General features: G+C 41.2%; 2 protein-coding genes across 3 annotated transcripts in view; both read left to right on the top strand.

The window, feature by feature from the left end:
- Nucleotides 1-14,236: 14,236 nt before the first annotated feature.
- UHRF1BP1L (UHRF1 binding protein 1 like) lies at nt 14,237-93,336 on the top strand. 2 transcript variants are annotated; one of them, XM_043966485.1, is made up of 22 exons: nt 14,237-14,545; nt 31,860-32,000; nt 44,510-44,672; nt 46,219-46,257; nt 51,575-51,666; nt 53,939-54,128; nt 54,996-55,136; nt 57,232-57,402; nt 58,607-58,787; nt 61,176-61,259; nt 63,557-63,739; nt 64,814-64,932; nt 67,082-67,223; nt 73,154-73,347; nt 75,837-77,326; nt 77,995-78,161; nt 80,240-80,382; nt 81,378-81,528; nt 85,057-85,313; nt 85,807-85,915; nt 91,554-91,705; nt 92,089-93,336. In XM_043966485.1, the coding sequence occupies exons 3-22, from the start codon at nt 44,610-44,612 to the stop codon at nt 92,215-92,217; spliced, it is 4,197 nt and encodes a 1,398-aa protein (XP_043822420.1). In that variant the 5' UTR covers nt 14,237-14,545; nt 31,860-32,000; nt 44,510-44,609; the 3' UTR covers nt 92,218-93,336. The 2 variants fall into 2 exon arrangements, with proteins under 2 accessions (XP_043822420.1, XP_043822419.1); XM_043966484.1 differs by lacking the exon at nt 31,860-32,000.
- A 27,526-nt stretch (nt 93,337-120,862) lies between these two features.
- The window catches only part of ANKS1B (ankyrin repeat and sterile alpha motif domain containing 1B), a 1,325,415-nt gene continuing 1,324,381 nt past the window's right edge, over nt 120,863-121,896 (top strand). Inside the window, 1 exon segment of the mRNA XM_043965259.1 lies at nt 120,863-121,052. Within this exon segment, the coding sequence (XP_043821194.1) occupies nt 120,919-121,052 (134 nt within the window). The 5' untranslated portion in view covers nt 120,863-120,918.

The raw sequence follows: 121,896 nt of genomic DNA, 5'->3' as shown, positions 1-121,896 counted from the left end.
AACTGATAAAACATTGCTCTTGTATTCAACCACTAGAGGGCACTGTTGAACAGTTGCCTGATCCTGTTTAGTGATAAGCACCAAGTACTATCGATCCCCAGCCATTGGGGTTTCCCCAATATCAGAGCACATTGTGGTGACTCCAAGCTTTCTCTGGGGAAAAAAAAATACATTAAAGTACTTAATGTGGTCTGAGCATCTGTGGCCACACCCCAGACTTAGCCACCTAAACAAACTAGTTATCTACAAGCCCAAACCCAGAACTCAGTCTCTTCCACTGATGTTCCATTCATAGTCAAATCTCCCCAGAACATCAGTGTCCAGTCAGTTGGGGTGACTCTGAAATTCTAGATATCCTGACTGGTCTCTGTTTCCTCCTCACAAGCATCTCAAGCCCTCTACTCTACTGACAATTGAATTCAATGCCATTTCCTCCTCCAGGAAACCTGTCTTTGCCAGATGACAGCAGCTGATTGGTTCACTCTGGCCATGCCTCCTGTTTTTTGTGGCTGCATATTTTCTCCCCTGCTTGTCCCTGTAGCTGATCGTGTCCTTGATATTAAAGTTTTATTACAGGAAGCTGATTTAGGGGTACTAGACAGGGAAGGTAAAAGTAGGCTGCAAACATGTCAGTGCCCATTTGGTGTCCTTTTGGTTTCAAAAATTCCACCCTGATCTGTACTTCCACTTCTCACCTCTCTTTGGTCTTCATTCTTTGTTGTATCATCCCTTGACTTGACCTATGTGAACATCCTGAAGACTCCCTCCCTCCTACTCCCTGCCTCTCCTCCTTCATAGGGATGCAGGGAGGAAGTGTAGGCAATTCCGTAGGAGGGTTATATATAGATTGGAAAGAAGCAGCTTCAGTGGACTAGCAGCAGTGAAAGTGATATGGAAAGGGGTTGGAGAATGACTAAGTGACTAGATGATGAAATGGGGCCATAGGCTGTAGACCAGAGGTATCAAACTCTCATCCTGGTTGGTAACATTGCTGACTGCTGCCCTAACCACAGGAAAATATCTAACAAAATAAATAAAAATGCAGTAAGACACGGATGATGTTAATGTATGGTTTTCTGAATCAATTTGCAGCCACAGGGATCCTTAGTTATGGCTTAGTGGCCCCCTTTCCTACTTGAGTTGGACACCCCTGATGTAGACCATTCTTTCATACTTAGCGCTCTCCTGTATGTGTTGTTTCTCCTAATTAGAATGTGAGGTCTTGAGATTGACTTGCTTTTCTATGAGTTGTTCCCAGCACTTAGCACAGCGCTTGACACAAAATGAGCTCTTAATAAGTGTTTTTCCATTCTAAGAAATCATCAATGAAGTCAAAGAGAAGACAATCTGGTTCAAGGGAACAACTTTTACTTAATTTTTAGGAGGAGGAGACCTGGCCATGTTTGTAGCCACTGGGGTAGTGGAGATTGAATTCAGTCTCACAGGCAGCTGAAGAGGGGAGGGGGGAGGCAAAATAGGGGACAGAGTGCTGGACCTGGAGTCAGGAAGACCTGAGTTCAAATTTAGCCTGACTAGCTGTGTGACCATGGCTATGTCCTTTAATCTCTGCCTCAGTTTCCTCATCTGTGAAATAGGGATAATAATAGCACCTATCTTCCACAGTTGTTTTGAGGATCAAATGAGATAATATTTGTATTTCCCCCTGGGCATGGATGCAGGCAGCCAATTAAAGGAAACTACCCCCACCCACATAGTTGAAAACAGAGCTAGAGCTGTGTTAAAAGTGGTTATGCTTAGAGAATCCCAGGATGCATTTGTAAAGTTCCATTTAAATGCTAGTTTGTTGTTGTTGTTGTTTTGTTTTGTTTTGTTTTGTTTTGTTTTGTTTTCGGGGCAATGAGGGTTAAGTGACTTGCCCAGGGTCACACAGCTAGGAAGTGTCATGTGTCTGAGGCCTGACCTGAACTCAGGTCCTCCTGAATCCAGGGCCCATGCTTTATCCACTGCTTCGCCTAGCTGCCCCCTGTTGTTGTTGTTGATTCAAATGAGAGAGGATAAGGAGGTGTCTTATCTTCTGAGAAAGATTGTTGGAAGGGCACTAACAGAGATTGTTCTAAATATGGTGTAGGAATTAGTAATCCTCAAGAAACAACAGGAGAAAAAAAAAAAAACGTGTCCAGGAGAAGTGCTTCTCTTACTTTTTGTGCCCCAGGATCCCTTTACCTTCTTAAAAATTATGGAGCACCCCACCCCCTCCAACCCCCCCAAGTGTTTTTATTTATATTTATATGGGTTGTGTCTATTAATATTAACCTTTGTAGACATTAAAATGTCTTGGTGTGATTATGAAAATCGCTTTACCTCATTCCTCCCTGCCCCCCTCCTCAGGGTCTCTGGGTCACCCTTTGAAAACTGCAGCTCTAGGGGAAAACGCCACAGATATTATCCTAGGACCTTGTCCCCTCTGTCCCCTAGGACCCTAACTGGGTCTTGATTCTAAAAAGGGAGAACTTGACCCTCTTGGGCAGCCAGTGAGCTGTAATGCTAAAAGCACGGACTTTAGAGATTAACAGAGACTTTAGAGATGGTTACATACTTGATTTGGGTTCAGGAAATGCCGAGGACAGAGAACGATCCTTGGAGCCAAGAAGACCCGGCACTGGTCCGTCCTCAACCAATGGCCCCCACTTTGTCTGTAGTCTGAGAAGCAGAAAGTCACCAAGAATGGAGAGCTGACCTCAAGGTCATAAAGACCTGGATTCAAGTGTCACCAGTAACACACGCTGGCTGTGTGGTGCTAGGGAAATAATTCAACCTACCAGCATTCCAGGTGCCTTTTTAAGATTCTAAGTCACAGAGAAGGAGGAAACCTGCATTGGTAGAGGGAGTTTTCTAACATGAGAGTTCCGTTGGCCAGTGAAATCACAGGCCCAGTGTCTATGCCTATCAAATGATAACTAGATCCTGGTAAGGCAACACATTCTTATTATGGTTTTTTTTTTTTTTTTTTTTGTGCATGGGGGAGCAATGGGGGGTTAAGTGACTTGCCCAGGGTCACACGGCTAGTAAGTGTCAAGTGTCTGAGGTCAGATTTGAACTGAGGTACTCCTGAATCCAGGGCCGGTGCTTTATCCACTGCACCACCTAGCTGCCCCTATTATATTTTATTTAACATTTGGGGAGAATCTTTTTTTAGGCTTAAATCATTCCATTTAGAACTTTGGGGCATTTTTTTCCCTTTTTTTCTACCAACTCCACCTTTATCATGAGTTAACTTTAGCCACATACCCTACCTTCAGCCCTCTCTTGAATACCTCTCAAACCTGTCCTCTCTTGCCTCCTAGGTCCTTGTTATTCATCATCGCTACCCTTAGCCACAACCCCTCCCTCTCCCCGCATCCTGCTGTCTCATCCTATAAACTAAACCCTCATCCTCCTCAGGTTCATCCAACTTCTGTTCAAGTTGTTACTTGACATGACTGTGCTCTTGGAAACCTCTGTTCCAAGGAGCCCCCAAGCAATCTTGTAGCCTCCAAATTGGATGAAAGCTGGCTTTCTCTAAGGACGCCACTTTCCTGGAAGGCTTTACAGTTGTTCCATTGCCTGCCAGGAGGCAGAGGGATTGGCATGCTCCTTGCTCCCTGTTGCTCTTTATAGTCTCATAGGATAACGTTGAGATTATTGTAGTCTGGAACCCCCCCAACCCCCCCCCCCCCAAACAAGAACCCTCCTTTTTTCTGGCCCAGTCTTTCTCTAGCCAACAAGCTGTCTATTTCCCTACCTATAACCCATCTCTTACTTAGAAGCCTTAACTTTTGATTTGCCCCCTATCCCTTTCCCAATATCCAGATTTATTTTGAGAAGTTTCCTAACTAATTGGTGTTTCCCTGCAGGTTATATCAGGAATTAGAAATGCACCAGGCCTAGAATGTATGAGCCTCGAGGGCAGGAAGTATCTGCACCTTTCTTTTTATCTCCAGTGTCTTTTTGGACCCAGTGCTTGTCATGAATAAGCACATAATAAATACTCATTGGCTGATTCACTGGGGCCCCTCTCTTCCCTAAAAAAATATCTGGGGCAGCATAAAGTGCATAAAGCACTGGCCCTGGATTCAGGAGGACCTGAGTTCAAATCTGGTGTCACACACTAGCTGTGTGACCCTGGGCAAGTCACTTAACCCTCACTGCCCTGAAAAAAAAATCTGAGGAGTTTGGTCCACGGGGAAGAGCATTATTTTGGTGTCCTGATCCTTGGGGTCAAGACTCTGTTCTGGCCTGGATGAGGTACATGGTCTTGGACAAGTCACTTAACCTTTATAGGTCCGGTTTCTTCATCTGTACAACTGAAAGGACTCCAAGCTCCCTTCGAATACACTGACTTCAGAGTTCCTTGTTCTCCACTCCTGCTTAGAAAAGCAGTGACAAGCACAGCCACACCCTGGACTTTCTCTCTGAGCAAAATAGTCCACCTTCGGGAGTGGCTAGGTGGCTGGCGCAGTGGATAAAGCACTGGCCTTGGATTCAGGAGTTCCTGAGTTCAAATCTGGTCTCAGACACTTGACACTTACTAACTGTGTGACCTTGGGCAAGTCACTTAACCCCCATTGCCCCACCAAACAAACAAACAAAAATAGTCCACCTTCAGAAACTCCAAATATAAAATTCTGCTTTCTGATCACAACCTCAATCAATGGATTGAGAGTCAAGGACTTGGCTTCAAATGCCACCTCTGTAACTTACTCCCTGTGGAAACTTGGGTAAGTGACAACCTCCGCAGCTAGTTTTCTCATCTGTAAAATGAGAGGGTCAGACAAGATGGCCTCTGGGGTCCCTTCCAGTTTTAAATATAGGAATCTCTCCTCCTCTCTCATCTCAAAGAGAAGGGGGAGAAGTGAATATGCATTTATGTATCAGGTACCCCGCTAAGCATTTCACAAATATCATCTCACTTGAACCTTACAACAACCCTGCTTGGGAGGTACCCGTTTTACAATGGAAAAAAAAAAAAAACTGAGGCAGAGGTTAAGTGTCTTGTCTAAGGTCGGATAACTAGTAAACATCTGAGGTCAAATTTGAATTTGGGTCTTCCTGACTTCAGGCCTAGCACTCAACCATTGGTCCACCTCGTTGCCCAACCCCATTTATCTAATCTCCATCATCTTTCTTTCTTTCTTTCTTTCTTTCTTTCTTTCTTTCTTTCTTTCTTTCTTTCTTTCTTTCTTTCTTTCTTTCTTTCTTCCTTTCTTTCTTTCTTTCTTTCTTTTTTCTGGTGGGCAATGAGGGTTAAGTGACTTGCTCAGGGTCACACAGCTAGTGTCAAGTGTCTGAGGCCAGATTTGAACTCAGGTCCTCCTGAATCCAGGGCTGGTGCTTTATCCACTGAGCCACCTAGCTGCCCCCTCATCTTTTTTTTCTGCCTTAATTTGTCTTCCTACTGAGCTTGGACACCCCTTCTCTTCCGTAACTTCCACCATAATACCTATTTCTCTGAGTGATCAGTGCCTTAGGTGACCCAATTGTATTTATACGGGCTCTATTCATGCTTTACTTCTGGATATTTCTTTCACCATCCTTCTCTTGGCTCAAATGTCTTCCACATATTGTTTTCCAGTCCTGGGACCATGATTCAATCAATACTGCCATTGCTTCTGGAAAGGGTGTGTCTGTCTAGTCCCCTCTGGCTCTACTCTCCATCACTGGAAGTTTCCAAAGCAAAATACTCTGCCCTGGACACCAACTCTCCATGTATTGTCTCTCCCAACTAGAACGTCAGCATCTGGAGAACCAGGAGTGTCATCACTTTTGTGTTTTATCCCCAGTGCTTAGTATAGTGCTTGGAATACAGTAAGAGTTTAATAAAGACATGTTCATTCATTCGTTCATTCATTCATTCATCCTCAATCATTTTTAAGACACCTTCTTTAACTCTCCAGATTTCTTTGCCCTTCAACAATGGCCTAACCCTGAAAAACCCCACTGTCTGCCCTCTAAGTGCTTCTCAGACAGCTGGAGAAAGTTGCTCAGTTAGTGTACAAGCATTTACTAAGTGCTTGTTGTATGCCAGGTACAATGCTAATCATTTGGAATAGAAAGAAAGGAAAAAAAAATAATTAAAAAAGATCTCTGCTCTCACCGAGCCCACATTGGAATGAGGGAGACAAATAAAAAATGATTACAAACAAACATGATATAGATGTGTCCATACACATACACGCTATAAATTACACAGATGTTCCTGATGTGCATGAGTGGTGGGAGTTTCCCCATATATATACACCCACATATGGATGTCAGTATACACATCTGCATAGAGATGATGATGGAAGCCATGGGAGCCAATGAGATCACCAAGTGAAACAGCACAAAGGGCCAGGACATAGCTGTAGGGGCCATGTGCACCTTTTACTACTGGAAAAGAATCACCCTCTCATCCTTGATACTCTCTTCTCTAGGTTATTGTGAACCTATATGGTGTTCTGGTTTTTTCACCTTTCTGAGCCACTCTCAGTGTCCTTTGCTGGATCTTCTCAGCCAATAAAATACAGAGAAGGTGCCAACATGCATTGACAGAAGGAGTTTCCTCCACCCAGAGTTCTGCATACTAGTGACATCACAGGTATAGTGGCTGTCCTTATCTTTTTTTCTACTATGAAAATGTGGCTATTAAGGTGTTGCTTTATATGGTTGTCTTTCTGTCACTGACCTCCTTGGAGCCTATATTCAGTAATGGGATCATTAGGTGAAAAGTTAGTAACTTTTCTTGCACACTCTCAGATTGTAACGATCAAGAATGATTGCACCCATTCACAGAGGATTTAAATTATAGAGGAATCTGTGTGTGGTCTTACCTGATGGGTCACTGTGATAATGTGGGAATATGGAAGGTTATTGAAATTGGTTAAATAAGACACTTTTTCAAAATCACAAGTGCCCTAAGGCCAGTCAGAGGATCCATCAGTGGGTCAGTATTCAGTCACTGTGAGTAATCAGCCAGGATCACTCATATAATAATAGCTAACACATGGTTCTGAGCTACCTACTGACAATAGCAGGTCATGAGGGTTGTCCTTGTGGGGCTTTTCTGAGACATGCCTTCAGCACTTAGAAGTGGCCATGGACCACCCCTGCTCCATCGGGAATTGACTGTCCCTTCCCTCCCCCCATAATTCAGAACCATTTGTATATTTATTTGTGAATACATATTCAGATGATGAAAATACGTATTTAATTTTGTTGCTATTGTTTAGATCTGTGATTTTATCAGTGTGGGGATAGTCTGGAAACTCCCACCATTGATGCACATCAGGAACATCTGTGTAATTTATAGCCTGAGGAGCTTGGTTTGCCTGTTTCTGTGTCATGGACCCCTCTAGCAGTCTGAAAATCCTTCTCAGAATAATTTTTCAAGATGCATAACATAAAGTATTGTAACAATTGGAATGACACCACCTGCTGGGGACTTACTGTAGAAAAGCTCCAACATGAGGAGAGGGACTCTGAGGGCAGGACCATGCGGCTTTCTTTGGTGTCAGGAAGTGACATTGGCTTGTGGGAGGAAGAAGGGGGAGGCTGGTGCTCTGACGCTCTCTTTCCTGAGGACTCTGGTGGAGAGGGGAGCTGGAAATGCACTCTCCCTTTAATAGATAGATGAATCTAGGCCTTTCTCTCTCTCTTTACCAAATTCTTATTCTCCTTAATAAATGCTTAAAAGTCTAACTCTTGCTAAAGCTCATAATTTATTGGCAACCACTCATTAGATAATTTAGACAGTATAGCTAGAATTTTAGCCCTATACAGTATATAGGATTATGAAGGAAATCAACTATCCTGAAGTTTTTTTTGTTTCTATAGCCTAGCTATATGCTATGTACACTGTAGTTGCTTAAGAAATATTTGATGAGTTAAGATGTTTATTGAATATATAACATCAACAACTACCAATTTATATGCTTATTCTTGCATCTATACAAAATCTTTATGAGAGCCATCCATATATGAATTGAGGGCATTCTCCAAGAAAGTATGAATAAGGAACAACTTGGCTTTTGCAAGTGATATTAGACAATGAAACACATCTTTACTATCTCACAATTAACTGAGAGATAGAGAGAACATAAGACTCCATTGTGGATGATTAGACTGATCTCTGGCATCGTCATAGATTTTCACTAATGAAGCACATTGTAAGTGTTCCCTGGGAATTTGACAATAATACAATGCCCTCTTTGAACAAGAGGACTTTTGCATTGATAGGGAATCCTAGATGCCCCGAGGACATTACTTTTATATATATATATATATATATATATATATATATATATATATTTTTTTTTTTTTTGGTGAGGCAATTGGGGTTAAGTGACTTGCCCAGGGTCACACAGCTAGTAAATGTCAAGGGTCTGAGGCTGGATTTGAACTCAGGTTCTCCTGAATCCAGGGCCGGTGGTCGAGGACATTACTTTTGAGGAACAACAGCACTTAAATAATCTCTGAAACAAATTCCCCTATTTTCAACTTAAATATTCTTCTGGTGATGGTGTTTCATTTCCAATTGCTACAGTCACCCAAAATTCAAAACTGCAAAGGCAACAGCATAGAAGAAAGACTACCAGCTTTGGAAATAGCGAAGCCGGGTTTCTATCCTGGCCCTGCTATTTCCTACCAATGTGACCCAGGAGATATCACTTTACATTATTCCTCTGATCCTCAGTTTCCTCATCCATAAAATGTGACCCCTGAGGTTACTGCTAGCTCTGACTCTGGGATCTATGATCTCAGGATGGTAGGCATAAGTAGTGTACGAACAGGGGTGACTTGAGTGAAGCCATTCGTTGGAGCCATCTCAGGTCTGCCCACAAGAGTTCATTGTTTTACTTTCAGTGTGATGATCATTTACACCCCAGAAATCTGGAATCTCTACAAATCGAAACTTCATTGTTTTATTGTCTGGATTCAAGAAAGTGATTAAACAGAAAAGATTAAACAGAAAAGTGCGTATGCAGCCATGTTGTTAAACATTCACCAGCACATCCCTTCTATTGCTCAGCAGGAGGGAAGAAGAAAGCTAAGGCAAGAGTGAGCACCAGACTGGAGGCCAGTGATGATAACAGTTACCATTGATATAGCACTAGAGGACTGGCAGAGTAACTTACATACAGCATTCCATATGAGTTTCAGCGTCCCACCGCTTACATTGAGAAGTTGTGCAAAAGAAATTGTCTAGGAAATGTCCGATGGGAAAAAAAGGTGGAGAGGTTCCATGGTTGGGCGAAAAGGGCTCTAAACTTGTAATCCCTGGGTCTCCTTGGGAATGCCACAAGGCAGATGACAACTTCTCCCGGCTTCAGTCGGCTTCGATGGAGAATGAGTGGCTTGGATTGGACCAGCTCCAAATCTGTGCTCCTGTGACCCTGGATGACCCCTGAGCTCCTTTCTTAAATCTGATGCTGGGACTCAAGGTGAGCTCTGTCTCTTCCAGCTCTAGCTGTTTGCTGCTGTTACCCTGGATGACCTCTGAGGTTCCTTCCAGCCCCAAATCTATCATGATGTGACCCTAGTTGATCTCTAAGTCTCTGTCAGCTCTCATTTGACCCTAGATGACTTCCAAGGTCTCTTTTAGCTCTTGATTTGTGATCACAGGATTCCGATAAAAAGGGAGGAGGTGATAACGTATGGAGAATAAGGGATAACAGATGAGGGGCCCAAATACTACATGGGTATCCACAGAGTGTATAATGACACCAATACAGTTTCTAGCTCCCTAGATACATCCACTGTGAAGGAGCTCTGGGAGGACATGGGCAATACTTGCACTGAATGAAAAGGCACAGATGGCTAGAGAGCTGCCTGGTTGAATGCCAATGAGGGAGAAGGGAACTGGGAAGGAAATTAACGTCTATTAAGCTCACACAATGTATCAGGCACTGTGCTAAGAGCTTTCAAATATTATCTCATTTGATCATCATGACAACCCTTGGTGGTGGTTGCTATTATCTGCATTATATAGATGAGGAAACTGAGGAAGACAGAGGTTAAGTGATTTGCTCAGGATCACACAGCTAGTAAGTGTTTGGGGCTAAATTTGACCTCAGGTCTTCGTGACTTCAGGCCCAGAGTTCTATCCACTGCTGCCTAAATGAGATTGTGGGTCTTTGGAAAGTATCAGTGGGTACCTGATAGCATTTCTTTGGGGGTTTCTTTTTGGTATAAATACAGTCCATGGTATTTTCCATTTTCTTTTTGAGACTGATTAAAAGTGGAACCCTCAGTGTTTTAATCGTGTCTCACTTAGATTTCTTTATGTATTTGTTCAGATCCAACTGTCTTTGCTGGTTTCGTCTCGAGACCATTTGTAACTTCCTCACACACAGACACATACACACCAGGCTTGTTTCACATCAAGTGTTTTCCTCCTTTAGGTTTCATCTATAAATGTCATACATATTCTTGGGAGAATCTGGCTTAGCTGAATCTCATGCCAAACTCTCTTCAGGTTTTTTTGCTCCTGATTTGCTTTTTCTGGTTTTGGGATGTGCTGCTGTTTGTGGTCCTCTATGAGGAGCCTTAGCAATGGGTCCCAAATGAACTTTTACTCAGAATCTGGTGTAGTTTTTGCCTGCCATCCTTCCTTGGTAAGGAAGTTAAATGTTTGTTGGCTAAGTAGATTTGAAGCGACAGTAGAGCCTTGTTATGGGAAACGTTTTGCATTGATTTCAACATTAAAAGATGGTGATGGGGGCAACTAGATGGTGCAGTGGCTAAAGCACCAGCCCTGGATTCAGGAGTACCTGACTTCAAATCTGGCCTCAGACACTTGACACTTACTAGCTGTGTGACCCTGGGCAAGTCACTTGACCCCCATTGCCTGCCCCCCCCCAAAAAAGATAGTGATAGTACAGTTTTGTTAGAGTTATCTCCATTTCAATTTCCCCCCAGAATCAAAAACTTTTTTTTTTTTAAACAAAAAGGGCTATAACTGCTGTAATTGCACTCAGAGGAAATTAACTTCCTCTATTCTTTCTGGTATAGTGGATAAGGGACTGGGACTTAGCAACAGGAGCATGTTAGTTTGTTTAAGTCCCACCTCAGGAATATGATGAGACCAACTCAATTTCTCTAACTGTATTTGCTTCTCCGAGGAGAACCTGCAAACCTTCAATTTATTTGCAAACTCTCTAAGTTTTCTAGTTCTCTTGACAGTGAGACTCTAAATATGGATGCGGTTAAATTCCCCCAGTAGGTTGGTGAAAAAAGAGTATAATTGACCTATTAGTAGTAAAAACAACCTTTGTCATTGTCTCAGTGGATAGAACACAGGACCTGAAGTAAGGAAGATAGGACTTTAAATCTTGTGTCACCTACTTAGTTGTGTGACCCTTGGCCAGTCACTTAACCTGGGTGTCTCAGTTTTCTAATTTGTAAAATGAGGATAATAAAATTTCACCCATCTACCATATAAAAGCACTTTGCAAATCTTAAAGTGCTATATAAATGTTAGATCTTCTATTATTAGAATAATGTGACTCTTAGTACCTTCTTTTACCTTTTCTGTTACTTAGCCAATCACATAAAGCTAAGGATTCTTCCTTCCTTCCTTTCCTGCCCCCACCCCCTTCCTATTGAAATACATCCATCAACTGGCTGGCCAATCTTTTGGTGATGTATACTTTAAACAGTTATAGAAGTGATCATTATCATCATTAATGATGATAATCCATTTAATCCATTACAGTACATAGAACTTATATAACTAAATAGTAATGTGCCCATCCAGATCACAGGCAAACTGGTGGTATTAATTGTATGCTTTCCACAAATAACTCTAAGTCTGTTACTCTTCAGTGACTTCTTTTCCTGTGATACCTATCACATTTGAGGCATTTACCCTGACTTCACCTGGATAAAAATGTTGATGAGAGAAGGGAAGTGAAATCTATTCAGTCTGATCTGCCCTGTTCTATACCTGCTCAGGCATAAACAAGGCTAGAACTCACTTCCCCATTTCACTTTTCCTGGCTGCCCGCAGACACACCCCACTCTTCTAAATCTGTCCTTTCTAGCTCTTCTACACCACTCTCCCTACCTTATTAGAACTGGAGTGTCCCCTCCTCCCCCAAACACACACACACACACACACACACACACACACACACGAGACAGGGAGTTTAGGAAAGCAGGATGCTTTCCTAGAATTGGGGTTCCCAATCTGGTGTATGCATACCCCCAACGGGATTCGTGAAAACTAATTTTTTTTTCTTATGTGTATATGCATAGTTGTTCACTTTGGATCCGGAGAAAAGTTCACCGGAAGCCAAGGGCTAGGGCCTCTGAAAAAAGTTATGAATCCATGATTGCAGAGGACAAATGATAAACTGTGCTATCTACCTCCTGACAGAGATGTGATGGACTCAGGATGTAGAGGAGGAGATACATCTTGGACACAGGTGATAACGGTAATTTGCCTTTGCCCAACTATGCGTTTTCGTTAAAGGGTTTTGTTTTTCTTATTTTAAATCGGGGAAAGGGTGAGAGGGAGAGAAATGCTTGTTAATCGAAAAAGAAAAAAGGATTTTTACTTTTGAAAAGGAAAATATTGGAACCCTTGCCCTAGAAGAAATAAAGGAAAAGCGAGGGGAAAAAAAAAGGACCGAGTAGAGGGGGAGACAAGACCCCTTTCAGGGGTAGGGTAAACATTTAGATTGAAGGAAAATAAATAAAATTCAAAGGAGGAGAATGGTGTGACTGAAGAAGAAAAAAAAAGATAACCGAATTTGAAGCCTGAAGACATAAAAGAAGTCAGTCATCGCAGCCTGAGTTAGTTTTGCTGTCTGTGAAATAGAAGGGAAAGTAATCAGGGCGGGTGACGTGTAACGTATATTCAGACTCCAGATCTGTTAGCGAGGCTGTCAGTGATTGAGGAGGCTTTGAGAAGGGGAAGTTGAGGTTGGTGGTGGGTTAGAGCAAAGCTTCTTAAACTGTGGGTCCGTGGCCCTGTGTGGGGTTGGGTAACTGAATCTGGGATGTCACCAAAATTGTGGCAACAGTAAAAGGTTGTGCATATCTATATATTCGGGGTCGCATAAAAACGTTTAAGAAGCCCTAGGTTAGAGGATACTCAAGTCCCAAGACTGGTTTCTTGGGGTAAAACTTGATTGTCTACACTTAAGAGAGCGATAGAGAAAATACTACTAATACAGACTAAACTAAGAGTCCTGCATACTTTTCTCTTCCAGAGGGTTGATTGTTAAACATTTACCAGCCAACTCCTGATCCCACCTCTAAAGATAAGATGTTCACAAGTCAGTGTGCAAATACTCAGTGTGCACAGTCCTCAAGGCGAAGTTTCCCTTTTTTTATTTTGCCCCTTCGCCTCACTTCCGAGCAGCCACAGGCTGCTCCCCACCCCCCCAACACACACACACACACACACACACACATACAAACCAGAGGTTTTTTTCCTTCTCCCCTCGCCTACATTCCGGAGTCCCTCCTGCTTTAAACTGCAGGCGCCCTCCCAAGCCCCGCCACTCCTCGCTCCTTTCCCCTAGCCCCGCCTTTTTGAAGCTCCTATGCTTTCGGCCCCGCCCCTTTCCCTTGCCTGGAGCCTCTGAGCCCCACCCCTCACCCGTAACCCCTCCCCTAAGTGGATACCTCCCTCTCCTGTGGGTGACTCAGAGGCCCACCCCTCTCTTCCAGAGTCCCGCCCCCCACTTCAGAGTCCCTCCCCTCATCGTCCTCTCCCTTCCCTGTGTCTCAGAGCCACGCCCTTCTTTCTTGTAGCCTTGCTTTTTCCTCTCCTAGCCCTTCTCTCCTTACCCTGCCCCCGGGGACCCCTTTTTGGGGTCCCTAATAATAGCCCAGATGAGCTCGTAGCTCCTCCTTCCCCTGCCTCCTGTAGCAAGGAGGAGCTGTCTCCTGTAGCCCCACCTTCCTCTCCCACAATCCCTCCCCTCCTCCCCGACTCTCTCCAAGGGTCTTTCTAGCCTGGTCCCTCTCTCAGTAGCCCTGCCTTTATATACAGTAATTCTATCCCTCTCTGTAGCCCTGCCCCTCTTCCCGTAATCGCCCGCCTCTCCCAAAGTCCCACCGTCCCCGTGAAACTGCCGGACCTTTCCCTCGGTCTCCCGCAGCCGCGCCCCTCTGTGTAGCCCCGCCCCTCCTCCCTTGGCCACACCCCTTTCCCTGGATCGGCCTATCCTTTCCCTTGTCTCCCGTATCCCCGCCCTTTCTCGAAGTCCCTCCTCCTAGAGGCCGCTCCTCCCCCAAGCGTCTCAGGTGATGGTGCAGTCAAGATGGCGCTGGCGGCGGCGGCGGCGGCGGTGGCCTGAACTGGGATGAGCCAGCCCGCTCCTTGGCTGCGGCGGTGGCAGCGACGGCAGCGGCCGCTGGAGCCGCTAGGGCTGGGGCCAGGGCCTTGGGGCTCGTCTTAGGCCCGTCGCTGCTCTCCGGCGGAAGGCGCTCGGGACGGCCGGAGGGAAGACGAAGGAGCGAGCGCGGGTGCGCGGAGAGCGGCGGCGGCGGCGGCGGCTCCCCCCCTCACCATGGCCGGGCTCATCAAGAAACAGATCCTCAAGCACCTCTCCAGGTCAGTGCGGGCCGAGGCTGGGAGGGGGTCGCGGGAGGCCAGGGGCGCGAAGCCCCTTCCTCACATCCCACTGCGGAGGGGGCAGCCCCGCAACGGCCCCCCAGTTAGTGACCGTGGCCTTGGAGTAAAGGGTCCCCCCAGCTGCGCGTGGTCTCCCCACCCCCACCCCGGGGCCAGCGACCGTAGCCTCCGAACGAGCACCCCTCCATCCTAACCACCCTCTCCCTCCCGGCGCTGATGTCAGACCGGGCTCACCGCCCCCTCCCCCCATCGCTGATGTCAGACCGCCCCCCCTCCTCCATTTGCTAATGCTGGGGCGTGGGGGGGGGCAGAAGATGACTCTGGGGGGATTTTGTCAAAGAGGAAGCTACCGCTTCGGGAACGTGGTTTTCGGTTCTGGGTGACACATTTTAGGGAAAACCGAGATGAACCCCGACGAAGGCGGGGATGAAGGACCTTGGGTTCGTTCATTCATTCATTCCAGTGCCAGGTACCTTCTAGGAGCTGGCCGGTCCCTGCGCCCGTGCTGGGGAGGCGGGCAAGAACGGGTTCCGAGCTTGTCTCTGGCATTTAGTACCTTATCAAATCACTTCATCTCTCTGGGGCTGAGCTTCTCTCTACCTCCTGAAAACGGAGGGGGCGGCTTAGATGATCCCCGAGGGCCCTTTCAACCCTTGCAGGCTGACTTCGGTCCTGTTCTGTGAGTAAGAAGCGTTTGCCCTTATTACCAAAGCTAACATCCTTCACCTGGGCTTTGGGGCTGATTCCTCCCCCACCTCTTCTGGCACCTTATTGGGCAGGACCCCCTGACTCCGAGTCAGAAATCAGTGAATCAGTCTGTTAATAATAGCACCTTCTTTGTGTCATACACTGAGTTTCATATCCTTCATTAGACGTTTGCTAGCTGTGTGACCTTCCAGAAGTCATTTAACCTCTCAGGGCCTCACAGTTTCCTCATCGGTAAAAGGAGGGGGCTGGACTAGGTGACTTCTGAGATCCTTGTCAACGCTAAATCTTATATAGTCTTTCATTTCAGTAAACAAGTCAGCAATCAATAAACATTTATTAATCACTTACTACATGCCAGCCACTTCCATTAAGGCAATCATTTTTTTTTTTTCTGGGAAGCAACATAGACGCATATAAATAAATTCTATAAGAACCGTATCCCCTAAGAACTCTTATCAGCAGGAATCTTAGAGGAGTCTAATTAGAGAGGCTGGGAGTGGTTCTGTTAGTTTTTATAAAGTCTTAAGAGAAGAATTGGCAGGGAAGGGAAGAAGAATACATACAGTGTGAGGAGAAGGGAGAGGAAGCATGGGGGACTTTATCTCACATAATTGGGGTCCACCACTAGAAGTTTATACAAACAAGGAGGAAAGGGCCTTGGATCGAGTTTGAAACTCAGAGATACATATGCTCAGTTGGGTGCAAAAATAGTTTTCACTGAAAAATAGTCAGTGCAGAGGGAATACGAAGCAATTGTGGGGCTGGGGGACATTAGCTACTGAGGGGACTGGGGTAGGCCTTGTATGGGAGTTGGCATTGGAGCTGAGCATTTAAGGAAAGTAGGGAATAGAGCCGATGTCCAGGTATGGGGGGCAGCTGTGCAGAGAGGGGAGATGAAGGATTTCCATGGGGGAACTGCAGCTTGGCCTGTTTAGCCATATCATTCCTCATGCAGGATATGATAACTAGCTTCAAGTTATTGAAGGGCTGCTCTGTGGAAGGATTAGACTTGTCCTGCCTGGTTTCCAAGGACAGAACTCAGAGCAGTGGTGGCAGCTGAAGAGAGACTGAGAGCCTTGGCTTCTTAAGGACAAAACAAAACAAAACAAAACAAAACAAAACAAAACACTGCCTGCCTGTTGTCACTGTCCAGAGGGGAGCTGGCCATTGCAGAGCCAAAGTGACTTTTCTTTCATCAGACATCTTCAAGTAACAGGCTCGATGATCACTTGTCTGGGATGGGGAACTTGGAAAGAGAATTGTGTTTTAGGAATTGTTTGTACGAACTGGACATTGCCATCCTTTTTTAACTTAGAAACTGTTTCTTTGCTTTAGAATTGGCACTTTGCTAGCAACTACCCATGTGCCCTTGGGTAAATCATTTTCCCTGCTTTAGGCCTCAGTTTCCTCTGTAAAGTGAAGAGGACGGCTGAACTAGGTGACTGGTTGACTTTTTTTTTTCCACTTCTGAATCCTGTGAGCAATGACCTTGTCCATTGACTTGATTTTCCATGTGACATGAGTTGCTTTGGTTTAGTTTTGGTTTTGTGGAGGCTCTTCCCTCTACCTGCCACTATGTGCCCTCCTCCCTCTTTTGAAAGGGTTCACTTCATTATAGTCTCTTGGAGATGAAGCAGCGATTTCCTGTATGCAATAGCTTGGAATGTTTTCTTGGTCAGATGTTATTGTTGCTGCTAACTAACCAAACTCCTCCTTAAGGTTCAGTTTTCCAGAGTATGCACTCATTAATGGGTGTGCTTATTTCCACAAGTCATTTTGTGTTAGGTTCATAACCAGAGGCACCAAGATGCCTCTGATTTTGGATTCATTCACATGTAAGGAAGTTTCTCAAAACCTGGGCCCTAAATTCTGGATATTGGCATCTATGGTGATAAACCTAAGAGTTGTCATTCTTTCCATTTCATAATGTGGTTTAGTCAAGAATGACTCAGGCAAACTGGCAATTTGTTTCTTGCTTAGCTTCTTCCCCATATTTGTCCCTTAAGTCAAAGGAGTGCTTAATAACCTTGTTCCAAGTAGTTACTCAGAAGCCACTCATTGAGTTTATTAGAGCAAGCCTCATGCTACTCTTTCCTTTTATCCCCTGACAAGCTAATCCTTCAAACTCAGATCTGTCAAACCTATCATTCAAATTAATCTTTCATAAAGACAAACACAATCACAAATACACATAAGAAAAGTTTTAGCTCTATTTCAGCTTGAGCGAGCTGCATTGCTTGTAGCTTTAAAAGAATTTTAAACTCCTAAGTCTGTAAAATGAGCACAGTTTTGAAGAGTTTAAAGGGACAGTGGGAACAAGCCTACACAGCAGAAAGATGTTATGGTCAAATGCAAAATCAAATAAGACAGTAAAGTATGGTACTTGTATCATGAATATGTGATGGCTGTGTATAGAATGAATTCTTCTTATGTGAGGTTTTAGAGTATCATGGGGGGGAGCGGGGCAATGAGGGTTAAGTGACTTGCCCAGGGTCACACAGTAAGTGTCAAGTGTCTGGGGACAGATTTGAACTCAGGTCCTCCTGAATCCAAGTCCAGTGCTTTATCCACTGTGCCACCTAGTTGCCCTATCATATATGTTTAAAAGGTGTAAGTCCAGAACACATTTCAGATACCCTTGTTGGAAAGAAGGTAACTATTAGTAAACTGAGGTTTTGTTTTTCTTTTGATTTGATGTTTAGTTAAGGTCTAATTTAAATCAACTGTTCCTGCCTTTCTGGGCCAAAGGTAGTGGTTGTTTTGGCAGACTAAGGCAACAGCCACGTGTTCAGGATTGAGCCCTGAGGTTACTTTTTAACCTGTGTGATCTCTAAGTGTCATGATTCATAATGAATTTCTGAAACCGAAAATTTTCAATCATTTAAGTTCTTGTACATGATTCATTGGCCCCATTGCCATTCCTACCAACTTCTGGCTACTTCCTGTTACCTGATGTCTATATGTACCTGGAGTGGGAGGAATTAGGCTGGTCTGGCTTGATAATAAAAATTGAAGTGGCATCTGAGTGGCCCAGTGTATTACAGTGCTGTACTAAAAGTTATTGAGTTGTTTCAGTTGTGTCCTACTCTTCCTGACCCCATTTGAGGTGTTCTTGGCAGAGATACTAGAAAGGTTTACCATTTTCTTCTCCAGCTCATTTTACAGATGAGGAAACTGAGGCAAGCAGTTAAGTAACTTATTCAGGGTCACTTAGCTAGTAAACATCTAAGGCTGTATTTGAATTTAGGTCCTCCTGACTCCCAGCCTAGTGCTCTATTCACTGCACTACCTAGCTGACCTTGACTGAAAGACCTGAGTTCAAATCCTGCTTTAGACACTTATTATATGATCCTAGGTAAATCACTTAACCTTCCTGTGCCTCATGTAAAATGGGATTAATAATTTCACCTACCTCCACAGGATCACTGAGGATAAACTTTTATATATTTATACACATACATGTGCACACACATGTATGTATATATATACATATGTATGTTTGTATGCATGTATATAAGTTGAGAGGTATAAAAGAAATGAGAGATAATCTAGATAACCTTTTTTTTGTTTTTGTTTTGTTATCATGGACCTCTTTGGAAGTCTAGTAAAGCCAACGGTCTCCTTCTTAAACTAATGCTATTAAATGCCAATGAAAAAATAAAGAGGACTTTGAGGAAAAGCAATTATATTGAAATAAAGGTGTAATTTTGTTCCCATCCAAGCTCACAGACCCCCTGAAATCTATTCACAGACACCAGGTTAGGAACCCTTGCTCTAGTTCAGCTCTCTCATTTAATGACTGACCTAATGAATTGATCATGATGTTAATCTAATGGTTCAGAATACAGTTTACCAGTAAAAGACTCATAAGATCTTCAAGAAATACAAATATCTTTACCATCTCTGTAGATCAGGGATTGACAGCCTGTAGCACACATACCAAAAGTGGAGGCCCATACACAGAGAGAGAGAGAGAGAGAGAGAGAGAGAGAGAGAGAGAGAGAGAGACAGAGACAGAGAGACAGAGAGAGAGAGAGAGACAGACAAACAGACAGACAGATGCTACTCTACAAGCCAAGGGAGCATAGAGAGAAAGACTGAGATCAGCCTGGGCTTCCTGTAGTAGTTGGGTGAACTGAAGGACAGTGACCATACTGTTTGGGGTTGGAGGAGGAGTTGTGTCACTTGGGAAAAGGCTGAAAGAGGCAGTAACTGATTAATATTTTAAATCTGTGCCAAGCTAATTAAGTAACATGAAACCATGGACTTCTAATTCACTTAAGCTACATATAATTTGTGCCCCAAGATTCCAAGTGAAAGTACTTGTTAGGATTTTAGATCTAGATCCGGAAGAGGCCTTGGAAATAATTTACTCCAGCCCCCCCCCCCCCTTTTTTTTTTCCAAATCAGGAAAACTGAAGCTGAGAGAGCATTCTTAACCTTACTTATCCTGGGTGACTGAGCCAGGATGTGAACACTGGCTCCAAACCTGTGTCCTTCCCACTGCAGCCTCCCCAAGCACCTTCGTGCTCTCTGTTGACCAAGGGAAGGTGATTGAAGACAGATGCACCCACTTCCCTTGGGCAATGACAGTAGAGTGTTGCCTAAGAAATGGGGATGGGAACTCAGGAAAGCCTGCTGTTTGGTAACTTCTCAGGGGCACTGCCTGTTTTGTCAGAACAGCATGAAGAGTACGAAGGGAAAAAATGTGCTTATTTCAAGTCCACTATAGTCCCTAGTGGTTCACTGCACCATCTGGCTTGCTCTCTTCTATCACTGATTCCCTGAATCTCTGCCCTGCTAGTCCCCAACTCAGAGTATTCCTCCATATCCTCTTTGTGCTGCAGATGCTTGTTGGAAGAAGTCACAACACTGTGCCCTTGTGGGTCCTCTGTTATTGTGGCCAACGAATTGTAGAGACAAGGAGGAGAGCCACATCATTCTCTTTGTCTTTGATTCCATCAGCATCATTCCACCGTACTCTTCCATCTCTTTATTGCTTCTTCCTCCGCTTATAAACATATTGGCTATTAGGTTGGGGTGACCTCATAGTTCTCGTGGTGGACATGGGGGAAAGGGGCCTGATATGGGCCCACTGGGAGTGAGCTCTCTCTGTGGGACAGAGAAGGGGGCAACCAGGTGGCACAGTAGATAAAGCACTAGCCCTGGATTCTAGGAGGACCTGAGTTCAAATCTGACCTCAGCTACTTGACACTAGCTGTGTGACCCTGGGCAAGTCACTTAACCCTCATTGCTCTGCCAAAAAAACCCAAAGGGTCTTAGAAAAGCTGGATTGCTGACATTAGGAAAATCTAACTCATACCATGCGTTCAGTAGCTCTCCATAGAGCACCTGGGTTTTAGGGACTGTTCCCTGAACACAAAGGGGCCCTTGGCAACTTAGTCACTGAACAAGTAAAATAAGCAGATAGTGCTATTGGGGGTAGGAAGTGAAAACCAGAGGTTTAGCAGGAAGATGAGTTGAAAAGAGTTTGGCAGTGGAAATGGGAGTGAGAATTAGGAACCGTGCAGTGCCTTTAGAAAGCTTCAGACTCCCCCTATTATACTATACCTTCCTCATCCCCCAGAGGGATTTCCTTCACTGAAGGCTTAAATCTTTCACCACCTAGGTATTGGAGAGGTTTTAGAAGAAGTGTAAACCAACAGGTCAAATAATTGGTTTTGAGGGTGTGGTCCAACGGAACCAATTTGGGGAGCTTTTCCAAGGACTTACTTTTTCAAAGCCCATGGCCAGGAAAAATCAATGGCTGGAGATGAGGATCGTCCATTGTGCCTTTTTAGGTAGTAGTTGAGGGGAATTATACATACAATACCCACAGCACCAGGTTCTGTGATGGTGTTCTGCAAGGAAGGGGGTAACTTTTTTTTTTTTTGCAGGGCAATGAGGGTTGAATGACTTGCCCAGGGTCACACAGCTAGTAAGTGTCAAGTGTCTGAGGTCAAATTTGAACTCAGGTCCTCCTGAATCCAGGACTGGTGCTTTATCCACTATGCCACCTAGCTGCCCGAGGGTGACATTTTTAACAAAATTCAGTTTGGCACCTGATGACTTGGCATGCCCTATAAGTAGTCTATTTTGGGTGGCAATTAGATCTTACCTTTTGGCTCCTGAAATGGCCTCAGGCGTTAGCCATAGGCTTCTTTGCCACAACACCATAAAACTGTAGGGCAGATCAACTGGTGAAATTTGAGAATGAGATCTGAACTATCTGGGCCCGTAGGGCTTTTGTTTCAAACAGGCCCTCTGGGGAGGGCCGAAGGGGGCTTGTTGTCTTAGGCTTGTGACAGCCTCACGAGCTGCTAGGGGGTGCTGTGTGGGACTGGGAGTGAAGAAAACCTGAGCTTAACACCTCGTCCCTCCCACCCCCCAATACTTGTTGTATGATCTTGATGAAGGCCCTTGACTTCTCTCAGCCTTAATTTTGGGGATGATAATAAGCCTCACCTCACAGGGTTGTTGTGAGGATCCGATGAGATCATGTAAGAAGTCTCTGTTCCTCCCCAGGCTGCACTCCTTACTCTAGTCTTTCTCTAGTGTCCCCACACAGCTACCCCTTTCCTCTCTTCCTGTGCCCCCACATCATTTCCTTTTCTCTGTCATCTTTCCCCCTTTGGAGTAGGAGCTCCTCAGAGGCAGCAGTGTTTTTGTTTCTTCTTGAACTTGTATCCCCAGTGGCCCACTGCCTGGGACATGGTGCTCAAGAAATGCTGCTTGATTTGCCTTGTTGACTTTGCCAGCCTCAAAGCAATATATGTGTATATCAGTGCTTTGTTATTGTTGCTCCCATTCGAATCCTGAAACATGGGGTTGCTGAGGACCCTATGAAGATGGTATTAACCCCTATATAGACTCCACACCCCAGATGACCGGGGCCCTTCCCCCCAACCCAAAAGGAAGGTATCTCCTGAAGCTCCTTCCTCATATGGATGGAAGCTCTTGATAAAAAGGAAAGGGGAAGGAAATAAGCATTTATATGGCACTTACTGTGTGCTGGGCACTGTGCTAAGCACTTGAGAAATACCCTTTCATTTGATCCACACAGCAACTCTGTCTCTCCATTTTACAGCTGAAAAAACAGACAGAGGTGAAGTGACTTGCCCCAGGCTCACACAGCTAATATAAAACCTGGAGCAAAAAAATAATTTAGCCTGATGAAAATAACTTTTTCATTCAAGTGCACACAAAAACCATTGTCAAAAGGAACTCCAGGCAATCCTGTAAGATCTGAGGATCTTCATCAGACTAAAAAAAAAGTCTATTTAATTAAGATTTTGAGGATGCTTTTCTTTCATGGGACCTGCAAGTGTTCTCTCCATTCAGGGCATCTGTAATCTCAAAAATCCCCAAATGGAGATAGAATACAGCAACCCCACCTTGGTGCCGTGCCACACATCAGCACAGGTTAAGAATTTTGTCAAAGAAATGGAGATAAACGTACCTTAGTGGTCTGGGAACTCAACTTATTTAAACCCCATTGAAAACCTATAGGCTGGGGGCAGCTAGGTGGCGCAGTGGATAAAGCACAAGCCCTGGATTCAGGAGGACCTGAGTTCAACTGTGACCTCAAACACTTGGCATTTACTAGCTGTGTGACCCTGGGCAAGTCACTTAACCCTCATTGCCCCTCAAAAAAACCCCCCAAAACCAAAAACCTATAGACTAGAGTTATGTTGGGACTTGGGAAAAAGGACTGGAAGTCAAAGGTATGCTTAATATCCAATGTGATCAAATGGCAATTTCATGATGGAGAATTAAAGGCTATGTGTCAAAGTTGGGTGAACTCAGGATTGAATCATATTTAAAGCAAGTTATTGCAGCAAAAGGATATTGCGTATTAAGGTGCTTTTTTTTAGTGTTAAGTTAAGAGATTTATCGCATAAGGCAATACATGTAATCATTTTATTTTGTTTAAATCAGTTTGAACGCCACTGTAAACATATTTTGAATCTGTTACTGTCTTTATGCTCCCGCTAACACTTTACTCATTCACAACCTTCTTAACATTTTTTACCACTTGTCTGGAATGTTGTAAGAGCTTCCTGTCTTAGTGTTTCTGGTTTCTGGGATTTCCAAACCATCCTTTGCAGTGTTGCCCATGTAATCTTTTTAACACACAAAGAGGGGAAGGGGTGGATGGAGGAGGAGAAGGAGGAGGAAGAACATGTTTGATTAAGCTGCTCTCCTTATGAACAAAAGTCCAGTGGCTCCCCATTGCTAAGCTCTTTATGGCCTTCAGCTTCCTCCACGGTCTGCTGCTAGTCTACCTTTTGAGGCTTACATCATGAGCTACCTTCCTTCACACAGTTTTAGCTAGCCTTCTCCTTAATTTCGTCCTGTGTTCTCTCTCCTCCCTGCATCTGCACAGTCCATCTCCAGGAAGGGAACTGGCTTCCTCTTAATCTCTTCTTGGGATCTCGAGGTCTCTTCAAGGCCCATCTCCATTATGACTTCTTCCTTGAGGCTTTCCCTTATCTGGTTTGCCCTGCCTCCAGTCAAGTGATTTCTCCCTCCAGAAATCTTTTATTTATTCTCTTCTATGTAGATCTCTCATTCTGAGTTTTTATTTTATTTTGGTACTGAACCTGTACATTCACAGGTGTAGGTGAGCCCTGGTGAGAAAATTCCCTCTCCCAATGTAGATTGGTTCCTGTTCTGTGGCTAGGGTCTTAGGGTATGCTAGGTGTTGAGAGCTTAAAGGACCTGTCTGGAGTCACCTGGCACACACAGAAGCAGAAATTCAATCCAGGTCTTCTTCATCCACATGCTTCATTGCCTCTGTCATTCTAACTCACCTTGTATTCAGATGATTTGTAGATCCATCTCATGCTCCTACTAGATTAGAAATCCTTGAGGACTGGCTTCTGTTGCTTTTCATTTTTTATCCCCAGTGTCGAGCACAGAGTAGGGAGCTGTTGCTGCCTAAGTAATCTTTGCTGCCCTTGCACATGGTAAGAACATGGTCATGTTTCTTAAGCTGAATCTTTCTCTCCTTTCTACTCATGTTTGAGCAATCAGTCCATGAGTATTTGTCAAGTGCAATGCGCCAAGCACCGTGCTAGGTTCTGGAGATATAAAAATAGGCCCTGCTCTTACAGAGAAACAATACCCAGAGAATCAAACTCAGCCTGGTGGCTCGATACGTGTGTGTTGCTTATCTTATAGTAAGGAGGCCAGATGATCGGCAGGCAAATAGGAGATGTAATATCCGTCAAGGTTAGTCCAGAGGACAGGACAGGGACCAGAGTATCTGGACTCAGCCCCAGAGGTTAGTGAGGAGCACTTTGGACTTTAGAGTCCTTTACCTCCTTCATGCCCAGGCCGAGTCAGCCAGGGCCCCGGCAGTCTTGGGAATGGTCGTCACTGTTGGACAGATATGTGCCCAGTTTGAGCACGGGTGTGTGCGTGTGCACACATGCATGCATGTGTGTGTGTATACACGTTCCAGATGATGGAAAACTGACATCATCATAAACTGGGATAAGCTACAGTATAATTTTTTTTTTTTGCTTTTTGTTTGTTTTATTTTTAATTTTAATTTTAATTTAATTTTTTTTTTGGTGGGGCAATGAGGGTTAAGTGACTTGCCCAAGGTCACACAGCTAGTAAATGTCAAGTGTCTGAGGCTGGATTTGAACTCAGCTCCTCCTGAATCCAAGGCCAGTGCTTTATCCACTGCTCCACCTAGCTGCCCTCAGCTACAGTATAATTTTAAATGAAACATTTTAAACAGTTACAATTGTATTTAGTTTGCATGGATAATAGTTTAGCCATATATTTGTATATGATGGCCCAAGGTATATTATATAACATGTAGCACTTTAAAGTTTGCAAAACACTTTCTCTTGCTCTCCCTTTCTTTCTCTCCCTTTCCTCTTACCTTTTTCTTTGTGCGTATGTATATAAATGTCTGTGTGTATATGTATATATGTATGTGTGTATACATTCATATATAGTACTGACAAAAGCTTTAATGCAAATAAATGAAGACTTGGCAGGGTACACACACCTTCTGAATTATTGCCAACTTCTGGGGTAAGGTATATATACTTGGTCACACATGGTCTTTCTTACCAAAAATAAATCTCTTAATGTCAGGAGCTGTGTTCTGTATATGATTTGTATAGAAATCATATTAAAAAACAGCCACGGGGGCAGCTAGATGGCGCAGTGGATAAAGCACCGGCCCTGGATTCAGGAGTACCTGAGTTCAAATCCGACCTCAGACATTTGACACTTACTAGCTGTGTGACCCTGGGCAAACCCCCATTGCCCCGCACCCCCCACCCCCCAAAAAGGCAGCCACATATATGGTTTGGGGGAAGGAACAGGTGTTTTTCAACAATATGTTACTTTGTTCTGCTTTATGTGGTAATTATTAATATATGAAATACTGAAATTTTTGTTCGTGAGCATTGTCTTCATGCTTCTGTATGCGCATTAGACTATATTAAAAGCAATTTTTATAATTATCTTAAAATCTTAAATGGCATAATGAGAAATTATAGTCATGGCAGTTTTGCTACAGATTTTGAGGACATTAAAAAATGGAACTGTGGCTTATTGAGAATATTTCTTTTTAATGAAAAGTTATTAATAGATACTAATTTCCTTTTTATAATGTCAGAGAATCACGGAAGAATTCATGACATTCTTTTGAAAATACCAAGTCCAGGTGTGACTCACTTAAGCCAGTAGATAGGTATCTAGTAAATGCTGTATCAGTCCAGTCATATTTTAAATATACTTTTTTTTTTCCTTTTTTTTTTTTTTTTTTTGGCAGGCAATGGGGGTTAAGTGACTTGCCCAGGGTCACACAGCTAGTAACTGTCAAGTGTCTGAGGCTGGATTTGAACTCAGGTACTCCTGAATCCAGGGCCGGTGCTTTATCCACTGTACCATCTAGCTGCCCCTTAAATATACTTTTATTTTTATTTTTATTTTTTTTTTAGTGAGGCAATTGGGGTTAAGTGACTTGCCCAGGGTCACACAGCTAGTAAGTGTTAAGTGTCTGAGGCCGGATTTGAACTCAGGTACTCCTGACTCCAGGGCCGGTGCTCTATCCACTGTGCCACCTAGCTGCCCCTTAAATATACTTTTAAAAAAATCGTATTTGTCTATATTTTTGATTCTAAATTCTTTCCCTCCCTCTTGATCCTCTCCTATTCATTGAGAAGTCAATAAATATAATACCTATTATACATATGGAGTCACACAAAACATATTTCCATGTTACCCACCTTGCCAAAACCAAACAAACAAATAAACAGATAAACAACAAATGGAAAAATAAATAAATAAAGCAAGGAAAATTAGGAAAGTGAAGAAAATAAGCTTCACTTTGCAATGAGAGCCCATCAGATTTCTATCTAGAATTGGACAGCATCTTTCATCAAGTTCTTCAAAATTGCCTTAGATCATTATATTGCTGAGAATAGCTGTCTTTCACAATTGATCATTGTACACTATTGCTGTTACTGTATACAGTGTTTTCATGGTTCTGCTCATTTCATTTTGCATCAATTCATGCAGGTCTTTCCAGGCTTTTCTGAAATCATTCTGCTTGTCATTTCTCGTGGCACAGTAGTATTCTATCACAATCAGATACCACAACTTGTTCAGCCATTCCCCAGTTGATGGGCATCCTCTCAATTTCCAGTTCTTTGCTCCTTTTCCCCTCTGTAACTGCTTGTCACAAATGCTGTTTCAGGAGGAGCCACAGCCATGCTTCTGCCTCTTCTCTCCCCAGCCCATGCTTCTCTTCACTCACTCCTTGACTTTTTGGATCTTTCCTCTTCCTCCTTGTCATCCATTTTCATAAGAGGAACCCACCCCCCTTATTTGGTCTCCAGCTCCTTTTTATATTGTCTTTTTCTGTTATGATGATAATTACAACTCGCATTTCTATAATTGCTCTAAGATTTGCAAAGCATTTTACAAATATTGCACGTCATTGTCAAAACAACCCTGAGAGGTGGGCACTGTTACTCATCCCCTCTTACAGATTAGGCCTCTGAGGTCAGAGCAGCTCATTGACTTGCTTAGGGTCACACACCCAGTGTTTGAGGTAGGATTTGAACTCACATCTTCCCAAATGCATGTCCAAAAGTCTAGCCATAGGGGCACCATCTACCTGCATATAAGCTCTTGAAAGATTGTAGGGACTGCCTCGTTTTGGTATTCTCCTGGGCCACAGTAAGCACTTAATAAATGCTTCATTTGTCTCTCTATGTGAATTAGCAAGCATGTAGATTACATCCAGACTTTATTATTTTTTTTTAGTAGGGACTCTTTAGCCCTAGGATTTCATTGGCATATGCATCTCCTGATGTGAACACTTCCATTGGTGCAGACAGGCATCTTCTCTGTATGGTCTAGCCCTGCCTATCTACCTGGGGCACTGAGGTCCTGTGATGTGCCCACAGGTACACAGCTAGTGTATATCAGAGTAGGACTTGAACTCAGGGCTTCCTCACTCCAAGGCTGCCTTTTGTTGACACCACACCGCCTCAAGATTGTCAAAAATTATATCTCAATCTTATTCCCTCATAAATTTTGATGGAATGATTCTTTGCAACTAACATTTTTTTTTTTAAAGCTAACAAAGCTTTTTGAAATCAGTATGGTACTGGAGTTTGAATTAGAGGATCTGAGTTCGAATCCTATGTACATGGCTTATCTTCTGTATGGCTCAGTTTCCTCATTTCTGAAATGATAAATTTGGATTAAATGATCTCTAAGACCTCTGGATATGTGGTCTTTTTCTCTGATTAAAAAACAAAACAAAACATTGCCTCTCACTAGTCAACTAATTCAGCTGTTTGGTGATAATTGGCAAAAAATCACATCTTGCCTGCCTTACCTTTCTGTTTATATATGTCTGGAATGGATTCCTCCTTGACTTACATTGGTCAAAATTCAGCCTTTTTTCCCCAAGGCTTAGCTCAGGTCACCTCCTTTGAGACCTTCTCTCCCTTCTCTCCCCCCTAGTCAGAAGTGATCTGCCTTCTCACCTTGATTTTCTGTTTTGGCCTTTCCTATGAATGTATCTCCTACATGCTGTCCCTCCTAGATTAAGGGCAAAGACTTTATCTTTTCCTCCTCATCCCCCACTCCCCACCCCAACCCCCCAGTTCCATCTTTTGTTATCTGCCTAAAAGTTTGTTGAATTTGTTAAATAGATGGTGCAGTAGGAGTATTGCTAGGCTTAGAGTCAGTTAGAGTCTCATTTCTGACACTCAGCTTTGTGACAATGGTCAAGGTACTTATCCTTATTTAGTCTTATCATTTTTAAAATGGGAATAATATAATAACAACATTACTAATACTACTTATCCCACAGGACTGTTGTGAGGAAAGAGTTTTGCAAACCTGAAAACAATTTGATTGTGCGTTGTTATTATCATCTTCAAGTGCTCTGTGTGTGTGTGTGTGTGTATGAATGAATGAATGAATGAATGAATGAGTGAGTGAGTGAACCTTTAATTAAGGTTAGACCAGGTGAAGAAAGGCAGCGAAGGTAACTTGCTCTACAGATTATAGTCATACTAAATTGGCTTCTATAATTTCATGCTTTTTATTTTTCAGGTTCATTTTGATAAAGTGACGGGTGATTTTTTTAAAAAGGTGGTTATAGAATTGTGTACTGAAGGTTTTCACACCAGTTATTTATATAGACTTGGGATTTATATGTACAACGGCCATTTTCAAATTATTTTTCTTTTGTAAAAATAGCTAACCTCCATTTAGTACTAACAATAAGAGTTTTCCTAATACTGACATCCTCTAATTATGGAATAGATCCCTTTCATCAAAGTGGGCAATGCATTTCTGTAAATGGAACCCTGCTTTTCTTTTGCTATATGAAATCACAGCTTATTTTTCCTTTTAAAGATTGGTCCTCCTTATCTCACCCAGGCTAGACATGCAGGGGCCACTCATAGTCCAATTCCTATTTGAATAGCATGAAAACTTTGATGTACTCTTTCCAACCCAGGCATGTTTGCTCCTCCTTAGGCAATGGGCTGTTGTCCCGCTGTTCCCAGGGGCTAATTCTATTAATTCCAAACTTTGTACAGATACTTGATCACTTTAGCCCACTGAAACTTAGAACTCCTGAGCTCAAGAGACCGACAGTAGTTTCTCTAGGGGGAAAAATTCCAATATGTTGATTTGATAATTTTTGATGAAGAAGGGTTAGAAATTCATGTCACTTAAACATTTATTAATTACCTCAGTCAGCAAATGTGTGTGTGTGTGTGTGTGTGTGTGTGTGTGTGTGTAAGCATCTACTACATGACAGGCACTGTTTTAAATTCTGGGGATACAAAGAAAGACAAAAGATAGTTCTTGATCTCAAGGAGCTCACTGTCTAATGGAGGAGACAATATACAACACAGAATGAAGCTTGTTATTTTTCACTTTGTTTTTTCTGTTATTCAAGATTTCTTGTACAAAGTGACTAATTATGTTTTACATAATTGTACATGTATAATCCATATCTGATTGCTTACTGCCTCAGGGAAGGGGGAGCAGAGGGAAGGAAGGAGGGATAAAATTCAGAACTCAAAAACTATTTTTAAAAGTGTTTATTTTTTTTAAAGAAAAAAAAAAGAATAACTCTTTGATGGCTGATTGGACAATGGACTAGAGTGGGCAGAGATTTGTGGCCGAGAGACCAACCAGCAGGCTATTGCAGTTGCCAAGGCATGAGGTGATGAGGGCCTACAAACAGGGTGTTATCATTGTCAGAGGAGAGAATAAGATACATGGGAGAGATTTAATGAAGGTAAAATCAACAGGCCTAGGTAACAGATGGACATGGGGGTGAGAGAATGAGAAGTAGAGATAACACTTAGGTTGTGAGCCTGGGAGACTGAAAGGATGGGGGTACCCTCAACAGTAGTTGAAGGTAGGAAGATGGCAGGGTTTTTTGGGAAAAGCTAATGAGATCTGTTTTGGACTTGTTGAGGTTCAGGTGTTTACTGGACATCTAATATGGGGAAGAGAGGAATAAGCATTATAATAGCCAGTACCTCTTATGTATTAGGTACTGTGCTTTGATATAGGCAAGTGGAGATGGGAGAGAGGAGGTTAGCAAAGAGGTTAGGACTGGATAAGTAGATCAGAGAATCATCTACACAGAGATGATAATCGAATTCATGGGAGCTTATGAGATCACCAAATGAAGTAATATAGAGGGAGAAGCAAAGCGGGCCTAGGACAGAACCCTGTGGGATGCCCATGGCTAGAGGGCATGACCTGGATCCAGGTCCAGCAAAGGAGACTGAGGTAGGAGAACCAGGAGAAAGCAGGGTCCCAAAAGCTTAGCGAGAAAAGAATATTAAGGAAGAGAGTGACTGACAATGTCAGATACAGAGAGAGATTAGGAAGAATGAGGATTGAGAAAAGGCTGTTGGATTTGGGAGTAAAGAGGTCTTTGGTGACTTGGGAGAGAGCTGTTTAAGTGGCATGATGAGGTAGAAAGCCAAATTGCAGGGAGTTAAGACGGTGAAAAGCAAGAAAATTGAGGCTCCACTTTTGTTCCTTTGTACAAGGGACTGTCATGGCTGCTAATGGAGCTACAGTAGTGAGCAGAATATATTTTGATTTTACTGAATTAGAAAAAATATAAATTTGCCTTAGTTGTTCAGATATTTAAGGTAAAGATGTGGTTTCAAAATGATTTGGAAGGGGCAGGGTGGCTTTGTGCTATAGGACTGGTCTCAGCCGAAAAGATTGGGTTTAAGCCCTGCTTCTGGCATATCCTGGCTGGGTTGTCTGTTGGCCTGTCTCTTAGCCTTGAGATGATCTAGGTAGCTCTGACTCAAAGTCAGAGCCCTGGTGTCCTGCTCTGGTGAGGGATAAGGGGTGGACTTTCTTCATCTGTGTGTTCTCCATATGATGAAATCACAGGTTGAGACCCAGTTTCTGACCCTGATAATTCTAATTCTCTTGGCTTACTTTCTTTGAGTAGAGTGACGTAGTCCAGTAGAGCATTGAATGGGTGAATCTGGCTGGGAGGCACACTGCTAAGGGTTAACCTCTCCAATAGGAGAATGGGCCTCCCTGGGAGAACTCCAGTCTCTGATGGTAGACTGTGAGAGGGAATCCAGTTCAGATGATGAGCTCCGGAAACAGCCCCCAAGGGAGCTCCTGCTCCTTCTGACATTGTTTCTGCAGCGGCTTCCTCATTGTTTTTTAAAACCACTTTCCCTTCCCAATGAAATAGGGCTCTTGGTGAATTATTGTTGGGATCGGCTCTAAGATTCACGTTTGGAAGATGCCCTACTGTAACATCACGTTCTCTACTTAGTCTGGATTTCGGCAATCGCATTGATGATCAGTCGAGGCTCATGCGTTGTTGGCGACTGCACCGACGTCAGCATAATATAATGCCTCTTAAATTTTCAGCAGATTTCTATTCTACTTAATAAAAATCAATGAATATGACTGTAATTTTTTTTTAGTACACACAGCTAAATTTTTTTCATCCTTGTATCATTCCTCTTCTCCCTTCCCTTTAAATTTGCTCCTTTGTGTGTCCCCCGTGTTCCGTTCCCTGCAGCGACCCCTGCTGGCTGTGGTGGAGATCTGTTTGCTGTGCATTTCCCACTCATGAGAACCAGAGGAATCTAAGAAACCCTGGCAACTGACCACTTGCTTTCATCAGGAATAGGGGCATTTTGTCTGAATTCCCTGCCCTCAGGTAATATTCCCCTTTCCAAACGGTCTTTTTAAAAATGTAAAGAAGAGAAAAGCTGATGATCATTATTCCCAACATAGACTCTTTTTAGGGGCGATATCTTTCTCTGAGATAGCGTTTGCCATGTAGCTTAGGGCTCCATTCATTTTCCTTAGTACCAGACTCAGGTCCTCTGTGTTCATGGTTAGAATGCCTATTTTGGAGGGTTTTCTTATCCATGGAAACCTTTTGCTGGCCTCTTAAAGGTTTTGACCAGCTCTTCTTGGCTTTGTAAATCACAGTGACACTCTGGCCAGCTGTTTGCTAGTAAGGGGGTTAGCATTACATCAAGGGAGCTTTCAAGTCTATGAAGGCTTCATCACCATGGGTTGCCAGAGTGGTTAAGTGAAGGCTTCCTAGTCTACCTTCATTTGTAAAGTGTAAAAGCTCCCTTGATATCTCAGGAACTTTGTTCTGTTCTTTCGTTCATCACCAGAGACTTAGGGCTTTACTACTCATGTTCAGGGCAAACCACAACTACGTGAAAGTGACTGAAAAGTCTTTCATGGAAAATAGTGAGCCTATACTATTCCAAGATGTATAGGAAGAAAATGGGACTGGTTGTTAAAGGAAAGCTGAAACTTAGGCCAGTCTCTTCAGAGGTGTGACAGTTAAAATCCTTACTGTAGACAGGTTTGGGGTAAGCTTATTATCAGTTTATCGATTTCTACCGGTAAGGGTCAATCCCCAGCATCTTCTTAGCTTCTCATAGTCCCAAGAGAGTACGTGGTTATCTGTCCAGGTTTTTCATCCCTTTTTGATAAGAGGCTGGTCATTATACATCCATCATATCTAATTGGTTCATATAACTCAATGTGGATTACATCAGGTGAGAGGGACTGAACATCCCCTTGATTAGGGACAATATCTCTCTATATGGTCATCAATCCAAAGAATTCAGACCCGACCCAGACCGTGCCAGGACTGGCTGCTATCTTGGGTGTGGTTCTCAGGGGTCAATGAGTCTAGCTGGCCCCATGTAACACAAAGGGGAATCTGAAATTCCCCATATACTACTTGTAATCAATAATTATTTTCTCACAGTGATGATGCTAACATGTTGTTCTCCCACATGATGCTAGTTCCATTAATGACTTCTCTCCCCACCCCACCCCCCACACCCACACACAAGGAAAAGCTGGCTAGGAGTAACCTGATGATTTGGGGCTCAGCCCGAAATGATCATCACTGAGCTGGGGGCGTGTTATATCACCTGGCTTGAATGCCTGAGGTGCACAGCCTGTTTTTCTGGACTGGAATATGTATTGATTTTCTAGTGGCCTTGGGGATGCAGGCTATGATGACCTAAGTGGCTCAGGAAGACTCTGACTCTAGCCTAGTGCTCTGTCCTTAGTAGATGCTTAGCAAAGGTTTATTGAATTAAACAGGTCAAGGCTCTAATTCACTGGGGCCACTCCACAACTCTTAGGGTGGGTGACCCAGAGGAGGACAGGTGCATTGTAGAATGGGAGTTTGGCTGCTCTGTTCTCAGGCACACAGCAAGCATTTATTTAGTGCCTGCTGTGTGCCAGGCACTGGGAATATGTATACAAAAGTAAGCTAGTCCTTGGCTTTCAGGAGCTTACGTTGACCTGGGTCTAAGCTCTAAGGATAGGCCACATGGTTTGACCTGGGACACCTTTTATATACATGGGATTGACTGTGGGCCTTCAGCTCTCAGAGATGTTGACTCTGACTGGTCATTACAAGGTAATTCTCCTTTAGCTTTTTTGCCATTATTGAATACAAGACATTAACTCTCTAGAGCCTGTCCCCTAATCATATATATAGGTGTCTCTTGCCCTTTACTCCTTCATGCTTGCCTTTGTGATTTTGTTATCTATGAAACAGAAACTTAGAACTAGAAAGGACAGACTTACTTTATAAATAAGGAGAATTAAGTCTGTGGAGGATTGGAGACTTCCCCAAGGTCATCCAGATAATTAGTATCAGAGCTGGGACTAGAGCTGAGGTCTCCTGACTCCCAGGCCAACTCCTTCTACTATAACACACACAGAAACCAAGCAACAGATTAGGGTTCACCTCATTGAGAGAGAGAGAGACAGAGACAGAGAGAGACAGAGAGACAGAGACAGAGACAGAAGGAGAGGCAGAGGGAGAGGGAGTGTGTTAGAGTTCTCATTGAGGACATAGGTGGTGGGGAAGGAGCCTTTGGAGTTAGGGGACCTGGGGTCACAGGATCACAGAGTCTTAGGGTTAGAAGGATCTCAGTAGCTACTGACTCTATCTGATGCCTGCAGAGAATCCCCAACTCTTTTTTTTTAATAAAGCATTTTATTTATTTTTTTTCCCGTTACATGCAAAGATAGTTTTCAACTTTTGATTATAAAAGCTTTCCAATTTCAGATTTTTCTCCCTCCCTCCCCTCCCCCCCTCCCCTAGACAGCAGGTAATCTGATATAAATTATATATATATATATAATAACATTAAACATATTTCTGCATTAGTCATGTTATAAGAGAAAAATCAGAGCAATGAGGAAAAACCTCAAAATAGAAAAACAACAGCACCAAAACCAAAAGAAATAGTATGGTTCATTCAGCATCTATACTCCACAGTTCTTTTTTTTTTCCCCCCTGGATTTGGAGATCCTCTTCTATCATGAGTTCCCTGGAACTCTTCTGTACCATTGCATTGGTGAGAAGAATATAGTCCATCACAGTAGATCAACACTCAATGTTGATGATGCTGTGTACAATGTTGTTCTGGTTCTGCTCATCTCACTCATCAGCCCATGCAAGACCCTCCAAGTTTCTCTGAACTCCTCCTGCTCATTGTTTCTTATAGCACAATAGAATTCCATTACATTCATATACCACAACTTGTCCAGCCATTCCCCAATTGATGGGCATCCCCTCAACTTCCAATTCCTTGCCACCACGTAAAGAGCAGCTGTAAATATTTTTGTACATGTGAGAATCCCCAGCTCTAACCCACATGATCAATAGTTCTGTTTGAAGACCTCTCAAGGAAGCCCATTCATTTTGGGACCAACCTGATTGTGAAGAAGTCTTTTCTGACATCAGGCCTCAGTTGTCTTCTTTGTACCTTTGCTTCTGGTGTTCCTGGTGCCCTCTGGGGATAAACAGAGCAAGTCTGATCCCTCCTCCATGTGACTGTTGTTCAGCTAGAAGAAGCTGTAGTGTGTCTCTGTATCTTCCCTTCATCATGTTCAACAAGCACCATTCTTTAACTGGTTTGAGTTTTGATTTCTCTTCATGCTTCCTCTGTGACTTTGTACAAGTCACCTCCCCTTTCTGTGTTTGTCTCCTCATTTCTAAAATGAGTAGCAGCTAGTGACTCAATGGATAGAGCCCTGGGCTATTGTATCAGGAAGATTTGAGTTCAAATCCAGCCTCAGACACCTACTAGCTGTGTGATCCTTCCCCAAAATGGACAAAATGGATCCACTGGAGAAGGAAATGGCAAACCACTCCAGCGTCTTTGCGAAGAAAACACCAAATGTGGTCACTAAGGGTCGGACATAACTGCAACAACAGAATGCCTCAAAATGAAGGGATTCTATGAAATGGTCAGCAAGGCCTCCTCCAGCTCTACGGCATAGACACTGATAAGAATGGTCAGTGATATTTACTAGTACTCACCCTAAAAGGGTAGGAACATCTCAGTATCTCTATTACCAAGAGATATAAACACATCTGATATTATTGCTAAACCACTGTCGGCCAGAACAGTATCATGTATACATTTTAAACAAACTTAACCCAACTCTAATGAGGAATTTCTTCTTATAAAGTGGTTCAGTCTGTTCTCTGAGGCCAGTGCATCCATTTTTCTCCATTGCTTAATGCCAGATGGGGCAGCTAGGTGGTATGGTGGCTAGAGCACCAGTCCTGGAGTCAGGAGGACTCCTATTCCTGAGTTCAAATCCAGCCTCAGACATTAGCTGTGTGACCCTGGGCAACTGTTTGCCTCAGTTTCCTCATACGTAAAGTGAGCTGGAGAAGGAAATGGAAAATCACTCCAGTATCTGTGCCAAGAAAGTTCTAAATGGAGTCACAAAGAGTTGGACACAACTGATAAATGCTTAACTACTACTACCAAGACACAATGCCAGTTGTGGTTCTTTGTTCATTCCTTCAGTTCAGATGAACTACTGTAAGTTCAAAGTTATTCTTCCAATCTTAAAAATGACGTGGGTGGTATTTTACTCCTGAGCCCTGGGGCTCCAGCTCTAAACAGTTAATGTCTTCGACTCCTGCACTTGGCTTCAGCCCTTCCCAGAAGTCACACAAGTGCTTGCTTTTGTAAATAGCAAATTTGGAATTTCACCCCATTTCCTCTGACTACAAATCTAGTGTTCTTTTTCCTACAGAATTCTCTTTCTGGGGCAGCTAGGTGGTGCAGTGAATAGAGCACAGGTCCTGGAGTCAGGAGGACCTGAGTTCAAATGTGACTTCAGACACTTATAGCTGTGTGACCCTGGGCAAGTCATTAACCCTGATTACTTCCAAAAAAATTCTCTAAGAACAATTTAAGGAATCTTTGAAGAAAGTTAGCTCTTTTTTCCCCCAGTTCTCTTCTACCCTCACCCTAATGGAATTCAAGGTGACAGTATTTTCCATGCACCTTGGTACTTGACTTTATGTTGCACCTCCTAACTATTTCACAAGTATACTCTTTAATTTCTTTGATACTTGGATGAGTCTGTGATCTCACTGATATGGGTCCTTGTTCCAAAACTACATATCTCTACCTATCCACAATTCTCCATCCTATGTGACTCTGACACCTGTCCACCATGGTGGGGAGAAGTCTCCTTCCTTAGTTGCTCTGGATCTTCTTATAGATGTATCAACATTGTGTAGACACCATGCTGGTTGTGGTTGTCCATCACTTATCCCTTGGTCCCAATCCAAGACTGACTCACCTATTTCATTCATGCATCCCTCTGGGGTCACACTTCTTTTCCTCTGTAGACATTGCAGTCATTTCATGCCTACTTTCTCCCTCTCTCGGATGACCTGTTCCTTCAGTGCTTTGGAAACTCTGGTGTTCCATGACATGTAGCCATCAAGTATCATTGGAAGAATAGTGATAGTCTGGCCTTTGTTTCTAGGAGAAGCTTGGGGGTCATTAAAAGTATTTTTCCCATTATCCTTAAAGCAATCTAGTTCACTCTTCTTCTTTTGATTCTGGGTCTTTTAAAAGTTTGTCAGCATTAATATTTGAAGTTATCTCTTGCATCTTTTAAGGAATCTTACAAAGGAAGATAGTGGAAGGTGGAAGGTTATCAACAGTATTACTTCCTTAAAACACTAAGAGGCAGTAGAGGGGAAAAACACATTTACAATTTTTTTTTTTTTTTGCAGGGCATTGAGGGTTAAGTGTCTTGCCCAGGGTCACACAGCTAGTAAGTGTCAAGTGTTTGAGGCCGGATTTGAACTCAGCTCCTTGAACTCAGGTCCTCCTGAATCCAGTGTCAGTGCTTTATCCACTGTGCCACCTAGCTGCCCCCCATGTTTACACAATTTAAAAAAAAAACACCATAGAGATAACTTCTTAGAAGAGGGCCTTTAGGGCAGTATTTTTTCCTACCAAATCAAATGATTTTTATAATATATTTTTTAAAATCAAGCACATGTATCATGCATTCTTTGCACTTTTTAGTGAATTGTGTGACTGTAAAGATGAGGTCCGCCATAGAGTATTATTTGCAAGTTGGCCTGTTATTCTTTCTTTCTTTCTTTCATTCTTTTTTTTTTGTGTGTGTGTGTGGCAATGGGGTTTAAGTGACTTGCCCAGGGTCACACAGCTAGTAAATGTCAAGTGTCTGAGGTCACATTTGAACTCAGGTCCTCCTGAATCCAAGGCTGGTGCTCTATTCACTGTGCCACCTAGCTGCCCAGTAAGCTTATTCTAATGAAGATTATGGATAGGAACCTTGGCAAATGGATCAAGTAGTTATTGATATTCTGATCAGTTTACAAGTTGCCTTTTTTTATAATAAAGAGATAAATGGTCATTTCCAAGTAGTTGGTATCCTTTTCTCTGTCTTGTATTTTGAGAATTGATTTTTTTTTTATCTTTCTTGAAATTGTGCCTACCCTGCATCCCGGTCCCCAGCATGGGTTTCCTCCCTCAGTGCTTGGTCTAGTCCAGCAGTTTTCCCATCTTTGTTTTCTTTAGTGCTTTTCCAACTTCCTCATGTAGCACACTGGGGACTCTGTTGTTCTCTGTGTGTTAGCTGCTGGCGAGAAAGAAAATCACTTGCTGTAAAAATCTTAACGGATTTTTCCTTTTTTTTTTTTCATTTGTTGTTTTTCCAGTTTCTGCCTTGAATGCTCTTGACATATTATGATTTAGTTGGGCTTCTCACTATGTATTTTACAAATCTTTTTTTCCCCTTCAGTATTTCTTATTGTTTTGTAGGGTGATAACTGCTCCTAATTTGCTACCCTTTTGATCTATAGGATTCTTCACATGAGCAAAATCTTGCTCTTCTCTATATTATATTTCACAAATGCTTTCCCTCCTCCTTCTTTGCTTCCTCTTGGAATCACTAGTGCCCTTGAAGGCCCTACCTTCTATAGGGGACCTTCTCCCATCCTTCCCCAACCTGATAGTGCTTCTTCCTCCCCTATTACTTTGTACTATTGTTGTATCTTTCTTCCTTTTTAATCCCCTGAGGAATGTAATCTCCTTGAGGGCAGGACTTTTTATTTTTATTTTTTTTTGTCTTGGCATCCTCTGCACCCGGTACAATGTTTAGAACATAGTAGGTGCTTGATAAATGCTTGTTGAATGCATAAATGATATTTTCAATCATTATTGTCCTTAACTGCACTATTTCTCTTTGGCTACATATTGTGGACTGCTGAATGAGGCAGTTTTTAGGCTTCTCTTTTGTTAGTAAAAACTCCTTAGAAAATTTAGAAATAATCTGTGTTGTTGATGTCTGTTCATCAGTTTCCCATTTTTTGGAGTCAGCAGCTAGTTTAATTAGGCCATAGATTTAAACGAGTTAACTCAGTGTCATTGTGGATCTTATTTTTAGTATTCTCATTTAGTATTAATTTTGCTCTCTTTTCCAAGAGTCTTGATAGACTGCATACAAAAACATCTGGTTAGCAAATGATTCTGTTCCTGTTGTTAGAACCATCTTTGTTTTTTTTGCAAGTTACTTGGTGTTTACCATGTTTAGTGCCTTCTTTGACTCTTCTTGAAGAAAGTGTTTCTGATGAATAGGCATGAGACTTCTGTATAATCTATGAGCATTTGCTCTCTCATCTTTGTATTCTGAAGCATGCTTTCTGAATTATTTTTGCAGTTTTCTCCTTTGTATTGAAGTCACTGAATATTAAAGGTTTTTTTTTCAAGTTAATAGATTTTTTCAACTCTTCCTCTGTTGTAATTATCTTTATGGTAGTCTTTTTATAGATGCTTGTCATGATTACTATCCTATGAGATGACCAGGTATCCATGAAGTAGTGTTTCTTGTTGCCTTTAAGTGCCTAATCAAGCCATCTCTACCATCTTTGCCTGTCTCCCCGCCCCCCCCCCCTTTTTTCACCTCTTCATGAGTCTGTCCAAAGGAGTAAGGGGAGATAAAATTCTATAGCAGGAAAGTCAAGTGTGGCTACTACCTGACTGGAACTAAGAGACAGTGATAACCCCAAAGGTCAGGACCATCATTTCAAAAAAATCCCCCTCAGCTCTCAGGAATATGATAAGCATTCGAGCTTTCCCCACCCTACCCCAAAAGGGAACTTTCCAGTTTTCAAGTGGACATGCCATCTATCCTGTATAAAAGCTTTTGCCTTCCTTCTGTTCTAGGAGGAAGAGAATGTTTCTAAGCCCTCCTCCCTGAGGGGTGAAGTCTTTGATATCTCACTGGGTCACTTTCCTAGAGCCAAATAAAAGACCACTTTAATTCTAATTGGACTGTGTGTGTGTGAGAGTGTAATTCTTTATTGAGGAATACCTAAGAACCATGAAAACTCCTCCATGATAGTACTATTTGTATCAATGGCTAATTAATTTTGTAAATACTTTTAAAGTTCCTTGAGCGTCAAATATTACCCTTTTGGTGTATTTCAAAGCCATGTTTCTGTTGTTTTGTTTTTTTGTAGGTTTGAAATCTACTCTTTGGTGTTATTCATGAATGTAATTAAATGCTGTAGCTTTACATTAACTTGCTTTCCCTTTTATCTTCATTTAGCTCTAATTTCCCCAGTATACCCCCATCTGCTTTTTATTACATAGACTTCATACTTTTTCCCCCTTCTGGCCTCTATATACTCTCTTCCCACTCATTTTTCAACCAGCTCCACTCTGTTTTCTGACTTCAGCCTTCAACTGAGTCTACTTAATCCAAGGTTATCAGTAGTCTTTGAATTACTTTTCTCAATCCTGACCCCTCTGTGGTATTTGACATTGTTGACTGTCTTCCTCTAGATTCCTTTTTCTCCCTAGCTCTTGACTCTGTTGAGTGTCTTCTTCCTGGTGACTCTCTCTACTCTCTTGGTTTCCGGGACATTGCTTTGTCCTTGTTCTTCCCTGATTTGTTTTCTCACTCCATAGTCACTTTTGTTTGATTTTCTTAATAACCAGACTTCTAACTATGGGTATCCACCTAAGCTTTGTCCTGGGCCCTTCCCCATTTTCTCTCTACAACTTCTTTTACTGATCTCATTAGTTCTTATTATTTCAGTTATTGTCTCTTCAGATAATTCCCAGATCTGTGTATTTCCCAATAATCTGTCTTCTCAGCATCTTGACCAGATGCCCCTAGGACATTTCAATTGGATGTCCCACAGGCAGTTCGAACTCAACATGTCCAAAATCTTAATTCTTAAATCCACCCCTCTGTTTTCCTGTTTCTCATAAGGGTCTCATCATCTTTTTTGATCCACAGTTTGAGAGTCATTCTTGACTCTTGCCTTTCCCCATCCACACATCAGATCTGTGGCCAAATCTTCAAAAGTCTACCTCCAAAATATCATTTGATTCTGTTTCATTCTTTCCGCTCACATGGCTAGATCAGACCCTGATTATCTCTTGTCTAGACTATTGCAGTAGTCTCCTAATTGGACTCCTGACTTTGTCTCACCATCTTCCATTTGACTGCCTGGCTGCCTGATTGTCCTAGAGCACAGTTCTGACCACATTATCCCCTTGTTTAAGAACTTCCGTGCCTTTATTTAACTTTATCATAAAACACCTTAGTGGGGATTTGACACTCTACAGGGTGGTTTCAGTCTTTGTTCTGAGGCTTATTTCACATTATCCCTCTTTGCGCAGTACATTTCAGCCAAATGGTCAGCTTGTTGTTCCCCCAAATTGAGATTCCACCCCCGGTCTCTGTGCTTTTATACAGGTGAATTGTGCCTCCTCCTCCCCACCCCCATTCATGGAATATACTCTCTGATCACCTCACCCTCTTTCAGTCTTTGGCTTCTTTCAAAGTTTAGCCCGTATGCCACCTACCAAAAGTCATTCCTGATTGCCCTTTATACTGGTTCTCTTCCGCCTTTAAAAAATTGTATACTAATACTTTTGTATTCACATTTTGGATCCTCCTAAGTGAATGTGAATTCCTTGAGGGCAAGGACAAATTTTCATTTTACCTTTTATTTCTAGCAGTACAGTGCTTTGTACATAGTAGACTCCTATGAATGCTTGTTGGGTTGGAATAGAGCATTGAAATGAAAATTACCCTGAAATGTCTGGGAAAAAAATGGGTTGGCATATTAACATTTGCCATTTTCCTCCCTAGACCTTATCTCTGCTAAAGAAGAAAAATAAATTTAAAATTATGTGCATTCCTGTTTCCATAGCAAAGATTAGTTCAGGCTAAATTTCATCAATGGACTCAAATCATTATATAGCAGTCATTTATTATTGTGTCCACAGAATCCAGAAACTTCCTGGCTGCTTGGGATTGGGGAAAGAGAGCTGAAAAACTATGCTTAGGCTTCATGGGGTTTACATTCTAATTTTCACAATATAGATTATTAATACAGAGTGTCCTGGAAGTCTTTATACGGTTTTAAGTTCCAGTAGCTTAAAAGTTTAATTTAAAAGTTTTAATAAGTAAAACTGAAGTAAGAGCTTTGGGGATACCTTATATATTATCTACAAAGTAATGCATTAATTTTCTGTTTATCTAGAAATTTCTCGACTTAAATTATGACCCTTTTCATATTCTGCTTTGTGTTTTTATGAGAAAGGGACAAAGGGTTTATTTTATTTTTAAAAGTAATTTCCTTAACCTAAAAATTACCAAAAAAATAAAGTAATTTCCAAAGTGTGGCACTGGTCTGTATAGATTCAGTTTTATCTTTTTCTATCTACACTATGGTAGCATTGCAATTCAGGTTTCTAATATAATTCTGAGGCACTCTGATTCTTCAAATAATCTCTAAACAGTCAAAGAAATACTGAATGCAATTTGGTTTTGTATTGGTGTTGAGTATATTCTCTTACATTATCATTCTTTGTAGCTCATAATCCATGCATTATATATAGAATAACTAAACTTTAAACATTTACACAATTAACAGAACTCTTCATTCCCAAACCATTCAAAGAATAGAAGCATGCTATTCTTCAATAAACAGTTGTGTACTTGATGTGGGCAAACATACATTGTCTCCTTTGTGAACTCAAGGATGAAATCTTCTGGAAAATGGACAGTCTAAACTGTGTCTAAATGGAAGAAGGGGATGTCTGATGTCTGATGTCTAATGAATGGGGGGTGGTAAAGATAAAGGTTGAAAATGGGGCAAAGAACATTCAGCCTTGGGAACACTCAGTGATTTAATTTGATTGGCAAAAAGGAAATGAGAATTCTAAATAGAGCAGAAAATGGCAGGAAAAGCCAGAAATTAATAATATAAAAAGAGATACATATATGTGTTATATATATATATATATATATATATATATATATATATATATATATATGGAGATAGAGAGAGAATGAGAATGTTGGATGAAGTGGGAAGTTTTTGAGATGTGAATGAGAAGTACTTTGAAAAAAAAGATAGAATACTACACATGTAAGATAGTGCTGAACTGAGAGATAGGGAGGGACTGGACCTGTGATTTTATTCTTCTAGGGAACTCTTGGATGAAAAAACTCTCCATCAGCTCACCTTCTCAGAGGCAGCTGGTGGCACAGTAGTTAGAACACTGGACCCCAGAGTCAAGAAGGTCTGAGTTCAGATGTGGTCTTTAGACACTTACTAGCTGTGTGACCCTGGGCACAGCTGAAAAATGATGGAATAATGGCACCTATTCTCCACAATTGTGAAGATTTTTATAAAATATTTGTAGAAGTGTTTGTAGCACAGTGGTCAGCACATAGGAAGTGCTTTATAAATGTTATTCCCTTCCTCTATCTATAAATAGCCCTCTTAGAGCAAGGGACTTCTTCTAAGTATCAGGTTTTAACTGCCTGAGATAAAGTGAGAGAGGAAACAACTTCTATTGAAGTACAGCTAGCATGATATTCAAGCCGGCCACCAAGGTCACAGAGCCTAGGCTAAGAACCCTTCTCTTAGACAGTTCCTTAGAGTACTGAGAAGTAGATTGACAATCAGAGTCACATAGGTGGTCAGGGTCAGAGGGAGGAATTAAACTCTGGCCTTGGCTTCAGGATACGGTATTGCCTCTCTTGGAGTATTGGATTACTTAAACTCAACGTATGCAGTGGAGGTCTCGTAGCCTCTCGCTCATTCAGTAGGTTATTCGTGCTTTGATTCTTTGGACTCCTATTGGAGGGATAAATACATGTGGACTATGAATCTGGGTTTATGTACCAAGTGGATGCTTGCAACATGTTTCTGCATCATTTTGGGAGGAGAGAGAGTGATGGTGATGGAGACAGAGAGAGAACTACTGTGTAAATAATGTTCTGTACATTTGCAATAATGACTTAGAGTAATTGCTTGATTTTTAATTTTTTTTTTCTGAGCATGTTAGTGATGCCTGTAATCCCAGATATCAATTTAATTAAGGCTGAATGCCTTATCATAATGACACATCCTAATGACGTATACTTGGAGTTCTGAGGTGTAGTAGCCCAAAGGCAATCAAAGGTCTGCACTCAGTCTGTCACCAGATTGGTTGAGGCTCTCTCTAAGCAGGGGGTACCTAGGCTGCCTGAGGAGGGGTCATAAACAAGCAGGTCAGAGTTCTCTTGCTGATCACTGGTGGAACAAGGCCTTTCAGCCTTGGAACAAGTGGCTTTCAGCCTGGGCAAGATGAGGAGACCCACCCTCAAAGAAAGAAGAAAAATATTTTTTTAGTTAACAACCTTAACAGTCGTTTATTTTCTCTCCTTTCAAACTCCCCCTGTCTACCTCCTCTGTTCCTGAGAAAAGAAAAAAAAGACAAACAATCCCTTTGTACCAGATAATGAAGCCAGTTTTGACGTGTAACTGCTTGATGTTGAACTAACTTATTGACGTCTATTCTTTTTCAGGTTTACAAAGAATTTGTCTCCTGATAAGATAAATCTCAGTACTTTAAAGGGAGAAGGTCAGCTGACAAATTTAGAATTGGATGAAGAAGTTCTCCAAAATATGTTGGATCTGCCAACCTGGCTTGCTATCAACAAAGTCTTTTGTAATCAAGCATCCATCAGGGTGAGCATTTTCTTGTCGTTGTTGTGGTTTTGTTTGTTTGTTTTTGCCTTTTATTTTTCCTGTCTTTTAAATAGACTTCTCATTCGGCTTTCTCATAAGAAAAAACTATTTTTCATATAGAAGGTAGTTGGAAAGCAATTATCCCCTGTATTGAATGACTATTTGAAAAATTGTGTGCCTCATCATTGTATTTGAAAGCTTATATTAAACTAAGTACTTGGGAAAAATGGATATTTCAGTTTGTCTTATGGGTAATACTGTTATAGTGTTTCATGTTAAAAGATGATGATTTTCAGTTTCTAATGAGAAGGGGTTTTACATACAAACTTATGTAGGAAGTGAAACTTCTTCAGTGCATAAAATGTCTGTGATGTTCTCCCTTTGGGCATGTACTCTTCCTAGTTCCACATCACAGCTTCTTCACACCTGGTGCCCATTGCTCTGACATGAACCTCTCTAGCTAACTTAGGCTGGACTTGGAACAACAGGTGTTCAACTTGTGGCCTGGCTGCCTGTTTTAAGCTGTTCTAGTCTAATCATGCTTACCAAAGCTCCAGTTTGCATAGCTCACTGTTGTCTCTGCTCCATTGAGACGTTGGAAGAGAGGCCTTTTGTGAATGAACTTAGATCACTTCCCTGACCTTCACTTTCCTTTCCATTAAAGTGAAGAGATGAAGCTGAAGGATCTCTCAAGATACCTTTCAGCTTTGTTCTGTGGGTCTATATAATTCTTACCAATGAGACCTGGTTATTTACATTTTAGAGATTTATCTCCCTCTAATACCATGAACTTATTGAATTTTTAAAGTAGTTTTTTCCTCTTTTTTTGATCATTTGTCATTTATCATCCCCTCTTTAGTTTATAGATCTCTCTTGCTTAGAAAACCATTGGTGACTATTTTGGGAATCTTCAGTTCTTGTTGAGATCAAGGGAGAAAGTAGATAAGTCAAGTGTGTTGCTTACTGCCATCTCTGCAACCTAAAGGAGAAATGTCTGCATTCCAGATGCCCAAGATGAAATTCTGGGCATTGAAGTAACAACTTTCAAAGAAGCCTTCTCTATTTTTATTGAACAATAAGTAGTTTTCTGTTGGAAGGTTTTTCCTCTTTTAGTAGAGAGTATCCTTGAGTTTTGCTTATATCCATGTCAATCCCTTTTTAAATATATAACCTAGAATCACGTGGTTTGGGTTTCATTTCCAAAGACTGAATTCAGAAATGAGGTCAGCCAAGTAAGTTGTGTGATCCTAATTCTGGCTTCACATCAGAGATGAGTTTTAGTGATGGAAGACCAAAAATGAGTGCTTATGATGATGCCCAGAAGAGGAGAGGGCAATATTATTTTCCCTACACAAATTTAAAATAGTATCTTTAATTTCAAAACATGAACTAATTCCTTAATTTTGTTATTTTAACATATAAAATTAAAAAAGAAACAATGTGGTGTAATTCATTTGTTTTTTTTTCCTGTAAGTATAAAAACACATTTACCTTAATGTGATATTCTTCTTAAAAGGAAGTGATACATACTTTTCCCTTTTTTCAGATTCCTTGGACAAAATTGAAAACACACCCAATATGCTTGGTAAGTAGGCATCTCAGAAATGAAAATTTATACAAATAAATTTAGGTAGTGTATTAAAATTAGGCTGCTATTTCAAATCAACAACAAACAGAACCTGTTTGCCCAGCTTGTCTAAGCCAGCTTTGTGACCATGGCTAAATCACTTAAGCACAAGACCTTTGTTTTATGATCTGTACTTTTACTTCCCTCACAGAAGATTGTCAAGGAGTTCATGAACTCTAAAGCACTATAGACATGTAAATTAAATAAGTAAAAAAAAAAAAAAGCCAACACGTTTTCCTGACTCTGCTGTAAACCAGCCATGGGTAAATATGGCAAAGTCCTTTAACCTCTCATGGGCTTAATGTTTTAATCTGTAAAATGAGAGGGTTGTACAAAACTCCTTCAGAAGTTCCTTTAACCTCTAGAATTCCAGGTTCTCATCTTTCCAAACATTATTTAAAGCTACAAAACCAAGGCTGCCAAAATTACAAGGAAAGCAGGAAATGGGGGGGGGGCAATTTTTTACAGTTAAGTTTCTGCAATATTGGCTTCATTTCAAATATATAGGGAACTGAGTATGAAAATAAGAACATCTGTCTAGTTGATGAATGGTCAAAGGGTCTGGGCAGGCAGTTTTTAGAAAAAGAAGCCAAAGCCATCTATAGTCTCATGAAAAAAAAAATGCTCTAAATCAATATGGATTAAAAAAATGAAAATTAAAACTACTCTGAGGTACCACCTCACACTTGTCAGATTGGCTAACATGACAGAAAAAGAAAATGACACATGCTGGAGGGGACGTGGGAAAATGGGCATACGAATGCACTGTTGGTTTAGATATGAACTAGTCCAACCATCCTGTAGAGCAGTTTGGAACTCTGCCCAAAGGGCTATAAAACTGTTCATACCCCTTGACCCAGCAGTGTCACTCACTACTAGGTCTGTATCCCAAAGAGATTAAAGAAAAAGGAAAAGGACCTATTTGTACAAAAATATTTATGGCAGCTCTTTTTATTGTGGTTTCAAAGAATTGGAAGTTGAAGGGATGCCCATAAAGTGGGGGATGGCTGAACAAGTTGTGGTATATGATTGTGATGGAGTACTATTGTGCTGTAGGAAATGATGAGGGGGATGGTTTCAGAAAAACCTGGGAAGAGTTACATGAACTGATGCAGTACAAAGTGAGCAGAACCAGGAGGTCATTGTACACAGTAACAGCAATATTGTATGATGATCACCTGTGAAATATTTTAGCTACTGTGATTGTAATGACAGTGATCCAAGACACTTTCTAAGGATGCATGATGAGAATTGTTATCCACTTCCAGATAGAGATTTGATTAACCCTGAGTGCAAATTGAAGTATATTTTTTCCACTTTCCTTATTTTTCTTGCTGTTTTTTTCAACATGGCTAATAAGAAAATATGTATTGCATGATTTCACATGTATAATTGATATCATATTGTCTACCTTCTCAATTAGTGGGGAGGGGTTTGGGGGAGGGAAAGAATTTGGAACTCAATTAAAATAAAAGAATGCTTAAAATAAATAATAAACAAATATAAATAAATAAATAATAAACTAAAAAAATTTTAAAATAACACCTGCTTTAGCTGCAACAACAAAATATTTAAATCTTCCCGTTTGATCCTGAGCTTCTTTCCTTCACCTACTCTTGACTGATACTTCTTTAGTTTTTAGTACTTTGTTCAAGGGTATATATAATGTTCACTCTGGCTACCCTAGTTAAAGCCTCGGACTATTCCAGTAACTTCCAAAGTGGTCTTCCTGCTTCTACTCTATCCCCTCTTTAATCCATTCTTCATATTGTTGCCCTAGTAACTCTCCTAATATACATATCTGACCGTGCCAGTTCTTTACTAAAAACCTTTGAAAAGTGACTTTTGTCTGCTAAATAAAACATAAAACTCCTAATCCTGACATTCAAGGCCTCCATAATATCAGTCCATACCACCTTTCTAGTCTTGTCTAGACTCCCTTTCATTTAAGCTGAAACATGAATTATTCTCCATCTCTGTGCTCTTCCTGCCCTTGTTAGTCTCCATGCCTTTGGTAATGGCATCTCTCATGCCTAGAATAAGCTAAATGTTCATTTCCACCTGAAGTCCTTTCCTACCTTCCAGGCCTAAGTCAGGTAGTGCCACTTACTCCTAGAAGCCTTTCCCAAGAGTGTTCTGTTCCCTCGCAGGTAAACCTGATTTCTTCCTCTTCTGACTTCTCATGTGTAGCACATTGCCTCGTCCACTCCTTTGCGCAGATTTCATTTTCTCTTCTATCTGTTTGTGTCTTTCACCCCTCTCCTTGGATGTTGGCTCACTGAGAGCAGAGACTTTGTTGAATCTATCTGTGTATCCTCAGGGTTTGCTACAGTGATTTTTTCAGAGGCTACTACATACTAGGTTAAACCTAATAATGAAATAAATGATGGAATCCCTAACATGTTTACTTCTTACTGTAGTGACATAAAGCTGAAGGACACATCCTCAGGATGGAGCCTTCCCCTGAAAGAAAGATTTTTGTTTGATATCTTAAAGGGGAAATGGGTGGCATAGTTTATTGATTTTAACATTGAGGTGTTATCTCTCAAGACTCATGTTTTCTTATTTCACATGTGCAGTCAGTTGTCAAGTCTTACCATTTCTACCTTCACAAAGTCTGTCACATCTGACCGTGCTCTCCACTCACTGTGCCACCCCCTTGGTTTAGACCCTCATCACCTCTCACCTAGATGATCCCAATAGTCTCCTGATCGTCCCCCTGCTCCTTGTCTCTTCCCACCCAGTTCATCCTTACCTACTGAGCCAAAGTCATTTTTCTTAAGCTCAGGTCTGATTATTTGAACTCCCCAACTCAGAGAACTCCAGTGGCTTCCTATTTCTCCTAGGATTTAGTGGCTTTTCTGTTTAGCTGTTACAACTCTGTACAAGTTGTTCTTATCCTGCCTTTCCAGCCTCGGGGGACATCATCACTTTCCCTCTCTTACTCTGGCTTTCTCTCAGTTCCTCATACATGATGCCTTACTTCCCTTTGCCATGCCTTTGCATTGGCCAGCCCTCAGGCCTGGAGTATTCCCTCTTTCTTCCTCCCTGCCTGGGCACTATCTTCTGCCTGAAGCCATCTTCTCCCTCTTCCTGTCCCCCGCCCCTCTCCCTAACTCACTTGTATTTAGCTACTTTGCATATCTTTGTGTTTATTCCCTTGTTATTTCTACTGTGCCTATTTTTCCTTAGCCTGTAAGTTCTAAGTAGGGATTGTTTCATTCCTTGTACTTGTATTGCCAGCAATGAACGCAGTGCCTGGCCCATAGTAGGCTCTAAATAAAAGTTGTTGATGAAGCTTTTTTCTAAGGGTGGGTCCTGTTTAGATATCAGCTTCGGGGGTTATCAGACCATGGAGTAAAAGGATTAGGGGACTGAAGAGCCTTGGCTAGATCTGACCCACTTTGTAGCCTGAAGTCCCAACACCATTTGCAATCCTTCTACGATCTGTCTCCCTCCACACTTCATAGCCATGTTTCTTGTTATTCCCTTTTATGGCCTCCCCAGTCAAGCCAAACTGGATTCCTTGTTTTTCCTAAGCTCAACATTCTGTCTTCAGGACATTGGCACAAACTCAGTCTCCTGTGCCCAGAATAGATTTCTTCTTTACTTCTGTCTCAGAGCCCTTAAGATGCCAAGACGCCCCCTCTGTGAAGCCATCCCTGATATTCCCAGTTAGTAATGTTCCCCATCCCCCACCCGAAATTATATGTTGTGTCCAGCTGGGTGGCACAGTAGCTAGAGGGCTGGACCCAGCTTTAGGCCGACTTGAGTTAAAATCCCATCTCAGACACTTATTATCTGTGTGATCTTGGGCAAGTCACTAAACTCCTTCTGCCTTGATTGACTCATCTGTAAATTGGGGATGATAAGAGCACTTTCAAATGAGATAATAATTGCAGATGACAGTTAGTAGGTGCCTCATAAACACTTCTTCCTTTCCCTACCCTTTCACCTAGTAGAATGTAAGCTGCTTGAGACCTGGGACCCCTGCCACTTTTCTTTACATCTCTGGCACTTAGCAAAATACCTTGCACATAGTAGATGTCTCATCGTTTGTGTGTGTGTGGGGGTGTTGGCGGGGCAGTGAGGGTTAAGTGACTTGCCCAGGGTCACACAGCTAGTGTCAAGTGTCTGAGGTCGCATTTGAACTCAGGTCCTCCTGAATCCAGGGCTGGTGCTTTATCCATTGTGCCACCTAGCTGTCCACCCTCATAAATGTTTATTAAGCTGAGTTGAAATCCTAGAATCCCAGACTTGGAAGGCGTCATAGGTTGTTGAGCTTTTTTGTGTCCTGGACGCCTTTGGCTGGTGTTGAATCCTCTGGATCCTTTCTCAAATTAGTATTTTGAATGCAGAAACTAAAATACGTAGAATTACAAGAGAAACCAGTTACGTCATGGCAATATAAATAGCAGAACACTTAAGAAATTAAAAACAAGTTCATGGAGCCCAGGATAAGAAGCCCTGATCCTGTCCATCCTGAAGAATTTCCCAGAAAGCATCTTTAAGGAGTGTTTAACCTTTCCTTGATGACTTTCCTCAAGTCAGGGAGAGCCCCCTAGTTCTGAGGCAGCCCCTGCTTCTTTTCCTAGCCTCTGATTGTGCGGAAGTCTTCCTTCTTTCTCCGTGAATTTGTCTCCTTGCAAATTCCATCCATTGTTCCTAGTTATACTCCCTGGGGCCCAGCCGAGAGTACATGACAGCCATTCATATTCTCAGAGACTGCAGTAATCTCTGTTTTCTCCTCCGCCCCTTTCCCCTCCCCCCATCCCAATCTTCTCTGCAGGTTCCTTTGTTTTTAAGTAGGAAATATTAGCCTTTTAAAACAGCTTTATAGCCTTTTGGCACAGGAGAAAGAAGTAACCTGAGTAGGATCTTTCTGAGGGGCCCCTTTCAGACTGTCTCCTCTCATTTAATCTTTACCTATCACCTGGGGCAACAAAAGAGTAAATATGCTTTAAAGATCTCCTGAATTTATTTCTAAACTTAGCCATGATCTTGCCTCTTGTCCTCATTTTGCATCTCCTAGACCCCTTTGTTTTAATATCTCCCGTGTACTTTCCCTGTAATATTTTATATTTACTGATGTGTGTTTGTGCTGAAGCCCCTTACTAGAGCATCCGGTAGGGATCAGCCCTTCTCTTGTCTAAACTGTGGTTCTCCCAGGAGTGGAGCCTGCAAAAAAGTAAAATCTTAATAATAATAAAAATAATGATATTCCAATAGGAGATGCATGTTGCCAATGTTGATATGTTTGGTGTATTTTCATTAGTCCCTGGATAAAGTAATAATGGAAATGAGCACATGTGAAGAACCCCGGCTCCCTAACGGCCCATCACCTATTGCAACTGCTTCAGGACAGAGGTCAGTTATTAGGTGAAACGATCCCATTTTCCATTATGTGCGTTGTTAGGTGTAGCCAACTCCTCATTATGTACAGCAGTAGAGCACATGCTGTTAACACATTGAAGCCCTGTCATCTCCAACCCTCGTATCAAGAGAAGATTTCTGCCAACTTTCCCTTTAAACATTTTCCTGTGTAATCACTGACCCCTAGAATCAGCTGAGGACTGGTAGCATTTAGTTGCCTTTCCATCTTCTGGCCCTGGTGGTAAGAATACGTGCCTAACAGAATAATAAAGTGGGTTATCACCTTGGGAATAACCAGGAGTTTACCTGACATAGCTTTATGATACATCCCATGAAAATGTTAAGTGGCTCTTGAGAGTAAAGCTGATAACTTACAAGTAGGTGATTGCCATGTGGCTTTTTTTTGTTGGTTTTTTGGTTTTTGTTTTTGTGGGGCAATGAGAGTTAAGTGACTTGCCCAGGGTCACACAGCTAGTTAAGTGTCAAGTGTCTGAGCCTGGATTTGAACTCAGGTACTCCTGAATCCAAGGCCGGTGCTTTATTCACTGTGCCACCTAGCTGCCCTGCCATGTGGCTTTTTAAATAAAAGATGGTCAGCTCTACGAATACTGCATTACTTTATTTTGTGCTACAACTCTTTGCAAATTGAACATTGGTAAAGAGAATCTACTGCTAAGTGTAATGTGGGATCAGCTATTTACAGGAAGCATGAATAATCTTTCTGAAAAGTGCCTAACTGTTCTTCATAGTCCTTTGGGGGTTTTATATCAGGGTTCTTTAAGGTGAAGTAAACCGGTATACAAATTCTTAATTTTTTTTACATTTCTGGATTGTTTTCTGTTTATCATTTGTGTCCATTCTCATTGTGTCCATAGTATACTAGACACTGTGTAGAACAATAAACAAAGATGGTCTTGTGGACAAATAGACTTATCTAATGGTTGAATCATGTTTGTATTACCAGGGAATGGAAGAGGTTCTTTGGATTTCCTTGGTCCTTCACAGGGCTTTCCACATTGGGACTTTGAGAATTTGGGATAGACTTCTTGTCTACCCTTAGAGGTCATTGACTACAAGCCAAATGTGGCATATCTCTAGCCTACCTACTGTGGGCTATTAGCTTAGTAACCCTGGTGCACAGAAAAATGAGGTAGCAGGCAGTTACAAATGTGACTCACTGCTTATTCATTGGGTCTATTAAGAGTTAAGTATTTATTTTTTTTAATCTTTTTTTTTTTTTTTGAGGGACAGTGAGGGGTTAAGTGATTTGCCCAGGATCACACAGCTAGTGTCAAGTGTCTGAGCTTGGATTTGAACTCAGGTCCTCCTGAATCCAGGACCAGGGCTTTATCCACCTAGCTGCCCCAGAGTTAAGTACTTTTTGAGTCACTAGCTGGCTAGTAGTGCTATTGCTTATCTGGATTGTGAATTGACTGTGGCTAATGTAGGAGAGAAAGTATGATCTTCCAATTAGACTAGAGTTAGAATTGAGGGAGAGAAAATGGAAACAGTGGATGAACTTTGTGCAACTTGAATTAGGAGGGGAGTAGTGAGAAAAGACTTATTGAGCTATTTCATCAGCCAGATGGGATAGTTAGAGTGGTTGATTTAGTGGCCTGATGGCCACTGAGTCATTTGTCTGCATTGCCACGTGCTTTTTATAATATCCTTCCTATTTGAGCCAATGTACGGTGAGATTTAGTGGACTTTTTGCAGCATTAATAAGCACTGCTGCCGAAGCTTTGTCTGCTTACTAGCATGTTTTATATCCTGACATGGAGTAGAAGGATAATGTGAATCTGTTTTGTATTGTCTATTCTAACCACTTTGTGAAAAGATGCCAGTGGTCTAAAATATTTGCTGAAGAGTAGATGTTTAATTTTATTAATAATAAACTAATTTATTAAGGACTATGAGGGGCACTTAGACACTTTTCAGGAGGATTATTCACACTCCCTGTAAATAGTTAATCCCACATTACACTCAGTAGTAGCTGACTCTCTCTACCAATATTCATGCTTCAGATAATTGTCATGCAGATAGTGACATCTATTCTAGCTTATCTGAAACTATGTATATTCTGTTTCATCCAAAGTTATATTTACTTTTGTTAATGTTTTTAAATGATAGTGTACAATTTCTGATTTTTTAAATTAAAATATCACATCATTTTCATTTATATACTTAGGTGAAGGTATTCAAGTTGACTTTTTTCCTTTTAACAAACCCATTCTTTAGCATTAAAAGATAACATTTTTTTTTTCAGTGAATATGGTTTTGCTGAAAAAGTAGTAGAGGGGATTACTGTTTCTGTAAATTCTATTGTCATCCGAATTGGTGCAAAAGCATTCAATGCTTCATTTGAGCTTTCCCAGCTAAGAATCTATAGTGTCAATACAAACTGGCAGCATGGAGACTTAAGATGCACTCGTATTCAAGATCTTCAGCGTGGAGAGGTAAGAGTAGCAAGGAAAAGAACTTTTCCCAGTGCTTGTGACACATTCACATTCTTTATTGATCTTTCTTTGAATTTGCATCTGTTTTCATCACACTTGTAATTACTTAGTAGTAATTGTGCATGGATTGTTTTCCTTGAAATTGTTATTTTAATGTTAAAGATTAATGGGGGCAGCTAGGTGTCACTGTGGATAAAGCACCGGCCCTGGATTCAGGAGTACCTGGGTTCAAATCCGGCCTCAGACACTTGACACTTACTAGCTGTGTGACCCTGGGCAAGTCACTTAACCCCCATTGCCCTGCCAAAAAAAAAAAAAGATTAATGGACCTCTTTTGCTCTTTTCTTTAATATAAAAAAATTGAGAAACTGATTATGTTGGCAAAATTTCTGTTGGTCATCATGATTGGTTGTAGTTTGTACCTACTGTCTACAAGTGAGTTGGTTTATTTAAAATTTAAACTGCTCTCTGAGATATGTGATTATGAAAGAATCTTACACTTAATGGAAAGGAAAATTAGCGTGTCAAAAACTGCTTCAAAAATGAGAAATCTTTATTTTGTAAGCAGATAGGAATGAACATTTTCTGCACGTTACTGTATATTAATTTCTTTCCTCTACCTTTAAATTTAATTTTTTTTTTTTTTGGTGAGGCAGTTGGGGTTCAGTGACTTGCCCAGCATCACACAGCTTGTAAGTGTCAAGTGTCTGAGACTGGATTTGAACTCATATCCTCCTGACTCCAGGGCCAGTGCTCTATCCATTGCACCATCTAGCTGCCCCATCTCCACCTTTAATAATATATTCTGCATTCCATTTCTACAAACATTTAAAGACTGTATGTGTTGTTTTGTTTTGTTTTGTTCAGATTTTGACATTTAAAGAAATTAATTGGCAGATGATCCGAATAGAAGCAGATGCTATCCAAAGTTCTCATCTTGAAATCATGAGCGCTCCAGTGCGACTAATAACTAACCAATCAAAAATTAGAGTCACACTTAAAAGAAGAGTAAGTCTGCAAGGTTCTGTTTTATTTTTATACTCTATTTCCTCATTGATAGTTACTAAAATAGTAGTAAGTTTAAAAATAAGCCTTCTGAATGGAATATTGGCTTGTAGAAGTAAATTGTAGTATCCAGAGCTGGAAGAAAGGGACCCTAATAATTTGGTGGAGCAGTGTCAGAACACAATACAAGTATTTTAAAACTGGTTTGATGGAGAAACGTGTTCATTCAGCATGGAACTGGATTCTAAGTTCCTTCCTTCCTTCCTTCCTTCCTTCCTTCCTTCCTTCCTTCCTTCCTTCCTTCCTTCCTTCCTTCCTTCCTTCCTTCCTTCCTTCCTTCCTTCCTTCCTTCCTTCCTTCCTTCCTTCCTTCCTTCCTTCCTTCCTTCCTTCCTTCCTTCCTTCCTTCCTTCCTTCCTTCCTTCCTTCCTTCCTTCCTTCCTTCCTTCCTTCCTTCCTTCCTTCCTTCCTTCCTTCCTTCCTTCCTTCCTTCCTTCCTTCCTTCCTTCCTTCCTTCCTTCCTTCCTTCCTTCCTTCCTTCCTTCCTTCCTTCCTTCCTTCCTTCCTTCCTTCCTTCCTTCCTTCCTTTTTTTTCTTGTGGGACAATGAGGGTTAAGTGACTTAACCAGGGTCACACAGCTAATAAGTGTCAAGTGCCTGAGGCTAGATTTGAACTCAAATCCTCCTGAATTCAGGGCCAGTGCTTTATCCACTGCACCACCTAGCTGTCCCCTGGATTTTAAATTTCTATCAGATTTCAGTAAGAGTTACTAAGCAATAGTGGTGAGTCCATTACACAAATGGTTTGGCATCACAAGGGTGGTTAGAGAGGAGGCTAGAGTTGGAGGACATTGGGGAAGCATCAAATTTTTTAGAAAGGACCCTGCTTTGGGGGAATATGTCAAGTGTACAGCCCATGATAATTTAGGATTTTGATTTGTTAAAGAGGATATGCTGGCATAGTTCTCATTTAACTTATCAGTAATTGAATGATAAAATCGAGAATGCATTATTCCCTATGTGGGCAGTGCTACCATCTTTGTCAATAGCTTTTGTATGTAGTTTTCCACTCTCAAAATTCAGATTGAATTCTGCTGGTGGTTTTTGGATTTCAAGAGGCAGTAGGAATATTTTAATAGATCATGATCATCCTCTGATAGATTTCTATTCTGGTTCATCATTGCTTAGAAGTGACTGTGGATTCTTAAATTTTTAACAAAATATGAACACTAACTGTTCTATCATGTTGGCACTATATGGGTCTAGTCATGAATTTTATATCTGTTGTCTGATGACCAGTCTAAGCTAATTTTGGTGAGGCATATCACCTCAGTGATAGCCACAGGATCATTATTGTTTTCCAGGCATGGCAGTTCATGAAAATTCTCTGTGGAGGCATAGCATAGTTGTTCTCTGTGTAGCCTGAGGAAGTGCTAATAGCAAGGAAATTCTGAATCCTTAATGTATTCAAGTATATGTAACTGAGATGCTATTATAATATAACCATACTGCTTATAGTACACTAATATTGGGCAGGTGGGTGGCTCAGTGGATGGAGTGCCAGGCCTGGAGTAAGGAGAATTTGAGTTCAAATCTAGCCTCAAACACTAGCTATGCGACCCTGGGCAAGTCACTTAACCCTGCTTGCCTCAGTTTCCTCATCTGTAAAATGAGCTGGAGAAGGAAATGGCAAATTGCTCCAGTGTCTTTGCCAAGAAAAGTGGAATTGAAGAGTCAGACATGACTGAAACGACTGAACAACACACTAATATATATATATATATATATATATATATATATATATATATATATATTGTGTCAATGCTAAATTGTTTAATGCCATCTGTGTCTTCTACTTTGGAAGATACATATCATTTTTGGAAGATACTTAATAACCACAGAACTATATTAGAAGGTGGCATTTCCCCTCTTTTTTTAGTTTTTATTCTAGAAAGATAATAACTAAGGTGTTAGAGGAAACAGGGCTATAGTTTTTTATTGGGAAAAAAATGTACATTGAATGCCTTTTAGAAATTTCAAGTTCAAACCAAAAAAGCTTACCTCAAGATTTGATTCCATCAATTGATTTTGTTCAACAGTTAAAGGACTGCAATGTCATAGCAACAAAGTTGGTGCTAATATTGGATGATTTGTTGTGGGTCTTAACGGATTCCCAGTTGAAAGCAATGGTACAGTACGCGAAGTCCCTTAGTGAAGCCATAGAAAAGTCGACAGAACAGAGGAAGAGCATGGCTTCGGAGCCTACCCAGGTATGCTGCTCATTTAACAGATTAGTTGCCTTTGTGGGAATAGTTTAAAAAAGAAAAAGCACCAAATGGTTAATTGACAATTCACAGACTTTTAGGTCTTTGGTTAAGAAAAAAAACAAAATGTCATTTCTGTCAGTTTAGGAAAAAAACACCCATACCTTTTCATACAGGGCCTCGTAATGAACACAAATGGAAGAAATACAGAACGATTGGAGGACCCATTTGTTGTCTTCCTGAGCTCACTCTTCTTCTTAGTTAGGCTGAACAGACCCACCATGTGGCAAACAGTGTTGTCTTAGGATAGGCCCAGACTAGATCGGGAGAAGCACATCACCAAGGGCTTAGCCACAAGTGACTGAATTTGTGTGGCCAAAGTAGGTAATGAAGATTGGGATGCGTGCCAGAAGAGAGGAGGCTGATAGTCATCCCAGGTTCCCCAAAATAGTCTGCAGCAGCTTTCTTGGTGGTTACTCTGTTTGGCTTTTTCATTTAAAGAGAGAGAAAATTTGGCCTCCATTATGGTTATGTCTTAAGTAATTAGTGAAGAAGAATTTAAGCTCTCTGTGAGCAGAGGCTTTTCTGTCTTCATATCCTTATCACATAGTGCTTTGGTGCCTAATGTTTGAATTGAATTAAAATACACAGTTCTGTGATTCATACTCAGGTCCTACAAGTGCTCACCATCTTAAATGAATATTTTGAAGCAAACAGAGATACATTTGTCCTTCCTGCTATTCGATACACTCTCTTTCCTGGCATCCAAGTAGATGCTGCCGATGACAGACTCCCAAAAGATCCCTGTTTCCTTGTAGGAAGATAAAAAGTTTTGACTGTATCGAGTAGCATCCCCGTGGCCCCAAAGACTTTATTCACTGGCTAAAAGTCACCCTGCCCATGTTTGAGCAACAGTTTTACACAGTCTGAGTGAGTCGGTTTTTGGGTTGTTTTTTTTTTAAAGATGTGCTCAGTAACTTGACTACTGCAGATATTTAAGTTTCTTGGTAAGTGAAGTTTTAAATACTAACTTGGAACTGTACTTTGATTCTTCAGTTGATCTATGATCTCCTCAGTGTGGGTTTTCCCTTTCCCAGTGAAGATAGTAATGACTGCGTCCTTGGTCGCCGGGTGCAGTCCCTGTTCACACGGCCCCACAAATCCACTGTTGAGGACTGGCAGTCATGATGATGGCTTCTAATCTTTTCAGAGCTCTGCGCCGGCTCCGAGTTCTCAACAAGTAAAGACACCTCACACGTCAGCTGTGCCTGACCTCAATGATACCATTGCAAGACTCTTCAGTGATTTTGATGTTAAAGAAACCTCCCATCACTTAGTCATTTCTCATCTAGATCTGCACATATGTGATGACATTCACGCTAAAGAAAAAGGTAACGAAGCTGGCACCCTAGCATCCATTTTAGATGATTCTAAAGTGGATTACAAAACTAGGCTGGCTCTTATGTTTTAGAAGAACTATAGCAACAGTGACGATGCCTATGACTTTATGTTTCACTAAGCCTGCCCTTAGTTGTTAGGTAAAAAGGTTGATGAATGAGCCACTTGGAGGGTTAAGGTAGCGCAAGGCCCGACCCCTGCATCTGTCTTTTATGCTACTTTGGGCTTGTCTTTGTAAAGAAATTCAGTCTGTGATACACTTCTGATTATGTCCACATGGATTGTTCACAGATGGCTGAGCAAATGAGCTACCTCTCATTTGGTTCTAGAACCTCTTCTGCTTTATCTTAGCCACAAAACCCAGCATTTGTCAGGTATAATGCACTATTCCCCTCTTTGACACTAAGCTTCGGAGATCTGGAGAGCTCTTTAGCAGTCCGTCTTGTGTCAATCAAAGACAAGAAATAAGCAAATGGCATGCTCCAGCAGCCTACCTGCTCTACACAAAATAGCCTATCTCGGCCAGCTAGCCACTTGGTTAGAACATGGTATTTAAGGTTATGGGATCGCCCTCTGGGCCAGGTAGCTTTGGGTGATAGTGCTTCTTTTCTACATGCCCACGTGCCTTCCCCACTTCAGTTCATTCTGTTCTCAGGATTGGCTGTTTTGATTTGCGAGTATGGTTCAGATAGGAAAGTTGTCTTTTTTTAAATCACCTTTAAAATACACATAACTTTTCATTTTCTGAATTAGTTTTCAACATTTTTCACAAGATTTTTAGTTCCAAATTTTTCTCCCTCCCTCCTTTCCCTCCCCCCTCCCCAAGACAGAAAGCAGTCTGATATGGGTTGTATATGTACAATCACATTAAACATATTTCTGCATTATTTATGTTGTGAAAGAAGAATCAGAACAAAAAGGAAGAACCTCGAAAAAGATAAAAAAAAACAGCCAAAAGGTAGAAACACTATGGTTCAATCTACATTCAGAATCCACAGGGTTTTTTGTTTGTTTGTTTTTTGTGGGGCAATGAGGGTTAAGTGACTTGCCCAGGGTCACACAGCTAGTAAGTGTCAAGTGTCTGAGGTCGGATGGCTGGTGCTTTATCCACTGTGCCACCTAGCTGCCCTCCCCACAGTTCTTTTTTCTGGATGTGGAGAGCATTTTCCATCATAAGTCCTTTGGAATTGTCTTGGATCATTGTATTGCTGAAAAGAACTAGGTCTATCACAGTTGATCATTACACAATGTTGCTGTTACTGTGTACAGTGTTCTCCTGGTTCTGCTCACTTGGCTCAGCATCAGTCCACTTAAGTCTTTCCAGGTTTTTCTGAAATCTGCCTGCTTATCCTTCCTTTCTTTCTTTCTTCCTTTCTTTCTTTCTTCCTTCCTTCCTTCCTTTCTTCCTTCCTTCCTTTCTTTCTTTCTTTCTTTCTTTCTTTCTTTCTTTCTTTCTTTCTTTCTTTCTTTCTTTCTTTCTTTCTTTCTTTCTTTCTTTCTTTCTTTCTTTCTTTCTTTCTTTCTTTCTTCCCTTTCTTCCCTTTCTTCCCTTTCTTCCCTTTCTTCCCTTTCTTCCTTTCTTCCTTTCTTTCTTTCTTTCTTTCTTTCTTTCTTTCTTTCTTTCTTTCTTTCTTTCTTTCTTTCTTTCTTTCTTTCTTTCTTTTTCTTCCTTCCTTCCTTCCTTCCTTCCTTCCTTCCTTCCTTCCTTCCTTCCTTCCTTCCTTCCTTCCTTCCTTCCTTCCTTCCTTCCTTCCTTCCTTCCTTCCTTCCTTCCTTCCTTCCTTCCTTCCTTCCTTCCTTCCTTCCTTCCTTCCCTTCCTCCCTCCCTCCCTCCCTCCCTCCCTCCCTCCCTCCCTCCCTCCCTCCCTTCCTTCCTTTCTTTTTCTTTTTTTCTGCTTATCATTTCTTACAGCACAATAGTGTTCCATTACATTCATATACCACAACTTGTTCAGCCCATTTTCTGTATTTTTAAGCTGAAATTTGTTTCTATATAAATTTAAGTGTAATTTTCTTTAATGAGGAGTATTAGTCATATATTGGGGCAGTTAGGTGGTACAGTCGATAGGATGTCAGTCCTGTAGTCAAGAAGGCTCATCTTCCCCAGTTCAGATCCAGCCTCAGTTACTTACTAGCTACGTGACCCTGGGCAAGACACTTATCTCTTTTCGCCTCAGTTTCCTTATCTGTCAAATAAGCTGGGGAAGGAAGTGGCTAACCACTCCAGGATCTTTACCAAGAAAACCCCAAAGGGGGTCATGAAGAATTGTATGACTAAAAAATGACAAAATAACAAGTCATTAGAAAATGCCTAGGCATGATATTTTATAAGTAATGAGAAATTAAGTCAGTGTTACCCTTAATTATTTGTTCTTTTGCAGAATCTAGTAGACGTATCACTGGAGGAGCCATGCAACTCTCTTTTAGTCACCTAACTGTTGATTATTATCCTTATCACAAGGCAGGTATGTAAAACAAAAACCCCAGGTGAGAGGGTGTTGACTTAGATTGTGTCTAATAGAGATATTATGAAATTCTCTTTCCTTAAAATAATACAAAATTTTCTCTTATATAGAGGATCCTAGATCCTATAGATTTAGCAGAGAAATATTTTGGAAATGAGATTAGGTCATTGAAGTATTAATTTTTTAGAAAGCTCCTACACTGTGATTCTCATTGGATTTTTTTTCTCAAAATGATGTTCTTTTTTTCTGCCTCATTTTATATGGTACCTGTTTTTTGGTTTGTTTGTTTTTTTCTTCAGTACTTCTTGCCAAATAATTGTTAACTTGTGGAAGACATTGATGGAATATTGAAGTTGGAGTCTGTGCAAATTAGAAATAGTTTGCCTTGTGTAATTAAAAATTTCCACTCAGCTAAGATAAAGCTGATTTAAAAGGAAAGCATATCTAATTAGCAGGCCCCAGGTAAGAGGTTTTGGTAACTTTTACAATAGTCACAAAAGATAGAAACGTTTCAGAACATCAGAAGCTGAACTGAATGAATTTGGTTTTATGTTGGTTTACATTGTAGGGGAGCAAAAGAAATGTAACTCTTTTTGATGGGAGATATTTTTTAAAAATGCATATATAGTTTTTCTTTCTAAGGGGTGTATTTCATGAGAGCTAGATTACTTAGACTTCTCATTCTCAGGCCAGAATTTTATGGTTTTGCAAATAAAATTCTGTTTTATTGAGGTGGTTTTTTTTTTTACATACTATTGAAATATTTGATGTCATCAAGTTAGAGAGTCAATATACTCCGAGATTCTTAAGCTCTTTGAAAACTGTTACTATTGTAATAAGATAAAACTGATGACAGAGGGCATGTTTCCATTTTCTTCACTCATTTAACAAGGTCGAATTCTGATTTTGAAGCTTCTAGACAAAGTTTTGATGTCCACTTAAAACATTGTTATTGATCTACTTCCTTATGCCCCCAAGAAGTAAAACTTACTTTATTGTAAGAGTTTTTAATGTATTCCTCTTATCAGATAAATAACCTACATGGGGCATTTGTCTTGACCAGAATCTGGCAATTTTAACATCTCCCTGGAGGATTAGGATCAAGTGACCCACTGAATTGGAATCCTCTTTGATAGAAGGGCTCTTCTATGCTAGTGTTGAACTCACTGTCAGGACTTCCCTCCCTAATTAGAGAACTGAGATTCTGGCCAATGAAAGGTGCCTGTATGGTTGACACCATCAAACAGCTCAGCCTGGTATTAAGGATGAGTCATTTGACAGCCCAGAGGAGTGATTTCTTGACAAAAGCCCTGACAGATAATTAGCTTCAAGCTGACTCTGCCTCAGTGGAATCAGATTTTGTCCATTTTTAGATCTCTGAGAAACCCAAATAGGTGGCAGGTGAATTTGAAAGAGAGTAGATTTTTTTAAAGCATCTTTTGTTTTTACATCACCTACGTTTCTCAATATAATAATAATAATAGCTAACATTTATATCATACTTACTATATGCCAGGTATGTGCTTTGTAAATGTTATCTCATTTGTTCCTCACAACCACGTGATTTGCCCAGGATCATACAATTCGTAAGTGTCTAAGGCTGGATTTGATCCCAGACCTTCCTCACTCCAAGCTTGGTGTTCTAATCATTGTGTCACCTTGCTGCTTCTAATATACCTCTGCTCCCTCTAATTCCCAAAGAACTGTCTCTTATGACCAAGAATAAAAAGAGGAAAAGAGTTCAGCACAACTAAGGAACAGGTAAACCAGATCTGATTTGACATACCTGTCCCATGCCCATGGTGCTCCAGCACTTCCAAGAGAGGAAAGGGCTACATCTTCTTGATTCTTGTTTGGTGCCAAGCTTTGTCACAGCAGCCAGTTCCATGTTACTTGCTGTTATTGTTCTTTTTCATTTTGTTGTTATTGTGTGTATCCTGTTTCTACTTATTTCAGTTAAAAGGTAGTAGATTAATTAGGAAATGAAAGCCATCCTTGTGATTCAGAGTAGGGCCTGGGATTGAGATCTCATTGGTCCAGGAAACACTCAGATGAGAAAGGTCCTTTAGCGCTTTCCGTGGAGATTTGCCCAGAGCACTGAAGGTTAAATGATTTACTGGGGACCACCCAGCCAGAATATGTCAAATGTGGAACTTGAAGTCAGGTCTTGTAGACCTCAAGACCATCTCTTTTTGTCCACTGCCATGTTGCATCTCTAGCTTTTGTAAAATGCTGATTTAAGAGCTTGAACACAGGAAAAGAAATTAAATTTGTTTCTTGGTATTTGGTATTGGCAGGAGACAGTTGTAGTCACTGGATGCATTATAGCGATGCCACCAAGACCAAAAATGGATGGGCCAAAGAACTGTTGGATGAGTTCAGCTACAACGTTGAAATGCTTAAACAGGTTGTGAAGGATCATAATGTTGATTCTCCTCCCAAATCCCCAACACATGCTCCCCCTCAGCATGTGCAAACAGGTGTGTTTCCTCTAACAGCATTACAGGGTTCCATTACTACATTGTCATATATGAATAGTCACATTAAATTTTTCTCTGTTCTCTCTAATTAATTGGTTTTTGTTTGTTTGGGGTTTTTTTTGCAGGGTAATGAGGGTTAAGTGACTTGCCCAGGGTCACACAGCTAGTAAGTGTCAGGTGTCTAAGGCTGGATTTGAACTGAGGTCCTCTTGAATCCAGAGCCGGTACTTTATTCACTGCACCACCTAGCTATCCCCCTCTCTACTTGATTTCTAAAAATCTATACTCTAAAAATGTCAGGCTAGAGACTGAAGCACATAAAAAATTAAACTTTAATGTGTATAAAATATCAAGTAGGATTTTTCAACACCTTTTGCAGTTCTATGGAATCTTTTGAAGCAGGAGAGGTGAAGGATGTAATCATAGCCCAAAACCTTCAAAGACATTATCTTGGGCATTTTAAAAAACAACAGGATTCTTGTTTAAAAGAGATGGGATCATTTTAACTCTAAATGTTTCCTGCTACAGACTTTTTTTTTTAAATAAACATTTTTATTTAGAGTTTTGAGTTATAAATTCTGTCCCTCCTCCTCTCCTTCCCCTCCCCACTCCCTGAGGCAGTAAGCAATCAGATATAGGTTATACATGTGTAATCATGTAAATATTACCATATTAGTCATTTTATATAAGAAAACTTGAATGATAGAAAAAAGATGAAAGTGGAAAAAAGCATGCTTCAGTCTGTTCAACCAACATCAGTTCTTTCTTTGAAGGTAAATACTATGTTTCATTTTTAGACCTTTGGGATTGTCTTGGATCCTTGTATTGAAGTCATTCATAGTTCTTCATTGAACAATATTGCTGTCACTGTGCACAGAGTTCTTCTGGCTCTGTTCACTTCACTATACATCAGTTCATACAAGTCTTTCCAGGCCTTTCAGAAATCATCCTGCTTGTCAGTTCTTATGCAACTGTAGACTTCTGATAGTTCTGTTAATAATAAAGGATCATGCTATTGACTATGAAAAATGCTTTTACAATAAATACATTAAAAAATTTTTTTGTTTCTTATAGGGAAAGAATCAGTGCCCAAAGGGCTTTCTAGAACCTCTTCTACATCAACTCAACAATCAAAAGCTAAACTAATGTCCAGTTCTGTGGTGGTTAGACTTGCAGATTTCAATATATACCAGGTAAGTTCTGTGTCCTTTCTGTATCAGTTGTGAAAATGTTAATCATTTCTACCCATAGCTCTGGGAAGGCAGTGCTACCCATTTTATTTAAAATGAAGTGTGCTGGCTGGGTCTGCCTGACAAGGCTGAATTCAAGTTAGGCATTGGACTATTCCCTCCGTCCGTTCTGCCCCAAGCTACTTCTATATATCACGTCTCCCTCAGGCTGTGGTGGATCATTGGATTGAATCCTTGAGCTTTTAGGGTTATTTTTCTTGACAATATTTTCTTATATAAAGTGTTCTCTGGCTTCAACCTCACTTCACCCTTCTTCAATTTGAGCAAATTTCCTCGGGTTCTCTCACAGCATAGAATATCTTATTACGTCCATATAACACAATTTGTTCAGTCATTCCCTAATTGTAGATAACCTCTTTTGTTTTCATTTGTTTGCTAGAAGGTAAAGGGCTAGTGTGAATATGTTTTGTACATGTGGATCTTTTCTCTCCTTTCTTTGATCTGTTTCAGGTATAGGCCTAGTAGTAGTCAATGGATACATATAATTTAGTGACTTTGGGGGCATAGCTCCTATTTCTTTTTTTTTTCCTTTTCCTTTTCCTTTTCCTTTTTCTTTCTTTCTTTTTTCTTTTTTTTTTTTGCAGGGCAGTGAGGGTTAAGTGACTTGCCCAGGATCACATAGCTAGTAAGTGTCAAATGTCTGAGGCAGGATTTGAACTCAGGTCTTCCTGAATCCAGGGCTGGTGCTCTATCCACTGTGCCACCTAGCTGCACCCCCCCACTCCCCCCCCCCCCGGGGTGGGGCATAGTTCCTAATTGCTTTCTGGAATGACTAGATCACTTCAAAGTTTAACCAACAGTGTGTTGATTTATCTGTCTTCACCGAGGCCCCTCCAGCAACTCCCATCTTTCTTTCTTTCTTTTTTCTTTTTTTTTTTTAGTGAGGCAATTGGGGTTAAGTGACTTGCCCAGGGTCACACAGCTAGTAAGTGTTAAGTTTCTGAGACTGGATTTGAACTCAGGTACTCCTGAATCCAGGGTGGTGCTTTATCCACTGTGCTACCTAGCTGCCCCCCATCTTCCTTTCTTAAAAAAAATCATTTTTGTCACCCTGATAGGTATTCAGTAGAATCTCAGAGTTGTTTTAATTTTCATTTCTCCAATTAGTGATTTGGAGCATTTTTATATTGTTTTTAATAGCTTGGATTTCTTCCTTTTAATAATTTATTTTTCATATCCTTTGACCAATTCTCTGTGGGAAAATGATTTATCCTTATATGTTTAGTTTATTTTGTATCTTGGGTAATCAGACATTTGTGGCAGAAATTTGCTACAATTTTTTTTCCCCCTCTTTTGAGTCTTTCTCCTCTAATTTTATCAGTGTTGATTTTGTTCCTGTAAATACCTTTCCATTTTTTATAATGGAAATTATCCTTTTTATCTAATACTATCCTCTCTAACCCTTGTATAACAAAAAATGTCAAGACTGATAAAATTCAATTCCTCCAGGAGCATATCTTCTTGTTGGTCATTAGTTAAGGATCTCATGTTTGGAGTATTGATGACCAAATTAAACTTTATATATAGCCTAAACATAATGTGATTATTTACATCCCCTCTTCCTTTTCAGACATTTCTCTGTGGTCATTGCAGAAACAGAAAGGGAGGATTCATAAGATTAAGGCCCATTTTGTACTTTTCTTTTTTTAGTTAAAATAGAGGGGGAAAGCTTACATGGCATAGTTTAGATGGAGATTTTTCTCTTTTACATGCCTTTTGCATAATCTTAATTTTTATATATTGCTGTCTTAGAATTTATTGTATTTAATCTTCATTGACCACAATTGCCAGATGAAATGGTGAGTGGTCAATGTTACCTTGTCATTTCAGGACCATTTGAAATGTTTTTACAAAAGATTAAGTTTAAAGTTAAATCATAATTCCTTTTGACACTTAACCATTAGATTTTGGGAGAAACAAAATCCCTCTTTAAAATTGTGAATAGATCTTTTGAAACTTTGGCTATAAGGAGATTTTTTTTTCATCAAACGCTGCTTTTAAAGTTCTTTGAATTTATATATTTCATTGGGAAAGTAGTTTATTCCTGATTTTTAAAAATGATACCATTTAAACAGCTTGGATTCTTTTGCAGGTCTCTACAGCTGACCAATATCGATCTTCCCCCAAAACTATGATTTCCTGCAATAAAAAATCCCTCTATCTTCCGCAAGAAATGTCAGCTGTTTATATAGAATTCACAGAATACTACTATCCAGATGGCAAGGATTATCCCAGTAAGATATATTTTCTTCTATTTCATGACTTACTTGGCTCATAGTTATTAAGCTTCTGAAGATCATCTGATGAAAAACAATGTGAAAATTTGGAGTATCAAAATTCTATTTCCAGAATCAATTGAAAGCTTTAATTTCTCTTTTATAAAATCCAACTTAATTTGAGCTACTGAAAAAAAATTAATAATTCAGAATGAATGTAGAATGTAGCCAGTTTTTAGTGTTACTTTCAAACCAAAATAAAATTTATGGCAGGCAAATTTTTATCCTAGCAACACATTTGAAATAGTGAGTTTTAAGAGCTGATAATAAGCTAGGTTTCTTTTTAAGTCAAGCTTATGCCATGAAGGCAATTTTAAGATTCAAAGTTGAGCTGCTAATTTGTTGCATATATGACTCTTTCAAACGAAATATTCCAGAAATGATACTTCATAGGACTCACTCATGTTTACTGGGGACATTTCCTCTCTGCTTGCTCCCCAATGCTATAGCAGACAATATTAAAATGAAGAATTAGGGAAAACAGTCTATGAAAAACCATTTTTATGTTCTCCTCATGTATGAAAGATTTCTGGATAAGAATTGCACCAGGTAGAAGGTGGTGATAAAAAGTGGTAAGGGATTATTCTTATCAATGATGTCATGCATCTGTCAGTGCCTTATTAATGACTTGAGATGGATGTTGATCTAGCTCTATTTCTGAAACCCTGCACTCCTAGGTGGTATATGCAGGTGTAGTTAGGACATCTAGGTGGTGCAATGATTAGAGCAGTTGACTTGAGTTAGGAAGATGTGAGGTCACTTCCTGCCTTTGGCACTGGCCTGTTCTGTAGCCTCTCTGGATCTCAGTGTCTTCATCTAGAAAAACGGGCATAATAATAGTGAGGATCAAATGAGATGACCTACACAGAGCACTTTGGCAGCCTTAAAGTGCTCTATAAGTTGTAGCTATTATTATGAACAAAAATAATAATGTAGACTGCTGCTTATTATTTTAGTTTATAAAGAGCTTCTGCTTTACAGATCTATGTAGAACAGACACAAATATTAGGAGAGGGAAGATAGGTGGTACAGTGAATAGAGTGCCTGGAGTCAGGGAGACTCATATCTCTGAGTTCAAATCCAGCCTCAGGCACTTACTAGCTGTGTGACTCTAGGCAAGTCACTTAATCCTGTTTGCCTCAGTTTTCTCAACTGTAAAATGAGCTGTAGAAGGAAATGGCAAATCACTCCAGTAACTTTTCTAAGAAAACCTCAAAATGGTGTCATGAAGAGTTGGACATGACTGAACAACAACAATTAGAAAATATAGTAGGAGGGGTGTGAATGTGGACAAATCAAAACAGCAAGGGAATTTCCTTTACTTTAGCTAGTTGTCCATTCCCAGCTCATGATCACTAGATCCTTGCCTCCCCTCCCCACTCCCCCCAAGCCTTTTGTAATCTAGTGACTCATTGCCTTAATTGTATTACATTTTTATACTGTACAAATTCTGTCCAGGAGTTTTTGTGGACATTTCATTTGATCTTCATCATGACTTCTGGAATTAGGTAGGAAAAAGGGGCTATTATCTCCTTTTAACAAATGAGGAAATAGAAACAGGAATTAAGATTATATGCCTTGTCCGAGATTACTTAACTGATTATTTAAAGAGCTGGAACTAGAACTCGTCTGCTCACTTGTTCTTGGCTCTTTCCACTAATTCTATAAATGAATACACAAAGAATTCATATCCCTTTTCATTTACCCCACTTTCTGTTTTAAAAGCCCTGAGCTTTGTGGATGATGATTCCAATAACTAAAACCATTTTTCTGTTAAATTCAGCATTCAATTCAATAAACATTTATTATGTACATACCATCCCCAAGGACCCTGTGGTAGACAGTGAGACTACAAAGATGAAAAACGAGATTATGATTGCTGGTGAGAGCCCTTTAGGAGGTAGGAATGAAATACCTTCATAAATAACTCTTAAGAAATATTGGACAGGGGCAGCTAGGTGGTGCAATGGATTAAGCACCGGCCTTGGATTCAGGAGGACCTGAGTTCAAATCTGGCCTCAGACACTTGACACATACTAGCTGTGTGACCTTAGGCAAGTCACTTAACCCTCATTGCCCTACAAAAAAAGAAAGAAATATTGGACAGTGATTGAATACATAATAAAATGAGAGTGATCTGAGATGTTCATAAAGGGAAAAAGTGAGAGAGATGGGGGAAGGAGAGAGGGAGAGAGAGATAGATGGGGAGAGAGATAGATGGGGATGGAGAAAGAGAGATAGAGAGCTGGGTGAATTATGTATATAGAGGTGAGAATGAAAGCTGTGAGTAGGAATTAGGTGGCCAAAAAAGATTATATAGAGAGAGAAAAGAAGGGGGTTGAGGGCATAGTTTTGAGGGATGACCACACCTTTATGGGGTGAGAGAAAATGGAGAAATCAGCAGATGACACCAAGAAAGATAGGTAAGAGAGCAGTGTCCAAAGTAGCTTTTTACTAGTGTCATGGTTAGTGTTCATACTCATCCAAGTGGTCTTCAAAGGACATGTATGTAATTTTAAATCACATCACGAGTGTAGAAGTAATCTATTTTTCAATATGAAAAACTTCTGGTTTTTTGTGCACTTTGCAGTGGCTCTACCTAGACTTTTATTTGGGGGAATTTCTCACTAAAGTCTCCTTATAATACTGTTCCTTCTCTGTAAATAGTTTTATTTTCTAAATGTCAATTTTAATGAGTCAGCATGTGTCTGTGTGCCTGACAATATGGTCCCTGTCTTCGAAGAATTTACACTCTTGTCATGCAGATAAGATAAGACAAAGCTTTGATCCCATTAATCACTGAACAGAAGAAGTAATCCCGCATAGGTTTGTCATGGGTTTGTTGTATGCAGGGCAGTGTAATAGAAAGATATGGAAGACCTTGTAGAAACCTTCAAGGAGGTTACAGTCCAAGAGATGATAATAGAGGGGCCCTTTCATGATGATAGGAATTAAGTTTGATTAGTAGATGTAAAGGTTGCCAGTGTGGTGCTGGGAGACTTCGTCCGCTGTAGAGCAATCAGGGAAGGCCTTATGAAGGAGTGGCACTTAAGCCGAACCATAAAGGATGTTTGAACAAGCAGGAATGAAGGAAAGCATTCCATGCATGGCAGAGGTCAAGGGGCAAGACAGATTTAGGGCATAGTAATGATCTTATGTAGCTGCAATGCAGGAGGCATAGGAATGCCCACATTCATTCAGATCAATAAGATGGACAAGGAAGAACTTTTGAATATGTCTGTTGATTGGAGTAGAAACCTAAGAAGGGAGACCAGTGAAGATGGTGTTGTAGCTGTCCAAGCAAGAAGCAAGGAGTGCTCTCCAAATAGGGGATCCAGTGGGAGTGGCAAGAGGGGAATGGATGCTGAAGTTGGTCAAATAAGAGATCTCTTTCTAGTTTGATGTTGATTCATTAATGTTAACCTCTTAAGTTATTTTGGAGAGCCAGGCTCAGCTGAGAAACGAGATAAGTTAGATCACAGATGATTGAAAAGTGAATGAGAGGAGATGAAGTAGAGGCAGCCAGTATAGACAGCTTTTTCTGGGAGTTTGGTGGAGAAAGGGAAGAGTGATCTTGGATGATAGTTTGAGGGGATGGATGGGTCTAGTGAAGGAATTTTGAGAATAGTTTCCTAGCTTGTGATTAGTGATCTGGGAGTAGAACCCAAGTCTCATGAAACAAGCTGTATACAAAAGAACAGGTCCTGATGTTGTGGCATATTAAAGTCATGTAGGGTTATCCTCAAGGCTGACGTGGTTGGGAGTTTTCACTGAAAAGATGGTCCTTGAACTGGACCTTCAAAGAAGTGTATGGAGTGACTCCTTTGGGAGAAGTTGAGAGGAGATGGAGATGGAGATGGCGATGGGAATGAGCATGGTGTGTTCAGGGGGTATTGAATAGACTAACCTAATTAGGAAGGTGTTGGAAGAATTTGGCAAAGTAAGGCTACACAGAGAGAATGGGACCAGAGGGACTAACATGGTGCAGTGGACTTCAGGCTTTGTTCTCCACTGTACTTACCCTGTGACCTCAGTTACTTAACAGATACTTGACTGGTTGACTAATCCCTCTGAGGTTTTGTTTTCTCACCTGTAAAATGTGATTATATCTTTCCTCTCTACCCCACAGGACGGTATAAGGGTCAAATGATGTCATGTGTGCAAGTTAATGGCAAAGCACTATGGGAATGTTTGGGGGAAGCAGTATTATGGGAGGTGAGAAACTTAGGTATCAGAGAAGAAAGAAATAATGAAAGCAATGCTTAAGGAAGATTAATATGATGGTGTAGAATTATAGGTACAGTTAATTAGCAGGTGTATCACATGAATTAAGGTAGGAGACCCTCAGAGTAAGGAGACCAGCTTACAATAATCCAGGCATGAGGTTACACATATAATGAGGATCTGGGATAGAATGATGTCAGTGGATAAACCTTCAAGCTAGCTTTAATTTAGCATGAAGTATTTTTAAGCATTCTTTTCAATTTGGGTGAAAATATATGTCATATTAACAATTATGTGAAACCAAGGGGTGTTGTTTAAGGCATTCGTTAAGCCATTTTCATTGAGAGTGTTCAGAAATGTCTAAAAAAGTTCAGAAAAGTAGAATCCTCTTTCAAATGAACATCTTTTGCCCTACAGCACCCCACCCCCCACCCCAGCCATTCTGCTCATTTTGGTTTAATGCACCATTAACTCCTTTACATCCCACCATCTTTTTTGATGCACATTTGTATTTGCTGAGGACAAGGGTCATATTAGTATTGATTTTCTGTTGTATGTAGATTTCCCATCCCTTCACCATTGGACAAAAAGCTCAGTTCTTTACCTCATTATCACTGTGTTAGGGCTTATTGTACAGGGAGTCATTTTTTTGCATGCTACCAGTCCTGGAGTTGTTTAATTCTAGTGAGCATCATTAATGCCAACCCTATAGAGGTCAGATTGGGTTCACGTGGTCTTTTGGACAGTGCACAAGGTTGACTTACAAGGATTCCCAGGCATGAATGTTTTTAAGAACACTCGTATTCACTGCTCATTAAGTAGAACTGAGAAGGAGCAATCTTCTGACTTTTAGCAGAGGGAAGTACTGAGTGTGGTAGAAATGAACATGTGGTTCATGTTTCACTCATTTTAAATGGGCACAGAAACATTGTTTGAGAAGAACTATGAAGATTCATAAGTGATATGGATGCATCACTTAGGAGTTCTTCCTCATGTCCATTCTTGGCTCCATCATTTGGAGTGAGTGGGTTAGATTCCTCTATTGAGCATCTTTCCAAGGAAGGAGAGGCTGCTGGATGGAGAGGCTGACTTGAAGTAGGGAAGACCTGAGCTCAACCCCACCTCTGACATATTAGTAGTGGCTGTATGACCGTGGATAAGTCATTTCACCTCTTGCTGCCGTAGGCAGCTCTGACTTAGAGTGGCAAAGAAAGGACTCATCTGCTTTGGTAAAGGGAGTTTTCTCAATGGAAAGTCCTTTAGAACCACAGTTCCTGTCCCCATCTCTATAGGGGGAAGGTTGAGAGTAGCTTCTAGAGTATTTGCTGATAGGTTACTGGGCAGAGATGCCTTTAGAGTTTGCCTCTCTTGCCTGTTGCTAATAGTAATAGCTAATGTTTATATTGCTCTTTCAGTTTGCATGTTGTAGATGAGGAAACCGATAGAACAGATAGAAGTTAAATGACTTGCCCAAGGTCCCACAGCTAGTAAGTGTGTGAGGCTGTGTGAACTTAAGACTCACTGACTCCAAGCCCAGTGCTCTGTCCACTGTGCCACCTCTGCTGCCTTACTACCCCAGTGCTTGTGTTTTCTGTTTTCAGTGAAGATTATTCATGCTTTGGAGCTATAGATTTCACATTCGTGTTTATTTTTCTTCTGCCCAGTTCCATGTCCCAACCTTTATGTACAACTGAATGCACTACAATTTACTCTGGATGAGAGAAGTCTTCTCTGGTTAAATCAGTTTGTGTTGGATTTAAAACAAAGTCTCAATCAGTTCATGGCCATGTACAAGTTGACTGACAATTCAAAGTCTGATGAACACGTTGATATTCGAGTTGATGGATTAATGCTTAAGGTACTGTATGACCTCTGGTGAGAAGAAGCCTACAGGTATCCCCCCTGAAATGTGGTGCCCAGAATAGCAAAAAAGGGCCAATGGGGGCTAGGTCTGGTCTCCAACGTCCTTTGGGGTTAGTGGAAAGAGTGCTGGATCTGGGGAACATGCAGATTCGAACTCTGACTCTGCTCCTAATGTGTTGCCTTTGGGGCCTTTTGGTAACATAAGCTCTGGGGGCTTCTGCTCCCTCCTCTGGAGAGTAAACGAGGCTGAGCTCTACTCCTCAGAGGCCTTTTTCAGCTCTAAATCCCACCGTTCTGGAACAAAGCTACTTTGATATCACGAGCCGGGAAAAGGTTCGACACTATGATCTCCAGAGTTTCAGTCGCCTTTGATGTTGTAAATTTCCTCAGCTATGATGCTGATTTCATTTAGCAACTTGATTTTTAGCTGTTAAATTTTCAGTCATCATAGAGCAATTGATTATTCAGTTTATTGTTGCCTCTGTCTCTTTGTTTCATTTTCTAACTTCCTTTTGCTCATTTGGCCATTCTTCCACTTAGAGGTGAGCAAGAAAGATGTGAAAGTATAATCAGTTTTACTGCTCACTAAATCAGATTTACATGTTTTGGCTAGAGGTGAGTTCTTGACATGAAGTTTTAAAATTAGCTCAAGGTTTCTTTCCTTCATGTCCAATTTCTGACTAAGAGATTTTAAAAGTGTGTGTGTGTGTGTGTATACATATATACATTTATATAGAGATACACGTGCATGTATTGTAGACACACATATATACATACATACACATACATGTATAGATGAAATAAAAGGTTCTGATTAGAAGAGTTGCCCATTTATCCCTCTGAATATTATAATATTTGAACTAAAATGTTAACAGTGAGCATATTCCAGAGAGAGAGGACCCAAAGAAATGGTGTCAGGTAGTGAAGAATGAAGAAACGTGGATTTCCCCAAAATCCTTGTTTCTCTCATGTTAGAGAGGATCAGTGTCTTAAGTTTTGAGTCTAGAAGAAGCTTTAGAGATCATCTGTCTGGTCATAAACAAATAGGGTGTTCAAGATCATCTAATGCAGCCTCTTTCCTTTATGAATTTTATAGTCTTATGGTTTCTTTAGGAAACTGAGCTCTTGAATGGTGTTTCTCTCATGTGGGTCGCTGATGGCTGTGCTGCTTGTTAGGGGCAGCACCGGAAGGGGCCTTTCCTGCTGGCTCTCGGTCCGTTGCTCAGCCAAGTCTCTCACACTGCCTTCCAGTAATATGTGATCAGCAAATTGAAGATTACCATCTGAGGGATTTTATAACGACTTTTGAACTTGTTATAAAGAAAATTCCATGTAGATGTTCTCTATTTAAACGTTTTCAAAATGTCATTTAAGATAGACCAAATTGAATCTTGGGATCATGGGACTTAAAGTTAAAAGAGAACTTTGAGATTCTATGTAACATAATATGATCAAAGAATGTTCTAGATCATGCACACACCTACAGATATAATATACACATGTATGTGATTATACATACACCCATATATGAGAAAGAGAGAATGGTAACCCCCTTACTTTCCAGATGAGGATGCTGAGGTCCAGAGAGGGAAGCCATTTCCTCAGTGAAGTGGAGCTAATGAATAGCAGAGCTAGAAATCCACCCCAGGTCCTTTGACTGCAGGTGCTGCCCTCTCTACCGCCTTGGTCCTCTTGTACTGTGGCACAGTTATCTGTTCAAATTTCAGCGTGTGAGCATTTACAGAGAGGAACGTTACAGGAAATCAGTTTTTTCAGTTGCTTGATTTACTTTTTCTCCTTTCTCTTTCCTAAGCCTTCTAGAGAGGACCCATTTAACACTTGGGTCAAAGAATTTTTAAAAATCTGAATAAACACACATCATAAAGAGGCTCTCAACATCTGACCTTTTTTCCATATCATATTTTCTTCATTCTGTCATATATCTTCCATAGGGGAAAAAGTATGAAATACTACACAATTCCACAATTTATAGGAAGATGTTCTTTGCATTGTGTAATGCTGTATGAGGACATAATGATAATAGCTAGCATTTATATAGTGTTTTATGGTTTGCAAAAGGCTTTGAAAATGTTACCTCATCTTCTCCTCAAAACAACCCTACAAGGAAGACACTATTGTCATCATCCCCATTCCACGGGTGAGGAAATGTAAGCAAACAGAGGTAAGGTGACTTGCTCAGGATCACACAAGTGGGAAGTGCCTGAGGTAGGATTTGAACTCTGATTTTCCTGACTCCAGGCCCTGTACTCTGTGCCCTGCGGTGCCATCTAGCTGTCTCTTACATAAGCAGTGTGACCAAATTAACATTTTATGTTCAAATAGGAAAGCAGTTAACTGATTTCTGTATGTGTGAAACTTTTAGGAAAATAGGAAAATCCCTTTTGACCTAAGTCTTGGCTTTGATAAATAAAATGAATTTATGCACTTAAAACTTTGACTAGATGATATTCTTCTTTCTTCTAGCTTGTCATTCCTTCAGAGAAGAAATCGGAATGCCATCAAGATCAACCGCGTGCAGTTTCTATTCAAAGTTCTGAAATGATTGCCACCAATACGAGGCAGTCTCCCAACTGCAGGCGTTCTGATTTAGAAGCTTTGTTCCAAGACTTCAAAGATTGCAGTTTCTTTAGTAAAACGTATACTAGCTTTCCCAAATCTTGTGATAATTTTGATCTCCTACATCCAATCTTCCAGAGACATGCTCACGAACAAGATACCAAGATGCATGATGTTTATAAAGGCTATGTTACTCCCAGGTTAAACAAATACACTCTTAAGATGTCAGCAGCCACTGATGTCTGGGCTGTGCACTTCTCCCAGTTCTGGATAGACTATGAAGGAATGAGAAGTGGAAAGGGGCGGCCGGTGAGCTTTGTTGACTCCTTTCCCCTTTCCCTCTGGATTTGTCAGCCCACCCGATTTGCCGAGTCCCAGAAAGAGTTCCAGTCTTGTAATCCGACGCCTTTAAACATTTCAAAAAGTGAGTCTAGCGATCTGGCCAGTCGCCTGAAGCGCAAGAAGCTCCTCAAGGAGTATTACAGCACAGAGTCTGCGCCCGTGAGCAATGGTGCTCAGAGCGTGCCTCCCTCCGAAGCTTTCACGGCTTCACTTCCTGCCCCATCTTCCCCAAATGCTGACCTTCATGTCTTGGTTCACATTCAGAAACACGTCAGTATGCAGATCAATCACTACCAGTATCTGTTCCTGCTTTTCCTCCATGAGTCACTTATTCTGCTTTCTGAGAACTTAAGGAAAGATGTGGAAGCAGTGACTGGCAAACCTGCCACGGAGGCCTCCCTGTGTGTGGGCATTCTACTGAAAAGTGCGGAGGTCGCTCTGCTACTCCACCCCTTAGATCAGGCCCATTCATTTAAGTCTCCCCTGTCTGAAGGCCAAGGCCCAGCGGTCCCTGAAGAATCACCTGTAGACATTGGAGAAACTCCGAAATCCCAAAGGAAGTCTGTTCCTGGGGCCGTGGAACCTGCAAGAAGTTCAGGTGTTAACATGATGGCAGACAATAGGTCCATGAGTGTTGATCTGAGCCATGTCCCCACCATGGATCCATGTCTTTTTAAATCAGCCAGCGATACAAATCTGCAGAAAGGAATGTCCTTTTTGGATTCGTCAGATAAAAGCTTAGGGAAAATAACTGAAGATGAGAGTACCGGGCTAGGTTACAGAAGTGGGACAGAAGAGGTCTTTACAGAAATAAGGGACAAAACCAGCTCATCTTCCACAGATTCACCTCATGTCTTAGATGACAAAGAAGAGTCTAGAACTTTCTTAATTGATAAAGATAATGAACAAAACACGTTTCCAAATTGTTTAATGGATAAAGCAAATGGAACCACAGACTCTTTGATCCCAGAGACTGCTTTACTCTCTGAGGAACAAGAGCTAAATAGAGATCAGGCATCCACAGTTAGAATGTTTACATCGCAATCCTCTTTAAGGTAATTATTCACTGTTGAATTCATTTTTTAAATAATTAAGGAAAGTATTTTCGGGATATAAGTCTGTTGTCACTATATCAGTTAGCATTTGTGTGCTACAGATTTGAATTAAATCTACAAATATGAAGTTGCATGGTGAACTCTTTCAATATGTAATGGTTAACACCAAAATGAAAATTAATTCTTAAAAGTAAAAGTTTGTAAATGAAAATCAGAAATGACATTTCAAAGATAGTTTTGGAGTATTGGCATAAAATGGTATCTGATTTTTTTTAAACTTTCTTTGGGAAAAAATGTCAGTGATTTCCTTCATTAAGGCAAGGAATAAGATGTTAGCATTTTTTAAGTGTAGTTTTCATTTTAGTTTGCTTTTTTTTTTTTCATTTAATGAGCATGCGTTTTCTTTTTCTCCCACCTCGTTTTCTTCCCCACTCTCCACTGAAATATTAGCACCTTAACTCAGTGGATTCCTGGATTGTGACTAAAATGTTTCTTATATGTGGTTTTTAGATATTTTTTGAATGTTCATTTTTTTCCTTAAAAAAGCTCATTTTCAATGTCTTAGGGTAGTATTTCTGTTTTTATTTTCTTTAGTTGGAAGAAAAGAATGTTACAATAGAATTCTCTTTCTTATAACAATTCCCTCATATTTTTACATGCCTAAAAAGTGGAAAGCCTAAGGAACGCTGCCCGCCCCTTGTACCTGCATTCTCTGTTTCTTATAAAAACATGAAGAGAAGTCCATCCCAAGTCTCACTGGATGCCGTTTCAATTGACAGCATGATGCTGGAAGAACAACTTCTAGAGAATGATAGCCATATATTTTTGGAAAAAGGTAAGACTACCTATCTTAAGAGTTGGAGTGAGCATTATTTTTAGTAAGCAAATTCCTTTGAAGCACTTGGCAGTCATCTTCCCATCACTTTCCTTCCTGGATTAAATTTTGTAGTCATTTCTCTGAGGGAGAGGAAGAGAGCTGCGAACATCTAAAACAGTTCCACAAAACTCATGGAGTATAATATAGCATGAAGGGGAGAGATGCTTAGCTGTGGCAAAAGTGGGTGTTTTATAAAATTCAGTTACACACCATTGAGGAACTGTGATCATGCCTGTTACTAAAATTATAAATAAATAGATAAATATATATATATATATATATATATATACACACACACACACACATACATGCCTATGTGTGTATCCCTTTAGATATGTGTACATACATACATACATCTGGTATAATTTCATATTCCTTAGAATGGCAGTCTAAAGAGAGTTTCACTATCTAATTTAAAATGTAGAAAATACTATGTTAACACATTTTTTTTTTTTTAGTGAGGCAATTGGGGCCAAGTGACTTGCCCAGGGTCACACAGCTAGTAAGTGTCAAGTGTCTGAGGTCGGATTTGAACTCAGGTACTCCTGAATCCAGGGCTGGTGCTTTAACCACTGCTCCATCTAGCTGCCCCAACACATTTTTAACTATACTATGAATACTAATTATAATGTTTATACTATTAAAATTCTATGTTAACATAACTTTTAAAAATTGATGATAAATACAGTGAAAGTTCTGCAGCAGCTCTAGAGGAATAGCTATATGATCTCAGGTTTTGACCTCTCTGTGCCCCAATTTTTTCATCTGTGATTTGGAAACAAAGCTTCCTGTTTCACTTCATGAAGTTACTGTGGAGATGAGAGAATAGTTCTGTGATGATGACATGTGGCCTGATATATGACACATGATGGCTCAAGCTGTGATGGAATGAATGAATGAATGAATGAATGAATGAATGAATGAATGAAAAAAGCATTTATTAAGCTTTTAACTCTAGTCCAAGCACTATGGGGATATAAATACAAAAGCCAAGACAGTCCCTGGCCTTAAAGAGCTTATACTTTAATAGAGACAGTATAGAGAGTAAATCGATGCCTAGGAAGGGGGGGTACTTTGGTCAGGGAAGTTACAGGAATGGGGGAGTAGGGCCACTGGGTAGTAGACTCATACATTCCTTTTAGGAACAATAGGAGAGTTGATTTGATTGTGTTTCCAGAACTGGAAATAGACAGACAGACAGAGAGAGGGCTAGTTTTGAGAGGAAAGAATAAGAATTTGCAACTGGTAAGATGATGGCCAGTGCATAGTGAGGCTGGATCCTTGACAAAACAGTGGACTGAGGGAGGCACTAACTAGTCAAGACGTTGGTGTCACAGAAGGGAAGTTCCCCAAATGAAAGGGTGCTTCTTGGCTTCTTGGCCTCTTGGCCATGGACTGAAGGGACTCTGGGTGCGGCTGTGCCATACTGTGTCTACTCAAGGCGGTCTAGCGCCCTGGTTGAGGCTGGGAGCAGAGACTGGGCATACTGGGCAGTTAGGGAAGTTAGATGGAGAAGGGGAGGCAGTTGGTGGAGAACCACTGGCTTTGATTTGAGGTGAAAGGCCATGAGGAATCATTGCAGAGTCCCGAAAAAGACAAAGGAATGGTGAGCCTGCCCCTTGAGGAAGAAAACTCTTGTTCTTTTGGATAGGAGAGGTTGGAATGGGGTGAAGGTGAAAGTGATTACTGGAGTTAGGCATTTTGAGAATAGGTAGAATATAGACCCATCAGAAATGGATGCATTTTTCAGTACTCAGAAGTTTGAGGGCTCATCATCTTTTTGTGCAATATTCTGGAAAAATATTAATGGGAAGAACTCTGACTCATTCTATGTTTCCTTAAAAGTCTTTGATTTTACTTTATTTTTGGCATAAGAGTTCTTGGGATAACACTGAAGGTATGGAAAGTGAGGGTATTTTTATCACTAGAATATGAATGATTTTTTTCACTTTAATATAGCTGTTGTTAAATAAATGTGATGATACCTCTATGGAAAGTGGACCTTATAAAATATTTGTTCAATTCTCTTATGATAGGTATTGAAGAGATCTCACATATGAGTTACCAGAGCCCATTAGAAAATACCAGCATTGGTGCAAAGATTCAGAATTGTGTGGAGTCCTCTCCAGACGCCATCAGCACAAATTCAGAGAGTGCTCAGGAAAATCATGAGGATATGGTAATGGTTTGAGATTCTGTGGAAGCAAATGCACTACCAACTCATTTTAGGACATTCATTCTAGAAACTTGAAGTTCCTTCTGGAGGCCCAGCTCACTCCTCTGGCCATGACATCAATGAGGAACATGGTTTAACTTGTGTGGCAGGGCAATTCAGTTTGCAGACTCCCAGGTGTTAGCATGTGCTCTTGTTGGAATGAACTTCCTGCTTATTTACCATGTGTTTCCTCCCTGAGTCATGCAGTTCTGACCATTTCTTCTTCTTGTCTTACTTTTGATTTTATTGTCGTTTCTTCTCTGCTGCCTTGCTTTCAATTTCTTATATTTCCTCTAGCTGAATCCAAACAAAATTTGAAAATGGGTAGAGGTGGGGCGGCTAGGTGGCACAGTAGATAGAGCCCTGGCCCTGGGGTCAAGAGGACCTGAGTTCAAATATGATCTCAGATACTTACTAGCTGTGTGACTCTGAGCAAGTCACTTAACCTCAATTGCCTCAAAAAAAAAAAAAGAAACAAAGAAAGAAAGAAGAAAAAGACGACTAGAGGTAGGGGTGGGGGTGTCTCTATATGGGAGATTTACTGTGATTGTAAATGAGTTGATTATGGTTTGTGGAGAAAAGAACATGTTGATCCAATTTTGGAGTGCTTTTGACCAAGGACAAAGTTCTCTTGGCAGATTTGGAGAATGTCAGAAGTCAGGTCTCAGCAGGAAGGAGTCCCTCATGAAGCAAGGAAATATATTACTAAAAAAATGTAAAACCCCAAACCATGATCCTCGTAATCCCAGAATTCCTCCATTTTTCTGAGAATTAAGAACTAAAATCTTACAATACAACAACATGCTTCATAGTTACGCATTTTAAATGAACAAAATGCTGTTTTCCTCTCCATCTTCCTATATATATATATAATTATAATTATTATTACTCTACTCTTCTAGACCCTTTTTTTTTAAAGTATTGTCCCTTGTCCTGATTTTAATTGTATTTGTTAACAGATGTCAGTTGTGGTGTTTAAAATCACTGGCATTAATGGGGAAATTGACATCCGAGGAGAAGATACTGAAATCTGCCTTCAGGTGAACCAGGTGTCTCCCAGCCAGCTAGGCAACGTCAGCATTCGGCAGTATCTTTGTAATCGTCCAGTAGGTAAGAGTACAAGTAATCTTCAGTACTTTTCACAGACAATAGGTAGCTTAAGAGAAACTACACTGCTTGGCTTATCTGTTATGGCTCAGTAGAGTATTTTGGTGGTTTTTTTTATTTGTTTGTTTGTTTTTGTTTTTGTTTTTGTTTTTGTCGGGGCACTGGGGGTTAAGTGACTTGCCCAGGGTCACACAGCTAGTAAGTGTCAAGTGTCTGAGGCCGGATTCGAACTTAGGTCCTCCTTAATACAGGGCCGGTGCTTTATCCACTGTGCCACCTAGTCAGTAGAGTATTTTTCTTTGACATAATTAGATTCATGAAAAACTTTTCTATTAGTCTCACAGTAAAAGTACTCATAAAGTATTGACTCATTTCTAGTAAGACCAGAAAATGTTTAGCCGATCAGTGTAGATGGATTACTACTTTCGTAAAGGCTATAGACTGAGTTGGAAAATCATTATAGAACTAGTAAAGAAATGTACCTTAATAACCATTAATTCATTTCCTTTTATGTTTTATTGTCATATCTCACGTGTCCAGAACTTCACAGTCCTTTTTTTCTATTTAGAGTTCACATCCTCTGGGTTGGATGGTAACTTCTGGGAGAGGAAAGCGGTTAGCCCTCAGTTAAAAAGGGGAAAACAATGCACACTGTAGAGATGTGATTTCTTGATATCCTGAAATACAAGCTTGTGTCTGCTGCCACCCCCTTGGCCAAAGTGCCCATTGTATATGCTCGTTGGGTGGGTGGGTAGAAAATGTACGTTCACAGCCCTCATAGTGCTTCTATTTTATGCTGAACATGCTCAATTTGGAGAGCTGCAACTGACTCTCCACTTGGATTTAAGTAGCAAAGGAAGTGAAGCCTGTGAATACAAAACAAAATGATAAATCTGCCCTTTGCAGAGCTAACAGGAGTTTAGGTCTCATGTAGTGCTTTGTGTGGCTCACTTGGAGAAAGTGCTCATTAAGCTGGAAGTCTAGAGATTGAAATTGTCGATGTTCATGATTTTCCATTATCTTTTAAAAATGCATTGAGTTGCAATCTTTTTCTTTGCTGTATACACAGAATGCTATAGCTGGTACATTACATGTTGAACTAAATTCAGCCCTGCATGATATCAAATAAATATGTTCTCACCACTCATCCTGGGAATCTCAGGTAAATGTGCCATTTGTCTGTAAGACCGCAGCCAAGAGATGGAGAGCATTAGGGCTGCCAGCTTTCTTTTGCCGAGGCAGTGCAGATGAGAATGCTTTTGCTCAAAACCTCATGGAATTATCGAAACCAAGGCCAAACTGTAGGGAGCCATTGAAACAGGGAAATTAGCAAGAGCTAAGTTAAGTGAGTTGAGAAATGTGCTGTGGTAGCAAAGCTGAAAAAAGGGGGAACATGGGTATTTACAACCTTCTCTCTCCTACCGGAGCCTGTGCTGCAGTCAGACCCAGATGTGGTGTTTACAGTGCCCACATCTTCTTCCCTACCCAGATCCACCAAAACTTGTTCTTTTGCTATCAATTATTTAAAGAAAGAAGTATTCCTGGACACCTTGTGCGTGTGTTACATAGAGAATGCTTACTGAGTTACCCAGTGAGCAGTAAGTCTGTGTGTATTCTCAGGTGATTCTCTGAGTGTAAAAATACAATTTGCAGTAAAATAGTTTGCCAGTCTCCAAAAATCTAGACGGGCCTTATTGACGAGAAGAGAACTTGAAACTCCAATGTGTCTCAGTCCGCTAGAGCAGCATCATTATAAAAATGGTGAAATGGGAGTCACTGTGGAGCCAGTTGAGGGAATTCAGTTACCAGAATGAATAGAAGCACTTTATAACTGGAGGCATGTAAGAAATAATCAGTACAAATATTTGTGGATTAATCATAGCCAGCCTCTATTATACCTTACTTAAAGGGGAGAAAAAAATAATGGAAGTGTTTTTGTCTGCCTAAAAATGAATCTTATTTTGGTTGCTAAAAGTATTTCTGACTTTGAATTTTATAGACTATGCTTCTTTAGGTACTATCAAGGTGAATTAAATTATGGTGAAACATTGTGTTTGATGTGAATCGAGCTTATGTTAGAGATAAGTAACAGTCGCCATTTTCCTATATTTGATTCAGGAAACATCATGTATTTACTCTCTAGCCTTTTCACCTTGTCTATTGTTTTCTTCTACGTTCTCCTTGAAAAAAAGACCCTCCCCCAGAGTCTTAAGACCAAACAAACAAATTGCTTTGCTTTCAATGTTATTTACTATCTCAGAAATTTAAATAGTACCAACATTTGTTTTTGTTTTTGTTTTGTTTTGTTTTGTTTTTTGGGGCGGCATTGGGGGTTAAGTGACTTGCCCAGGGTTGCAGAGCTAGTAAGTGTGTCAAGTGTCTGAGGTTGGATTTGAATTCAGGTCCTCCTGAAACCAGGGCCACCTAGCTGTCCTACCAGTAGTACCAACATGAACTTAGTCTTAACTGCTTCCTACATGGCCCTACTTGTTTTCATTATTCTCTGATCTGCCATGAGTTTGACTACCAGATTTTAGAGTACAAATGGAAGCAATTTAATTTTTCCTCTCCCTCTTCCTGAGTACTAAGTACCCCTACTGGGAAATATGGGAAATTCCTAGCATTCCAGTCTCTACTTTCATTTCTTTCCTACTGCCAAAATAAAAAAAAAGCAAAGCCCCTCATTAGCAAGGATTTAGTAATGATGTGTTCCCCATCATGCTTTTGTAGTAGACAGTAGAATGCCATGACCAACCCCCAGTACCAGGATTACCTGAGGTAGTTGCCTGCCCTTCACTGTTGGACCAAATGGGACAACCCAAAGGCCCCAGAGGCTTCTGGGAACTCTTTGGAAGCTTGTTTATGAGCTGACTTTGTCTTTCCTACTACCTATGTTAGACATTATTATGGCTGCCCGTGGTGCATCCCGAAACATACAAACGCGCATTCATTCACCCAAAGCTTTAGCACTATTCTGTGGGATATTTTTAGGGGTCACTTAGTTGAATTCATCTTTTATTATACTTTCTATTGTCTTTAAAATAAGAATAATTTGGGGCAGCTAGGTGCACAGTGGATAAAGCACCGGCCATGGATTCAGGAGGATCTGAGTTCAAATCCAGCCTTAGACACTTGACACTTATTATCTATGTGACCCTGGACAAGTCACCTAACCCTCATTGCCCCGCAAAAAATAAAATAAAATAAGAATAATTAAGTGGAGCAGTGGGGGCAGGGAGGGGTTCAAGATCATGATAGAGCCTTGCCTATAAAGGGTACCATGCAAGGAACTCAGTGTGTGTGAGAGAAATATCTGCGTGTTTGGGTATTTATATCAATTGTACCAAGGAATAGCCTTTAGATCTTGGGGGTGGGGGTGGGGGGAGGGAGGAAGGGAAATATGAAAGAAATCTTCTTGTACCTGTAATCAATTTGCCTAAATAAGGCAGTTAGTCTTTCATGGAAGAGAATTGGAGGAATTTGGGGCTGCTGAAAAGTTATGTAACCTTCACCTGTGTTTCCTCTCACTAGGTTCAGATCGTAAAGCAGGGGTTGTGCCTGCAAAGTCCTCGCCCGAGATTACCCTGAGGTTTGAAAGTGGCCCGAGTGCTGTCATACATTCCTTGCTATCGGCAAAAAATGGATTTTTGCAGTGTCACATAGAAAATTTTAGCACTGAGTTTTTATTTTCTTCTCTTATGAATATTCAACATTTTCTGGAGGATGAGACTGTCGGAACAGTAATGCCCATGAAGATCCAAGTTTCCAATACAAAGATACATTTGAAAGTATGTTGAACAAATTGTTGTTCTCTTTTTGATGTTGTGGTCTAGTGACAGGGTCAGTAAGGTCAGGAGTGCCTGGCCTTGAGTCTTCCTGCCTCTGTCCTGTACAGGTCACGTGATACCCAGGCAAGTCCCTGAACCTTGAAATGCCTCCTCCGCCTGCTCTGAACACGGCTAAGTGGCTGAGGGCTTGGAGGTGGCTTTGCCTGGCCAGAGGAAGTCCCTACATCAGGGAAATCCCTGGTCCGCACCCTTCCCCTGAGTTACAGCAATCCTTGGAGAAATAGCTGGTTTTGTGACTTGACTTTGGTTTTCCCTGGTTCTTGCTGATGAAGCACTGGGGTGAATTCAGTTTTTAACAGCTCGAGAAACAAAGTGCTAGAAGTTCCATCTCAGTTTCCTCATTTGAGGAAAATGTTTATTCAGAGCCTTTTTTTGCCATTCACTAAGTTGGTAGCAGCGGCAGCATAACGACTTTTCCTTTTCCTGTACGTAGGATGACAGCACCCACAGTGATTCGGTAACCCCCGGCCCACCTCCCGTGGTGCTCCATATCGATCACCTGGTGGTTGAGAGGCAGGACGATGGCTCTTTTCATATCCTAGGTAAGTGGGAAAACACAGGTGAGTAGGGAACTGTGAGAAGGACAAGTCATTTTGTTCTTCTGTGTCCATGTGCACACGTGTGTATGTGTGTGTGTGTGTGTGTGTGTGTGAGTGTGTGAGAGAGAGAGAGAGAGAGAGAGAGAGATGTATTAGGAGGTGGCAGGTGCTGTCTTAAGTTAGGGGCCAATATTCCAGAGTATCTCTGCTTTCCAATCCTACCCATCAACTGAAACTTCTCTTTTCAAGATTACCCATGATCTCTTCATGGCTAAATCAAGTGGACTTTTCTCCAAGGGCCTTATCTTTCTTCACCTCTCTATAGCATTTGACCCTGCTGACCCCCGAGCCTCCCCATACGCTATCCTCCCCGAGCTTCCTTGACATTTTTCTCTCCTAGTTCTGTTTCTGCTCTCCCTTTTCCTTCTTAGATTTGTTGGCTGAATCACCATCCACGTCCTTTCTCTTTGTACTTCAGAACTCTGACATGGGTTCTCTTTTGCTTTTAACCTTTTTATCAGTTATCACATCAACTCACTTCAGGTCAGAGATTACCTTTATCCAGATTCCCAAATTTACGTATCCAGATTCCCAAATTTACGTATCCAGCCTTCATCACTCTTCTGAGCTCTAGTTTTGAATGTCCAATATGCATCTTAAATATGTGTCCAGAAACAGAACTCCTTCTCTTTAACCCCCACTCTATCTTTATTTCACCTTTTTCAGCTTCTTTCCAAGGGCACTGACTTCTCTGTTCTCATCTAGATTCCCAGCCTCAAAGTCGGCTTGGACTCTTTTCTCCAATGTGCAGTCATTTGCCAAGTCAGTTCCCCTCTGTTCCCTTCTCTTTACTAACACAGCTTCGGACTGTTTATTGCAAGAGCGTCCAGACTCTGCATTGATAAAGCTGCCAAATCCATTTTCCTAATGTGTTTCTCTGACCCAGTCACTCCACTGCTTCCTAAGCTCTGGTGGCCCCCACTTACATCTTGGAGCAAATATGGGCTCTTCTCAGGCATTTCAAGCTCTTCCCAGTCTGGCTTCTTCTCAGCAGGGCTGGCCAGTCACATCAGTGCTTTCTTAGACATGCTCTGTCCCCCCCACTGCCTGGCTTTCCCTCCTTCCTCCACCTGTCAAAAGGGCCAGCTCACTCAAGGTGGAGAGCCAGCTCCTGCTTGGGGCCATCCTCATCCTCTTACCCCAAGTTGTTGGCATTACTCCTGCCCTGAAACTACTTGCTCATTAATTCCCTGTGTGAAGGTGGTTGACCTCAGTAGAAGCTCTTTGAGAAAATGGCCTCAGTCTGTTTGCTTGTGGTTGGGGCCCGGCAATGCCTGGGGACAGTAGGGGCTTAGCATGTGGCTACTGAAATGACCCAACAGTGGAAGCCACATCCATCTCCCTTTGTCCGTCTCCCTCCCTCTTTTAACTTTCTCTCTCTCTCTCCATCCACCCATCCATCCATCTCTGTATATAAATACAAATGTAGATTGGTCTCTAGAACTCTAACTATATGAGTTTCCAGTCCAGAAGCAGGTCATCTACCCATGACATCTGTTACCTACAAATGTGCTACAAATGACAAGTGTGGGAGGCATTCATTCTGAGCCTTCCACAGTCTGGCTTTTCAGTGATTCAGTGTCAACTGTTTGCTCCTGTTACCTGTTCGCTTCCTCTAGACTGAGCTGTTTGCTTTTCCCCTCCCACTATCTCGTGTTTTTCTATCAATGGACCTCTTGGGACCAAGCTCAAGTCTTCCTCCATGAAGCCTCCCAAGGCCATTCTAGTCCATAGTCAGCTTTTCCTCCTCAGAACTTCTCTGCCCTTTATATATTTTTGTATTGCTGATTGACATTGTATTCGTGTCTGTGTGGTCTTCCCACCTTGCTTGGCTCCAGGCAGGGACCTATCACACCACTATGTGTTTCTCCTGGTCACTTATAGAAAGGAGGTACCCAATAAATATTGGCATCTGGTCGATTGAAAGACTAATGGAAGTGATAGGATTTTAGGAATGAAAGAAAAACAGAAACATCTTGAGAGCAAAGAGATGTGCTGTCTTCTAGACACAGAAAAGGTAGGAGCCACAAAAACAAAAATCTCTTTAGAGAAAAAACTTAGCAGATTCCCAAGAGGCAGAGGTAGCTCTCTACATTGTCATAAGGTAGCTGGGGATGCAGAGTTAAAGATTTGAGAAGTGTAACGATGGGATTTTTTTTTCTTCAGTCCTTTTCCCTTAAATTTCTTATCTGCATTCTACAGTGTGGTAGGTGAAAGGCTGCTCACCTACTTGGTAAGTGCATCTGAATGTAGCTCAAGGCAAAAATAAATCTCTCCTGCACTGTGTAGATTTGCATGTGGACCCATAGGGAATATGGCATTTCCATATGGAAATAGAGACTTCATTTATCTTTAATGTTGGTTGCTTCTTCTTACTCCCAGCTAGATGACAACTCCACCCACAGTAAGGATGATAATTCTCCATTTCTGTCTTGTGGACATGATTTATCACATATATTATGTACCTCATTTTCTTATATCATTTATAGTGGAATTGGGGTTCAGTCATTCCTTTTGCATCCAGCTCTTCATGATGCCATATGGAGTTTTCTTGGCACTTCCTTCTCCAACTCATTTGACAGATGAGCAAACTGATGCAAGCAGGATTAAGTGACTTGTCCAGGGTCACACAGCTAGTACATGTCTGAGTTGGGTTTGAACTCAGGAGGTTTGAACTCAGGTCTTCCTGACTCCAGGCCTTGCCCTCTATCCACTGTGCCACCTTTAAAGTCAAAGCAGGACCTTTTTAAGGACGTTGCATTTTAAAGGCTATATGCCCTCCCTTTCTAACTCTTTATATATGGCAAACTGTCTTTCAGTTGTGTGGTTCTTTAGCTGCATATATGTTTAGGTCCCAAGGCAGTGGAATGCTAGAACAAAGAGCAGTGCCATCTTCTAGATACAGAAAAGGTAGGAACCACAAGATTTGGATTCTCTTTTCACCTCCCCCATACCTATGTCTTGGGCAGAGTCTTTAGCTTCTGCCTTTATGATATGGAGATGGTAACCCCTGCCTGGAAGAATGAGTCTGATCATAGATGTGAGCGTACATCATGTTCTCTAAGAAGAAGATCGTGTATAAACACAAATGATCATGTTGTAAGATTCTTTACTGTCAGCACTGGGAAGAGGCTCCCATTTAGTGAGTGCATACATAAAGATGTGCAGGCTCCCTGCAATGCATTCTTGGAAATAAAGTCATGGGGGGGGGTGTGTTTTTTTCTCTAAGAACAAATTGTTCCTCAATGGCATCTGCCTCGGCGCTCCATTGATTTAAAGCAGCATGGTGGTTCTTCAGAGGGATGCTGTTGAGCACTTATTAACAGTGCTCAAAGCAAGATTATTTTCATTAGTTGCTGAGTCTCTGGACTTTGTGAAATTCATTACTAGAAACCCAGCATTTGCCACAAATATCAATAAATCAAACATGGAATAAATCTTAGCCTTCGATGTAGATGGATCTCCAACAGTGGGAGTTCCCTCCGGGGGGCAGATTATAATCTGTTTTGTGGTCTTTTTGTCCAGTGCCTCGTTATGTTGTGGGGGAGGTGAGGCAAGGTGATAAGCAAGTATGAAGGCCTGGCCACGTACCCTACTCTGTGCTGAGCACTTTGGTTACAAATACAAGCCCTTCCTCAAGGAGCTTCCAGTCAAATGAGAGAAGACAGTCCACAAAAGGAAGCCAGCAAATGGGGGCAGGGGTAGTGGCCATGGCAGTGGTGGTAGTGGTAGTGAAGGTGGTGGCAGTATAGTATGGAGGGCCTGAGGTCAAAAGGACATCTGGTTGGGAAATGAAGGTCGGCCAGCCTGCCCCCTCCCCAAAATGGAAGTCTCAGGAGGAGCTCCCCAAGTGGTGGAGGGGCTAGCAGGCACATGGCAGGTGAGAAGGCTGTTATGCTTTCTGGGCTGTGACTGCGGCTGAGCAGGTGGAGGTGCCCTCGGCTCCCCAAGGCTCAGGTTCTGCTCATCTCAGAAGGCTCGGTGTCTGTGTCAGCTCAGGCTGGCCTGAGCATTATCGCCTGACCATCTTCACCTGACCATTCGGTGATGGTCCCATCACTGAATGCAGCATGACCTCCGAGTCTTCTTTCCTTTCTGCAGCAAAGAAAAGGGGGTAGTGGGTACTAAGAGTCACCCAGTTCTTTGATCATTTATGAATACTGATTTAACTCTTAGTACTTCAAATTGAGAACCTTGACAGGTAGCCCGCAAGTTGAGATTGTGTTAGACCCCGTGTGGAGGACTGATGGGAGGACGTGGACACATGACTATTCAGCTCTGTGTTCCAGTGAGTTGCCTTATTGATTCATGTTGGTTAATTGTCATGTCTGTGCAGATGACCGAACGCTTGTGTCCAGCTGTGGTCTTTCTGTGGAGCCCATCCCGCACCACTGGTTTCCTCTTGTAAATTTAGAACTCGGTGTCTCATAGACCCTCAAACTGAACAGTTACCATCTGTCCTCCAAAATCTGCCCTTCTAAACTTCCTTTTCTGGGATCCTTCCAGTCCCCAGGGTCCCTACATTAGTGTTACCCATAACTCCTCCCTCTCACTCACTCTTCAGTTGCTGTTGCCCGTTGTTTCTACTTCTACATCTCTCACATCGGTCCCCTTTTCTCCATTCACATGGTCAACAAGCCCTCACCACTTTTTGCTTGGACTTATTACAGTAGCTTCTGGTTAGTCTCCTTTCCTCCACTCCCTTTTCCAACCTATCTTCTCCAAAATCACTAAAATGAATTTCCTAAAATAGAGGTCACACCCCTGACCTATGGCTTCTCCCAGGCAATAAATCCTAGTAATTCCATTATATCTCTAGGGTCCAGTAACCTCATAGAAACCGCTGCTTTTGAAAGCCTTTCACAGCTTAGTTCTAACTGACCTTCCAAGCAATGTTCCACAGTTCCGCCTTTGCTTTCCTCTGTGGTCTGGCCAGAGGAGCCACCTCCTTCAGAGGTGATGCCCATGTCCTCTCGCTCCACCTTTGGCCTGGCACTCATTCCCTCCTCCTGCCTCTTCAGATACCAAGTTTCCTTCTGGACTCAGAGCTCAGGTGCCATCTTGTACATGAGACAGTTCTTTATCTCCCCACCTGCACCTGCAACGTCCCCTCAGTCACCTCTTATCTCCTCTCTGTGTAGCTTGCCAATTGTTCTCAAGTACAGGTCATCTGCCCTGATCAAATAGAAGCTTCTTGTCTTTGTGTGCCTGTGCCGCGCTCAGTGCCTGGCACATCATAGATGGGTGATAAATGCTTGCAAAAAAGACCAAACCTAACTCCCTTTACCCCCACATCCCCTCCCCTGACACACACTTGAACATGAGATCCTGAGCAGATTTGCTGGTGTGTGTGTGTGTGTGTGTGTGTGTGTGTGACAAATGTGATGAAAGACACAGTGAAATGTAATCAGGCATGTATGTGTGAAAGGGCATACTATGCATCCTAGGCCTGCCAGCCTAGAATGTGCTCTTTCCATTAAGCAGCTGGGAAGCAATCTGATAGGCTGAGTTTTAGGCTTCTCTGGCAGCTGGGAATTCACTTAGTGTTTACAGGATTTGTGTATTTTTTTTCCTTAATTAGATTCTGGACTGCTGAACACCACAAGTGTGTTGAAAGACCCCGTCCATCAAAGCGTTGGAGACCACGGACTGAAGAAATGGCCAGCTGTCTCTCAAGCAACTCAGACGTGGCCAGAAGTGCCTGAGAGTGCTCTAGACCCTAGCAGCAAAAAGGTAATGGGAAACCTAAGGAAATGGCCTTCTGTGACAGAAAAGTTCCTTCAGTAAGCACCGGGGCCTTCGCTTTGGTGTGCATTCGTAATTATTCAATGTGTGGAAACATGGGGAATGTTCCATGGAGTCTTTATGTCTTCTTATTGCTTTGTTGTTTTTTTTTTTTTGGTGAGGCAATTGGGATTAAATGACTTGCCCAGGGTCACGCAGCTAGTTAAGTATCAAGTGCCTGAGGCCAAATTTGAACTCAGGTCCTCCTGAATCCAGGACCGGTGCTTTATCCACTGCGCCATCTAGCTGTCTCTCCACACCCCCCCTCCCCCCCATATGGAGTCTTTATGTCAAGGACTGCATGTCCATATCTTCCAAATTCCTTATTTCAGCTCATGGAAGAAAATGAATGTCTCAAGCAGGAACTGGCTAAAGCTAAAACAGCTCTCGCGGAGGCTCTCCTGGAAAAAGATGCCCTGCTCCATCATCTCAAGAAGAAGGCCACCGAGACCCAGGACTGAGCATGTAGTGAGCCAGCCAGCAAGGGAAGGAGGGAGGGAGGGAATGAGCAAAGGAGAGAGCCAGCAAGCAGGGGAGGGGGGGAGGGGAGGAGGGGGTCGAAGGAGCCAGTGAGCAAGTTGAGGGAGCAAGCCCTTGGTTGAGTGCCCCAGAATCAGAGGGGACGCAGCTGTGAGGTGGGGCTTTCCTGATTTTGGGAGGGCTTTTTCGTGAAAAGTGCAGGGAAGATTGTTTCCAAACCATTTTTACAAAGGATTAGGTATGAACATTGAAATTGTTTTCATTTTGTTTGCTGTTGCTTCACTCCCTTTTACACTGATGTGATCCAGGGAATTCAGTACATATTGTAAAATACTTGCATACTTAATGAAAAAAAAATCATCTCCTAGTTTTAATATTGTAGGAAATATTTTTTAAAAAGGACAACTTGAATATGTATTCTGTTAACATGGGTTGCTGAATTTATTTCCCTGTACTATTTGTTAACACGCTGTTATTTACAAAAATTCCGATATTTTAGTGTTGATGTAAAATTAAGAGAGGGAGCTTTCTTTTTCACTGTTCATAAAATAATGTATTTAAATCTATAACTTGTTAATGTAAAAAAACCAAGACCAATCAGATCGATACATTGTATAATATTACTGTTTATAAATCTTGGAAAATCGTTTCCCCCTGCTGACCTTGTGAAGTCACATGAAAATGTGAAGGAAACTGTTTGTGATGGGTGAGCTGTGTGACCAAGCTATCACTTTCAACACAAAGATGGTACAAATGTATAAATTTAAAAAAGCACAAAGTTGTACAAACTAGTGAAATCTTAGCAGATGCTGCCAAATGATTTAAAAATCAATTTGTACATTCCTTTGACACTTGATTGGTCAAAGTACATGACCCAATGTATGTTGTTCAATTTGGCAGTCAGTGCTTGACGGGACATGTCTTAACAAATCCTCTGTACGTGCTTTCTTCCCTCCTGGACCCAAGTGTGTTGGAAGAGTTTTGTTTTCACACACAGAAGATAATTTTGCACAGTTGTTTCTTTGATGCCCGATTAGGTGGGTGTTTACACGTTCTGAATTTATAAAGTTGATTTTGATTAAAATTTTACCTGGAATATGCCCCTTTGGCTGTGATGAGTGTTAACATGCCAGATATCGTTGTGGTCGTCCATGGGAGAGGGTCACAAAGGCACGCCTTGCCAACTGGGGCCCTCTAAGCAGCACCAAAAAAACCTTCAGGATGTGGATACACCAGAGATAAGCAGTATTAAGTGAATGGTCAGGGGTTTACAACTCACTTTCTGGGGAAAAAAGTAAAAGAACAACTGGGTTTTGCCAAGTAGCCTAGGTTCAGGGGCCCCAGGGCTGGGAAGGGAATTCAGACATTACCTTGTATACCAATGTCCTTGTTTAATAGATGAGGAACCTAAGCTTGTCTGAAGTCACACAAGGCTAAGTGGCCAAGCTGGTGTTCAAATGCGAGTGCCCTAATACCAAGCCCAGCTTCCTTAACCCTAAGCTACACTTGCCTTCTTAGATGCCAAAGGTCAAGTATGGGGTGCTACATCTGTCAGATAATGGGTGGGCATGTCTAGCTTTGGAATTATAAAGCAGATCGAAAGGGTGTTTGCTTTTAGCTCTCCTGTGGTTCTGGCTTATGCATACTGGAGACACAGTGAAGAATGGCAGTATTTCTGAAGTGATGGTGACTGCCCATGAACTCAGAACACAACTGGTCTCTGGTGCCTAGTAAATGGTGTGACCTCTGGGATTGAGCACCTTCTTGCTATGCAGGATGAGCTCTCCCACCACAAACAGGCTGCAGGTGCTATGACCGTTTGGTCAAGCACTTAATAATTTAGTACATTACCTTGAGAATTTGTATCTCCAGCAGAGCATTTTTGAGGTATAGGCATAGAATCCACGGAAGCACAATCCCTGTTATGAAAAAGTTGGGCTGGGGTCAGGAGGGGTCACTGCTAGAATGCAGTCTTCCATAACTTTGTTTTTCACTGTTGGGAATGAATTTTAAATTCATCTGGAGTAGAGCGCCGATTTAGTATTGCACAAACATCATATTGTTCTTTACATTGGCAGCACATGTCCCCCAAATCCGACCTATATGAAATCAGAGTGTAACCCATAATCCACACTGTTTTTCAGGATAGCTATGTTTATCTTTTCTCCTTGAAACTATAAGCCAGGCATGGGTGTCTGCCATCCCATGTCCAGATAATTGATTTTTGTTTTTAGTGCATCAAACATTTATTTCATTTTTTCCAGTTACATGCAAGGGTAGTTTTCAACATTCATTTTCATAAGATTTAGAGTTCCAAATTTTTCTCCCTCCCTCCACAAGACATCAACCAATCTGTTATAGGTTATATATGTACAATCCACAAGTGCTCTTTTTATCAGTTCTTTCTATGGGGATGGATAGTATGCTTCATCATTAGTCCCTTGGGTTTGTCTTGGATCATTCATTGTATTGCTGAGAGTGGTTAAGTCATTCACAATTGCTCATTGAACCATGTTCTCCCAGTTCTGCTCACTTCACTATACATCAGTTCGTATGAGTCTTTCCAGGTTTTTCTGGTATCTTCCTGTTTGTCATTTCCTATAGCACAATACCCAGATAATTGATTTTCTATACCCAAAGTGTGGAACTTGACATTTTTCACTATTAAGTTTCATATTGTTCTTTGGGCCCCCACTCAAATCTTCTTGGTGCTCTAAGCAATAAAAAATTTGCTGAATATTATGAGTAATATATTAAATTAATCTAAATGTTCACAAGACTTTATATTGTTGTCAAAAGGGGAGGGTGTCACAGAACAAGGAAACACTGGGAACCACTGTTCTAGGTTAAAAAGATTGGAGAGAGAGAGTTTCTGGGTAATTTAATCATTTTATTAATAAGGCCAGCAGGTTATTTATAAAAAGGATGGTTGGGGCAGCTAGGTGGCACAGAGGATAAAGTACTGGCCCTGGATTCAGGAGGACCTGAGTTCAAACCAGTCTCAGACCCTTGACACTTACTAACTGTGTGACCCTGGGCAAGTCACTTAACCCCAATTGCCTCACCAAAAAAAATAATAATAATTTAAAAAGGATGGTCATTTGGCCATCTCTCTCAGATCAAAAACAATCATGGGTGGGGGAAGCTCACAGTTTATATACCCTTCAAAGCAATGAAGGGCTGCTAGTGACATCATGTTACCCTTGGACAGAGAAATGATCTGTACTCAGACCACCTGCAACTTTGAGCTCTCTAGACCAAAGGCTCTGTCCCTATCCAAGCTTGAGTAGAACACAAGGTGCTTCCCCACCCTAGGTTAAATTCCTTGCAGGGTTGGGTGGGGAACAAAGAGAGTCAAAGTAATCTCATTGTTAGTAATTTGCTTTAAGAAAACCTTTTTGTTTTTGTTTTGTTTTTTTACGGGGCAATGGGGTTAAGTGACTTGCCCAGAGTCACACAGCTAGTAAGTGTCAAGTGTCTGAGGCCGGATTTGAACTCAGGTACTCCTGAATCCAGGGCCAGTACTTTATCCACTGCGCCACCTAGCCGCCCCAAGAAAACCTTTAAAAAAAGGAATTTCGAAAAAGGGGAAGCCTCTGAATCTCCCTATGGTATTGGTATAATCACTTCTCGCACTTCTTTCGTCAACTGGAAAGTAAGAGGCTCTCGGGCCAGAAAGAGAACCACGCTAGGTCAGTGGGGCCCCTGAAGGGAATGTTAACTAGGTCTTTAAGAAACTTGGACACCATCTACTATGTACTGGATAGAATTCAAAATTCCATTAATTGCTTGATATTATCATTTTTTCCCTAATACCCTTTTTACTTCAGATAAATGTCATACAAAAAGAACACTTGAACACTAGTTCAAATCCTGGTTATGATCTTGGGCAGGTGACTTCATTTCTGAGCCAGTTTCTTCAGTAAAATAAGGTTGATAGAGGTTTGGGCTCTGGGCCATAGGCTTTGCTCTTCCTGTCAATTACTCATGAAACCACATCTGCCCTTTGCATTGAGACTTTCTCCATCACTAGTTTCTATACTCTTCTGGGCTCTATTTTCCTGGCTGGAAGTACTGAGACCTTCTTGGTCCCTGAGTTTGCTTGGCTTCTTGGGGTGCAGATGAGCAGTCCCTGATGCCACCTCTCGACCTTTTTTATTTTTTGGGGCAGGGCTATGGGGGTTAAGTGATTTGCCCAGGGTCACACAGCTAGTCAAGTGTCTGAGGCCGGATTTGAACTCAGGTACTCCTGAATCCAGGGCCGGTGCTTTATCCACTGTGCTACCTAGCTGCCCCCCTCGTCCTCTTTTGATACCTTGGGGGTGATGTTTCTAGGATCAGGGTATTCAAAGGTCACCCTTCACTTTCAACTACAATCGTGTGTTAGGGACTGGAGCAAGGAAAGCAAAGGAGCTAGCACTTACCTACTCTAGAGAACTCTGTTCCACTCACGAATGATGGCTCATACACCATCACAAAATAGATTAGCAGGTTGCCTCATTGTGTTGCTACCAATGCCAGAGTGTCATCTGGCATTGAGAGCAACATATTGTTGTGGCTGTCAGGATCTGCTAGTTGTATTGGCTAAACAGAATAGAAACAAGTCCCAAGAATGGTTGTCGAAATATTTCCTATTTGCGAAATTGATTCACCAGGTATTTTCTCCCCTTCGGTTATAGATGGCATCTTGAAATGTAAGTGAAATCTCCTCTTAGTTCCCTGAGAAACTCTCAGAAGTAAACTCTGTGGTAGACTCCATACTTCCATTTACATTTTTCCTAACAAGTAAGTTCCCAATGCTCTATTTCTTGTCTCCTTGCCTTTGCAGTAGCTAGGCCTCATCCCTGGAGTGTGCTCATTTCCCACTGTCTCTCAGCATCTCTGGTCTCCTTTGAGACTCACATCTGCCTTTTCTTGCTCCTCCCAACCGCCGGTGCCATCCCTGCCTCTCCCCCATCCTTTTTATGTAGCTGCCTCTAGTAGAATGTAAGCTTCTTGAGAGCAAGTCCCCTTCTCCTTTTGTCTTTGCGACCCCTGTGCCTAGCACAATGCTTGGCATTAAATAGGTTCTCATTAATTGAATTTTAATTGCTTGGGAGTAGGAGTAGCCATAGCCTTTATTAAGTTTTTGAAGTGCTCTGTATAGGAAGTTCTCAGCCAAGTCTCATAATGACCCTGGGAGGTAGACACGGAAGGTATTATGATCCTCATTTTCCTGAGTAAGATTGTGAGGTTTGGCAAACTTGTGATTTGCCACTTGTGACCAAACGGCTAGTGTTACAAGTGAGATTTGAATACAGGCCTTCCCTCCCCATCTCAGCACTCACTCCTCTATAAGTCACAAAATTCACATCTATTATTTGATTGTTGTTCACCTGTTTTTCATCCATTTCCAACTCTTCATGACCCCATTTGGGGTTTTCTTGGCAAAAATACTGGCCCAGTTTGCCATTTCCTTCAGCTCATTTTATAGATGAGGAAACTGAGGCAAAGGGGGAGGGTTAAGTGACTTGCCCAGGGTCACACAGCTGTTAAGTATCTGAGGCTGGATATGAACTGATGAAGATGAGTCTTCTTGATTCTAAGCCCAGTGCTCTATCCACTGCACCACCTAGCTGCCCTATTATTTGATTGGATCCTCACAATAACCCTCCTGGTTAATTACAATAGCTAACACTTAGCTGTATGGTGCTTTCCATATATTATTTCATTTCATCTTCACAACAAATGTATGGAAGTAAGTGGCATTATCCTCATTTCAGAGATGAGGGAACAGACAAAGAGGGTAAGGGACTTATTTGCCCAGGGTCACTTTGATCGTAAGTGCCTATGGAAGCATTCAAACTTGGGTCTTCCCAGCTCCAAGTCCCCAACATTATGCTGGGTAGATGTCATGTTCATTTTAGAAGGAAAATTAAGCTCAGGGTTAAAGTGATTTTTCCCAAGGCCACCCAACTAATAAATCATAGAGCCAGAATTAGAACCCAGGTCTTTTGAATTGTGGGTTGGTGCTCTGTTTAAAAAAAAAAAATTCTAATTTTTTTCTACTAAGAAGCATTTGCTTTATCAGATTTTTTTTCATTATATAGTTTGTTGCTTGAAGAAGAACAAGGGAACTACATAGGTATCTTGAAAAAGCTGCAAATCCAGGATGATTTCAGAAAGGCCTAGAAAAACTTGTGTGAACTGATGTATAGTGAACTGAGCAGAACTAGGAGAACATTGTGCACAGTGACAGCAATATTGTTTGATGAAGAATTATGAATGACTTAACTATTTTCAACAATACAATGATCCAAGACAATCCCAAAGGACTCATGATGAAGCCTACTGTTCACCTCCACAGAAAGAAACTGATATTGATGCAACACAGACTGAAACATGCTATTTTTCCACTTTCTTTCATTTTTTCCCTTTTATTCAAGTTTTCTTATACAAAATGACTAATGTGGTAATGCATAATTGCATAATAATAATAACAATGCATAATACATAATTGTACGTATATAACCCATATCTGATTGCTTATTGCCTCAGGGAGGGGGTAGGAGAGGGAGGGAAGGAGGGATAAAAATTGGAACCCAAAATTATAAATAAAAATGTTTATTACTTAAAAAAATAAAGGCCAAGCTGAAGAGTAAAAAAAAAAAATTAAAAAGAAAAGAAAAAAAACTGTAAATCTGAAAAGACAGGGGATGATGGTCGCTCTTACATATAATTTCTATTCAATTGATTTAATATAAGAGAGTGGGCAAATCATTTAATTACAAGGACTGTGTGTGTGTGTGTGTGTGTGTGTGTGTGTTTTGCAGGGCAATGAGGGTTAAGTGACTTGCCCAGGGTCACACAGCTATTAAGTGTAAAGTGTCTGAGGGCAGATTCGAACTCAGGTCCTCCTGAATCCAAGGCTGGTGCTTTATCCACTGCGCCACCTAGTTGCTCTTACATGGACTTGTAACATTTATTTCTAGGAAAAAATGAAAGTAATAGACAATGATTCTTAATGTCATAACTAGGATGGGGTGACTGGGGCTTTGCCTCAGGGCTCTGAAATTTAGAGGGGACTGATAGCATTCACAGTCCTTCAGCAATATAGAAGCAACAGAGTTTAGCCTTTAATTGGTGAGACTAATTGGTTAAAGTAGGAAGGTACCAGGTGGCACAGTTCTTCCCCTCTAGCAGCTATATCCCAAGTGAGCTGCTTCCCATTTGCTTCCCTCTTTGCCCTCCCGCTTTGGTGGCATGCTCAGCAGCCAGGGGTATCTTGGTCTCTCTGTGTACCTACCATGGGGCCACCACCCTATTGTCCCCCTTTAACCCTCTCAACTAAATGTGTCTTAAAAGGTCATTTCGAGGTCCTGAAACCTGATTATTGTGCTAAGCTCATTTTGTGCTATTTCCTCAAGGGGAAAATGTTTCTAATTAAGGCTCTGCTAACTACTCACCATGTTGAGAAAACATTTATTAAATGTTGACTAAAGGATAGACTACATTCTTGGGCAAGCAAAATAGTTTCTATGAAGTTCCCAATACATTTATTAAGTACTTCCTAGGTACTATGCTAGATGCTGGAGATGTTAGTACAAAGAATAAAGCAATAAACTCATGACATGGATCTGTTAGTATTATGTATAGATTGTGGTAATAATCTATTTGTTTACAGTAGCTTGACATAAATCAGTCAGCACTCATTAATTACTACTACGTGCCAGGCGTAATTGATCTAACACCTAGCACAGTGCCCGGCACATAATAGGTGCTTAATAAATGCTTCTTGACCGACTGACCAATAGACATGGTGTCAGGAAGACCTGGGCTCAGAACCTAGTTCTGACACCTACTAGCTAAGTGATGGTGAAAAAGTCTCTTCATCTCTTGGGGTCTTGGGCATAGATGAGTCCGCCTATGTGGAGGGTGTCCCACGATGAGACTTTGCATATTGATGAAATCACCGGTCCTCTATTCATTCTACTGATATAAGTATTGACATTTCCAGAATAATGGTATCAGGTAGCATAACTAATTGGAGGATTTTGAATTTTTTTTTTTAGAGCAAGAATTTAATGATGATGAAAACAACAGAATGTCTATTTCATTTCCGTTTAAATTTCCTGCAAAATATGAGCAAGAGTTTTCTTGGCCCCAGGTGAAAAATATGTATCTTTTGAGTCATCAGGAATAGTAATACTGATTTTTTTGGGGGGGGAAGGGGGAAAATAAATCACTTAGATAAAATGGCAAGGTGCTTATTTTTGAATTAGTTTGTATTTTCACTGCCATTTAGATATGCAGAATGCTACTAATTGGCGCTCTACATGGCCTGCTGTACTGCTTCAGTGGTGAATACATTTTTCTCATTTACTTGACTTATATTTCACCTCTACATTTATGAGAGGAAGTATTTGAGTGATGGTGACTAGGGGAGAAAAAGGAAGTGATTAACCTTTCTCTCTAAAACACTCCAGGCTCTGGATTTAGAGAGTTTTTGTTTTTGTTTTTATTTTTGATGGGAAGTTAGGGAAGTGGGAAGAGGTTCCCAAATAAAACTTTCTGTAAACAAAGGAGGGAGAGTAAATGCCCCTCTAGGATAAGGATAAACACAACCCTGTCTGTTTTTACAATTGATGCTACTCCAAACAGACTAGATATAGGGCATGATCAGAGTAGGATCCACTTATGAGCATTGGTAAAAATTTAACAAAACCAATTTAAAAGAATATTTTGAACTAAGTTCTAGTAGTAAGGCACATAGGGGAAAAAATCTATAGGTAGAGATACCTTTTACTGATTTTTTTTTCCTTAGATGATATTGTGATTGGGAGGGGGTGGTGTGATAGGGAACTTCCTATATGGAAATTCCCTCCACTGATGCTTTTTGCATGTAACTGATTGTCTTAGGGATAGCCTGAGACACCATGTGTCAGCGGAACAATTCCAGTCCACCAGAGTTGTCAAACTCAAATAGGAAGGAAGCCCCTTAACTATGTAAGGATCCCTACAGCCAGATATTGACTTAGAAAACCACAGATTAACATCATTTGTGTTGTGTTGTATTTTCATTTATTTTGTTAAATTATCTCAATTACATTTTTTTTACATATAAGGTATTTTTTCCGTTACATGTAAAGATAGTTCTCAACTTTTGTTTATACAAGCTTTACAATTTCAGATTTTTCTCCCTCCCTCCCTTCCCTCCCCCTTCCCCTAGACAGCAGGTAATCTGATATAGGTTATATCTATATATCTATATACATATACATATATATCTATATATCTACACACACACATATATATCCATAATAACATTAATCCTATTTCTGCATTAATCCTGTTATAAGAGAAAAAATCAGGGCAGTAATGCAAAACCTCAAAATAGAAAAAAAAAACAACAGCACCCAAAACAAAAGAAATAGTATGGTTCAATCAGCATCTATACTCCACAGTTCTTTTTTTTTTTTTCCTTGGATTTGGAGATCCTCTTCTATCATGAGTTCCCTGGAACTCTTCTGTACCATTGCATTGGTGAGAAGAATATAGTCCATCACAGTAGGTCAACACTCAATGTTGATGATACTGTGTACAATGTTCTCCTGGTTCTGCTCATCTCACTCATCATCAGCTCACATAAGACCCTCCAGGTTTCTCTGAACTCCTCCTGCTCATCATTTCTTACAGCACAATAGTATTCCATTGTATTCATATACCACAACTTGTCCAGCCATTCCCCAATTGATGGGCATCCCCTCAACTTCCAATTCCTTGCTACCACGTAAAGAGCAGCTGTAAATATTTTTGTACATGTGGGTCCCTTTCCCCCCTCCATGATTTCTTTGGGAAAAAGACCTAAAAGTGGAATTGCTGGGTCAAAGGGTATGCACAGCTTTATTGCCCTTTGGGCATAATTCCAAATTGCTCTCCAGAATGGTTGGATCAGTTCACAGCTCCACCAACAATGAATTAGTGTTCCAATTTTCCCACAGCTTCTCCAACATTTATTATCTTCTTTTTTTGTCATTTTAGCCAATCTGATAGGTGTCAGGTGGTACCTCAGAGTTGTTTTAATTTGCATCTCTCTAATCATTAGAGATTAGAGCATTTTTTCATATGGGAATAGATAGCTTTGGTTTCTTCATCAGAAAACTGCCTGTTCATATCCTTTGACCATTTCTCAATTGGGGAATGACTTGGATTCTTATAAATTTGATTTAGTTCCCTATATATATATATATATATATATTTTTTTTTAGTGAGACAATTGGGGTTAAGTGACTTGCTCAGGGTCACACAGCTAGTAAGTGTTAAGTGTTTGAGGCCGGACCTGAACTCAGGTACTCCTGACTCCAGGGCTGGTGCTCTATCCACTGCGCCACCTAGCTGCCCCCAGTTCCCTATATATTTTAGAGATGAGGCCTTTATCAGAAGTACTGGCCTCAAAAATTTTTTCCCAGCTTTCTGCCTCCCTTCTAATTTTTGATGCATTGCTTCTGTTTGTACAGAAATTTTTAAATTTAATATAATCAAAATCATCCATTTTGCATTTTATAATATACTCTATCTCTTGTTTGGTCAAAAACTGTTTTCCTTTCCAAAGATCTGATAGGTAGACTATTCCTTGCTCTCAATTACATTTTCTATTTATGTATTTATTCACTCACTCATTCATTCATTCATTCATTTATTTATTTGCAGGGTGATGAGGGTTAAGTGACTTGCCCAGGGTCATACAGCTAATCCCAAATACATTTTCATCTGGTTCAGGATACAAAAGGGAGTGTTGTGGACCACATGCAGCCTCTGCCCATGTGTAAAACCTCTGTGCTACATGGATACCTCTGGGGATTCTGCCTATTAATAGATGTATCTCTCTCTCTCTCTCTCTCTCTCTCTCTCTCTTGCAGGGCAGTGGGGGTTAAGTGACTTGCCCAGGGTTACACAGCTAGTAAGTGTCAAGTGTCTGAGGCTGGATTTGAATTCAGGTCCTCCTGAATCTAGGTCCGGTGCTTTATTCACTGCGCTACCTAGCTGCCCCTAGATGTATCTCTTAATAATAATAATGACAGTAGTCAAACATTTATGAAGGATAAAAATATAGAATTCATTAGGGTGGGGAACTCCCACGTGGAGAAAATTTCTTCTACCAGTGTGGGGAGGCAGATTTTCTGTCTTAGAGGATTCCCTGAGGGCATTAAAAGGTAATGTTACTTGTCCAAGATCACATCCCGGCCCACCTGGCTTTCTATTCGCTGTGCTTCCCTTCCATTAATCAAGTACCTACTATGTGCCAGAAACTGTGCTAGGGGCACCACTATAAAGAAGGAACCAATCCTTACCTGAAAGCAGCTTACAACATATAGTGTAGGTTTGCCAAATATTTTCCTTCCAACGACTCTGTGAAATAGCCATTGCAAAAATTTCATCTTCATTTTATAGATGAGAAAACTGAGGTGCTGAGAGAAAGGACTCAGTTCATGATCCTGTGAGCTAGGGCTGACTGAGGTGGGATTGGAAACAGGGCTCCTGACTCCAAGTCCAAAACCTAGGGTCGAATAATCAGAATATTCAGAAGCACCGATCAAATAATATTCTAAGCTGTCCTGAAAGTACACTGGAGTAGGGTTGCTTGCATCTGTTTGGGTTTCATTTTGGTTAGGAAGCAGTGCAGTATAGTGTCCAACAAGAGGTAACTGCTGCCCATGACTTACAGGGACTCAGGGGACTTGTCGTTCCCCATTTTGTACCCAGAGATTTGATCTTGTATTGGGTTCAAGGCTAGGGAAAGCTGAACCACAATGGATGCAACTTTCCATTGTTCCAATGATTACCTCATCACCCCCAAGCCTGGCTACTCCAGGGAAAATTGCTAATTTTGGCTCTGATCTAGGATTTCCCCAAAATAAGGAAAGTGAAAGAGATACACAAACGTACCATATGAATTGGGTACAGGACATCTGGCTTTCCTGCCATACAGAAAGTAACGAAATGCACAAGAGAATCATAGCATGCATGAACAGAATGATTTAAACAGGGTTCAGTATTTTACCTTATTGCTACATTACAATTTGTTCAGAGGCCAATATCTAAAGCCTCACCAGCATATACAACAGATGTGCAACCTCCCTAATTAAGCACTTCACAGTCCACCTCGGAATTGGGCATTGCTGGAACCAACAGCCAAACTTGATTTTCTTTTTTTCTGCCTTCTGTCCTGGCTCTTCCCTTGCCATCAGCCCACTCCTGCTGCTACCTGCACAACTGGAGCCATGATCACAATTGGTTACTCCATTGAATCCCCTAGCTGTTGCCTTAGTGGCCTTTCAGGACCTCATGACCTTCTTCTTCTTTTTTTTTGGCAGGCAATGGGGGTTAAGTGACTTGCTCAGGGTCACACAGCTAGTAAGTGTCAAGTGTCTGAGGCCACATTTGAACTCAGGTCCTCCTGAATCCAGGGCCAGTGCTTTAACCACTGCGCCATCTAGCTGCCCCGACCTCATGACCTTCTAAAAGTCACAAGGGTACCCAGACATTTCCATCTCAAGGTGGCTACTGTTGGGGAAGGAAACACAAGAAAAAGAGATGGGAGGCAAGAAGTGCACATACAAATAAACATATACATCATAAAGTGAACAAATACATAAAGTAGTTAAGTACAAGATAGTTTGGGAAGGATGGCACTAAAAGGTGTGTGTGGGGGGAGAATTAGCAAAGGCTTCATGCAGAAGGTATTACTTGAGGTGAGTCTTAAAGCAAGAGAGGGACTCTGAGCCAAGGTAAGGAGTGAGTGCATTCCAGACATGAGAGATGGCAAGTGAAGTGTTATGTGTAAGGAACAGAGAGAATGGTCAGTTTGATTGGCTGGTGAAGGGTGGAAAGAGGATTAATGTCCAATGAAGCTGCAAAAAAAATTGGGGCAGGGAAGGGAGGGAGGGAGAGAGAGAATTTGGAGCTTGAAACTTTAAATAAAAATGTTTATTATAAGAAAAAAAGGAAATTGGGGCCAAGTTGTTTGGGACTTTAAAAGTGAAAGAGTATTTTATACTTTCTTCTAGAGGCAATAGGAATCCACTAGAGTTGTTTGAGTAGGAGAGTCACAGGGTCAGATCTGAGAGTAAGGAAAATGACTGGCAGAGGTGAGTAGGATAGTGGTGAAAAACTTGAGGTAGGGAGTCTGAGTAGAGGGCATAGACCAGGCAAGGACTGATGAGAACCTGGACCAAGGTGGGAGCTGCCCGTTTCCCCCGGCAGAGTGCAAACTCTTTGAGAGCAAGAAATAGTTCATTTTTTTTTTTTTTACTTTGTATCCCTAGCACACTACTTGACAAAAAGTAGGAATTTAATGTTGATTGATTAATTGATATGTATACCACTGTGCTGCTATGCTTACTTCAGTCTGCATCAGTTTATACAAATCTTTCCACAGTTCTCTGAATTCCTATGTTTGACATTTGTGTCTGTATTTTTAAGAAATAAATTTTCATTGATATATTTCGTTTTTATATCATCTCCATTTTCTAATGTATCCCTTCTTCCCTCCCATAGAGCCATCTGTTACAAATTTTTTGAATCCCTTTAGACTCTTAATTTAAAATTATTGAAGACCTCAAAGAGGTTTGTATCAGTTTTATCTATTGATATTTAGTTTATTAGAAATTAAAATATATACATAAATAGATATAAAATACATAAATATTGAAATAGATATTTTAAGTATCAATTCATTAAAATAACAGTAATAAACTTATGGAATTTTAATATAGCATGTATTGATATGTTATGACATTTTAATATGGCCTATATTTATGTGTCATATTTTCTTTTAAAAAATAACTAATTTCCAAAACAAAAAAAGAATGAAATTGTTTTCTATATTTTTGCAAATCGAACATCTAGCTTAATTGAAGACAGATTCTCATATCTGTTTAAGCATTTGCAATATGTTGTTTTGATTTATTATTTGAAGAAAATTCAGCCTCAAGTGGATATGTAATTTGAAAAGGGAGGAGTATTTTTAATAGGCAAATGACATTTTAGTATTATTTTGAAAATAGGGGTTTTTTTTGACATTTTCATTTATTACATGAGAAGGTCTAGATTATTTTTTCGTGTGTGAGGCAATTGGGGTTAAGTGACTTGCCCAGGGTCACACAGCTAGTAAGTGTCAAGTGTCCGAGGCCGGATTTGAACTCAGGTCTTCCTGAATCCAGGACTGGTGCTTTTTCCATTTTGCCACCTAGCTGCCCCTTGAAAATAGTTTTGATCTCTCAAACACCCTGAAAAAGTGTTGGAGCTCCCAGAGGCCAACAACCACACTCTGAGAACCACTGCCTTTTAGCATCGAATTAAAAGGAGGGGGACAACAGAACACCAAAGTAACCGACATATCCAAAAAGTCTTATATTACACGGAAGGTTCCATACCCATAGTCCTCCATCCCTGCAAAGAAACCATGGAGAGACGATGCCTCATATCTGTTCTTTAGAATCAAACTTAGTCATAATTTTGCTGGATTGTGTTTAGATTGTTATTTGAACTCTTTCCATTTACATCGTTGTAGTCGGTGTGCATATTCTTCTGGTCCTGCTCACTGTATCAGTTCATAAAGTCTTCCCATATTTATTTGAATTCTTCCCATTTGAGATTTCTTATTTGTTCCAATATTTTAAGAAATGCACACGTATAAGAAAAGGATTTTTGACTGGCCAAACCCTGAAGCAACAGTGACAACAATAAAAATTTTGAGAATGTGAGATCAACCAATTAATTCTTCCCTTTTAACTTTCAGCTCCAGACCTTTTTAGACCATGAATGTCATCCAAGTGGCTTACACAGATTATAAGAAAAATAAGTAAAGTTTATAAATAGTAGTAGTAGTAGTAGGCCTCCACCAGTCGCAGACGACCATGGATCAGCGCCTTGAAGAGCCACAGGCCACAGTGTGGCTGTGCAGTCTGATAGGGGAGCCGCAGCTCCTGAGTGACTTATAACTGGTAACTGCCGCATCCCGTGTTGCATCTACCCCATGAGGAGTAGCTGGAGTGTCCTCTCCAGGGCAATGGCCTGGGCAGAAAAGTTTATAAATAAACGCATGGTAACCCCAAACACAGATGTCAACCCTACCTTTCTTTTTCTTTAAATAACTTTTTATTGATATCTTTTATTTTTACATCAACTTCATTTCCAAATATATCTCTCCCCAAATCCCTTCCCAGAGAGCCAACTTTGGTAACAAAGATGGGGGGGTGGGAAGCAATTCAGTGAAATCAACCAGCATATCAAATGAGTCTGAAAGTGTGAAAGGCCCCAGCCTTTCCAATGAAGGGAAAGAGGTACATCTCTTCATCTCTCCTTCAGGGCCAAGCGAAGTCCGCTAATTTAGAGTCAAGTAAATCATATGTTCGTGGGGGAAAAAAAAAACAGGTTCAAGTTTACTTATAAGTAGAGTCTTGTCTAGAACAATACTCAAATGACAAAGAAAATTACAACTGTAGAGAAATTTGCCTTCATTTTGTATTTACTAATTTATATATGCGTTTTCTGCCCTCCATAGGAAAAAAAAATTCCCTTTCTACAAGAAACTTTTCCTAACCTCCCTTAATGATGGTGCCTTCCCTATCTACAACTATATCTCTGTATACACACTTTTCCCAGACACCACCAACTGGGACCTGGCCTACATGACCGTGTACTAGCCTTAAACATGACCTCATTGAAGAGTTCCAAAAGCTGATTGGTTTTCTTGCACACTTTATCCTGAATTCAAATCTGGCCTCATACTCTTATTAGCTATGTAACCTTGGCCAAGTCACTTAACCTCTACTTGTCTCTTTCCTTATGTAGAAAATGGGAAAATAATAGCACCTACTTCCTAGGATTGTTGTGAGCATCAATATCTGTAAAACTTTTTGCAAACCTTAAAAGTGCTATATAAATCCTAGTCTTCTTTTGTCTAATAGTAGTTAGGGTTAGCAAGTTCATACCTCTGACACACACTGGCCGTGTGTTTTTCCCCTCCCAGAGCAATGAGGGTTAAGTGATTTGCCTAGGTTCACACAGCTAGTGTAAGTGTCTGAGGTCAGATTTGAACTCAGGTCTCCCTGAATGCAGGGTCAGTGCTTTATCCACTGCACCACCTAGCTGCCCCCCGGCCATGTGTTCTTGAGCAAGTCATTTAACCTTTAAGTGTCCCAGGAAACTTTCAGCCTCCGGTTTCACAACTCTTGCAGATGTGCATCGTTAGGGGGCTTGATGATAATTTAGTGGGAAGGTAGGAGAATTGACCTATAAATTATACCACAATGCTATAATCGATAGATGATCCCTCCCCAAGATGTGGTCAAGTTCCCTTCACCTGTCTGAACAGTGGTGAATTTGGAAAAATGTCAGGACTATTAAAGTCCTCACCAATGAAACCACCAATTTTGACCAAAAAAAAAGTGAGACTTTACATTTTCTTTGTAAATATTTATTCGATGAGTCTGCAGTCTCAGTCTTTGGAATGTTGCTCCCTGGTAAGTACTCGACCATTTTTCTATGCAACTTTAACAGTCCGGCTATTTTTCTGCATTCAGGAAGAAGTCAAGTATTTCCTTGCTATTATTTTCTGCTGAGTTGGCTCCAGCTTTGATTCTGTTTGGGGCAATTATGAAAATATTTCCTCTCCCAGGTCTAGAGGCTTCAGCCATGTACCCATTTTTAGAAATCAAAAAATGAATAATAAACGTGCATATGTCCTGGGTTATGTAACTGGTATTGTTATGCCAATAAAAGATTCGTAGAATAAAATTCAACAATAAATGGTAGAGTTAGAAGAGGCCTCAGAGGTCTTCCTGTTTGACCTCCTATAAAAATGGAGAAGCCAGCTAGGATAGAGCATTGGGTCTGGATTCAGGAAGTCTTGAGTTCAAATGTGGCCTCAGACATTTATTAGCTGTGTCACCTTGGGCAAGTCACCTAACCTCTGTCAGCTTCAGTTTCCTCAACTGTAAAATGGGGACAGTAATAGCACCTACCTCTCAGGGATTTTGTCAGAATTGAGCGATCTCACCTAACTAGAGTATGAGAACCCAAGTGGCATGGAATGTTGGACTCAACAGCCTTGATCCAATGATCGCAGAGGACAGGGAAAAACCACCTCTTCTCTTACACTTCTTTGAGAGGTTTCAACAACTTTAATTCTGGGTAAGCTTTTACCATAGTGCCTGACACTGAGCAGGGCCTTAATAAATTTTTGTCAGTAGCTTGAAAGATCTTTACATAAATAAATAAACACAATATACATATGTATATGTGTATGGGTATGTATGTATATGTGTGTATATTTACATCTATGTGTACACACACACACACACACACACACACACACACACACACACACACACTTTTCCTGGCTACCACCAACTGGGACCTGGTCTACACAACCATCTGCTAGCCTTAAACACGACCTTATTGAAGAGTTCCAAAAGCCAACTGGTTTTCTTTCCCAGCTCACAGACTTTCTTGGACCTCCAAACAAATTTATTTTTTAGAGTCATAGAATATGGTAGTTGACCTCAGAATCCACCTAGGGCCAACCCTTATCAGAACAAGAGCCCCCACTCAAATCTACTCAGAAGGTCATTGAGCCCCTGCTCAGAGACCTCTAATGTGGGGGTAAACCTCCTGCTTTTCAAAGGCATTCTGCTCTGGGGCAACTCATATCCTTAGGAAGTTTCTCTTTGCATCAAGCCCAACTTTGCCTCTTTGCAACTCCTTTTTCTTGGTTCTAGTTCTTACCTCTGGACGGATACTTCAAGACACATACTCCACTGAACAGGACTTCTGACTGATCCAGAGCTCATTCTATTTGCAGAACTGCGATAATAAGCGTACAGTGGGTGCGATAAATGGGAACACTTTGCTCCGCTCTCTTTATTAGTTCTATTCATTATCTGTCCTAGTCTGACATTGCAGCCTCTCATTTAGCTTCATAGGATGAGAATAAGGGATGGATTATATCTCCTATAACAGGAATCCTGGTTGGAAATGAAAAGTCCACTGATTTTCCCAGCTGACCACAAGTAAATCGAGCATGTCACACTAAGTCACAATATAAATTGAATCCTGAAGAACTTATATGGCTTGCTTCTTCCCTTTTCTTCTCTTCCCCTTTCATCCTTCCATCTACCCTTCCCTTCTCTCCTTTCCCCTCCCCTTTTCTTCCCTCCTCTTCCCTCCCCTTCCCTCTTCCCATCTTTTTCCCTTCCCTTCCCTCCCATGTCCTTTCCCTTCCACTTTCTCTTCCCTTTCCTTATCCCTTCCTCTTTCCCCTTCCCTTCCTCTTCCCTGTCAGAGGACCTATATTCAAATGTGGGTCCTCTGATTTATTAACTAAGTGATCACAGACAACTTGGTTCATCTAAAATGAAGAAGGTCGTTTTTATGATCTCGTAAAGTTTTTCAAGATCTCACTCTACAGTCTGCTACCCCAAGACAGGACTATACTTAGGGCAGGACCATGAGGCTTTTACTACACATGGCACCGAAACTGAGATGACAATTTTTTTCTTAATAATAGAAGAGTTCCTAATTCTGCCCTCTTCCTCCGTAGGTAGAAATCCCCCCTTCCCCTATGCCAGGAGTGGCTTCTCCATCTCTGGCCTCTAAATCTCCCTTCACCAGAGTTTGTTTGAACTTGCACGAAGTGCTCCCTGCTCTGTGTAGGAAAATTTCCAATTATGGCTCTGTCTCTAGGTCTTATTTTGATGTCTCATTGCCCTAGTGCCCTTCCCCTGAGGGGAGTAATGCCTTCTAGAATCCCATTGTGCAGTTGTACAATATCACAAGGTTTTTTTGATATATAGTAATATGGACAATTTCCAGTAACAGCAAGGGAAGAGGCTTTTCATCATACAATCACAGTGAGTTTCTTCTTAAATTCTATAATACCTCCGGTGAGTTTTCATTCCAAACCACTAGCAAATAGAGCATGGCATGATGCTAAGTCACAAGATAAAGTCTAATCCCAAAGAGTCTATAGACTCTGGCTCCTTTTCCCCTTTCATTTGAACAAATTTTCTTCTCCCGTAGCTCCCTTATTTAGCAGAGAACAATAATTGATCCATAATTGGCACCTTATCAATCCCCATGAGAATTCCTAATAAAAGAGGGCAATTCTTTAAACTACCTATTTTTAGTACAGATATATTTATTTTGCATTTATTCCATATTTATTGTAAACTGGTTGTTTCACCTTAGTATAATGTAACCCCTTTGAGGCTAGGGACTGCTTAACTTTTGTACTTCCATCCCTAGAAGTTGGCCCAATGTCTGACAAATAGTAAATGCTTAATACATCGTGACTGCTTTTTCACATTATATAGCTAGTGAATTGCAATAGCCAATCAACAAGTATTTATTTATTTATTCATTCATTTCTTTATTTGTTTGTTTATTTATTTATTTATTGTGGGGCAATGGGGGTTAAGTGACTTGCCCGGGGTCACACTGCTAGTAAGTGTCCAGTGTCTGAGGCTGGATTTGAACTCAGGTACTCCTGAATCCAGGGCCAGTGCTTTATCCACTGCACCACCTAGCCGCCCCTCAAGAAGTATTTATTAAGCACTTATTATGTGGCAGGCCCTATTGAACAAGACTTTTTTTCACAATATCTCTGATCATTTGCTATTTGGCCTTCACTTAAAGACTTCAAGTGGGAGGGAACTCATTACTTCCTAGGCACTGGATTTCATTTTTTGGATACATCTAATTGTTAAAAAGTTTTTCTCTGAAAATCTAGTCTAAATCTGCCTCTCTTCAACATCTACCCATTACTCCCTGTTCTTCCCTCTTGAGTCAAGAAGAACAAATTGAATCTTTTTTTTTTCTCACATGAGAGCCTTTCAGATACTTGAAGAAGCAATCATTTCTCCCCTAAATCTTTTCTTCTTCAGACTGAATGTCTCTACTTCAAGGGATTCTTATATGCCAAATTCTCCAAGCCTTTTGCCATTCCAGTTGCCATCTTCTAGGTACTCTTTATCAATGTCTCTCCTAAAATCTGATGCACTTTAATCAAAATAGCAGCAAGGTGGTACAGTGGAGAGAGTGCTGGGACTGGAGTCAGGAAGACTCATCTTCCTGGGCACAAATATGGCCTCAGACAGTTACTAGCAGTGTGACCCTGAGCAAGTCACTTAGTCCCATTTTCTTCAGTTTCCTCATCTGTAAAATGAGTTGGACAAGGAAATGGCAAACCATTCCACTATCTTTGCCAAGAAAATTCCAAATGTAGTCATAAAGAATTGGACACAACTAAAAACAAGTGAACAAATTTAACATAGCTCCCCAAATGTAGGCTGACCAGGGCAGACTACAACGAGACTTTCATTTCTTTGTTGTTGGACACTATGCGGCCTAACATCTCATTTGCTTTCTTGGCAGTGTTATACTGCTGACTCGTATTGAGCTTGTAGTCCACTAAAACCCTCAGATCTTTTTTAAAGAAAATATTCAACCATATATATCTCTTTAACACTAAAGTGTTAAAAGTAGATTTAGAGCCAGAAGGGACATTAAAAACCATTAACTCCAATCCCCTTATTTTACAAAGGAAAAAGCTGAAGTCTAGAGAGGTCATATGACTTGTTCAAAGTCACACAGCTAGTGAATGGCAGAGCTGGGATTCAAACCTAAGCCATTGGACTCCACATCAAGAATGCTCAACTTTCACTTCCTTTCATTTTGTTCAAGAAGAAAGATAAGCCTAGTTTTAATCGAAATGCCCCATGCTCTAAAGACAATTCCAATGGATACTTTTAAAAAGAGCTTTAAGCAATGTTGGAACCATTGGAATAAGTACTTCTTCTAAGGGAACTACACTATTTATATATACATTTATTAAAGTCAGATGCAATAAACAAAATATTTGATTCTGAGAGAAAAGGTCACAAATGATTAAGGAAAAGTTCAGGAGATGTCCTTCAATGTCATAGAAATCTAGGACATTAATAAAATAATAATATATTCTACTATATAAGGCTTAAATACTTTTTTTTTTTGGTAGGGCAATAAGGGTTAAGTGACATGCCCAGGGTCACACAGCTAGTAAGTGTTAAGTGTCTGAGGCCGGATTTGAACTCAGGTCCTCCTGAATCCAGGGCCCATGCTCTATCCACTGCGCCACCTAGCTGCCCCTAAGGCATTTGTAAAAGTATTTTAGGGGCGGCTAGGTGGTGCAATGGATAAAGCACCAGTCCTGGATTCAGGAGGACCTGAGTTCAAATCCGACCTCAGATACTTAACACTTACTAGCTGTGTGACCCTGACTCTGGGCAAGTCACTTAACCCTAATTGCCCCACCAAAAAAAAAAAGCCTTAGAATCGTATCACCAAGCATGTCTCCAAATTTACTTTGAATCTCATTGGTCCCTGGAAGACCTGGAAGGGGCCCAATGTGTATACTACAACACACTCATTTTATAGATGAAGAAACTGAGGCCCAGAGAGATTGCCCAAAGCCATTTGTCTAGTTTGTGGAAGAACTGGGACCAGAGCCCATGTTTCCTGGCTCTCACTCTAGTGTATTTTCTAATATACCACCTTGATTCCTATTTAGAATATGGAAGATGGATTTATATGATAATGGAATCACTTTCTTTTACAAGCTTAAAGAACAAGGGGCAGCTTTTTATTATCTTGATTCAAAATTGAACCATGATTTAGCTAAAAAAACAAAAAAACTAAGCCTGAACCTTCAGGTTTATGCTTAGATTCAGAATGTAAACCTTCTGCATGATGTTTGAATCTAAATAATAATAATAACAGCAAAACCAATAATAACTGGCATTGACATAGCAAAAGTAATGGCCCTGCTCACTCAACTCCACATCAAGTCAAAGAAATCTTCCCATTTTTCTCCGATTCCCTCACCTTTGCCATTTTATATTACCTAAAAATGTCTTGATATTTTTCAATAATTTAGACTTTAAGATAGATGTTCACATTTGGTACTTTCAACAATTTTTGAGATAAGAGCTATTTTTAAAGCCCATTTCACAGATCTGAGGTTCATAGACTGACCTGCCTAGGCTCACACAGCTCATAAGAATATGAGCTGGAATGTGAACCCAACCCTGCAAAAAATCCAGGTGTTTGGTTTCCAACTTTTCATTTGGCTATGTGGCATTTATGAGGCTGCACTATTTAATGCACCTGAAGGCCACATGCAGTCCCCAATGCTTTTGAATGACTGCTATTGAACCACATTACAATGCAATTGAAAATATTTAATATTTTAATAAAATATTTTAATATTTAATAAAACAAATAAAATGCAAGAAAATATAGATAATCTTAATTTGTGGTTTCCTAAAGTCAATATGTGACCCACAGGGATCCTGTGTGTGCTTTAGTGGCTCCTGTTTCTATTTGAGTTTTATAGCACTGCTTTAATGAATAAAGTTCTAGACTTGGAGCCAGGTTCAAATCCTAACTGACATTTTACTACCTATTTGACCGTGGCAAACATAACCTCTCTGAGCCTCAGGCAATCACTAGATGGACCATAGTTTGCAGAGCTAGAAGAGGCTCCCACACCCACAAGAGTATAGATCCTTTGTATTTTCATAAATGTAGCATTCATATGCAGTATAGTGAGGAATACACTCTTTTCTTGAAATCAGGAAGTTGGGGAGATATATTCAAACCTGCTTCTGACATATCACTCTACCTCTTGGATATCCAGGCAGTCAAGACTGTTAATTACAGATAAGTTACCAATCTACATCAATGGAGAGAGTTTCCCCAACATTGATGAAAAGTACTACCTCAAAGCCAGAGAACCTGTGTTCAAATCCCACCTCTGACAGTTACTACTTGTGTAACTTTGTCTCTTCACCTAACCTTTCTGGGTCTCAGTTTCCATATCTGTAAAATAATAGAGTTGGACTAACTGGCCCCTGAGCTGCCTTCCCATGAGTCATTGTAACAATAGTAAATCACAGATACAGGCTAGCAAAAGAAAACATTTTTTCCCTTTTCATCTCTGAGTTAGCTTCTATGAAGTCTAACTCAACAATTTGAAATTTTGATGGATGTGAAAACATCATTAAAGAAATGGACACCAGAGTGCCAGGAACTGACTCTAGGGATAAAAAACCTCACTAATGCCTTTCCCATTAGCGGTTGGGTGGCTCCGATGATAATGACAATGACTCAGGGGCCCCAGGTCACTGGATCTGGCCTTAGCTCACTGATGACTAATACTTGCTGTCCATAGCCTGTGGGGTGTGGTGATCAGGTTCAGTTTTCAGACAAGGCCACTAGAACATTCACTTGGTGGTTCCTTCTGAGGAAGGGATAGCTTGTATAAGTGGTGAACGGATTACCTCAAGTCATTTTCAAATTGAATTTGCTCCCCACCTCCCATTTACTTACTGATCTAATGGGACCAGTTTGTCAGGGATTCATTCAATGAAACTCAGCTGAACAAGCCTTTATTAAGAGCCTACTATAGGGGCAGCTAGGTGGCGCAGTGGATAGAGCACCGGCCCTGGAGTCAGGAGTACCTGAGTTCAAATCCGGCCTCAGACACTTAACACTTACTAGCTGTGTGACCCTGGGCAAGTCACTTAACCCCAATTGCCTCACTAAAAAAAAAAGAAAAAAGAAAAAAAAGAGCCTACTATGTGACAGGCATTGTGGTAGGTAGTGGAGATGTCAAGACAAATGTGAGTTGGATCCTGCCCTTGGAGAACTTACATTTTGCCAAGGAGAAAACAACATATACACAAATAAATGAAAACAAACTAGGTTAAAAGGTAAATAAAAAAGTAATTTTGGGGGGGGAGTGGGACATGGTACAGGGTATTAATATCCAGGGGAAATCAGGAGGTGGTCCTTGAGCTAAGTCTTGGAAAGAACTAGGAATTCCAAGAGGCGGAGTTGAGAAGGGAGTATTCCAGGCATGGAGACATCTCTGCAAAAGTGCCAAGATGGGAGAAGGTATGTCATCAGTTATTTTATCTGATTCCTAAAATTGCTCTCAGCTCAAAGTCCACCTCCCCTACTGTTAGCCCAAATTTATCTACTACTCGATATCATAAAATGCATCCAACTGACCTTTACTTATACATGTGAGAACACATTTATTTAACCTTACAATCCAATCAATTTACAATTTATGTTTATCTTCCTTGTTCTCCAGGAAAGACAAAGTGGCTTAGTGGATAGGGAACTGCCCTTGGGGTTCAAGACTGAGTTCAAGACTCACTTCTGAAGAGTACTGGTTGTGTGACCTGGTCAAGTCACCTGACTTTTTTTTTCAGTGTCAACTCTGAAATATAATAAGTTGTGTAGAAGGTTCCAATCCACACTAGTAAGGAGAGTCTACTCATTCAGGAGTTCACTGCACCAAAGAAATCAGTCAGTCAACAAGCATTTATTAAGTGCCTACTCTGTGTCAGACAAGCAAAAAGAAAGACAGGCACTGACCTCAAAGAGTTTATATTCTAGCTGGGGAAGACAATACATAAAAGGGAGCTGAAGGGGGGGGGGTTGGAAATTCATCCCAATGTCTATTCCTAGCTTACATTTTCATATCATATTATTAGGAAACGATTCGTGATTAAGTCTGTATTGTGCACAAAGCACAGGAAGTTGGCAGGTATCATGGAGAATCTATAAGTTATAGAGTCAGGAGAAATGCATTTCTGACATTTTCGAGCTGTGTGCCCATGGGCATTTAAGTCAACTTCTGAGCCTCAGTTTTCATATCTGTAAAATGGGGATAATAATATTCATGGGTTGGTTGTGAGGTTCAGATAAGCTAAATTGTGTAAAGTCTGTATATGAATACTAACCACAGTTTCAAAGGAAATTATATTCATAGCTTGAAACCCAGATGAGTTAATTTTTTAAGTATAAAAAGGGGGGGGGTGCAGCTAGATGGCACAGTGGATAAAGCACCAGCCCTGGATTCAGGAGGATCTGAATTCAAATCCGGCCTCAGACACTTGACACTTACTAGCTGTATGACCCTGGGCAAGTCACTTAAACCTCATTGCCAACAGCAAAAAAATATTAAACTACTTCCTAAACTCTGCAACAAGAATGGTAACCTGGGAACAACTGTGCTGGCTTCTGGGGATAGAAACACCTAGAATAAATGTTCTTGAAGCACTTACCAGGGGAGATGGCATTGTTCTAGTCAGGGGACCTCCGTTTAAATTCCATTTGTGATCTATGCTACCTGTGTGACCCTTGGCAAGCCACTTAATCTCTTTTGCCCCTCCATCTCCTCATCTATAAAATAGGAGCAATAATATGATACCCACATCACAAGGTTGTAAGGAAAGCTTCTTAAAAACTGTAAAGTGCTAATACATACCAGCTGATAAGTTATTCTTCCTGCCCTTCATGACCCTCCATAACCATAAACTTATGGATGTATAGTGTTTTACAATTTGCAAAATGCTTTTACATACCGGTTAATAGCTTGTCCCCCTTACAGCCCTCTGAGCCAGCCAGAGCAGCTTGATGCAATGGAAGTTAATTATTCAAGTAAGCCAACATCAATTAAGCACCTACTACATGCTAGGCATTGTGTTAGGCAGTAGGGATACAAAGAAAAGTTATGAAACAATCGTTATTCTTAAGGGACTGACATTCTATCAACAGAGACATCATATGCATAAATCATATATGGAATAAATATAAAGAGGTAAATACAAAAGAAATGCAAGATCACAAAAATACCATGTAGCTTGGGGAATCAGGAAAGGTGATGCTCCAGTTTTATCTTGATGGAAGAGAGGGATTCTATGAGGTGAGGGTGGAAAGATAGGTGGATAAGGAAAGAAAGAAAGCATTCCAAATGTGGAGAATGTCCAGTGTAGAGGAATGGAAGAGTTAGAAGATGGAGTATCTTGTGTGAAGGAAAGCGAGAAGGCTAGTGTGACCAGATCCCAGGGTGGTTTGTGGGAGAGGTAGTAAGATACAATGAGGCTGGACAGGGAGATTGGGCAAGGTTGGGAAGGCCTTCAAAAAAGCTAAACAGAGTTTGTATCTTAGAGTCAGTAGGGAATCACTTGGGTTTATAGTGACTTAGATCTGTGCATAAAGAAAATTATCTTAGCAAGCAGTGTGTAGGATGGATCAGAATGGTGAAACACTTGAGGCAGGGAGACCCATTATGAGGTTATTGTAATAATCTAGGTAAGAAGGGATAAAGGCTGGAAACAATGTGGGCACTAGAGAGAAGCTAAGAGTAAAGAGAAGTCAGAGAGATGGAACTGGAATCAAATAATCTCGATTTGAATCCCTACTGTGCCATTTGATGTGTATGTGACCTTGGATAAGTCACTTGATTTTCTTGGATCTCAAGTTTCCTTCTCTGTAATATGAGGGAGTTGGTTCAGATAACTTCTAAGGTTTCTTCGAGCCATGATTATATTACCTCCATTTAACCAATGAGAAAACTGAATGCTCATAGAAAAAGGTAAATTGCTTGCCCAGAGTCACTCATCTAGTTAACAGTGGAGCTAAGACCAAAATTTTGGTCTTCCTACTCCTTGTCCCAGACGCGTTCTCTATCTTGCGCCATGCATATAATGGAAAATCAAGTATGTCCGTCACTGATAGTATACTTTATGATAATGTAGGAGAACATTCAATGAATCCCTTTGCTGTTTTATTTTATGTTAGTAGATATGCAAACAAAACAAAACTACGGCTATTTGATGACTCTTGAAAAATAAAAAGAGATCTAAAACTCTGATCAATGACACAGGAAGGACACGAAACCATGCTTTATCCAGGCACCCGCCCCTCAATCCAATCCAGCATTCACCAAGCATTTATTAAGCACTTCCTATGTTCTAGGCGCTGTGGTAGGTGCTAAGGGTACAAAGATAAACATAAAATAGTCCCTGCCCTCAAGGAGCTTACATTCTATCAAGAGAACATATGCGTATGAAGTACATACAAAATAAATACAAGGCAATTTGGCTGTGGTGGAAGGAAACTCCATCATCCAGAGAATGATAATGTAGGAAGTGGTGCTTGAATTGAGTTTAGGAAACTAGGAATTCTTAGACCAGGGGTGAAAAGCGTGTACATTCCACCTCAGAGAGTCGGAGAGGCTGGGAGAAGTCACTGCTCTAATTGCCTGAACACTGCTGGAAGAAAAATATTGACTCTCATCTCCGTCTCTATCCTCAACTCTATCTTCATCCTCATCTCCATCCCCATCTCCATCGTCACCTACCTTCCCATCCCCATTTTCACCTTCACCCTCATCTCCGTCTTCACCTTCGTCCCCATCCCTATCCCCATGGTCATGTTGAAGGAGGCTCCTCATCATCCTTATGGGCCAGAGCTCAAACGGGAGCCCCGGCAGCATCCACATGGGCAAGGAAGAACGGTTCCTGTCCTCACACAGTTAAATTGCCTCCCAAGGAGACTGGAAAAAGGCTCCCTGCCCCTGAATCCCAAGATTATACCCTCTTCCCCTTCCCACCTCCCTTCCCTCGTCTCCTCCTCTCTTCGCGTCCCCCCTCCCCCCGCCCCGATTCCGGACAGACCTGGCTGGGAGACACCTGCCCCTGGCTACACAATGCCTTGCTCCCCTGGCAGCCGGCTGGGTTTAGCTCTAGGAAAGCAAAGCAGTGTCCCCTCCGCCTCAACCTGTTCTCCGGTGCGAGAGAATTAGAGCCACCTACATCTCCCCGCCCTCCCTACCCAGCTCCCCGCCTCCCCCAAATCCCTCCCTGCCCCACCCCAGATCCCCGCCCCCACCACAACCCCCCACCCCCCTTCCCTCCCTGCTGCACGCGCAGCGCCTCATCTCCCCCAACCTTCCTTAAGCAGAGCAACGGCCCCGGCTGCAATCGGGCCACCACCGCCAGCATCACCAGCATCACCAGCATAAGCAGCAGCAGCAGCAGCAACAGCAGCATCACCAGCAGCAGCCCCGCTTCCACACAGCTGCATCCCCAGCCCAGGCCGCCGCCGCCGCCGCCGCCGCCGCCGGGCAGCGTGCAAGCAAGCGAGAGAGGCTCGGCCGGGGGGACTGGGAGCAGGGAGGAGCAGCGCAGGGCTTGCTGGAGCGCCTGAGAGCTCGGAGCTGTCCAGCACCTCCGATGCTAGCTCTGGTCTCCCAGCAACGGGCCTGGGGCGGCATCCCTGCCTTCTTCCCTGGTCATTTGCTCTCTGCTCTCTCCCGGCGCCAGCAAAGACTCTCTCTGGCTTTCGCTTCCTTCTCGATTCCTCACTGCCCACCTCTCCTTGATCCTTACCTTTCTCCCCACCCCCACCTCTAAAAAGCAACCTGTCCCCCTACCACCTCAGAGGGGGGAAAAGGCCCCAAGGTTTTAGGCAGGGAGTGGTGGTTCTTCCTCCCCTGAGCTAGCACAGCCCCCCTCCTCAGAGATGGTTGAATTCCCCTCAGTAAAAGCTGCGCCCTGAAGAGGAAGAGGAGGAAGAGGAGGAAGAGGAGGAGGAGGGGGAGAAGGTAGAGAGGTGCGGGTAGAGAGGTTCTCCCGTCTGGCTGCAGGAATCTCTCCTTGACTGAAGCTTTCTCCTTATTTTTAGGGTGCGGTGGGGAGGGGCGCTGGATTTTTTTTGGGGGGAGGGGTGGGGCGGGAAGTAGGAGCATAAGGTGGGGAAAGAACTCCCCCTCTCCACCCTTCCCGGTGCGGGTGCGAGTGATTATGGGGAAGGACCAGGAGCTATTGGAAGCGGCTCGAACTGGGAATGTGGCTTTGGTGGAGAAACTCCTCTCTGGGAGGAAAGGAGGGATCCTAGGCAGTGGTTCCGGGGCTCTGCCACTCTCAAGCCTGCTAAGGTAAGGACGTGCCTCCTTCCCTCCCCTTCTTCCCCCAACTCCCACGACCTCACTCATCATTATGCCTTGGGATAAATAATCATCTCGCTGTTGCTCCTTGTGCCTGGTAGCTTCCAGAGTGTTTTCTTAAAACAGGATGTGTTTGGATGGGAGGAGGGGAGATCTATGTTTGTCTTCCAGGTAAATGTATCCCTTAGAACCTCAGAGAAATTTTAAATGTTCCTCTCATCAGTGCATCGGTTGCTCCCCCTCTCCCCCCGCCCCGGGATGCAGTGTGCAGAAGTCATGCATCTTTATGGCATCGCTGGATAAAAATTAGGGTGCTTTTCTTGGGTATTTCCATAAATCGTGCTTATTATAGTTGCTGTTTCTAGCCTAGGCTCCCCCCTCCCATTCCCTTCCATTTAAATGAAATTGACAGGGAGTCGCATGCTTGCACTTCCTTGGCAAAAGCCTCAGCCGGGAGCTGCTCTCCCCACTTGCTGGAGACGTGAGCTGGGCTCTGGGTCACGATTCCACAAAAGAAAAAAAAGTGAACCTTGGCACGAGATGTCACTGGTTCTGAGAGTGTGTGAAACTTGATGGAGCAGGTTAGGCAGCCAGGAGGCATTGCCTTTTCTGGACACAGTTGAGTGCAACTCAGTTATTATAAATATATATCCTACTGAAAGGATCTGGGTTTGGAGCAGAAGATCAAAGGCAGGAGATTGTAGAGGCGTTTAATGTAGATTTGTTGCAGGGCAAAGATATTCTTACATTACTTTTGAACAAGAATGTGACGGTCTGGATGCAGCTAGAGATAGGGCAGCCTCGCATAATTTAGAAATGATGGACTCTGATTGAG

Source organism: Dromiciops gliroides, chromosome 5 (assembly GCF_019393635.1).
Source record: "Dromiciops gliroides isolate mDroGli1 chromosome 5, mDroGli1.pri, whole genome shotgun sequence".
Taxonomy (NCBI): domain Eukaryota; kingdom Metazoa; phylum Chordata; class Mammalia; order Microbiotheria; family Microbiotheriidae; genus Dromiciops; species Dromiciops gliroides.
Note: the sequence above shows the minus strand (reverse complement) of the source record. Positions and strands in the feature narration are given on the sequence as shown.

Coding starts and splice junctions, on each gene's coding strand:
- UHRF1BP1L (XM_043966484.1), top strand. CDS start 14,502: ATGGCCGGGCTCATCAAGAAACAGATCCTCAAGCACCTCTCCAG. Junction 51,667..53,938: donor GCAACTGCTTCAGGACAGAG/GTCAGTTATTAG, acceptor TTTTTTTTTCAG/TGAATATGGTTTTGCTGAAA. Junction 77,327..77,994: donor ACATCGCAATCCTCTTTAAG/GTAATTATTCAC, acceptor ATGCCTAAAAAG/TGGAAAGCCTAAGGAACGCT.